General features: G+C 43.5%; 7 protein-coding genes across 8 annotated transcripts; 4 read left to right on the top strand and 3 right to left on the bottom strand.

Moving 5' to 3' along the window:
* Nucleotides 1–14,298: 14,298 nt before the first annotated feature.
* hey2 (hes-related family bHLH transcription factor with YRPW motif 2) lies at nucleotides 14,299–19,249 on the top strand. Its single transcript, XM_080790231.1, has 5 exons — nucleotides 14,299–14,998; nucleotides 15,297–15,375; nucleotides 16,082–16,165; nucleotides 16,667–16,748; nucleotides 18,145–19,249. Exons 1-5 carry the CDS (start codon nucleotides 14,913–14,915, stop codon nucleotides 19,023–19,025), a joined length of 1,212 nt encoding a protein of 403 aa, XP_080646357.1. The 5' UTR covers nucleotides 14,299–14,912; the 3' UTR covers nucleotides 19,026–19,249.
* Nucleotides 19,250–21,769: 2,520 nt separating this feature from the next.
* On the bottom strand, nucleotides 21,770–31,036 carry LOC308334280 (lactoylglutathione lyase-like). Its single transcript, XM_080790941.1, has 6 exons — nucleotides 30,776–31,036; nucleotides 29,559–29,641; nucleotides 29,177–29,317; nucleotides 26,830–26,897; nucleotides 23,606–23,695; nucleotides 21,770–22,351 (listed from the first exon to the last, which is right to left on the bottom strand). Exons 1-6 carry the CDS (start codon nucleotides 30,998–31,000, stop codon nucleotides 22,260–22,262), a joined length of 699 nt encoding a protein of 232 aa, XP_080647067.1. The 5' UTR covers nucleotides 31,001–31,036; the 3' UTR covers nucleotides 21,770–22,259.
* A 2,612-nt stretch (nucleotides 31,037–33,648) lies between these two features.
* On the bottom strand, nucleotides 33,649–49,958 carry bub1 (BUB1 mitotic checkpoint serine/threonine kinase). Its single transcript, XM_080790184.1, has 24 exons — nucleotides 49,829–49,958; nucleotides 47,524–47,583; nucleotides 47,292–47,433; nucleotides 46,813–47,009; nucleotides 46,454–46,497; nucleotides 46,303–46,364; nucleotides 46,121–46,170; nucleotides 45,465–45,637; nucleotides 45,166–45,284; nucleotides 42,866–43,029; nucleotides 42,439–42,485; nucleotides 42,154–42,276; nucleotides 41,821–41,895; nucleotides 41,170–41,251; nucleotides 40,954–41,035; nucleotides 40,077–40,242; nucleotides 39,666–39,741; nucleotides 38,268–39,484; nucleotides 37,878–37,981; nucleotides 37,469–37,630; nucleotides 36,857–37,023; nucleotides 36,084–36,261; nucleotides 35,380–35,486; nucleotides 33,649–33,938 (listed from the first exon to the last, which is right to left on the bottom strand). Exons 1-24 carry the CDS (start codon nucleotides 49,849–49,851, stop codon nucleotides 33,743–33,745), a joined length of 3,816 nt encoding a protein of 1,271 aa, XP_080646310.1. The 5' UTR covers nucleotides 49,852–49,958; the 3' UTR covers nucleotides 33,649–33,742.
* A 615-nt stretch (nucleotides 49,959–50,573) lies between these two features.
* Nucleotides 50,574–71,470, bottom strand: LOC308334433 (beta-taxilin-like). 2 transcript variants are annotated; one of them, XM_080791173.1, is made up of 13 exons: nucleotides 71,398–71,470; nucleotides 64,817–65,067; nucleotides 62,032–62,107; nucleotides 61,539–61,618; nucleotides 60,584–60,754; nucleotides 59,976–60,170; nucleotides 59,608–59,727; nucleotides 57,489–57,563; nucleotides 55,926–56,018; nucleotides 54,992–55,087; nucleotides 53,908–54,268; nucleotides 53,053–53,513; nucleotides 50,574–51,886 (listed from the first exon to the last, which is right to left on the bottom strand). In XM_080791173.1, the coding sequence occupies exons 2-13, from the start codon at nucleotides 65,051–65,053 to the stop codon at nucleotides 51,629–51,631; spliced, it is 2,223 nt and encodes a 740-aa protein (XP_080647299.1). In that variant the 5' UTR covers nucleotides 65,054–65,067; nucleotides 71,398–71,470; the 3' UTR covers nucleotides 50,574–51,628. The 2 variants fall into 2 exon arrangements, with proteins under 2 accessions (XP_080647299.1, XP_080647298.1); XM_080791172.1 differs by lacking the exon at nucleotides 57,489–57,563 and adding an exon at nucleotides 57,362–57,436.
* A 5,735-nt stretch (nucleotides 71,471–77,205) lies between these two features.
* Nucleotides 77,206–78,513, top strand: LOC308334363 (vacuolar protein sorting-associated protein 4A-like; the record flags this gene model as incomplete). The annotated part of the gene is made up of 1 exon (XM_080791089.1): nucleotides 77,206–78,513. The coding sequence occupies one exon, from the start codon at nucleotides 77,206–77,208 to the stop codon at nucleotides 78,511–78,513; it is 1,308 nt and encodes a 435-aa protein (XP_080647215.1).
* Nucleotides 78,514–81,156: 2,643 nt separating this feature from the next.
* On the top strand, nucleotides 81,157–129,983 carry igf2r (insulin-like growth factor 2 receptor). Its single transcript, XM_080791571.1, has 51 exons — nucleotides 81,157–81,393; nucleotides 82,430–82,569; nucleotides 91,357–91,478; nucleotides 94,673–94,771; nucleotides 95,435–95,567; nucleotides 95,668–95,779; nucleotides 96,014–96,122; nucleotides 97,086–97,245; nucleotides 98,283–98,481; nucleotides 98,759–98,862; nucleotides 99,122–99,286; nucleotides 100,271–100,417; nucleotides 100,558–100,710; nucleotides 100,903–101,040; nucleotides 101,278–101,434; nucleotides 101,737–101,911; nucleotides 102,063–102,178; nucleotides 102,818–102,974; nucleotides 104,159–104,341; nucleotides 104,750–104,845; nucleotides 104,941–105,042; nucleotides 105,457–105,619; nucleotides 106,478–106,651; nucleotides 107,552–107,701; nucleotides 108,417–108,595; nucleotides 109,624–109,711; nucleotides 110,322–110,531; nucleotides 110,964–111,094; nucleotides 112,300–112,403; nucleotides 112,527–112,660; nucleotides 113,045–113,241; nucleotides 113,674–113,800; nucleotides 114,323–114,454; nucleotides 115,595–115,751; nucleotides 115,917–116,025; nucleotides 116,881–116,962; nucleotides 117,411–117,544; nucleotides 117,657–117,806; nucleotides 117,943–118,101; nucleotides 118,266–118,479; nucleotides 118,952–119,104; nucleotides 120,034–120,268; nucleotides 120,676–120,812; nucleotides 121,357–121,474; nucleotides 122,585–122,731; nucleotides 122,958–123,142; nucleotides 123,364–123,550; nucleotides 124,083–124,229; nucleotides 125,066–125,135; nucleotides 125,544–125,873; nucleotides 126,237–129,983. Exons 1-51 carry the CDS (start codon nucleotides 81,260–81,262, stop codon nucleotides 126,378–126,380), a joined length of 7,548 nt encoding a protein of 2,515 aa, XP_080647697.1. The 5' UTR covers nucleotides 81,157–81,259; the 3' UTR covers nucleotides 126,381–129,983.
* Nucleotides 129,984–130,641: 658 nt separating this feature from the next.
* LOC308333902 (solute carrier family 22 member 2-like) lies at nucleotides 130,642–136,598 on the top strand (the record flags this gene model as incomplete). Its single annotated transcript, XM_080790425.1, has 10 exons — nucleotides 130,642–131,043; nucleotides 132,460–132,563; nucleotides 132,805–132,959; nucleotides 133,193–133,361; nucleotides 134,080–134,194; nucleotides 134,521–134,621; nucleotides 134,924–135,138; nucleotides 135,390–135,498; nucleotides 135,684–135,796; nucleotides 136,495–136,598. The coding sequence occupies 10 exons, from the start codon at nucleotides 130,642–130,644 to the stop codon at nucleotides 136,596–136,598; spliced, it is 1,587 nt and encodes a 528-aa protein (XP_080646551.1).
* Between the last annotated feature and the right edge of the window lie 7,581 nt (nucleotides 136,599–144,179).

The following is a 144,179-nucleotide window of genomic DNA, read 5'->3' as shown; positions in this document are numbered from 1 at the left end:
CTAGGGTCAACGTCAGCAAGGGCATACGATCGCAACGGGTTCCTAACGCCAAATCATATGGGTTCATATATCTGAGCGAAGTCTCTTGAGGAAATGCATCTGAAGCCTGTCCTGGACGGGGTATCCGGATGTTAAAACAAATCCTCACTCTCTTCTCCCCAGTGGTGGAAAAAAAAGCAGGAATATCTCAACGGTTCACTGTCTTCTCCCCCAGCGGTGGAAAAAGTACTCAAATCAGGGGTCATCGCCAGGCTGGCTTGTGGTGGACATTATTCCCTAAATTAATCAATAATTAGGCTCAGGAGGAAGACACGACCGGGCAAAGCCACCACAGGGCATGGGAACAGAACACAGGGGGAACACTAGGGCAGGGGCAGAGGCAGGCAGTGCTGTGCATGCAGTGCACATTGTGACATCCTCATAACTGCAGACAAGCATCACACTCCCTTGGGAGGTATGGCGAACTACCGGAGACGTTGTATACCCGTGTGTTTGTGTCCAGAAGGTCACATATGTCACAGTTCTGGGATATCAGGGTCAGAAACTGAACGAGTAATACTCATCGCTGACTGTAGTATATCCTGGCTGGCCTGCCCTTGAACAACTCACCGAAGCTCCACTTGACACATGAAGGATAGAGGGGTTTAGACATGATAACATTGGTCAAGTATCTGCTCAAGTCTAAATATCTCTGTCCTGCTGTCTCTCTTCAACCATGGGGTCCTGCTCAAGTAAGACGACTTGATGGGTGCACGGCGCTGCGCGCATGCACGCATGCATGCATGCACACACACACACACACACACACACACACACACACACACACACACACACACAGTTTAACAGATTATCAGTCATGTGCTGAGAGTCACTTCCCTCCTCACTTGACCTCTCTCCTCTCCTCTCCTCCCCTCTCCTCCCCTCCCCTCAAGATATGGAGGAGAAGTTAGAACAGGTGGAAGGAGTGCAGACAGGAGGTGAAGAGGAGTGTCAAGCATGGACAGACTTTTAGACATTAAAGAAAACAAAGACAAGAGGAGAGGCGAGCGTGAGGAGAATAAAACAATCCAAGAGATGAGATGTGGGAGGAGGAGGATGAGGATGAGGAGGAGGAGGAGGAGGAGGAGGAAGGAGGAGGGAGAGGAGGAGAGGGAGAAAATGGGAGCAGAGGAGAAGAGGGAACGGAGGAGACCAGGAGTCACCGTGGAAGAAGGTGACAGACTGCTGGCACGACATGACCCTCTAATCTGTCACACGTCCACACAGACTCCTCAGAAACTCAGCACAGGCTTCCTTGGGAGCCGTGTGTGTGTGTGTGTGTGTGTGTGTGTGTGTGTGTGTGTGTGTGTGTGTGTGTGTGTGTGTGTGTGTGTGTGTGTGTGTGTGCATGGTGTCTAAAGCAGAGATCCAGGGACTGGAACATACCTGTCAACAGGTTGCCCTCCCGAATCCCTGATCACACCTTGGAATGTAAAAGCTGTCCACACGCCCAACACATGCACGCACGCACACGCACAGCAGGTCGCACGCACGCACGCACGCAGACACAAACACACACACACACACACACACACACACACACGCACACACACACACACACACACACACACACACACACACACACACACACACACACACACACACACACACACACACACACACACACACACACACACACACACACACACACACACACACAGGGCAGGTAGCCCAGTTCAATATCTTAGTTCAATTTTAGTATAATCTCAGTTTTCCACTTTGCCCTGGCATTGTGCTAAACAAAATGACAACAAAGAGAGAGAGAGAGAGAGAGAGAGAGAGAGAGAGAGAGAGAGAGAGAGAGAGAGAGAGAGAGGTGTTCTAGATCTCCTGCAGTCCCATGCAGCTCTTATCTCTCTCATCCAGAGTACTTGTGTGCTTGTTGTATCTCCAGTCTAGGCTGGAGTTATCGGAGCTAACACCCAGTCTGAAAATTCAGACAGACAGACATACGTGCACAGACCCTCTCTAAACCACTTCAATCCAGTATACTTAGTTGGCTGGGGTCCCCCAGGGCAATATACTAACTAGATGCTGCGCTCCTTTTTTCCTGTCTACATACACCAAATTGTCTTCGCCAAAATAGCTGATCTATACAAGCTCATAGTGCGTATATAAGCTATTTTCAATGAATGTTTGCCCAAAGGAGTATTTGATTGATTGAATACTTATTACTCAGATATGTAAACAGCACGTGTAGTGTTTTCAGCATTGCCCTACTCGTGTCAAACTGGTGCTGTATGAGTGTTTTCAGCATTGCCCTACTCCAGTGTCAAACTGGTGCTGGTCACTGGGAGTTATTACAATTAGGTGTTTTTCCACTAGTACACCTATACCAGCAAGACGCCCTGAGGGCGAGACGCACCGCCTGGGTGAGCGCTGGCACTTTGGCATGGGGGGTCAGATCAACATATGGAATGAATTCTGTACTGGCCATATATGGAATGTGTCTTGAGTGTACAGGGTTTGATTAGGTCAGATCAACATTGTTTTCGCTTCGGCTGTAGTAATTTCAGTTCCGCATTTCCTAATCACCTACTCGCAGCAGGCATGTAGGAAGTGTCCATATTGCTCCATTGCATATATAGTCTGATACTAATATTGGTGATTATCGGTTGATAACATTCAAAGCGGGTTCCTACTGGGCCTGTCTGGGGAGTTCTTCATGGCGATGGGAAGAAAGTATAGCCTACACACAATGTCCTTTCAGTTTATGTATTTGCTTTCATGTCACTTGACTAAAATGTGTTCATCTAGTTTTACTTGACTCTTGTTTAGTTCTATCAACCTCCCCCCCCCCCCCCCCCCACACACACACACACACACACACACACTGTTTCTGCCTCTCTTCCTGACAGGAAGTTGGTGCTCATGTGGTGGGCCGTGTAGCGGGAGCACCTGGTAATGGGGGGGGGGGGGGGGGGGGGGGGGGCATCTGGCTGTTTCTTTTATCACAACAATGAAGTATTGTACGAAAGAAAGGCCATTATGCTCTCCGATACCGGACACTTACAGTCCATAGACGTTTATGAGTTGTGGAAGTGGACTAAGAAGTGACAATAGTGGGGCGGGAGTGAGGGCCGGGTAGGGTGGCCATTAGCATTAGAGCAGCCGAATGGGAACGATAAGGTTCCAAGTTCGATTCCGCGGGTTCCCCCAGAGTTAGCGTCGAAGTGTCCTTGAGCAAGACTCTGAAACTCTAATTAGCCCTTGGGTAAGTCCCTCCCCAACCCGTCCTTATATCCAATAGGCACGTTAGCAGTGAGGAGACAGGGCAAGCTGTCCTTCTCTCCCATTGTGATGCATGTTAATTGTTAAATGACGAGATTTCTCCATATAAATAATCGATCATTACAGTAGCAAGAGCTCCAAAATGTAGGCTATGAACGATATAAATGCACCATTACCATTTACCAATTAGCTGCTGTAGCTTTGGCAGTAAAAGTCCAAAGTGATGGCCCTCAAAATGTAGACTGGGTTCCAGCCTGAATTGCTGCATTACGTGATTCTGAATTGTCACTCGCTACTCATTCTGTACAGAGGCTGCTTGACTCGCATTTCATAACGTCAATTGTTACGTAGCCACGTTGTTGCTGATACGTCATCAGCCAGCTTGAGAGAAACATAGTAAAAATTAAGCGATTCAGTAGTCCACTGTCATTCAGTAGTAGCCTATGTGGGGTCAGTTTAGTGAATGATGGGGACATGGCAGGACAGCAGCAGTAACTGTGCAGTGTGCATTGATACGATGTCAAACTGGTGTCCATTTCACCGCGGGCATGTCCCGCCTACTTTGGCGATAGGAGCCTTTCCAGACTGAGTAGCAATTAAGGGACAATTCAGAATCACAGAACGCAGTGATTCAGGCTGGAACCCAGGCTACTCAAAATGTATTTAAAGTAGCAAAAGTAAAAGTAGCCTACTCATTCACGCACAATGTCCCATTTCAAGTTTTCAAATGCATACAAATATTTTGAAAATAGCAGTTCTACAAGCTCACAATGCATCGCAATTGCAACCTATTGTGAGCTTGTAGATCTGCTATTTTCAAATGGCCGAAATGTGTATAGGGCTGAAGTGGTTAATGTATGTTTTGTAATCCTACTATAAATGCACCACGTCTCTGTAGGTCTACGTGTGTGTGTGTGTGTGTGTGTGTGTGTGTGTGTGTGTGTGTGTGTGTGTGTGTGTGTGTGTGTGTGTGTGTGTGTGTGTGTGTGTGTGTGTGACCAAAAGGACACAGACAGAGAGACAGTTTGCCTGGATTGCTGGATTACTACAATGACTGTAAGAGTTGCCGAGCGGTCAAGGCTCCAAGAATAGACGAACAGCCCATATGGCGGATTGTCACAGCCCGGGTCTGAGGCAAAACAAAATACTGCAAAAATAATACTGGCCACAATATACTTTCAAAAACCAAAAGTAAGAAATAAACACTTGCTAACTAACAAAGCAAACAACAAACCAAGAACTAAAGACACTGAAAACAGGCTATGCCTTCTCTGAAGACCCTGGCAGCTCTCCCTTGGTGTTGTCTCGTTGCTGTCTCAAGCCAACTGAGCAATCTCTCCTCAACATTTCCAGCCTCCCTTATATACCAGGTGAGAACCACCCACAATGATTAGTAATTGGACCTATCTACTCAAACAAGGTCAAACATAACCCATGAGATAGACTCACTATACAATTACACATTTCCTTAACAGACTCTGAATTAGAATTAGGCAACATAGATAAGGGTATATGATGCTACACATAGTCACACCTCCAAGGAGCTTGATGACCGTCAATTAATGGAAGCAGCTGTGCAGTGTGTGTTTATCATGATCAGTTTTATATTGTGGAGTCTTCTAGTGTCTATAGGGCACGGGTTGCCCCGTGACAATGACCATAATGCTTTGGTGCACTCACCCCACCTTGTGCAGAGCTGTCTTACTGAGACAACATGTCGTCCAGGAGGAAGTGAGACCAGTGTCCATGACATAACTGGCATTTTGAAATACTAAAATATCTACAAACGCACATAAAAACCCCATGCAGGGAAGTGTTTCTTGTCTCCCAAACATCATTAAATAAGATCTGGTTGCAAACGGGGTGATGTGGCCCTTTAAGTGTGTGTGTGTGTGTGTGTGTGTGTGTGTGTGTATGTGAATGGGAGGTGAATCATTCAGTTCCACACAGGGTACATGATATACGATCTGGCGTGCGTGCGTGTGTGCGTGGCGTCCTGTGGGAGCAAGGGGCCGTGCGGTGTGGGGGTCTGAAGGCGTCGGGCGGGCGGTGAGCTTAAACCAGCCCAGAATAATACAGCACTTCCTCCTATTCTCTGTGTCGTGTCCACACACACACACGCGCACACACACACACACACACACACACACACACACACACACAAGAACAAGACAAACTCCGGTCATGTTCTCCTGTTCCAGCAGGATTTCCGAGTTACAGCCCGGCGTACACCCAGATATTACACTGCCCAGACACACACACACACACACACACACACACACACACACACTCACATGCGAGAGTGCACGTGCACACACACACACACACACACACACACACACACACACACACACACACACACACACACACACACACACACACACACACACACACACACACACACACACAGATATTTGTCTCAGAGGAGACACAGAGTGTTTCCTGTCATACGATGACCCGGCTTGTCCACGCCGACCCCTGACACTAATAAAGGACCTGTGATATCACACACACACACACACACACACACACACACACACACACACGCACGCACACACGTGCACAGGAAATTGTGAACTGCGTATTGTACTACATAATTGTTTTGGTCTTGGCCTCTAATGCTGTCCAATGATATTACAATAAACGACACCGCAAAATCCTCTGTATATCGGGTTTAGTTTAACTGAACAAAACTACAAATGTAACTAAATAAGGGTTTGAGCAACCAATTAAATTGAGTTAATTTGAGTTCAACACTTTCTTTCTTTCTGGACCAGCTCAAACCAATATTATAATAATATAATAACGAATATAAAAGAATACATATAACACATTCTTTTTTGCGGTGTTGCTTTTCGACGTGCACGCTGTGTGTTTCTGAACATGCATTAAGTATTGCGAGAAACCCACAGTTTCCTGTCTGGCTACCAAATCTTGCGATACCTCCGAGACAGAAACAATACCTGCTGCTGTTTAGATGCCTCAATAAAATGATGTACTGTGCACAGCGAAAAGCAAGTTATTAGACATGATATGTCTCCTTTTATATCCCTGAACCGATTATATGAGCAAGGTCTCAATTGTTCATAAATAGTGTTTGTTCATGAGCTCGTCTAGCCGGCTCCATTCAATGACATGTATTTCATCAAACTTCCGGTGCGAGGTTTGCCACCGATGGATGACTGTCTTCATGGTGCTTCCCCGGTGCCTGCACGTGACTTCACGTCTCTTCCTTCTCATCTGTTCCTATAGATTGAGCCTAAAACATGATGTGACACGGTGTTCGTTCATGCTTTTAGCCCGGCGCGTTCAATTCAGGCCCAAAATGGGCAGAGCCCTGCACCACTGCGCAAAAGGGAGTATGCGCTGGGTGAGCAATTCCGGTGCCGTCTCCATTATTTATAACTCTATGGCACAGAGCCTATTCAATGAGATGTGTCCCTTTAGCCAAATTCCAATACCCAAAATCTCAGCCACTCGCTCACTCAAACGTCGGTCACTCCAGTATGGTGGTGTTACGGTGAAATTGGTGACCTGCTGAAATATGTGACAGTCGTGTAGACAATCATATAACGTCAGTGTCTGAACGTAAATCATTGCGTTTTTTTTATTAGCAGAGTTCAACCTATAGTGGAAGTTAGGCCATGTATTTAAAGACCTGCATGTAAGTTATGTGAAGTCCACAAGATGGTCACATATTTCGGCAGGTTACCAATTTCACCGTAACACCGCCATGAGTGTGAGTGAGCGAGTGGCTGAGATTTTGGGCATGGAATTTGGCTAAGACCAGTCAATGCCAGCAAATAATGTGTGCTCCTGCAGTGATGTCATCAGAAGGACATTCATTGCATGACACAAAGCATATGAAAAGTAGCACCAATTCAAAACAAATCATTACTACCAAAATATCCAGAGAACCACGGACACGGAAGGGGGGGATCTCTCTTGGGGAATCAACCGAAGGCTGCATGGGCAAGAAACACAGATCAGATGTACAGTATTAAACCGTGGCGGAATTCGGTATTTCAAGCAAGCGGTCGAAGAGTCCTATAATATTTTGTATGCTCTGTGTATAGTTCTTACCAAGCCCTGCCTGCACCCTGTTAGCCTATCGGTGGTTCCCAGGGCAGGGGAGTCTGGGAAAAGCACCGTGGAGCACAGCCAACATCAGCATTACACATGTTATTGTTCTCCTCTTTCTATGCTCCCTTCATCCATCCATCTCTCTCTCTCTCTCCTCCAAACACACTCCTCTCCCTCTACCTGCCATCTCTCTCTCTCTCCCCTCCAAACACACTCCTCTCCCTCTACCTGCCATCTCTCTCTCTATCTCTGGCTGAGTCGGAAGAACAAAACAGAGGGAACTGGGAACATAGACCCAGTGCAGGTACGGAAGGACTGGTGGCAGCGTGCAGTTTTCCTACCACAAATGTGGACAATGTGTAGAGACTTTTAGCCTTTTCTGGGCTCAGGGAGACGTGCTGTGTGTGGTGTGATGTCTTCTTCTAACCTTTTACACAATGAGTAGTGTAGTGCATAAGCAACTGAAACTGTGACATGACTTCTGTATTGCAGTGTTTTTAATAAAGGTGCTTTAAAAGGTCAAAAAAGTTCTCTCTCTCTTTCTCTCTCCCTCTCTCCTCCAAACAAACCCCTCTCCCTCTGCCTGCCATCTGTCTCTCTCTCAGCTTAAGTGCTTTACAGAGTTGTCCGTAATCGACGCAGAAAGCACCAAGCAACGGAGGGGGAGAGAAATTTCTTGCGTTCAGTCCGTGCCTTACGTCGTCCGGTCGATTGGGAACATCTCCTAATCCAATGCAACGCAACAATGCAACTCACGCAGTCGGAGAACAGTACCCCTGACGACCTTTGGCAGCAGAGAGCAGAAAAGCTTTCCTCCTCTGCTCCTAGCCTCTTTCTGAAAGAGGAAGCCACTTCCGCCGGCACCTTGAATTGTAAATGTAAACCTAGACGTAAACATGGAACGGCATGGATAGAAGCACAGTCTGTGACGTTCTGCCTGCATCGCTAGGCCATCCTCCGTCACAATGGGTAGCGGACCAGTGGTGAGACAAGGCATGTGACAGCAAACAAGGCAGACAGGAAAGCACAGGGCATTACTACAAAATAAAATGCACTGTACTGGGAAATCAACAAACGATATAGCGGAACACAAGACTGAAAACAGAACAAGAATACAAGTAAAGGTCCCAAAACGAATAAACAAATACAAAGTGCAAGGGTGGACCGTGACAAAGGACAATAGCAGGTTCTTCGCATTGGAGTTTCCCAGAAGCCTCCGTCTGATTGTCTTTTCCAGTGAGCATATCCTAGGCAGTTTTATATGTTGGCTATTCAAAAAATAGCAGATCTATACAAGCTCACTTCGTGCCATGATGAGAGCTTGTATAGCTTGGAACATGTTTGATTGATTGATTCTTTTTCCCTTTTTTACATACATCTTCTCTTATGGGGGTCCATGATGGCACAAAACCTTTAATCAGATGGAGGTCCACGGCCAAATACATATCAATTTGGGGGTCCTTGACATAATTTGAGAACCCGTTCCTGGGCCACTTTACACGCACTGGCCCCCTGCCCTGATGAATTCTCCCAGGCAGAACATCTTGTGACCCACTGTTTGAAAGACATCGCCATTAAGGATTATAGTTGTAATTGATTTTGAAGGAGGTTCGGGGCTTTACCAGTAAGAATGCTTGGGATGACAAGAATTCCCTGCCTTCGTCTGGGAACGACGGGGACACACCCACACACACACGAGATGCACGAGGACGGTGAAATGCATGCCATGCTTGAGTACGTGTGCCCATATACACAGACGCGCATGCACAAGCGCGCATGCATGCACACAGGCGCACGCACACATACACGCACGCACACACACACACACATATACACACACACACACATATACACACACACACACACACACACACACACACACACACACCCACACACACACACACAAGCAGTGCCTCGTGACAGTGTGTTTGAACTTTGAAAAGCACCCACAGCTGCATCAATTAAGTTTCAGACGACATGCTGCACGTGACGTGTTACTTTACATATTGTCAACACAATGGTTAAAGGTGCAGTGAATGTGATGTTTTCTTGTTAAAAGACGAGATTTACACAGCTTTATATTCTGATAGTCATGCCATAGAGTGTTTGTCCACTAACACGGGTCTCGCTGTCTCTCCAGCTCTTTAGTAAACAGAAAGTATAAATGTTTCGGTGAGGATACCAATTTCATCCAATCGGGAGAGAGAACTCATACAGGAGAACACGGGATAAACAATTGCATTTAGAAGTGAAGGAACAGGCCTGGGCGGTTAGCTAAACCGTCTGGGCACCTAGGCTGCTGCAAAAAAGAAGTGACGGAACAAAGAAACGAGCAGACAAAAATGGAACTGGAACGCTGATAAACGGGTAGGCTACTGTCTCGAATTAAATTGGCCTCATCCCCTCCCCATATTTCTGTCAGAAGCCATTGAGGGCGTAGACGTTTGCCCAAGACCTAAACTATTTGTTTTATAATTTATTGAATTTTTATTTTATTTCGTCATGATATATTATTGGGGAAAATCCTTGAATTAGTTTTTTTTTTTTTTTTGATTTTTGGGGAATGTTATTTGAAAATGTTTTGAATAATAATAATCATTAAAACTAAATGTGGGAAATTAAAAAAATGAAGGGACCCATGAACATGTCTCTGCGACCAACAGATGGGTCCCGACTCAGTGTTTGGGAACCAGTGCTTTAGAGTAAGCCTATAAGAAGGGTGCAATATAAACGTTAGTTTCTCACCGCGTTTGGACTTGTACATATTACGTAATACAGTAGCCTAATAAACATGTTGGTCTTCTTGTATACTCTTGCCTCTTGCGAAAGCCAAGAAATAGTCTGAAAGCCTGAAAAAAGGAGGGGAGTTCTCATCATTGCACTACGGACAGCTGTAATTGGAACAATAAGTGATTTGTGTCTGGGTAGCTCAGTCGGTAGAGCACTTGCCTTTTGACTGCAAGGTCATGGGTTCGATCGCATGACGCCAACTCAGCGTATGAGGAGCACGGCTTGAAGTCGTGCGGTAAGTACTGGGAGCTGATGGAAGGTGTCCATCTCCCAGAGGTCTAGCGCATTGAAACAGAGATAGACTCCCACACCAAGGCTGATACGGACAATAAGCTGATTTACTTACTTAATTGGAACAGGTATAACTTATTGAGCTGTTCACACAGCTGCCATTTTATTCTTATTTAAAGGGATAGTTCACCCCAAAAAATTACTTATTTTCCCCCTTGTATACAGACTGTCAATCAAAGTGCCCTTTTCTTGCCCTACATCCGTGGCCCTTTTCATGTTTACATGGTAATGAGTAACGTATGTCTGGTGTGAAATGGCATGAGGGACCCCCACCCAAAAATCAGGCACACAAAAATCTGCCCCCTCAGTGCACGGCCCTGCCACTATCCCTACTCCAGTGGAGGGGTCAGGACCTCCAGGAGGGTCTCCAAATTATTTTGGGGGGGATCCCCAGATGATTTCATCAACTAAAACTATGACGAAAAATGTTCATCGACTACCTTTTTCCACTGACAAAAACTAAATGGAAACTAAATTAAAACTAAGCTATGATGACTAATACTAAGACTATAAATATATTGACAATTTCATCAAAAAAATAAAAACTAGAGTAAAATGGACTAGTGCACAAGAGATCCAGTATGAGTAAAATGTCATTTTACACTTACTACTTACATCTACAAGCTCGAGCTTGTAGATCTGCTATTTGCTTGCTGCTATTACAAAATACAAAGCACAAGTGCTTAGTATTGACACATTAGATTATTTGCATTGCAAAACGATTTGATACCGATTATTTGGTACGATATGATATGATATGATATATGATTTCAAAACGATACGATATGATATGTTGAATTTCCATTTCGATATACCGGTACTTGAAATTAAAATCGATTTTTCGATGCAATTACTATATTGTTACACCCCTATAGTTAACGACTAAGTTCACCTAATACCCAAGGGTCCGAATCTTATCTCCAGAATTTCTTTGTTTTTATTTTTTATTTTTGGACGCTATAACAATAAAGAGGGACCTGAAGAATGAAGAACACAGCAGGACAGCATGAAACAGAAGTGAGAATGGAGCAGGCTCTGCCAACAAGTGGCTGCTGACAACTCTATCTGCAACTCTCAACTATACAGAGGAGTGGGGAATGGTATAAGTGTGTGTGTGCGTGTGTGCCTGCCTACATGTGTGCCTGCCTCTGTGTGTGTGTGTGTCTGGATCCTCTCACACGACGATTGGGTTTCAGCATTGCTGGGAACTGTGGGAATGGCACGCACGCACGCACGCATGCACGCACGCACGCACGCACGCACGCACGCACGCACGCACGCACACACACACACGCACACGCACACACACACACACACACACACACACACACACACACACACACGACACAGACGTCTATTGCAGTACATGGCCGTTGTGGGAATTGATTCTCTGGCAGTCTGCCTCTCTGCAAGGGATGCATTTTACAGAGAAGGATCTTTCACACACACACAAGTGTGTGTGGGTGCGTGCATGCATACGTGCGTGCGTGTGTGCGTGAATGAGTGACCTGCAGCCATACAGGGTATGTTGACTAAACTGCGGTTGGTGTGGCTTTGTTGTTGACTTCAGAGCTGTCAATCACAGTGGAGGCATAATTGGGTAAACCAACAGCAGGGTGTCTATTCACATGTCTGACAGAACAGAGGCCATGCACGCACGCACGCACGCGGCGCACGCACGCGGCACACTCACACACACACACACACACACACACACACACACACACACACACACACACACACACACACACACAAAGAGCAGAGTGCAAGGAATGCAACGATGCAAGGAACACTATACCTCTCATCGGGAACAGTGTGTGTCTTGCTCAAGGAAGGACACTTCCACACTCAGCCAGGAGGAGCTGGGTATTGAACCACGAACCATCTGATGACTCCTGAGCCACTGCACACAAACCCAGAATGACTGAGAGAGAGAGAGAGAGAGAGAGAGGTATGCACAGTTTTTATAGTTTCCCCCATAGTTGCAATGTAACACAGCTCTGTTTACACTTTTATGTACAGTATATGCGCAGACACACCTTCCAACCAATCAAACTACTCATTCCATCCTCGTCCGCGATGCTAATTTGCCCAGTCAACATTTCAATCCACACTACGCGCCTGCTCCCTATATGACACTTATCCATTGGCTCATGCGGCACACCCCAGATCCTCCATTCACTTACAATGGCCCGTGACTATTTTTCATCCTCACTCAATCTGCGTCCTCATTTTGATCACTACTGGCTCTAAAATTAGATTATTATTATTATTAGGGGTCAAGCCCGAAGATGCGACCCACCATTTTTTTTGGGTCCCTTTATTTTTTTGCTTATACATTCTGTTTTTGATTGAGGGGCCAGTCCAATATTCAGCTATTAGTGTAGATTTTCGTCTTACTTATTTAAAAACATTTTCAAACAACATTGCCAAAAGAAAAGCAAAAAATAAATAATTATGTATATTCAAAACAAAATTCAAAGATTTTTTCTCAGTAGGCTAATGTCATCAAGAAATCGAAGACAATTTAAACAAATCTAAGAAATGACATATAGTGAGTGAGTTGTGAGCTTGTAAATCTGCTATGTTCACTAGCGTGAGTCTCAGGCAAAGTCTAATATCTTTTTTGGGTCTTGAGCTAAAAAGGAAAGCACTGGATAAAGTATGGAACCAAAAACGGTTCCGTTTGCACTCTGCACCATCTGGGAGTTAAAAGAACAGGGATGGATTGTGCAGTCTGTGTGTGTGTGTGTGTGTGTGTAGTGCAGCCTAAAGGCAATTAGCTTATATAATAACGCTTTAAACGTGGCCTCATTCCCATGCATGCACTCGCCCGTACTCCGCCCTCAGTCGGCGAACGGAGGCGCGCGACTGCTCGTGCTCGTCCCGTGTGTGTGTGTGTGTGTGTGTGTGTGTGTGTGTGTGTCTCGTGTCAGCGGATCGCGCTCCTCCTATAAACAGTTTCTCACGGCGCTGCTTCACGCGGCCGGCGGCTGTGTTCAAACAACAAACGTTTAGCCGCCACACACACACACACACACACACACACACACACACACACACACGACGGCGGCCAGACAGACCGTATTATCTGGGGAACGGCCGAACGGGGAGCAGCCCTACTCCACCGAGACGAGAAGAAATCTAAGGCCCGCCTGCCTGAGTGTGTGTGTGTGTGTGTGTGTGTGTGTGTTGTCCTCGAGGGTCCGTGGGAAAGCTGCAGAGGGGAGGGAGGGAAGCACTGAGCTCAGACTGCAGACAAACAATCTGAATCTACCTGTCCCGAACTGTCACGGACTCGACTACTATAGGCTAATATGACTATACATGAGTCATGTATTATTAATATTAAATAAACACTTAATACGAGCAAAAACAACACACAATTACAACAAACTCTTTCGCCCCGCCTGTTCATGCCAGACTCAGACAGTCTAAATCCCACTCAAGGGTAGAGCTTTGAAGTAGGTTAAGCTATGACAGCTAACATTTTCTTTTTTCACAAGTTGTGAGATTTATAACTCGATTTCCCAGAATGAAGCAACCTGTAACCAGTTGGACGTTTTAGGGGAGTCGTTAGGTTTTTCCATATAGCCAGATAGGCTTATGTCATATGATATAAGCACACATAGGGGCCTACATGGCATGTATTATTAAAACTAAGAAATCCACAAAAGGCAATAATTCATAAGAAAAGGGGTTGTCAAGTGCAACAAACACTCCCACGTCTCTTTTATGTAAAACAAAACAAAAACACCAGCAATATTTATTTATTACCATATCAGGGTGCAATTGGCCTAAATTTAAACAAACAAACAAAAACAATGATAAAAGTATACCGTAGACACACCCTGAAGGCGAGGATGCGCTTCGACGTCCCCCGCGTCCTGTCCCTGTCCTAGTGTCCGTGTTTCTCCTCCCAGTCCCAGCCCCAAACACTTGAGCGTGATGAGGCACTCAGTAGTGAGGAGGAGGAGGGCTGTCTTCAGGTCCATCATGGTCAGCATGTCAAGCTGGAGGATTCCCCTGCACAGCCTGTTGGATGCACCGCTTCACCATCCACACCCACCCCGCCGGGTAGCCACGTAGCAGCGGCCACACGGCCCACACCGACTCGCCGACTGCAACAGGTGGACGAACATGAGGGGGACATCTTTTTATATATTTTTTGTGGTTCCGAAAAAAAGTTTAGACATATTATAAAGATAGGAGGACTATTCAGGGGTCTCTAAACTCTAAACCACAACAATCCACGGGCAGACAGTCGCGATCCAGCCTCCAGTGCTTTCGTTTAGTTTGGTTTTGGGGACTGACTGAATGACAGACTGACTGAGCCCCGGAGAGACTCGAGAAACGTTCATACCTGGCTGTGCCCAGCTATAGGGAGTGAGAGGCAGCGCGCCGCCACCCCGCCTCGCTCGAACGCACCATCCCAGGGAGCGAGAGGCAACGCGCCGCCAGCCCGCCTCGGACGCACCATGAAGCGGCCGTGTGATGAGAGCAGCTCCTCGGAGAGCGACATGGAGGAGACGATCGATGTGGGGAGCGAAAGCATCTATCCGGGGTTAGTAAGACTATACAGACTAGGCCTACTGCCTACAACAGGTTTAAAATGTGCAGAACTTTTCACTGTGTAGGACTGGGACACGTTAAAGGACATGAAGTGAAGACAATAAAATAAGTGTGGTAAAAAGCTATAAATGCTGCACAGTTTGTTTTAGTTTCATTCTGTTCACACATTAGGCTGTGAAAAATTGGGATGCGATTTTATACGTCTGTGTGGTTATATGTTCCATATGCATAAACACTGTTGATATTTGTAAAATAAGTTTATATGGCACGTGTCTCCCATGCACTCCCAGGCACATAAAACGGTCGTTTATAAGATGTGGATCTCCTACCACCACCACACAAGTTATGGCGAGGAAAAAACGAAGAGGGGTAAATATTTTGCCATCACTAGAAATACAGACAGTCTGGTAAAATCCTAATTAATGTAATCATACACTTTACACACATAAGGTGAGAAATAATAATAAATTACTGGAATGTGTAAGACAAAACAACAAAAACTTATTATCACACCTCCAAACATAAGTTAAAGGTGGTGTATGTTTTGTTAAAAAGTTAAGTTGTGTTGGTTCAGTAACAGGAATCTCCTAAACCTCTCCAGCTCTCTGGTATTAAAACCGAAAATACTACAAAGCCTACATTTTTAGGTCGGGATATCAATTTTATGCAATCTGGAAAGAGAATCCGAATAAGATTTATGAGCTTCAATTTTAGTGTTCCAGTCCAAAATGGATGTGCTCATTTTTTATCTTCCCATCACTTCCAATTCCACTTGTTTATCCTGAATGAATACAATTTCTATCCAACCTGAACATACATTTGTTTAGTAACAATTGAGCTGAAGAGACGGGGAGACCCCAGTTACTGAACAAACTAATGTCTTAGAACAAATCAATTACATCACCTTTAAGATATTATCCCAAGTAAAACATTGATATGATGATCCTATCTGAAACATTCCACTATTAAATACTATAGCAATGAGCATCTTGTAAATGCTTTTAGGGATACAATTTGAAGTCATTTTCCCCTGTTGGTCAATAAAGTGCCTTCTTCTTACACACTTGTCTGTCAGATAATCGAGAAGAGACGCAGAGACCGGATCAACAGCAGCCTTTCAGAGTTAAGGAGACTCGTCCCCACTGCGTTTGAGAAACAGGTGATAATGTTTTCCTTTCCACTCTCTATTTGCTTCTGCATCATCTTTACTACAGTACATTATTGTTAAACATCTGCATCAGGTCTACACAATTAGAGAATGAAAAATAATTGTTATTTTGAGTTAATTTTGTAATTGAGTGCCTGTTGTCTCTCCTATGGTACCAACATCAACAACACATAACACAACTAATACATTATTTAGCCGCTTTCAAACTCATCTTTGGGGGGGACATGTAATTTATATTAAGTAGCTACAAGCTTGTCGATTGGCTATTTCAGGAAAAAAATAAAAAGGGCTCAACGTAAATGGTCACTTATTTTTGCAACCTTCTAGTTTTAACTGAAATGACACCTGTTCCATCCTGTACTGTTGTGTTCCGTTCTCTTTGAGATAGTAAAAATTAAAAAAAGTATAATTTACGACAAGAATCCTGTATTGTTTCACGGTTGGACTGCCTACCGCATGGTCTAAAATTGGAGCATTGACCTTCTCCATCAGGGTTCAGCTAAACTGGAGAAAGCAGAGATCCTCCAGATGACTGTGGATCATCTGAAGATGCTGCAGGCAACAGGAGGCAAAGGTAACCTCACAATGGATCCCCATGTCATTCACACCTGTGAAGTGTTTCCAGTTGTTGTTGTTTTTTTGTTCTATGGCACATCTGTTGTGCCAAGTAGCTCTGCCTGAAGCTCAGAAGCCTAATATCTGATAGCTGGTAAGTCAAACAGCCAGCCAGGCAGTCAGTGGAGTGTCTGCCATTGTTGATTTCGTCATGTTCATCGACTACCAAGTCATTTTACACTTTTATGCATGCTGAAAATAGCAGATCTACAAGCTCGCAACGCATTGTGAGCTATTTTTCAGCAAGTGTAAAATCAGCCATTACGACGGCATCACCGAAGGCCCACCAAAATACATTTCAGTCAACTAAATCAACAGTCGACTAAAATCGTATGATATTTAGTCGATAAAAACTATCACTAAAACATTTCAGGTGACTATTCAAGAGACTATGACTAAAACTAAAATCAAATTTTGTTGTCAAAATCAACACTGGTGTCTGCAGTATATAGCTTCAAGCAGAGGGAGATCAGGCAGTAGTAGCAACCTCTAACAGTGTGTGCCTGTGTGGGGCTGCAGGGTCCATGGGAAAACACTGCCAGGATAAAAGCACCACTTGACCCTGAGCCACTGTGTTTGCTTTCATAGAGGCAGCAGGGAGGAGGGAGAGGGAGGAGAGAGCAAGAGGAGGAGGGGGGGCTATTCAAAGGCCAGACTTCTTCAGCACTGTTTGTTTGGGTTAACCACCGGAGCCGTGTAAGAAGTGTTGCACTGGGGAGAATGAACAAACATACAAACAAGTCCACTCTCTACGGGTGATAGAGCTGGGGAAAGCTAGAGTGGAGAGCAGAGGGGTGGCAGGGTCAAACAAGTGGCTATGAATTGTGTCAAAGGAAGGACCTTGCGTACTGCTGTCGCAGAAGAAACTGCTGTCAGGAAATGAAAAATATATATATTTTCAGGAACCTAATATTTTGAAAACAAAGCTAAGCTTGATCAAAGTTGGTGTAACTTTATATATTGTCGATTACTTGCATGAGAGGGGGAGAGGTGGTGGAGTTAGCAGACAGTTAAAAGGTTTTGTCCAAATCGCTTTTTACTACTTTCCATTCGTTCAATATTTTCGAAACACACAGACCTAAAGGGTGTTCAATAGACAATAGCACTGATTTATGCAAAAACGGACTCAACCCTGACCTTCCAGTCTCAGAGCGGACACTCTAACGGTCTAACCACAAGGTCACCAAGCTGGCACTGTTACTGAGTGACATTAATTAGGTAAAAAATACCGTGATTATCCACTATTATCATTTCATGAACAGTTCATCTTAGACGTGTGCACACAGCAGCAGGAATACTGACAGCATGGTGCTACAGATGTGGAGACTTCCACCATAACGGTTTTCCTCCCCCAGGTTATTTCGACGCTCACGCCCTGGCGCTGGACTTCCTGTCTCTGGGCTTCAGGGAGTGTCTGGGCGAGGTGTCCCGCTACCTGAGCACCGTGGAGAGCTTGGACCCCAGCGACCCTCTCCCCGCCCGCCTCCTGTCCCACCTGGCCTCCTGCGCCTCCCAGCGCGACACGGCCGCCGCTCTGTCCTCCTCCATGGTGGCGTCGGTCCACCAAGGCCACCTGTTCCACGGGGGGCACCACCTTCACCCCCACCAACAGCCGCCACCAGTGGGGGCGGCGCTTCATTCCTTCCACCACCCCGCCTCCTCCCACCACCAGCACTGGGCGGCCGCGGTCGCCACAGCGGCTGCAGCCGCGGCAGCGACCTTTCACCCCCTGCCGGCGTTCGGACTGAGCGGGCTCGTGCCCGTTTTGCACGAGGGTGGAGGAGGGGGAGTTGGGGGGAGCGGGGGTGGTGGCGGCACCGCCCAGAGGTTGGCGGAGGTATCGCAGCGGAGCACCGCCGGCGACAACAGTGCTGCGGGAAGAGGGACGCATCTCTGCACCTCGTTGTCCTCCCACGTTGCAGACTCCTCGTCCTCCAACACCACCAACACCCCGACCTCTTCCTCCTCCTCGCCCCCCATGCCCTCCTCGAGCGTTCTCAGAGCGCAGCCGCCCCTCTCTGCGTCGCTCCTCTCCCTCTCAGCGTCCTTCCCCTCCGTGGCGTTCTCCGGGGGGTTCCCTCCTTCCCTCCTCCACCACCACCACCACCCCTCCCTCGCTCCCTCTTCCTCCTCCTCTGCAGCCAGTCCTCCCATCTCCTCCTCTTCCTCCCTCACTCCTCAGAGCAGCAGCGGCAAGCCGTACAGACCATGGGGAACCGAAGTCGGAGCGTTTTGACCTATACCAGGATGCCAATGGTTCTCAAGCTTCTTTTCATTTCACGGACCCCCTCATGATTCTGAGAGGGTACAAAATGGAACCAAATTGGATCCGTAAGGGCCTATCCGTTCGTACGCTCTCAGGGTTATAGACCTGTTAAGGGCGCAGTTGGAACACCCTCAAGGAGCACTGAGGGGCCCTGAACCGCACCTTGAGAACCACTAGTGCCACATGCTTTCTTTTACTGGCTGATTAATCAGACTCTCCGACCGTCCCACCTTGCGGTGTCACTGACTGGTTTTTTAACCACTTAAACACAAGCCTCCCTATTCTGGGGCGAACATTCAGTGATAGTAGCAGCTCTACAAGCTCATAACGTGTTTCGCTGACGTGTTCTGAGCTTGTAGATCGGTTCTTTTTTTCGACAGAGAGATTTGGTGCAGAGGGAATTACTAGCAACCTATTATAGAGCCCTGGGGGTCTCTGATCAACCAAGTATGTATAGGGTTTAAGTGGTTAACCGACTGGCTTTGAGGAATACCTTAATTTGCAAGTTTGTTAAGTGGGAGCGTCATCCATTGCTGTGTTTAGACTGGATTTAACGGCTGGCCTTTACCAACTAGTTGATTGTTTAACTGGTTAATGTGTGGACAGTGTGCCTTTTAACATTTGAGGTGAGAGTGTGACAAATGACTGTATTTTTAACCAACAGTTTTCTGCCTGCTGATTTATTTTTTGTATTTTTTTTAATTATCATTGACTGGTGTTGCTGAGCTTTTGTTTATACTGGCCAGATAATGGAATAATAATGCTCATTTATTTTCACATGCTTCTTGTTGTTCCTAATTTTTATACCCGACACTTTCATGCGCAAGTGAAATCACGGTGCATCTTTCCAAAACGAGATATCCACCAAGACAATAACCAACAACAACAAAAAATCACTCGTTCTGTACCGTACTCTGTAGTGTACTCACTGTAATGTACTGTACTGGGTAGTGTACTGTACACATACTGTACTCTGTACTGTATTTGTACTGTACTTTTACTGTACTGCACTCGTACTGCCCTGTACTCTGTACAGTACTTTACTGTGCTCCGGTATTGTACTCTACTGTACTTTACTGGAATCTGTACTGTACTGTGCTGTAATGTACTCTGTACTGTACAACTGTTTACTCTCTGTACTGTACTACTGTGTACTGCACTCTTGTACTGTACTGTTCTCACGGCCACGCCGCCCAACAGTGCCACCCCAGGGCACACAGCGCTACTGCAGCTGTCCGTGCTGAAACAGACATAGTATACATACACAGGAACGTAAAACTCTTTTTGGAATAATCTATAAGTTATTTACTATTTTGAAGAACACTGATAAATGAGTACTAACAATTTTGCAAATAAACACATCTTTACAGTTAAGCATTGGAGTTAACGTTTCCTCTCACCCTTCAGGAAATATACAGTAACGTGGTGACAAAGGTTTATAAACCAAAGGTATTAACTGGATAATCATTCAGATTCAATCATTGAAGAATTTCTCTACAAACCACACAGCTTAATAACAAACACACCAAAACGTTGACTACAGGATTTGCAACCCAATAAAGATTTCTTTTCTCAATATCTGTGCAGCCTGCAGCGTGTATGTGGGGGTACGCGTGTCGTGGTGTAGTGCCCATTCAAGCTCTGCGGCCCCCACACACGATTCTTACATCTCGTTTTGTGCGACAGGTTATAAATCATGCTCCTTTCCTCATGATTTAAAAACCTTCCACAAATAATCACATAGCTATTCCAAAACGTTCACAATATGTTCTACAATTGCCTCTAGAGATTTGCACTGCAGATATGTAACATTTCAGTTAGAAACTTATAAATGAACATTTGACGATTACAACATGTATATATCCAACTAAGTAAGTATATAAATATACCATATATTATGAAGGTCATAAAGTAATAAAGTTCTAATATAAAGTAATCACCAGCCATTACTAACAAACCTAAACAAAACTCCAGTAATCCCTGAAGCACACAAGCTCTCATAGGAAGGAACACACTTTCTGAGATTCTTTTTGGTGGATTCTGTACTTTTTTACGATTTACAGGCTCAGGAACACCGTCATGCTGTTCAAATCCACGAGGTAAAAGAAAAAAAAGGCATCATTTCCAACTGAATGGGGGATTAAAGTGAGGGGAGCGGGCCCTCTAGGCCCCATGATGACAGCCCTGGGAAAAGGCTCTGCGGGTTGTAAATCCACCCTGGTCAGCCGACGGACAGGGTTCTCACGCAGCCTCTCTGCTTTGAAGTGACCGGCGGTAAATTACGGCGCGCCCGTGACCCGGGGTGACACCGCTTTCTGGTCAATGCAGTCAATGCAAACAAGGCACCGCTGGAACAGTGGTTCTCAAAGTGGGGCCCAGGGACCCCCCCCCACCACCACCACCACCAGTCCTGGAGGGGGTTCCAGGGGGTCCCCCAGCAAAATGAGTTCATATATATATAGATGGGATCAAAAATCAGTTAACCACTTGAACCACATTTTATACTTTGGCTATTTGAAAAGTTTATAGATCAGCTATTTTCCAATATATATATATATATATATATATATATATATATATATATATATATATATATATATATATATATATATATGAAAAGATCTGATTTTAATTGACTAATGTAAATCTCAATATATAGATATATTTTTTTCTTCAGATTGTGTGACGGAAGCATTTTGAATTGTGGGAGGCAACAGTCTGGTTCGCGAGACTACGCAGTAGTACCTGTGTGCAAAGAGTAAGAGGGTTTTGTTAAAAGATACTTTCAAATGTGTAAATCAAGTTCTCGTCTGTCTGCTCTGATCCTAAGGTACAACATCCCCTGTGATAATTTAACCAATCTGTGTCGCTTTAGCTCTAACAACTTTAACCATTATTCTTAAACGTCAGGTGTTGAAAAATAGTAGATATACAAGCTCAATGAGCTTGTATAATATTTGGGGTCCATGACATGAAAAATTCTGGTCTCAGGTCTTAATGGATTAAACACTGTGGATGTGACATCAATAGTGTAACCAAATGGACCCGGGTTTCAACAGAGCGTGGTCGTGTGGGGCACTCCTTTCACAGATCACAGATACTTTGACCAAACAAACGTTTTCAGTCGTGAGAAGGTTTTTTTTCTTTCCTTTCTTTATTCCCTGGATATATCCTCCTCACCATGAGTTAGAACCATGTCCATATCTATGATGTTATGGAGACCATGTTATTTGGACTCAGAATCTCTATCCAGTAGCCATCGGGGTCCTGTATGAAGGCCAGTCCGGTCATCTTACCTGTGCATGGTGGAGAGACAAGAATTAAAACAGTTTGTACTCAAGGGGTTCTCAATGTCTTTGGCTGGGGATCCCCTTGAAATGCTTTGGCCATGTCTCGCTCTTTCTCTCTGGTTAACCTAGAGCTCCACCTGCTGGGGTACAGTATGTACAACTCCAAGCATTTTTGTGAAAGAGAAGTACACCTTAGGGCACAGGTCTCCACCAGAATTGATATTTAGATAAAATCTGAAGGACTAATATAAAAAAGAGTGTGTTGCACATAAATGGGCCTCCTAGTGGCGCTCGAAAAGAGAAAGTCGGATTTGAAAAATATCAATTGGCATTGCTTCCTCAGCCTAGTAGTGGGAATATGCGTGCACTGCACTCGGAATTTTGTACAAAACGGGCCACTCCTGAAAAACTTTGGATGGCAATCTTAGCCAATAAGTGTACAATCTGAGAAATCCAACAGACTCATCTTGTTCACATGACTAGAGAGATCATGTGTACCAATTTGTGTGAGTGTTTTGCAGAAATCTTCCTCATGGTGGCGCTATAACCAGCAGATGTGGAGGGAAAATGTTTTTCCATGGCCTCTAGGGAGTGTGAATACATAAGTTGTATACAGATTGATGCAGTTATAGGTAAAAACAGGAATTTCCCTGTTATAGCGCCACCATGAGGGCGATTTTGAAAAAATTAAGTGGCATGGCATCCTCGGCATAGTGGAAATGTGCATGTGAGCTTTGGAAGCCAATCTTAGCCAATCAGGATGGAAGATTGGAAATGGTGCAGATCCGTGTTGATCACATGACTATGGAGATGTATACCGAATTGTGATGTATGGATAAAATGTGTACGAGTAATCTACAGAGCATACCTATTTACACACACCTCGACAGTGGGTGGCCAATAAGGCAATTATGGAACCATTCTACACCATTCTTTTGGTAAATAATTACTTCATTCAATAAAGTAATTCTTTACCAAAAGAATGGTGTGTGGGCCCTATCTCCTTCCATATCTACGAGTAATCTACAGAAATGTGTTGTGCCTAAATCAGCCTCATGGTGGCGCTATAACAGGCCGTTGAGGAATATTTTAGGTTAGTCGTTGTTCAGGGAGTGTGTGTGCAAAGTTTGGCATGGATCGAGCCAATGGTGGCGGAGATTAGCTGGTGACGCGCGCGCGCACACACACACACACACACACACACACACACACACACACACACACACACACACACACAGGGGGTTAAAGTGAAACACCAACCATCATCAGGTTTCTTGACAAACGTCACTCCTTGTTCTTCAAATAATTTGCAGGCAGCATAAACATCAGGGACAGCTATGCCAATATGACCTTTAAAAACAAGCAAAAGACGGTAAGGCAGTGTTAGGCTGCCTGAACCAACAGTCCGTCTATTATTGCACACAAATTGTTTTCTCTGTTCAAGTACAGTTCAGTTATTTAATTTATTTAAATTCTTTCACTTAACTTGATGCACTAGGACATTGACATTTCCATTTATCTTTCATTTTCCAGCAGAGCCTACATTTGATTGTCATTATTTATTTATTTATTATGAACTATTTCTTGTGGGTTATTTTAAACTGTTAAAAGTACAGTTCAGTTATGTTCAAGGCATTCAAGGTCGCACTAAAATAATGATGAAAATATTAGTGATGCACCAAATATTCGGCTGCAGAACATATTCGGCAGAAAATGCATTTTCGGCCTATTCGGTTTTGGCCCAAATAGGCAGAAAATATATCACTGAATATAGTGTATGCAATTCATGCATTCAAAATATCTGAATAAATGTTTTATGGATCCATAAGTGATTATTATTTAAGTTAAGTTTAACATAACATAAGTTAACATAACATTTGTAGAATCAAACTCAGGTTAAGTGGGGATACTAAAACAGCGATATTCAGTTACACTTCATACCAATTATACTGTGCGGGTGTAGGTATGTTAAGTGATAACCACTTTCAACATGGCATTATAGGTAAAAGCTTTCTTAATCTTTCAAATTTTCCAAACATCTACAAGCTTCTAGGTCAACTATGTTTGCTATTTGTTGTACAACAAAGTATATAGTGCTTAAGTGGCATTCTGGACTAGACCTGTCTGGCTGGAAACATTGTGGTTGCAAGGACTGCACTTCTGACCTTTCAGCTACAGGACTGTGTCACAGTCATTACCAGGTGATTGAGAGATTATTTATTCTTTACTTACTCTGTATAAACATACTATTTTAACTAGTGATGCACCGAATATTCGGCAACAGAAAATGTTCGGCAGAAAATGGCAAAGAAAATGCATTTTCGGCCTATTCGGTTTCGGCCCAAATAGGCAGAAAATATATCACTGAATAGTGTATGCAATGAATGCATTCAAAAGGGCTGAATAAATGTTTTATGGACCCATAATAGTGATTATTTTTTAAGTTAAGTTTTGCCATAACCATTTATTTTGCCATAAATCGGGTAGCTTTAAGGTACGGCCATGACAGCAATCGTAGGAAAAATATTATATTCGGTTTTCGGCCAACTGTTTCCTATATTCGGTTTCGGCCAAGAATTTCCCTTTCGGTGCATCCCTAGAAAATATATACAGTATGTTGCAGGAAATGTAAATTGCAAAAGAATGAATCAGAGATGGTGACATATGATCCTATCTCTTAAACCCAGTCCACACCAATGATCCGCAATGCAAGAAGTTGCTGCAACTGCAAACACTTGCAACAGAATCCCAAAACTGCACAGACCTCTGCAAGTTGGAACTCGCTGCGTTGTGAATCACTGGTGTGGATTGGGCTTTACATTCAACAATTCTGTGACGCTTCAGTGCGTTTGATTTAGCCTAAGCTTGACCAAAACTAAAAACTGAAAGGGAGTAATTCAATGTCTCCTCACAATAAGAGTGGTATGTTTATGTTTAGTGCCACTATCCATCTATAAATGCAGCATGTCTCTGTACGTTTGTAAGGTTGTAATCCACGCAACTCGGGAACCGTTCTCCCCACAGACTTCAAATTCGATACACGCGTTCCACACTTTGACCCCCACAGGGAGTGCAGTGACCAGTGTCGAGTCGGACACTTCATATTTGGGCATGCCTGACAAAGAACTCCATATAGGAATAAAGGGACACAGAGAGACAGATACAGAAATCTCTATAATAATTCATTCTAATCATTCTAAGTAGGGCAGTGCCCAATGGGCACCGCTCTAGTAATACTAAATACAGTATTAATGTATATCTACATATGCACAGAATCTCTGTGTCTGTCTGTGTTGACACCAAATATCTTGAGAACCGTCATAGTACGGACATCATAGACTGGTCTCCAAGTACTATGATAATGGATACTGGAAGTTGTACCGGCGGTAAACCGCAATGCTCGCCTTAAAACGCAGTTCCGCTGACCTCACGCCGAGAGGCTCACTGGGGAGGTTCTTGTATTTGTTTTTACTGAGAATAAGGTTAGAAATAAGTTTAGGGCTTAGGCATAGTTTTACTGGGTTTTGGCAGGTTAGGGTTAGGAATAAGATTAGATTTAACCGTTTAAGCATAGTTTAACTCATACATAGCTAAATGGCAGTAGCAATAGTTCAGCACAGGCTAACATAGATTTGTTCTATGTTTTTAGAAAGAGAGTTGCAAGATTAAAAAAAAAAAAACGTTAAAGACGTCTTTGGCCTGGATGGCTATTTGTTAAAAGAAGTCAAAAACGTATTTGGCCTAGCATGAGTTTTAATTAAATAGGTTATGTTTAGGAATACCAGGCTGAGCAGTTCCGCCGGTTGTACGCCCGGGGCGACTGTGTTTTAAGGTGAGCATTCCAGAATTCCTATAACCAGTCCAGCTTGGCTCACCAGTATTATGTCTTCTGAACATGGTTACAACACTAGAGGGCCAGCTTCTGGGGTCATACTACTCCCAGCACCAATGCCATGCCTGAAAACATCTCATCTACAATTCTTAACAAAATTACTCAATAATAAATACATAGAGATATCTTACCACGGTCATTTGTATATTTGTATTTGTTATTTGACTGGACTTTTTGATTTGATTAATAAGGTTGATTTGTCTTTTTGTTTTAATTTTTAATTGCATTTACAAACGGGTTGGTTTATTACAAACATTATCAACGTGGCTATGATTCAGGACGCTTATGTGCTTAATGTTATTTTTTTATATTAACGTCACAAAAGGTTATTTAAAAAGTACATGCCCATAGACACAATGTTATGCTGCCCCTCTGTAAGATGGCCACCACGTAGCAACGTTGCTCTCCATTAGCCTGCAGCGTGGGTGAGCCATCTAGCCTTTCTTATATATACTGTATCATCACCGGGCCTAGATTTATGAATTATCAGGATCTCTGGGTCATTCTATGACATAGACGTGTAGTATGAGCGAGGAGGTACAATCATAATATTAACATGGCAATAGAAGAGGTAGCTTGAATGTACTCTTACCAAATCCTCTTGGCTCCGAGTTGCCGTTGTGGTAAGACAGACTTTCATCTGCCTCTGAACCCCAGTTACTGAAAGAGACAGACAGACAGACAGACATTTAAAAATCAAGTTCATTGAAGGTGTCCACAGTAATGTGGTCCGTCAAAGCGTTGCCATAGAGCATGGCCTACCCCTAGATTGTGTCTAGATCCAGTGGGATGGATTGAATTACATTTTGCAGCTGGCATCATATCAGAATAAGTTTCATCAACATGCATTTCTGCTTTTCAATTGTAACCGGAAAATCTACAGTGTGGAACACAATGTCAATCGCATTAAAAAGTTAGTAAATACACGAGAGAAATGTTGAAACACTTCACTTAAAGGATCACTTCACCACTTTTCAACTTATCATATAATTGTTCCTCACTAATGTTCATGATAAAATACTAGAGATGTCCCGATACTGTATCGGTATCGGCCCTTATTTGTCATATTGGGTCATATTGGTATCGGTGAATATGCCAGTCTAACCACCGATCCGACACAGGGGTAAGGGGTTGACACTATGGCAGGTAAATAAAATGTTGGGACATGTGGAGTTTGCTTTGACCAAACTGCAAGTGCACATTTGAGTGAGGAGTCTGCTATAAACACAACATGAGATATAGCTATAAACACAACATGAGATCACAACACTGGTATCGGTATTCAGTATCGGCTAACACAGAAATTGAGGTATCGCGATCGGATCAGAAGCGAAAAAAGTGTATCGGGACATCCCTATAAAATACCACCATAGACACTCTGTCTAATTATTATAGTGAGAATGATGGCTTCCATTATCGCATTGCAACTTTTCAGGAATAGAAAGCCTGCAGTTTCTATTAGCTTGGAGTACAAATAATCACACCCGTATGAACTGAGTGGTGCAATTCCATGTGGGTGTCCCTGGAACTTCCACACCCACAGGAACAGGGTGTTAAGCGTCATCATCGTACATGATGGACAGCTAAGATGGTGTGTGTGTGTGTGTGTGTGCGCTACAGTGACACTTGGTGGTGAAAACCAACCAAACGCTATTTTCGTGATCGGACGGAACTAGGGACACACACATAGCTCCGCACCACTCAAAAATGGTGGCATTTTATTATCAACATTAGTGAGGACCAATTATATAAAAGGTAGGTTGAAAAGTAGTGAAGTAGTCTTTTAAGCAAATGCAAAAAGAGTCATGCTGTCATGCCCGGGATTTGGCCGCAAATGATATTTTAAATAACAAATCTGAAAGGAAACAAAGAAATACTGCAAAAGCAATCACAACACAATGGAGGTCCCCTAAAGTGCAGACAACATTTACACACAAACTACATTTGTACTGATGTGGACACAAATCCCTGACCACCCGTTAGCAGATCCTAAAGGTGTTTTGAAGATATCTCTGTTGTTGGGAAGAAACCACCAAACTCCAAAATGTTCATTTTTCAGGAAATTAAGAATATTATATTTTGAAAACAAAACAATACTTCCTCAAAGTTAATTTCATGAGAGGGGGAGAGGTGGTGGAGTTAGTTGCTTTAGCAGACAGTTTGAGGGTCCAGTGGAGTTAAGAGGTTTTGTCCAAAGCGTTTTTTACTACCGGTACTTTCCATTGGTTCAATATTTTCGAAACCACACACACACACACACACACACACACACACACACACACACACACACACACACAAAGGGTATTCAATAGGACTGATTTGGGCAAAAAAATAAACTCAAAAATTGGTGATTTCCCAACAATGAATCAGTGTTGATTTCGTCCACTGAGGCCCAAATCGCACCAATGCAACTCCTTGTACTGTTTTGTTACAAGGAGTTGCATTGTCACACCAATGAAACTCCTTGCAACTGCCATTGGGGATAATGGTTTCAATACAACTACATGCAACTACTCCCAACTGTTTGGTTGCAAGGAGTTACACATTGGTGTATATCATTGGTGCGGTTTAGGCCTAAAACTATGAAAAAAAATGTTTCAATGTTTAAACATACTGCCATTGTACGCCACATACTAACACTGCCACATACTAACATTGGATTCATTGCAAACGGACAACATGTTTTTTTAAAACCTTCTATGGCTAGAAGGTTGTGCTGTGCTTACTGTGTGAGTTCTCTCGGTTCCATGGCTAGAAGGTTGTGCTGTGCTTACTGTGAGAGTTCTATGGCTAGAAGGTTGTGCTGTGCTTACTGTGTGAGTTCTCTCAGTTCCATGACTAGAAGGTTGTGCTGTGCTTACTGTGAGAGTTCTATGGCTAGAAGGTTGTGCTGTGCTTACTGTGTGAGTTCTATGGCTAGAAGGTTGTGTTGTGCTTACTGTGTGAGTTCTATGGTGGCTCGCCGGGAGAATGTCCAGGCCGTCCTATCCTTCACGTCCACAGGGATTTCCGACTTGTCCTCGTAGCCCAGGAAGTAGAGGGAGAAACGCATCGACGTAAAATCTATTTTCTGCAGCAGCCTGTGGTTATATCACAATATGTTCTTTACTGTATAACCGGTGACATGGTTACTATTATTGCTACTAAAGTATGGACAAAATCAAATATCACAATATTTCCCACTGAGCATTTTTCAGGCCATTAAGACATACAATGATTTTTTTTTACCGGTCTAGGCTTAGATTAGATGTTGAAACGTCACTCACGTCATGCCCAAGATGCGTGTAGAAATGTAGAGATTTAACAGGGTCTTTCACTCACGTCATGCCCATGATGCGCGTGTAGAAATCTAGAGATTTAACGGGGTCTTTCACTCTCAGCATTGTCTGCTGCATCATGTAGTCCTACAAAAAAGTATTACATAAAACAGTGGTTCTGTAAGTGGGGGTCCCCAGCAAAGTTTGATTGAAATTTTAATTTCACAGTATGTAGAATGGGTACATTTCAAACGAAAGCACAAGTCAATACAAAAATTGCTACCATGAAAAGCACTAAGACTTGTTTACATCAGGATCCACCAAATGAGGAACAGTTCAACTACAAGTGCACAAAACGTGTGTGCGCTTGTAGATTTTCGCTATTTGATTGAACATTTTTCAGCAGCTAGAAGGTAACCCGAGGGAATGCCCTCCCCATCTACAGTATTGGACTGTTGAAGAACTCTGTACTTAATCTAACAACTAAGCGCACACACACACACACACACACACACACACACACACACACACACACACACACACACACACACACACACACACACACACACACACACACACACACACACACACACACACACACACACACACACACACACACACACACACACACACACACACACGAGAGAACCAACCATGTGGAACCAATTTGTGTGAGTTTAAAACTCACAAATTGAGTAATACTCAGGAATGATAGTGGTTGAAGGCTATTCTCTTATTAGCCACTAGAGGGTAGAATTTGACTAGAAATGACATGCTAGGCCAACACAATGTTCTCTTTCTATTATATTCTATTTAATTCATAGTTTTACGTTTTGTATTAGTTTTAATGTTGTGGTCCCCAGAAGAGTAGATGTTGCCATGTGTAGCGGCTAATGGGGTTCTGAATAAACAATATTACTTTCAGATGTGTGTGGGATTAGCCTACTGTTACAACAACAAGATGCAAAGCTAGAGAATAAGTCTGTTTGGCAGGTTATTAATTTGCTCGCAAAGTCAACGTCAAGTACACCGGACACAATTAACAGTTTTGTTTTTGATATGGTCTAGGTCTAAAATATACTACTTAAGTTTGAGCTAGATGGGAGAGCAAACACCATAACGATCATGCATGCATTCAGACCTACATAATACATTCCAATGCATTTAATGCAATTCCAATAGTGAGTTAGAAGGTGTTGGCTGAGGACGGAGGCATTACGTTTGAGATCGCAGCTATGGTTCAATAGTAGATGATCAGTCAGACCTTGCAGTGTTACTTACCGCGGTCATAGGGTCCCCGTCTTTACAGGCAGAGGCGACAGCTTCATCAGAAAGACCTTTATTATGATGATCTGCCATGTTGCGTTGGAATGAAATGACGAGCAGCCTTTTGGCTGCTGCTGCGTTCTTCTTGTACAACACACTAGTGACACTGCGGCAGGGGAAGAGGAGGCTTCTGTCAAGTCGAGACAAGAGGAACACACAACGAAACATGTTTGACGACATAACTAACTTTGTGCAGCAGGCAGGCCAGGCCGAGGCCGAGGCCGTGGCGCTGTTGCCACATCTTGCTGAGAGAAAATGCAGCTCAGTCAAACTTTCATGCAGTGGTGGTACTTCTTCTTCTCAAACTGTGTGGGTCCCCACATGTGTTTTGGGGTGACAGATGACTTGACTGTCCTTTACGACCTTTTTAACACATCAAAATAAACGAAAAAGACCATTTACTAGCTGCAACAACCTAAATGGCATCCTATAAAAACTGGTCGGCCAAACATTGGCTAAATTCTCATATAATTCCCCCCCCCCCCCCCCCAAAAAAGGGAAAAAAGATATTAAATAAAATAAATAACTCAACCCACAACTTCCAATATCTAAGCTTATAATAAGCACACTTGGCAACACTGCGCTACAGCTGGACAGAGCTAAATATAAGTCTGATTTGAGTGACAGACCTCCCTAATCTCTATGCGTCACATACACATAGGCCTACACTATACACAATCCTGGAGTTTATTTTATTTTACTTGATTAGTTACGTTTCAGATTGACAGATACACAATCACACATTAAAACTACACTAAACCCTTTTCAAGGGAATGCAATTTGACTTTAAGTATGGTTTCATTCTCTTTTATTATGTGGTCTGGTAAGACGACTACTGGCTGACAAGTGGTACTGCAGGAAAAACCCAGAGCATAGCCTCGGTAGTGGTACCCAGGATTTCATTTGAGCAAAACTTGTAGGGCTTGTGTGGGTGGGAGACCCAGCCAGGTTTGAATCCACAGCACCGTCAGGACTCAGGACTTTAGAGAGCAGCTACTATGTAGAAGAATTAAAGTTATCAAAGTCAATTAAAATCAGCTGCACCTTTTACCTGGTCCAATCACGGCTAAGCATAACATGGTTTAGAATAGACAAAACTCTCCACCAATAGTTTTCCTATTATGGTAAAACGTTGTATGGCAGGCCTTGACGGATTTGGAAGAGATTTTGAAGGTCTGGTTCCAAAAAGGAATCAGTATTTAATGTGTAAAACTAAAATCCATGATATTTACATTGGAATGAATGAGCCTGGCAGGAAAGTGTCCAAGTGGGAGTGTCTAACCCCGCAGGCACATTACAGGCGTCAGGAGCGTCAGAAGTAGCTCAAGTTTTCTTCTTCGTGGGGTTTTTAGACAGCTGGTGGATGGAAAAGAAGCTCCACCTCCGCGCCCGACGGACGCGACGGACAGCTTTCCGGAACAGCTTGCCCCAGACTCAAATGGAAGCCGCGCACAAGCGTGAAAATGAAGCGCGTCACACGGCAGTGATAGGCACTAGCCAATGGAAAAGATTCAGCCTGCAGCCCATCCACTGGGCGGGTTTTAACTTGTAGTTTTCTTCTTTCACAGAGTCAAACGCCCCCCCAACCCCCCCCCCATTTACTGTAACCCTGATCCATGATGACATTGAAAATAACTTCATACTTTATAAAATAGCCCGTATCTTCAGCTTCCGCTTCCCTCGTTATCATCATCTCCATCACCATTCGGCCCGGGTTCGATTCCCGGTCAGGGAACACTGTTTTATGATGAATTCATGTTCTGTTCTTTAACTATTATAGAAGTGTCTATTTGTACGTCTCTAAATGTTTTGATGAATTGAACATTGTGGACCCTGTTGTAAACAAGTGTAATGCTTAATGGGGTCGTCCACTCACAGTTAACAGTCTTTGTATTGAGTTTGTGCTTGAAATGTACTGACTTGAGAGAAATGTACTGTTAAGGGCAGTACAGTCTTAAGAGTATGGACTGCCCTTTATTCTGCAAACTGTTAATAAATATTTCAATCAAAAAACTCCTTCTCACCTCCACTAGTTTGGCCTCGGCCGGGAAGCGAACCCGGGTTGTCAATTCTAAAGGCACGTACGTTAACCAGTCGACTAATGAGTCATGACTCGATAGCCAAGTAGCAACGCAGCACCGTATAGCCTACAATAGAATGCGCCTTTCCCTGCGTGTCAACACTCACTTGTCACTCTCACGCCCACTTCGCCAACCAAGAAATAGAAGACTACAGGCCATCAAATAGGCTTCCGTGTGCGTCCTCTTGGGACCGCCCAAAGCCCCGGAAGGCATTAAACTGAGACCTGACGCGACGTCCAACTGACACCTTCACGCCTGCTAGTGTGCCTGGGGGGTAAGTGGGAGAGGCCACATTCTGCTTTGTACTTATATATATATATTCCAGTTTAAGATTGAAAATTACTGAGACAGCCAGGTTTTATTTCAGTCAAAGGCAATTATTTTAACAGGACCAGTTTGCCTGTGAATTCAATACTGACTGCATTTATTAGACTAGCAGAAACAATATGGTCTAGTTGCCAGCCCATAGAGCCCCATGGTGATTTCGGACATTCACGATTTTATGTCAGAAATGTTTAGTATGGGTCCCAGCATGTAGAAACTGTCGGATGCCAACTTGCATATGTTGGGCAATTTTCATAATATGTGACCATACCAATTACAACCAGGCAAAATATTGAAAATTTCATCATGCTTTATGTAGCATGTGATGTGTCAAACTAGGGGGTCCAAACAGACCACAAATTAGGCCATGGCTAAGCCCAACAAAACTTACAAAAAGGCAGTTTTGTAACAGACCACTAAAAAGAGTCTGAAATGACGTTTATTTACAAAAAGTCAAATCTAAAAAATTAAAAATAAAACAGCGGATGCAACAGTAAAAATCAAAACAGTGGTTGATCTATCTCTTGGAAGGCCGGTTCTCCAGGAGCAGAACCACCAGGCGACGGACGCTGCCCGGCAGCTTGTTGGCGTAGTGGTCCTTAAGGATGGAGGCCAGTCTGCTGCGGAGGCTGCTCAGACAGGGCAGGGAGCCGCAGTCTGGGATGTTGAGCAGCGTGTGGAAGAACTCACACCACAGCTCACTGTGGGGGTTCCTGTGGAAGGGAGACAAAGATGGGTTAACGTCCAACATTTAGTCTAAATTCTCAGTAGTTCACTTTCACGAATAGCAGATGTACCGATCTTGCAGTGACAGGCAGCAAGCTTGTATATCTGCTATTTTTTAATAGCAGATGCAGCGACAATGACACAGCTGGTTTTAACGAGTGCTAGATGTGGTAAACTGGACTTTGAATTGGCTCTGTACATTTCTTCTTTTTCCATCTATATACACAAAATCTGTTAGCCAAATAACTGATCTAGTAGCTTGTAGATCAGCTATTTTTGCCAAATATGCCCCAGTGAGGGCGGGGTTCAAGTGGTTAAGCTTGCACATGCAGTTAATGCAAGTGCTCAATAGAGCAAGAGGAGATATATATGCAATTGGTCATGATTTGCATATAAATACCCCCCACAGAGGCTGAAATTCACAAATTAAAAATATCTGGCCATTTTTAATCTATTACTTTTGACCTTTAACCTTAATAAAAGTAATAATTTTAATATATGTTTTTTGTGATCATTAGAATGTCTAGAACATTTTTACTCATTGTGAAAGATATCACCCAAATGTAAATTATATAATTATAATAAATGTTCAAACTTCTTTTTTTTTTTACATAATTTCCTCTGCAAAGTCCTAGTAGTACAAAGTAGTAGTAAGGTTGAAATCTCTTTTTTGCAAGTAGAAATATATCCGGGTCTTACAGGGTTAAAGCATTATGTTACATATTGAAAAATAGCAAATCTTTTAATATATATTCTTTCAGAGCGAACATTTTTAACTCAAATCTTTGCTTCTGGGGGTCCCTGGAACTGGAGAGGCTCCGGTAATCGGCCAGCGATCGGCCATATCGACCGATATTCACTCTGATCGGTACTAATCAGCATTTACCCCATCTGTGATCTGCAATTTACCCCATCAGGAGAAACTGATCTTTTACACCATTTAAGTGGTATGTCAATCAGATAATATCATTTTACATTTTTGTGACAGGCCTAAACATTCTCCCCTTCCTCCCCACACACGAACAGTTTTGAAATAATTTTGGAAATTAATTTGCACCATTCACAAGATCAGTATCGGACCTATTGTATCGGCTGATCATTAGAAAAACAATCAGTGATTGGTATCGGTTCCAAAAAAACCCTGATTGGAGCATCCCTACCTGGAACAACATATCGGCGGCCAATTACATATGATTCTGGGCCTCCTCGACATGGAATAGTTTGAGAACCACTGATATAGAAACAGGTTTTAGAAGACATTTCTAGAATCGACCTCTGATCTAAATGGGTTAATACAAGCAGATGAACCATCTCATCAATAGGGATGTCAATAGAAGGAATTCAGTCAGTAGTGAAATCATCAAAAACATGCGTTTCTTTTGACTGCACAACTAAAATATTTGATTCAAAGTAAACCACCACATTTACCTCCTAAAGTTGCCGTTTGTCTTCCAAACTCCATCCTCGTTTGTAACCTGCATGTAAGTCCCAAAAAGCATGCAGTGGACCGTCCCTGCGATGCCAAAGTAGTCCGTCTGAAACAGGAACACAGTCAGTCTACCAGACCATCATAGGATACAATCATGAAGTCAATCACTCAAAGCCCTACAACAGTACATAGCATGAGGCACAGAATAGAACACAGCAGGCACCACTTCTCCAGTGAACTCTACCCAGTTCTATTCTGTCACCTCAATACTGAATGGTGTGCTTGTTCACTTCATCGCACTACAAATGCCACAACTATCTGATCTACAAGCTCAAAGTGTCAAAAAAGAAAAAAACATTTAGTCTAGACCAGTGTTTCTGAATGTTTTTGGCTGGGGAAGAACAGTGTTTCTGGGGTCAAGTGAACATAGACGATTTCAAGGATATTGAAACTAGTGATGCTAATCTTGGGGGGGGGATGACCCGTGGGGGTTTCATGATAATTTGACCCACACCTGTAAGAAAGTCAACATTTCTTGACCCACTCTGACCAGACCCGAGGGTAGCCCATGGGCACCCGCGGGTTACAGGTCAACCCGTGCAACACCAATTGAAATATGACGTACCCAAAATAGGGATGGCAGGTTTGGTTAATACAGTCGGTCCTTGAGCATCTCAGTGCACTGCCTGGAGGTTATAAATACCTGATATGTCCATGGTCTGCCACTGAGCATCTCAGTGCACTGGAACCCGGAGGTCATACACTTGGCCGTGAAGGCCGTATCAGGGGGGAAGAGTTCCATGTCAATGCTTTGTCCGAGGTCGATCAGGGACAGGCCATGATTCAAGTTCTCTGGCTCAAACATTGTATTTTTCATAAACCTAAAAGTAACACAAAAAAAAGACAATGTTCTAGTACTTTATTACATTAAAAAATACATGCAAGAGATGCTGCATTCAATGTGGGGTCTTTTTTTTACTGGACAAGAATATGCTCCAATTAGGAAAATGGTCAATGTAATGACCAGTGTGACCTACCCTCATGCTCATTAATAGATTGTACAGTATATGCAAAAACCCCACTTCCTCTAGGTCTGGGTGATGGGGACAAAAATCACTTTTTTTAAACCAAATACTAGTATCGATATTGCGACATGTTGTGAATATCATTTCTTCCACAATTTTCAAAAATAGCAGCTCACAAAGTATAAAATAAGTCATAACTTTAGTGATTAAAAGCAGAAGATCACACCATGCCATTAACCCATTGAGAACTACCGATTTTTAGAAGGCAATTGTAATTGCCTCAGGTCTTAAAACATCTGTGCCATGGAGGAGCCCCAAAATTATATGAATTTGTAAAATAAAAAGATATATATATATATATATATATATAATCTACCATTAATAAAATCTAAAACAACCCAGATGCTTTCGGATATATTAAGATATTGATATGAAATATGGCCCAACCCACCTCTCTCCCAACAGGAAGTTGTCAGGCTTGATGTCAGCGTGGATGATGTGGATTTTGTGCAGCTGTTCCACCATGTATAGGATGCACATGGTGAGGTACATGACCACCGGCTGGGGCATCAGCTTGTCACCTAGACTTGCACTCTTCTTGTACAAGTTGACCGCATTCTGGGGACAAAGAGTAGTCCGTGAGATTTTGTTTCACTTTCATCCTGAATTGGTGCATGTGACTGACGCAAGTGATTTGTGAAATGGCTCGAAAGTAGTTTCATAAACATTACGGCACAATACACAGAACTGCGTTGAGGTATCTGGCTGTCCTTGTCGAGATCTGATTCTGTGACACAAGTTGCTTTCACCGTGATAAATTTACTCTATTGCTAGTATGCCCACTTAATACTCCAACTTAGAATGACAAATAAACCACAAATGGCTGATCTACAAGGTTACAACGCTGTGACACTTTGTGAACTTGTAGATCAGCAATTTTCTGATTTGTGTGTCGTCATCGTCTATGGAAGCCGAATGACTTGACTGCAAGCATGGGAGCAGACGTTAGTCCGACATGCGGACGCATTTCGGCCTTGCATGCGGTCCCCCAATGTGAACCCACCAGTAGAGTTCCATAACCGTGGAGCTCTCCAAGCAGCACGCTTCCATCCCTGAAGAGGTGGGCAGAGTGAAATCTACTGAAGAGATGCCGCACATCTGGTGCCAGTCGAGCATCCAGCTGTGTGTTGATGTGAAACTCCCACGGATGGCCTGGCTTCTGGAGCTACGTTACCAAACACAATGTATTGAAGATCAGCATTAATAGGCACCTGTTGAGTGTTCTTCATGGCATACTTTAACCAATTTCCAATTAAGACCCAAGGACGATTCTACAAATAGCTTGTCTAAATCCTAACTGTTTTAGGAGAGAAAGTAGTTCTCAAACACACCCAAATTGTGAGGGGGCGGGTGGGTGGGTCAAACCAAGTGGTTCAAAGATACGTTTGGTTAATGCAGAGGTTTGGTGTTACCTTTAGAACCATTTTGATGCCCGACGCCTGGTCGATGGCCTGGTAGACAGTCGCAAAGGCACCTGCTCCAAGAACTGCATCGACCCGTATGGACTTATCCTTACCTGTCAGTGGCGGAAGTACTGATGTTTTATTCAAGACAAATAGCGAAATATAACACTTTTACAAGTAAAACTACAAAAGCACAGACATCAAAATATACTTACAGTATCAAAGTACTAATATTATTAAACTCTCCAAACTATGCATTCTACAACTACATGCTGACAACACGTCTGGGGAACAGACTCATGTTCACAAGTGTGATTTCTTTTTTTTTTTATCTTTAGACTAGAATAATTGTGGAATCTGTTACATCTGAGCAACAGATACAATGAGAGTGTCACATACCATTACCCATGGAGATAGTCGCCTTGGGCGCAATGCTGGGCATGTCACACTGCCAGGTGTTGAACTGTGGGTGAGATGCCAGTGGAATAGACAGTGTGGACAACAAATTGGCTATTAGCTCATCATCCCAGGGATCCGAAATCAGGCCTCCCACACTGCAGTCTGGTACTGCCTTGTTCATGGACGCATCAGAACTCAATGTAAGCCCTTGGACTGGACTCATTGGTTCATCCACAGACTCGAAGCAGGACCTCTCCATGGGGCTCATGGGCACATCTGTGCAGAAGCTGGGTCGTTTTGGAGTCATCATGGGGACAATGCTCTGCTGCGGGAAAGCAGCTGCTTGATGCGCATGATGGGGGCTATCGAAGGCATCCAGGTCTGGCTCCGTCACTACCTCAGGACTCGGGATGCGGGACAGCCAATTGGGTTTTGGTGCACAGAACTGTGGGGGTTCTGGAGTCATCGGGACTTCAACACTCTGCAGAGGGAAGGTGGCTGCTTGTTGAGCACAACAGGGGCTCTCGAAGACATCCAGGTCCAGCTCAGTCACTACCTCAGGACTTGGGATGCGGGACAGCCAATTGGGTTTGGTTGCAAAGAACTGTGGGGGTTCTGGAGTCATCGGGACTTCAACACTCTGCCAAGGGAAGGCGGCTGCTTGTTGAACACAATGGGGGCTCTCGAAGGCATCCAGGTCCGGCTCAGTCACTACCTCGGGACTCGCGATGCCCGACAGCCAATTGGGATTGGGTGCACACTCCGGGCTCATGGGAACATCACTCGGGAAACCCGTTTTCATCTGAGCCTTCTCGGGACTGTCATGGTCACTCCAAACAGTAAAGGCGTGGGACACGGACATCCGCCGGCTTGAACTTTTGGGTATCTGGCAGAGATGAGACGCTAGATTCTCAGACTGCTCCGGGCTGACGTACACCTGCCAGCTTGGTGCCTGTGTGGCCTTAGCTGGGCTATCTGGGCCAGCAGTGTCTGTGGGGACATCTCTGAAGGAGAGCCCAGCGGCGTCTGTGGGGACATCTCTGAAGGAGAGCGCTTTGTCAGTGGGAGGGGGCTGGGTCACAGTGTTGGAGAAAGACGAGGAGACATTGTGCTGCTGGCCCGACGGGAGGCCTTCTCCCACTATGGTTCCCTGGAGCCTGGAAAGGCCCAGCGCCGTTTCAGACAGCTTCTCGTCCGACGCGTTCTCTACAATGGGGCTGGAACGAGAAGAAGGAAGATTAGTAATACGATTTCTGCCCAACAGCAACGATACTGCCACCTATTGTAGCAACCGACTGAATCCTAGGACACAGGCTATAATCAAAGTTTTTCCAATTTGGCCCAGGTTTTATTAGCACACATACAGTGTTGGACTGGTGCAACTAGATGACAAATTACCTGAGTTTTGCGGATTGGGGCCTGTGTCGTTTCTCCTCCAAGTCTCCAAAACCCCTTCCCCACCGGTCATCTGGACCTATAGACAAAGCTTTATTTAACTTAAAAACCACTTAAAAATGGTAGCAGCATGGTTAGACATGAAAGGCACACAACATGTATAGGGCCTAAATGGGGAAAAAAGGGATTTCTTTTGGTGCCATCCCTTTCGGACCAAATGTTGCGACTGTACTCTGAATAGTTGCACAGAAATGTAAAAAAAACTAAAACAGGACACCCACAACCGAGTATACGCATGTTCACACTTGTAGAGTTAGACCTGTAAGGGTCCATTTGGAACCATTACCCACTCAAGGAACCAACTTTGTGAACCTCTGAAATAAACCAACTGAAGTACATTCCGAGGATGTCTACCTTGTTCCTGCTCTCTGAAGGTTTTGTACGTGAAGGGAGTAGACACCAAATGTGCAGCCATGGCGAAGTCTGTGGAGCTGTTGGGACAGGCGTCCAGGGAGTTTAGGGCGTTGTACCGAGGTCCCCACATTGTGCTCTCCTCCGGCATCAGCTCTGAAGGAGTATCCTGGGTTGACAATGTATACACAAAGTATGGTAAATCAAACATGGTGCATTGGGCCCTCAACATGGTCTCACCATGAGTCTGTTAACTTGCGGACACAGCGGCCTCCACCTACGACGAGGTACTTTTTAAGTTTGTTCCCACGTAAATGAATGCCCCAACTTCAGTGCCGGTTCCCAAACCTTTAGGCCATGCACCCCCTGTTACCGCCCAACCTAGCTGACTCCCCCACCCACAAAAGGCAAAAATAGGCAATCTACAAGATCAAAACAAGCTTGATCTGCTATATTTGAATTGAAATCCTGAATCACGTTTTGCCAATTGGAATCCTGAAAATTAACATTTATTTCATTTAAAATGCCCTTTTAACTAAATACAAATGCATTGGACATTAAAAAGACAAGATTTTAGTACTAGTCATTAAGCTGCTAATTTAGACTCAAGTAATTAAAGCGGATCGTGGTTGCATGTTGGGAATTGTAACAGCTGAAATCAATAGTATTTGGATATTAACTTGCCGGTCACATTAATTGATGGTGGGGGCCGCATGTGGCCCATGGGCAGTCAGTTGCCCATGTATGCCCTAGAAGGCACTAGTGCACCACAAGGGGTGCACGCACCACAGTTTGGGAACCACTGCCCTACTTAATCATACGAGATTGTTGTACACAAGTAGCTAGATTTGACAGAGAGACAGAAAATAAAGTTACTTACATTGGGTCTGCCTGATTTAGAGACATCCAGTACAGACAGGGCCCTTGCAGCTCTGGGCTTCTCGGCTACAGAGGCAGCGGCCCTGAGAAAGTGGAACATAAGATTACTTAAGTTTAAAAATGGTTAACCTTAACCTTTTATTTGTAGTAATACACAAGGATTGGATTATATTTTTGTAATTACCAAAACGAAGATTGCAAAGGCCTGTATTTTTACCTGCAGTTCTCCTGATTATCCTCATCCGTGAAGACTGTAAATGGCGTTGGGTTGGTGGGGGGTTTACAGGACAACGGTACACCTTCAAAACATCAAGGGCCAGGAAGAGGGGGAGAAACAAAACAAGCATTACCTGCGGGTGTCCACTATAACTGCCTCAGTGTCAGTTTCCGCACAGACATATTTGCTTTGCGCTCATGTCAGCCAATGAGAAAACCAGCTGGACTAGTAATCTAGTAACAGCGGCGACACGCTTTGATCTCACTGCAAAGCGGGGTGCTATAGTTCCAAACATTGGAACTATCCAATTGAGATAGAATGAGCAGTTCCGTATTCCATTGTTACAATGAGAGTCTACGCTAGTGTAGCCACTCTTACTAAATTACTCTGAGCTGGACTAGCTTGCACATTAATTATAGACATCTTGGGGAAGATGTTTTTTATATAGCCTCAATTACAGTATTTAAACCCTTTTCGTGTTAGCATTATGTTATGCTTTAGCTATTTTTGAAAAATCGAACGACAGAAAACTGTCATTATTTAGAAGACATTTGTAGAATCATTCCCAGGTCAGAATGGGTTAAGCATTACGCTAAACACCTGATGTGGATATACTTGGATATACACCACCCCCTCCCCTTAAGGACATACCAATTGCAGCTTGGAGCAGTGATGCATTAGCGTCTTCCAGCAGGGTTGGGGCCTGAAACATATCCATGATGGCATCTGGAGGGTGGATAAAGACATTTCAGACAATAGAGCCTCATGACCTAGGCTCTCACCCATGCATGCGTCTTAAATGTACTGAAACAGTGTCATTAATCCAAAACATTTTGCAAGGGACATTATTACTTGCTAAATGTTTTTCATTAACATAGCTGGTGCTATGATCGATATCACGAGACCCTTTTTAAAAACTACCAATTTACAGTTGGGTTGCTAAATGGTGGAGAGGAACAGAGAGAAGGGGTGATCGGCACTGACCCAGAGCTTCACGGGTGTTGACTGTAGGCGAGGGGAGCACCCTGGATGGTGTGGCGTGCGCAAGGCCCATAGACGTGTTGGGAGTGACGTGAGACAGGTTGCCTGTAGTACCGCCCTGAGACACTGACACGCCAAAGAAGAGGACAGTCAATATCCCTTTTTGAAATGTATCATACAGTGGTACGTGAGGGTAGCTGATCTTCAAGCTCACAATGAGGCTGTAGACCCAACTACATCCACTGCAGTAAACACAGTTTTCCAGGCAGCCACTAGTCAGTTACTTACCATCCAACTTCTCCTCAGGCTCAGTCATCTCACCAACAGATGGAACGCTGGAAACAGAAGGTACAGATAGAATTCTAAACAAATCGTAAAATAAATCACACCTGTGTGAAGTGAGGGGCACTCTTATGGTACATTATGAAGTAAAATAGACAATAGACTGTGCTCAGACACAGATGTAAAATTCCCCAATTTAATGTTTGTGCAAGATAAAGTTTGTAAAAGCTGGATATAGGAGGGGCTAGCACCAAAAAAAAATTCATTGGTAAGGGCTACCGTTTATGGTCCCTCTACACAACTACAATATTTAACAGGAAACTGCTTTAGGCAGACATGGAAGCAAAGCCACACACACTCATCACAAATCAAGTCAAGAGAATATACTGTTGAAAAGCACTCGAAGGTCTCATTGATGAGATGAACTACTCACCGATCTGTGTGGATGGGCAATAGCCCATCAGGTTGGACCGCAGCACCCTGGTATGGGACTTCCAGGACACAGGCTGGTCTGTGGGCGATCAGAGATGAACTCTCAAAGCTCCACTGATGCTGCTCCTGGGGTGCTGGAGGGAGGGTGGAGGGCACTCGGTAGGCCTGTCACAATGGAAAATGGTCACAATTATGTTTGCATAATAGTTTCCATGTTGGATTTTTCACCAAAAATAAAAAGAAATTAAAAAAAAGTAGAATAGCCGAAATCACTCACAACATGAGTAGCACTTCAAAAAAGAAAGAAAATCACACCCGTGTGAAGTGAGTGGTGCAACTCTGAAGTTCCAGACCCACAGGATTACGGCCAGGGTTCCGGCGAGCCGCCCCATGTCCGAAACGGTTGAGAAATGACAGAGTTACTGTGTGGGGCTCCCTCTACTGTACTGGCACACCCGAAATCATATACTGTATACAGTTAATGTTGCGCACAGTTGGTGAAAAACAAACGTGCTATTTTCGTGCTCATACCCACCCAGTCAGGCACCCACACACAGCTCCGTAAGGGAGTGGTTGCACCACTCAAAAAAAAAATCATTTAGGAATCCAGTTTCTCAAGAAGCCCAAAAGGGGTAAAAACACCAAGGGGTTTGTGTCCTGAATGGGTATAAAATTATTAAATATGTACATGATTCATCTTGATTATTGGTAGCCGTCAGTCAGCATTTGACACATTTCTATGCAGGTTATTCGTCATATGATGTGCCCTGTGCTGGTCCTGCTGGATGTTCAACGGCCAAAAACACAATATATGTCATGATTGCGACAGCCTAGTGTTCAAGACCATAGACTCCTCCTCTGGCTCACGTGTCACAATTGAAGGCACAATTTTTCCCAAGATTCCTTGCAAAGAATTTGCCTTCAATGAGCAGAAGCTTGTCAAGCTTCCACGTGCATAACGGAAGTCCCGGAAAAGACGCGCTGTGATTGGCCAGTAGTCACTTGAGTGATAGCGAGAGACATGGAGTCACATGAGTGACGTCACTTGGGCAGCGTGCCTTCAGCACTTCTAAATAAGAAAGCGTCGGAGAACAGTTTGTGTTCACTTTAATGTTCCGTTAGTAATCCCCCTGCCTCTGATGAGTTATTGTATTAATAACTTTGTAGTTTGTCATCATGACTGTTAAAATAAATGTAAAAAGCCTTCAGCACTGCACTTCCGCTTGACTTCCTGCCTTCATTGGGCGACACATCGCTCCAATGAACTGCAGCGGACAGTGAGGCATCTTTTTACAATATCTATGTTCAGGACAACCATTACCGATGGCAGGGGCACCTCTGATGAATGGATGCTCCTCTCGGCCTGGACAGAGGCATCGTGGGATACGTTAAAGCCACAGATGCGGTTGAAATGATCCCATTGTGCAACAATGGCATCTTGTTCCAGCTCATGATTAGTCCACAACTGGGAGGCGCTGGAAGAAGGCTGGACAAATCTAGGGACACTGAAAGCACTTCCTACCGCTCCCTGTAACATCATTTGGCAGTTTACAGTTAGTGTCATCAAAGAGCATGGCATGAGGACTGGGCAGATATGTGGGTCTATGCAAAACAGATTTCCATTTGTAACCGAACTAAATACATCCAGTTCAGAATATTACATCGTATACATACAACTCCTGCTCTCAAGAATGAAATGGATGTGAGTGCTTCCCCATTTTGCTTTAAATGCAAGACAGATTGGTAATTAATTACGTTCACCGTCTTTGGTCCTGTGTGAAGCTTCAGAACTATTGGTAATTGGTATGACATTGTATCGGAACTGTTATTTTTGGTGTCAATTTAAACCATTGTGTTTTTTACTTGGTCTCCCAGATGATCATGTTATTGATGTCAAACATAAGGTTATTCAACTTATTAAGGTTTGCTGCTAGGAAGAATATTAATTTGTTTTGGATCAAGGATGTTGCTCCAAAGAAATTATGGCATAACATTATAATGGACTGTATTCCTTGTAAATACATTACATGCATGTTGCATTCTAAATTGGACACTTTCTAAAAAAGAAAAAAAGGGGTCCCCATTGGACCTACATTGTCTGCCACACCCGTATGGGTCCATTTGGAACCCAAGGACACTTTGAGACAGAGCAGCACCCCTCCGTTTGCCAGAATGGAACAGAGCCTTCATTAGCATCAGTGTTAATACCTGTGGGAGAAGGGGCCCCAAGTTCTTTCCAAAATGGTGTGTGCATAGAGACCATTGCAAAGAATGCAGAGGTTTGGGAAGGCCTGGTCTAACCTGCTGGTCGGCAGGGCAGCTGGCTGCAGTGGGCCCCTGGTTCTGATCTGAAATTTCCAGCATCCTCTTCATGTGAGCAAGGCTCTCCTCTGACTCCCTCAATCGCCTCTGGTTCTCCTCTGATCAACCAGAACACAGCAAGAGATTTAGCAAAACAATCCCAGGGCTTTGTGTCGTTATCATAGCTTGATTAATTGTTTTACAGGTTACAAGTATTGAATAATGACAAAGTCACTAATTTACAGGAGAAAGAAAGTTGAAATAAGTTTCTGCTGCAATATTATTAATACTCAACTTACCAAACTCTCTCCGCTCCTTTTCCTGCTTCAGCTTCAGAAAGTATTTGGCAGCCCTGACTTCCTCGAAGCAGTACTCCGAGCCCTCGCAAACCAGGCTGTCTTTGTCGTACCTCGACAGCTCATCCGACCTCGTCACAGACGACTTTACACCGACGTTCTCTGAACGTGATATCCTAAGGATTTGACATTTTATTGTAAATTGACAACAGAAAAAGATGTGCCGTTGTAGCAGGCTATTCAAAAAACACTGGGGGCATTATATAACAGCATAATGTTCAGTGATTGTGAAAGTACCAATTTCAAAGGGACCCTTTACAGGCCTGTAACACGAGTGCATTTTGATTTAATTTGTACACTTGTAATAAGAGTCCTTGAAATTAAAACGTTGAGAACCACTAGGCATGTGGTCTCACGAGCCCCACCCCCTCCCCAATACAAATTGACTGCTACAATAACCTTAATAGAGAAAATGCATCATAAATCCTGAAACCAGATATAATCATTAAGGAAAGTTTATGCGTGTACCATATAAAATAAAAATAATTTGTCCCCCCGAAGGGTCGTGACCCCCAGGTTGAGAACCACTGAACTAAGCTACTGAAACGGCTGAGAACAAAATTACTTGCATATAGTAAGAAACAAAAAAGTTAACTCACAGTTGGACTGATGTTACTGGAGGTGGTGGGAACGGACAGTCACTGTAGCCCTGTGATGCAGTCAAATGTGTCATTTGGAGAATTGTTAGCTACTACATAATAGGAGAAACAAAAAAGGCTTGCCTGATGGAACCAAATCATGTCGGTGAGTACACAGGCAGGGACAGCAAGCACACACAAACCTTGCTTGATGCAACATTCTGGTTGAGGACCTGGGAATCCTGAAGGGGATTCCGTGCACGGCCTATAGAACACATTAGACAGCCGACATGACGATACACAGTACGGAATGCAAACAAGCCAACAAATGAATTATAATGGAAGATATCTCACCTGACACTCCTGGTTGGACTCTGGCGGTTCTCATTTCAAACTTCCTGCAAATAAGAACCAAAGCCCCCCCAATTAGCTTATGCATTCAAAGAACATAACACTGGCGTCAGCATCTCCCTGCTGTTATTGTCCTGTTCACTGATGGAGAGAACAGCTTCACCTTCAACACAGATTCAACACAGCTTCCCTTCATTAGATTAGGAATTTGACTTAAACTGTAAAATAAGTCAAGTAGTCTTTGTGACATTCATCTGATCGACAATTGCTGGATACCTTGATACGAACACTGTTCTTAGAAAAAGGTTATAAAGAATGATCGCTTAGAAAATAATTGATAGTTGCAGCTTAACGGGAATCACCTGAATTCATGGAGGACAGCATCAGCGGGCTGTGCCTGGCTCTCCATGGCTCCCTGGTAGACAGAGGCAGCCTTTTCGGGCTTCCCCTGCCGCTCTTCCTGCTGGGCCCAGGCTATATAGAAGGCTGCAGTCCTAGTCCCAATACCCTTACCGTGGACATAGCTGAACACAGAAGTGGGATCTTCATAGTAACTTGCCTGCACCAAACAGATTAAAATGAAAAAGCACAATTTGTGAGAACCGCAGGACTAAATAATAGTGTAGCCAGTATCTAGTGTGGACCAACATGTGAATAGTACATTCAGAGACATGATATAAAGACAACGCAATTGTATTTTTATCAGAAGAACATTTAAATTAATGATAAAAGCACCTAAAACCATTTCAAAGACCCAAAACTGCACATAAATAAAAGGGGGCGAGGCTGATGAAATTAATCAAAACGTGTGTCTATTTGGGAAATAGCTCGACATGCTTACCAATCGAATGCAGTAGCCCACATATCTGATGTCATCTGAATATCTTTTAACATCGTGAAATCTTTTCACAATTCTGTCAAATACATCTTGCATCCCTGCAGAAGCTCCAGCAGGTAGTCTCTTCTCAAGACTCTGGGCAAATCTAGAACAAATATATAATATGTTCTGCACATTATATTACGTTCATCATCTTCAGTTTTGTTGAAAAACGTCATTGCATATCGACATTTACCTGTCCCACTCCTCCAGAGGGTCATCTCCTGTGTAGCCATCCAAACTGCTTTCAAAGCTCCTGAAACAGTTACATGATAATAAGTATGGCCCTCATTCGCAGTGGTTTCGTGGCTTTCTGCACATTATAGAAAGCCTATTGCCGGCGGGGGCAACTCCGATGTTGCAGATTTTCCACCCGGAAAAGGTTCTATGTTCCCCACTCAAAAAAGAAAGAAATGGTTCTATGTTCCCCACTCAACCATGGAGGCTGTGGACAGTTCAGAAGTTAACATTTTTATGAAGAAAGTCACTAGTGAATCTGAAGAGCAACCAGGAGTGAAGGACTCCTGTGACCTCGCTGGTTTGGAAAACCCCGGTCCCCCAAAGTAGGCGTGTGTGTGTGTGTCTGTGTCGCCCAAAGGGCAGGTTTCAGATAGTAATTTCTCCCCATTATGTGCGTTTAGAGATTATATTAATAATTTGAAGTTCAAAATTAATATTGCCTGCATTTTTGGGTGAGCATTTTAGAGGACAATGGGGAACATGGAACCTTTTAGTTGAGTGGGGAACATAGAACCCTGGGAACATATAGCTCTGGTCCATAGCTCTAATGTGAACCAGAGCTAGGGGACCTTTTTTGGGTAAGCAGGGAACATAGAACCTGGGGAACATAGGTACGCTCCCTTTCATTGTTGCAAATTCAATTCATGCATCTATCTATCTGCAATAGCCTTGGATCAAGACAAGGTTTACTTTCAAATCTATGATCGTTTTGATCTCCATTCTCTAACCCCGTAATAGTCACTGGACATCCATGATCAAAGTCCATTTCTCCATACATATAAACAAAGTGCTAACCCTGTAGCCATGGAACGTTAACTCGACATTTGGGAGGCACTGGTAGATTTATCGAATTGATCTATGAGAGTCCGTTTTATATGAATTAAAAGGAAGCTCATAGTATTCATTATACATATATTCTACTGTAGTCAGGTCAAAATGTGGAGTTAGGGCTTTATATAGTCCCTACAAGCAGAACCCAATGCTACTGAAGTTTCTGACATTTTTTAGACCCAGACATCCAAATTTCATAAAAGCTTTACGGAGGGTTCCGAGAGGGTGTAGCCCAAATGTTTTGATTCTCGTAGAGGTTTTTTTCGATTCTGACGAATATCTCTACGAGAGTCAAAACGCTAACTCCGCCCCTAATGTCGAAGAAGCAAACTGATGCCTTTAAATCACTCTTACCTTGTACAAATGCAAAATCTAAGCTGCTTTTAATGTTGCCCCACTTGTTTGTGAGCTCTGCGGAAGCATATTAAACTCTGTCAATGCTTATTTTTCAATAAAAAAGGTATTTTAGCCATCTTGCTTTTCTCTCCATTGTAAATGCGCAAGAGAACCCTGGCCGCTAGGGTCGCGGGCAATATTCTGTTGCGCCGCTTACCGCATTTACAATTCTGTTGCGCCGTTTACCGTATTTACAATGGAGAGAAAAGCAAGATGGCTGCGGGTGAAAGAAATACTCAGAAACAGAGTTGACTATAAAACGTTTTTATTGAAAAATAAGCATTGACAGAGTTTAATATGCTTCCGCAGAGCTCACAAACAAGTGGGGCAACATGAAAAGCAGCTTAGATTTTGCATTTGTACAAGGTAAGAGTGATTTAAAGGCATCAGTTTGCTTCTTCGACATTAGGGGCGGAGTTAGCGTTTTGACTCTCGTAGAGAGATTCGTCAGAATCGAAAAAAACCTCTACGAGAATCAAAACATTTGGGCTAGAGAGGGTGTATGTTTGTTCTTAAGTTTAATTATGATCCTTAATGACTTTGTATGTATTTGATGCATTACCAATTACCATGCGTTGTTACTTGTTTTTGCTTAATATAAATGGCTCAGAATTAAGAGCTTCTGATAAATGAGTTTAAAAAGCAGGTGGCTTGCGCACATAGAGTTCCTGGCTGGTGCTGGACTAAAGACAGATACATGAATGAAGAAACAAAACACCACTGGAGCAGAGCCTGTGTGCGGACTTCTTTCTTCTGATAAATGCCTAGCCCTGGTCCAAGCTTACAGCGAGTCTCTCTCCTTGGACCAGGGCTAATAAATGCCTAATTAATTGTAAACTCACACAAGGGGCTAGCCCCACAAGCAGAACCCAAATGTAGTAAAGTTTCTGACACTTCATAAAAGCTTTCGGAGGGTTGCGAGAGGGGCTAACAAGGGGCAAGCCTACTGTAGCTTTCAAGGCGTGAGCTAAGCTAAAAGCTAACGTCAATTAAAGTTGACAATTGTTTACATTTTCCAAGAAAAGCCGACTTACCGCAAGCTCGTGGGGACATCCATCTCAAGAAGAAAAAACACATGTAAAAAGTAAAATAAATAAAAAGGTTGAGTTTTCTTCTGTATCGGACGTGTGTCTGGTTTTGTTTGCGTCCGCCTTTATGTTGTGTTGTTGAGAAAATGAGAATTCGTTTTTAAATCTAACTGCAGCTGTGCGGGTCCGTCCAACTGACCAATCAGCGTTGAGCGACCAACGTGATTATTTAGAGATGCCGCCACCTAGTGAGGGGGAGGTGCTTTATTATTGGTATGAGAAAACATAGTTTACATTGCCAATAATAAGACGCAACTACGCAAGTGCCAAGTGTCCAAATGAAAACAGTTGAATATGGGGAATACAGTTGGAGAGGGGTATATACAACTCTGTCTATACTCTATGGCTCTGGTAATTATACAGGTATTAGTCCTCATGTGCTTCACTTGCAGCGTGCTTATTGCGTCATCTTCTGGCTTGAATAGTGTACTGCACCATGGCACTGGCTGCATGACATGCAGCAAAAAAATACTCCTGAAGTTGTATTTTCCATGTGTTCCATCAAACTAGTCTTTAAACTGCACATCAGTGTACATTAAAAAAAATGAATTCAGCCGATTCTGTTACCCAGTTATGGATGTGAATTCATGAAAAAGAGATAAATAGATTTATATGGGGGTTTACAATAAACCAGTGTTTAAAACATGTATAAATGCATTTGTTTAATAGATCAAAAACACACACAGATGAATTATGTCAAAAACACTTTTATTTCAGTAGCATCCTTTTGTGATTTCCAATGGAAAAGACACAGTATGTTGGTTTGGCATAGATTTTTTTTTTGTCTTGCATAAGTAAGGCAAGGCTTAAAGTATTCAGTTCCTTTTTGTTAAAGCTCAGGCTGCAAACATCATCATCATCATCATCCTCCTCTATTCCGTCAACGATATATAACATACTAATTCTTCATTCCTTCAGGACGGTAAGTCCCACCACAATGGGTCATATCTAGGCCCACTTTTACTTGCTGAAAAACTGAAACTGAAAAATACACGGCCATTTCAGTTTAAATATGTCGTCAGTCTGCTCCCGGTATAGAACCCGTTTAGATGTACAGTACACTAGCGCTTTGCTCACACCAGTTGAGACAAACCCAGTATGTCATAAGGCACTAGGTAAACACATACACACCCTGACCAAATAAAATATAAATAACCCCCCACCGTAACACATACACCCCATATGCATTGGCGCCACAGACCCCCACTACTACACTACTACAATTACTACTACTACTACAAATGGTTCCATTTGTACACTCTCAGAGCTACAGACCTGTTCCTGTTCTGTTTGGTTCCTAACTAAGAACCATTTAGCTGGGGGACCTGGCACCCCCGCAAGGAACCCTTCAGGGTCCTACAGTAATTAGTTCGACAACACCGTCGCTCCCGAGATGCGTGTTAAAAGTAATCCCGTGCTGCGGGTTAAAATTCACCCATGGCTCCTGACATGTGCTGCAGGTTCAAACTAACCCGTGGCGGGTTAAAAATCACCCGTGGCGTCCACGTGCGGTTAGGGTTAGGTTAGAGTTTTCGGTAGGGTGTTGGACTCATGACTGTAGGACTGTTGAGAACCAGTGTTCTTAACCACACACACACACACGCACGCACGCACGCACGCACGCACGCACGCACGCACGCACGCACGCACACACACACACACACACACACACACACACACACACACACACACACACACACACACACACACACACACACACACACACACAGTCATAACCCAACATAACTACACTTTCTTATTATTCCTTTTCTTCTTCTTCCTGATGGGCTGCTGAGGGTTGTTGCAGGCTCTGTCTGCCTTTGTTGTTGTTGAGGCAGTGGCTCCTTTAGAGGGACCATCTTCAGCTTCTGGCTGGACAGGGACCGATGCTTCTTGTTGTACCGGTTCGGCACACTGCTCCTTCTGGGTCTTCTCTTCTTGTACCGGTGGCGCCGCTGCCGCTGGCGTGGGCGATAGCTCGATTTCCATCACTTCAGCGTCAACCTTTAAAAAGGGCAAGGGCAAACGGATAATACTTTTTTAAATAAATGCTGGACATTCAAATCATGTGGAAAGAAATCACACACGTGTGAAGTGAGGGGCGCTCTTATCATCGTACATCATCATGACGTAAAATAGAAACTATGCCTATTTGCTCAGACACTATGACGTAAAATTTATTTTACAGTAGTGAGGCTTCCAGGGCATTGCGAATATATATAGTTTTAAATGCTTAATATTTACAGTGTCCATTTGCAGGCCAGTATTATATTGTAAGTACTGGCAACGCAGTTTACAGTACACCTAGGGCAGGGGTGTCCAAACATTTTTCAGAAAAACAGGGCGAACTACATAATGTACCTTTGGATCAATATTTAATTTCAATTTATTTTGTCAGGCGTGTGCTGTGAACAAAAAGTGTATCTCAGCCTTTTTTCAGCCTTATGTCACATTACCAAATGCAATGTAACCAAGCAAGGTAAAAAAAAAAGAAAAATAAATACAAGTAAAAATGTCCCATACTGTTGGGCGGGCCATTCATACAATTCAGGTAAGAAGCTACAGGGCCGTATAAAATTCGCCCCAGGGCCGCATTCGGCCCGTGAGCCGCACTTTGGACACAGCTGAACAAGGGTCACCTTTTCAAAACATCTCCTAACCTTGCCTGTCTACTTCCTGATTGGTTAGTAATTTTTTCGACCAACGACAAAGCTTCTAGGAACATCTTTGAATGCAGATTGTGGCCCCAAGATGTTTCACAGAGACAGTGTTTCCAGACCTGGGCAGACAGGTGCGGCCGTTTTCCGCTGTCTGCCAGCTTCTTTTCCGGGTTTTTAGACAGCTGGTGGATGGAAAAGAAGCTCCACCCACGCGTCTGAATGCCGCGACGGCCAGATTCCCGGAAACGCTTGCCCCAGCGGCATTCTGCCGCTTTTCCATCCACCAGCTGTCTAAAAACCCGGAAAAGAAGCTGGCAGACAGCGGAAAACGTCCGCACCTGTCTGCCCCAGACACATGTATTCAGATGTGTCTGAATAAAATTTAAAAAAGTCATTCAAATATTTTATTGCTTACAGCAGCTTTAAGCAATTTCCTGAGAATTATATGACAAATGCAACTGAACTGATATCATTGTCATTGTATTTAAAGTTGTCCCTCATCTGACCTACCTTTTCCCCTGCAGGTTTGGACTCCACCTCCGTGGGCTCCGACATTAGTTTAGGGGACAGCTGTGTGTTCTCTTCTTCTGGTACTGGTACCATTGGTGTGTGCTGCCGCTGCGCCTCCTCTGCTTCTGGTCTGGAATCCGTTGTTGACTCAACAGTTAGACCAGCGTCCTCCCTCACCGGTGCTGTGACCGCTACCGATTCGGTGGGCCGCTCTTCGTGTTCTGCAGCTGCCATCGGAGACCCAGTTGTCTCTTTGATCTCCATCTTTGAAGCGGGCTCGGCCACGGCGGCCACTTCAGCTGCCGGCGGTTCCTCATCTGGCTTGGTGTCGACCACCTCTGGAACGGCGCTCTCCTCCTCCGCGGTCTTCTTCTGGACGCGGCTTTGCTTTGTAATGCCGGCGAACACCGAGGTCAGCGCGTCCTCTTCGTCGTCCTCGCACTCGGCGTCTTCCTCGGAGTCTGAGGATTGAATTTATTGATTGAATAGTTTATTAGACAGAATGCATGTATAAACAGCAACAGAGTACAGTCAAACACTCAGTCCAAAAGGGATAGCACCCAAAAAAGTCCTTGTGGTCTTGTTTCCATTTAGGCCCTATGCAATCAATTCATAGACACAATCAATATCATCACAGGTAAAAGCAACAAAAGATCTAATCATCACAGTCAAAAATTAAACACTGTAAATACAGTGAGGGGAAAAAGGAAGGGAGGGTGATCATTTCCTCTCCCTTGGGCCTGCTGAAAGGTGGATTTTCAGGCCTGTTTTAAAATATGCAAGTGATCTGCATTTTTGGGGGGAGGGGGTCAGGGCATTCCACACTTGGGGCAGTGCTATAGAAGGAGAATTTACCAGAGGAGTGGGACAGCAGGCTGGCTGCGAACGCCTGCAGCCTGGCCTGCTCCTCCTTCAGGCGGCTCATGCCCTGGGTCAGGACCGGGTCTTGCTCCTGGATCTCCTGGATCTCCACGGTGGTCAGGAGGCCAGCAGGAGCAGCTTCCGCCGGGACGGCAACCGCTGGGATGGTCAGCTCGATCTCCTCGGACAGGCCCATGTTGACCTTGAACGCGAGGCCGGACTGGGTGTTGGCAGAGCGGACGTCCTTGATCTTGTCGTACAGGGCCTTCCTCTCCTCCTGCAGCGCCCGGCAGAGCAGCTCCAGCTTCTGGATCTTCGCCACAAACGACTCGTACTCTTTGTCTTTCTCTGCCCGCTGGAGAAGGGGAGAATACATTCATGGATGAGTGAAGTGAATGCGACAGGCTGGGAGCAAGGTGATGGTGAGAAGGGGGATGGGGTGCAAGAACAATGAGAATGAAAAATAATAGTGAGATCACTGTCAAATAGCAGGTCCAAAAAATTGGTTTAAATTTGATTAAAGAAGGTATGCAGTTATGCACGTGACATCATCATCATACTCGGAAGTTATGCGGGAACGCCTACTGAGTGGCAAAAAACTACGTTCTCGCCTTGACAGCCTATATATCCAAACAGAAAAGTCCTATCTGACTGCGTTAAACTCACTTTGCCATTCAGTTTGCCAATCAATTCGCCACTCACTTTATGCATGTGCATACCCTCTATTCTTCCCCCATTTTCTCCAAATGTGTTTGATTAAACGCTTGGCCAATCTGGCTGCACTGCAGTGGATTTTAACCCATACATTGTGGGGGACATGAAACTTACCGATGCACCACCCAAGCACAAATAAACCTTTTCACCTTAGGATGATAAGGGGAGATTTTAGATACCACGAGTAAGAGTTACAGAAACGTAAACTGGACTTACTTGAACTTATTTCTGTTACACAGTGAAAAATAGAATCAATTAACCTGTAACTCTCCGAGTTAAGGGGGGCCTTAAACAGTTGACATAACACGGATATAATATTGAAAGGTGACTTCGTATGACAACAGCATCGCCGTAAAGTACATACCTCTTCAATCATGCCAGCCAGAGCCTGGTTGCAGCTCTCGAACCTCGTCTTCCACACAGTGGACTCCTTCTCCAGTTTCTTCATCTTCCCAGTCATCTAAAACAACCACATGTTTCACATTTAAAGAATGTTCTGACTGCATCACACATGACATACTTAGTAAAGGATGGTCTGTATCCACTTTCAAGAACCTCCACAACTTTATATATTGCTAACAGAGTAAACAGATGGACAGCATGGGGCCAAACAAAAATATTGTTCTGAGCGAGAGCTTTGCATTATGTCCAGAGCGCTACACATGAGTGAGACGCCTCTGCTAAACGATTGTGGCCGTGTCTTTTCCAATGCCTATGCATATGAAAGTGACATTAATCAGGAGTGCTCCTCTTGAGAGAACTTGAGGGAATAGCAGTTTCCATTACGACAAATAACGTTACACTTGACATTTAACCCCAGCTTCCCTATTCAACAAAAAACAGCAGATCCAGAAGCCTACAAGCTTGTAGATCTGCTATTTTTGGCGAGGAGGAGGGTTCTTCTGAGGCACCCCTGGACTTGCGTCACAGCACCCACTTTGAGATCCACTGCTCAGGCTATACAGCCATATCTGAATGGGTAGAGAGCAAGCCAGGGAATTTAGAAGGTGCCAGATTCTATTTCCGGAGCAAGACATTTAACCTAACTGCTCCCCCCCCTGCGCTCCTCTGTGGGCAGCACTCAGAGCAAGACATTTAACCTAACTGCTCCCCCCCCCCTGCGCTCCTCTGTGGGCAGCACTCAGAGCAAGACATTTAACCTAACTGCTCCCCCCCCCCTGCGCTCCTCCGTGGGCAGCACTCAGCTAACTGCTCCCCCCCCTGCGCTCCTCTGTGGGCAGCACTCAGCTGAATCAGAATATACATGGCCTAATGACCCACCCACGTTGACAACCTACCTTATCCATTTCCTGTTTGAAGCTGACATAGATGTCGTTGCTCTTGGACAGGGTGATCTGGAATTCGTCAAACTTCTGGGAATACAGGGTCAACTGTGGACAGACAGACAGACTGAGCTACAGGCTTCTTTTCTAGCTAAAGTACAACTACACTGCCATCAGCTAGGAAAGTATCTGCAATTGTCAAGTCAAATGTTTGTCAATTCGACTCTACTGCTCTACTGTCAATTTCAACCAACTAAACTAATTCAACTCTTTCTATAATAATCGTATTAGCCATTTAGGGATGTAGGACACCCAACCGTCATGAGGTCCTGGTTGACTTGTAAAACATCTTAAACATGACTGACATTTAACAACTACTGTGAACTGCATACAGCACGTCAATAATAGTTTCTATCACTGGTTTTCATAACAGTAAAACTAAACATTGGACGTGTAAAATCAACCCAGGAAATGAATTCAATTTAGGGTAAAACAAGTCATCAAACCTGAAAACTGGAGAGACATTTGAAGTAATGTTGATGCACAATTGCACATAGTCAGCCTTAACCACTTTAACCCTCTATTCTTAGTCAAACATGAGTTACTATGCTTTGACCACTTTTCCCCTCAATCTACAAATTTATTCGCCAAAAATATTTTTGCCTAATGTTTCCCACAGATTATGGATGATAGGGTTCAAGTGGTTAAGATGCAAGTGGTTAAGATTCATCCAACCACATTGAGACTTTGTACAACATTCCACTGCAAGATGTCACACTGCAGTGCACTATGCCACTTTGTCAAGAATTATGTACATGCTCCACATTGTTCAGGAGTTAATCCATGCAATAACCAACGTTCCCTCTACAACTATCGAGATTGTAGGTTGGCTATTTTAAACAAACCACACCCATTGTAACTTCTTGTAACTGACATTAGGGATGCAGATAATGGTTGCAAGTAGTTGCATCATGCCGCACAGAGTTGCGTGGCAAATCAATGGTGCGATTTGGACCTAAGATGTAGCTCAGAGGTTGGTACTTAGTACATATCCTATTGTAGACCAGTACAGGGCAGTATTCATCCCAGTTTGAGTGGACGCTGTTTCTACCATTTCTCTGTTCTCGAGACATTACTGTAAAGCAGTGTTTCCCAAAATGGGTCGGAACCCATTGAGTACATGTTTTATGTTTCAAAAAAGAAAAAGAAAAAAATCTAAAAAGATTCCAGAATTTATTTTTAGCCAAGCTCATAACACGTCACATTCAGTCGCGTCGATCGGCTATTTTCACTATTTTAGAAATGGGACTTAATTCATGATGTATTTTTCTAAGTTTATGGGTCCTGGCGAGACAAAGAAATTTGTCTTTTGGAACTCACGCTGAAAACACGTTTTGAGAACCACTGACCGCTTTGCTGCTTTTGTATCATAATTTCTTTGTGATATTCACCTGTGCCTGCATCATAGTCCCATGCTCATTGAGTTGCTGAGCTTGCAGTTTCCACTCAGCGGCCTGTATCAGTAACTATAGTTATAGGACAAAGAGACAGTTGGATCAGAGAGAGGCATTCATTTACCTTCTTCTTCATGGCCAGCTCCTGTTCCTTCATTGTGTAGCATTTCTTTGTTTTGTCAATAGCCTCCCTAAGTAACTATGACAGAGACAGTATACAATCACAGTCAGGGCGTTATGCACAGACTAAGAAAGACACAATCATCATGACGTCACCACAACACAAACATGTATTTTCGGGTAGATATATTGCCTGGTGATATGGGGGTCCGCGGGGCTAATTAGTGTCAATTTGGGGGTCATTGACATGAAAAAGTTTGGGAACCACTGGTCTAGCGCATGGAAACGGGGATAGACTGTGGTCTAGCCAGCGCATTGAAACTCCCACACCCTGGCTGATACAGACAATAAGCCTCTCACTTGTCAGTGAAAAAAGGTAGTCGACGAACATTTTTTCGTCATAGTTTTAGTCGACAAAATGTACAAGGGCCTGGCGCTAAGCGCTGGGTGGGCGTTTTGTAGAAAGCAAAAAAGTGGGAGAGCCAATCAGCATCTGTCAATCACAAGGGCCCTGAGCGCAGACGCCGATTGGCTCTTCCACTGTTTGGTTTCTGCCAAACGCCCGCCCAGCGCTTGGGGCCAGAGTCGCCAGATATTCTCCAATAAACACTTTGATATGGATATTTTCCATAATTAAGGACGCTTGTTCTTGACATGTTATCACATAGACATTCTACCCGAAAATACCGCTCTAGTCTACACAACAACAATTATAATAATAAATAACCTTTATATAGCATTTTAAAAAGTAAATGTATAAAGTGAATTAGTGATTAAAGCCACAACCCAGGACTGACTCTAATGAATAAAACATTATTTTTAACCAACTGCCTTCAACTGCCTAAATAAGTTTATCCCTAAACCTATTTTCCTTTTTTTTGAACAGTTCAAATAGTCTATTGAACTAATCTACAAGCTCACAATGTGTCGACGTTTTTCAAAATAGTAAAAAAGTTCATAGATAAGGGGTATAGGCAGTGACGAAAAATAGAGCCATGGATGTAATTTAATTGTAAATGACCCCTGTTGCAATTACCCCTCTCCGTCAGGAGAGGGAGACAACAGACATAAGACTTCTGGACTGTAGCTTTAAAATGATACAAATACAGTAGAAAAGAATCACCCTACTGTAGCTGAAAGAAATGTAGAATCACAAAATGAAATGTCATTTAACCCATTAAGTCAAGTATTGTTTTCCGAAAATGTTTAAAAATAGCAGCTGTAAACTTGTATATAGTCAAAGCAAAAGTATATCTGCTATGTTTGAATAGTCAAAGCAAAAATCTAAAATGACACAGATGCTTTCTCGGTTAGTTGAGTTGCTGGTGTATTTGACTGAATATCGTCACTGTTCACTGGGCAGAAACCTTGTACTGTACCTCCATATTTCAACATTTTAATGCCCCCTCCCCACCCGTAATTAAATGCCTAATGCTGCATTCACATGGAATCAGGCAAACCGGTTCTGGCTGCCGTGCCGTCCTGTTCCATTTACAGTCCTGCTCCCGTCCACTAAAATGAAGTCCGGTTTGCCATCTACCGCTTGCCTGATTCCATGTGAATGCAGCATTATGTCTATTTCCAAAAGAAAGTAACAGTTTTGGACACACAAGGTTCCCACCCGACAGCGTCGACGAGGACATGTTGCGTGTACCATGAATGATGAGAAGTAACTCACTCCTTCTCTCTCTTGTGTGTGATGTGTATTTGAACAGGTGTTGACACTAAGTGCTCAAAGGCACTTGCCCGTCAGGCAAGTACAGGTCATGTTACTTGGCTGAAAAGTAAATTGTCCATTACAAAATGCTAGGTAAAATGTGAATTCAATGTACCCTTTTTCTTTTTTTAGAAGTGAAAACAGCACATTATAGGTAAACAGTGCTGGAATTTTACATTCCACACACCAGAAGACAGAGCACTATGGCCACGTTCAGGTGTTTAGACAGATATCTCAAATATATAGTATAGAGTAGACTGTAGACAGTTGCGTCCTGAAAGCAGACTCCACCTGCCCGAAAGTTTTATTTACCTGCCAGGGGCAGGTGGGTAAGCCTTAGTGTCAACGCCTGGATTGTGTGTGATCTCTGATGTGTTGTTGTGTACCATGATGAGGGGGAACTTACGTATTCCTTCTCTCTCTTGTGCTTCTCCTCTGCCTCTGCAAGCAGAGCATTGGACTGCTCCAGCCTGGTGTCAGACAGCTTCAGCTGCAGGTCACGATGCTTGTTCAGCTTCTCCAGACTCTGTGCACGCACGCACACGCATGCGCACACACACACACACACACACGCACGCACGCACGCACGCACGCACGCACGCACGCACGCACGCACGCACACACAGACACACACACACACACACACAAACACACACACACACACACACACACACACACACAAAAACAATGATGACCGTGGCTTCAACAGCACTTAACCACATGAACCCTATCGTCCCAGTTCTGTTCATCAGCGCTTTCTTGTGCAGTACGTACCTCCTCTCGGTTCTCGTACTGGTGCATGAGGCTCTCCAGCTTGTCGGCCAGCAGGCCATTCTCGCTGCACAGCTTGGTGTTGCGGTTGCTGTGCTGCTCGATCTGGGCCTGGATGTCCGTCAGCGTGTTCTGGAAGTGAGTGGTGATCTCCGACCGCCGCTCCTCATCCTCCCTGCACCGCTGCAGGGTCTCCTCCTGGGGAGGGGGAGAGAGGGGGGTGAGAGGGGGGTGAGAGGGGGAGGGGGGTGGCGGGACGGATAGGGTGAGAATAGGAGAGAGGCTGAGCCAGGATAGGGGCAGTGGTGGAAGAAGTACTCACATATTTCTTTTACTTAAGTAAAAGTATCAAAACCCTTGTATAAATGGTCTGTTACAAGTTTGGTATTAGTAAAAGCACAAATGTATTTGCATCAAAATAATACTCAGTTAGTAGTTTCAAATGTATAAAATGCATAAAAATCTTTTGAAAATAGCAGATCTAGTCATGTGTATGAATTTCATATGACTATACCGGTGGGCCGTCAATAATACATTTTAGGAAAGAAGCCGCGGGCCATATAAAATCTGCCCCCCTCCCCAGGCCAGAATCTGCACCCTCCCTCCTATACCTTGAGGCTCTTGTTCTGTCTCTGCAGCTCTCTGCAGAGCACCTCCATCTTGCTGCGAGCCAGGATGCTCCTGCTGTTCTCCGCCTGGAGGTTCTCCCTCTCCCGGAGCAGCGCCGAGTGCTTCTGCTGCATGGCACGCTGCCGCTTGTCGTCCGCCCGCCGCGCTTCAGCCTGATGACGAGACAAAGATACATCTATCTATCTATAAATGCACCATGTCTCTGTGTGTGTATGTCTGTAATCCACGTAACTTGAGAACCATTTGCCCCACCACCCGGCGCCTTCAACATTTGACACATGCGTTCCACACCCCCACATTTAGCCTTTTTCTTTCTATGAAAGCATGGAATCATAGCAAAATAATGATGTATTGTTTAATTAGAGTGAATACAGTTCTACAGCTTATAAAACTGAAGTCAAGTTAAAACTCTTGAAGAGTATCTCTCTCATTCAGAGAAAGTACTACAGAGTACAGACACCTATGCCATCATGCATAGCGGGGGTTGCATTTCCTTTGTTTTCATCATAGGTGTCTTTCACACCTCTGAGTGTGACTAGTCTTTGCTTGACCAGAAGGAAAACAACTAGCATAAACACAACAGTTTTTACAAAATCTCACTGCTTATACATCTTTCTTTGAGATTTACATTAGACAATTAAAAATCCGATCGGATCTTGTGATCGGAGCCGATTTCCGATCACCCGATCCGATCTTGACAACCCTACTGGGGGGTTCCCGGACCCCACTTTAACCAATGCAGTACTGTATACACATGCACATCGTCACTGTCAGGCAGAAACCTTAGATCTCCATATTTCAACTTCTTGTTATTTTTCCCTATTTCCTGAAAAGTAAGGGTTTTGAACATACAAGTTCTCCGACAGTGGCGGAATGGAGTCCTAATACAGCAAGTGTATTGTAGGTGTACATTTGTTTGTGGAATGATGCACTCACCAGTTCAGCGTACTTTTTGACCAGAACTTCCAGTTTCTCATCTGGAGAAGACAACTTTTTCAGACTCTGCATGACATTGCCTGTACCACACGCACATACACACACGCACGCATACAGAAGAGAGTTGTTAGAAGTTGTCTTGTTTGATTTTATTTAATGTCATCATGTTGACTCAGTGATTCTCAACCTCCTTGAATTTCAAGGAGGCCCTGTTTGATATAGGTCACAGACGCCCAGTTGGGGGTCACAACAAGTGTTTTGAACTCTGAGGCCCCCTTTTCCACCAAAATAACTTTGGTTCTAGAACTGGTTCCTTTCTAGATTCTTGGAACAGTGGTGCTTTCACGGAACCAGTTCCAAACCAACCTTTACGGTTCTGAACCAATTCATTTTCAGTTGAAACTGGGCGGGAATTTGGACCCCTGGACCGGACGTTGAGAAACAGTGATTGATTATGACGTGGCCTGACATAATCCCTCTATCCCTGTCGCACCTGCTTCCTTGGCGATGGTGACATCATCGCTTGGCTCCGCCTCCATCCTGTCTTCGTCTGTCTTCACCACCACCGTCTGAGGTGTTCAAAACAAAACGTTATTACCGGTATTAAGGCTGTCAAATGATGAAAAACTTTAAATCAGATTAATCACAGCTTAAAAATGTATTAATCATGATTAATCACCATTCAACTATGTCCAAAATGTCAGAACCGAAAGATAAGTGACACTTAAGCTCTCTTGCTTTCTCTCCATGTCTCGCATCCCGTTGTCATGCTATGTGATTTGAGCCGCTGCCAATGTAAATTGTGCAGCCTTTTATGACCAACTTGTGTTTTTTTCCCCATCCAGATAGGGCTAGATAGGGCTTCTCTTTACATGTCGTTTGGATTTATCAGCCATCAGATACCAGAGCGCAGAGTGGATGGGATTATGGGATGTACAGTAAGGTCATCTAGGTATGGATTAATTTGCGTTACATTTTACAAAGGAATTAACTCAGCTATTTTGACAGCCGTAGTTATTATTCAGGCAGGTGAAAATACTGTGTGTGTGTCAATCAGCATCATATTTCTTGAGCAGGCCAAGGACCTTAAATCCCTGAATATTTTTTTTAATCAGTCAACAACTAATATGTTCTTTTTTGGTGAATTTATCATCGCAGAGCAATCATCCCTCCAGGCTATGACATATGCAGTCCAAAATAGGGGTGGGAGATATCGTGATAAATATTGTATTGTGATAAATATCGTATCGTGATACGATATTTAAGGGATAATGACTGGCTAGCTGGTCATTGTTGGGAGATAAGTCACGGACACGAGTGATTAACCACGACACGAACGGAATTCACCCTGAAGGTGAATTATATCCCAAAAATGACAAGCTAGTCAGACATTATCCCACTTATTACACAGTTACTTACATAAAATAACAAATGGACAGTTGACAAAAAAGGGCTATAAGTAACATGGGTTTTATTTAGGCTATTTAGCATACAACATTTTCAAAATATGTCTATATACAATATATACAAGAAAGTCCTTTTAAAAGTTGTACCGGGCCAGCACCTCTTTTACAGCGCTGATGCGGAAGTGTGGATTGATATGGGCCGAGTGCTCTGAGGCAGGCTTTGATCGAAGCTGGGGTTGATTAGCCATCGGTCTGTTATAGAACAGAGCGGTCATTATCAAGAAATAACACCTAGCTGAATTCAGCGATTGATCAGATCAGAACCAAGCTGTGTAATAATCAGAGATATCGTACTGTATATATCGTGATACAGTGAATGCAGTTCTATACCTTAATTTATACTTTTGTATAACGACGGTTTCGTTAGCCAAAATTAAGTATTTTGTAGGTTACCTTGTAGGTGGTTGTACCGTTAAGTGACTTAAAAACCGTGTGGAAAGAATATTGTGATAATATCATGTATCGTGATACTGCTTAAAACAATATTGTGAAAATACTATAGGACTAGCCAAGCTGTCAGTCCGGCATATAGGATCTGCACTACTAGCCAATTACAACGACCCTGTCCTTTCGGCTACAGGCATACAACAATAATTATGCACAAGCCAAGGCTCCAGACTGAAATGCCAACTCGTCAAATTCACATAATGGTTGATAATGTAAAAAATAAAATATAAATATTTATCTTTTGCAGTGAATCCCTTAGTCACACCAACATGTGTGATGTTGGACTTACTGGTGAAGTTCATGAAGATTATTATGTCCAGTCCTATTTTGAGCGATTGCAAGTTCACAGCATGCAAAGCTAAATATATTTTCCAAGTCTAAAAACGGAAGAGCGGACACAGACTTTCACTGCACCAGTGCACGTTGAAGTGCAACAGTGTCATGGCAAGGCATGCCAGAATGTGAACGCTAGGCCTTTCATATTATTGTTATACTATATTATATTATACTTTAATTTAATGACAGTCCTTCCCCCATTACCCTCACCATACTGACAGAAATATATAGATCCTTTTAGCAGACCTTTTATTGTACTGTACTTCCCTGTGCTTGTCCATGCAAACTGTTAATAAAGTATTCAATCAATCAATCAATCAATCAAAAACTACTGCTTAAAAGCCCCCATTGGGGCTATAGACTGTGCATTAATATCTAAAAATCACACCCATGTGAAGTGAGGGGCGCTTTTGTCGTCATACATCATCCAATAAAAAATTAATATACTTCATGAATTAATTTGTCAACTTGTTTATGTTATTATCTTTTAACCATGATACAATGTTTAAAAAACTCATGACAACTGAATTTATGTGATATATAAATATTATATACAGTATATACACACACCGTATAAGCCCCCGAGCTGAATTAAAACAGTTTCACTATTTAGAAAAGCCGATTTGCTCGTCCACATATGACTTAAATTCTCCATTCATTGTCAATGGCATTTAATGTTTGTGCTGCCACAAAACGCTGATTTGTTCAGACACATATGACGTGAATTCTGCTTTTTCTTTATTTGTCATATATGCCCTGTGTGTACACTATTTGATTGTGAAGTCTAAAAGGAAAATGGAATTGTGATTTCTATTCATAATGTTCCAGTTTCCAATGCCAAAAACACAATTAAATTATTAACCCTAACCCTCGCGTCATCATGACGTCATTTGGCTTGCAGGGAGGTTTTTCAGAAAACTGTCAGGATTTAGAAGGCATTTGTAGAATCTACCTGAAGTCTAAATGGGTTAATTGTGTAACCGTGACAGCCCTACCTACCTATAGGCTTAGGCTACTACAGTAATGTACCTTGTCCATGAGGGAGGCCGCCGATCCGTATGTACTGAGGATGTCCTCCAGCCTCTTGCTCATGTCCTCCAGGTGGTCCCCAGAGGCTCTGGAAGAGAAGTGGGCCTGGGCTGGAGCCTGGGGAGCGGGTGAGGACGCTGCCTGGCTGCCAGCACTCTGCTCCGGGGATAGAGGAGGCACACCGCCGGCCTGAGGGGATGATGATATCACCTCAGCTGCTTTCACCGAGGTTTCCATTGATCAACCCAGGACTGTGTGTGTGGGGAGAGGAGTGTGTGGGGGAGAGAGAGAGAGAGAGAGAGAGAGAGAGAGAGAGAGAGGAGGGACAGGGAATGAGAGAGAGAGAGAGACAGAACAATTCATGGAAATATCCTTGTGTAAGCACACCACATGACATGCATAAACCCCAAGATAGCGCCAGTAGACTAGACTAAACTAAAGCATACAGTGCATATCATTCTACAAATAGCCAACATTTGTCATTTAATAACTATGTAGATTCCATTTCCACCAGCTCAGTGGCAAGTCGTGGTTAGTGTCCACCCTGGGACTGCATGGGAGGTTGGGGTTCGATCCCCAGCCAGGACGGGTCATACCAAAGACTTGGGGTGTGTTTGTGTGTGTGTGTGTGTGTGTGTGTGTGTTTGGGGGGGGGGGGGGGTCAGGTCCATGCGTCATACCAACATCATCAGGTCCAGGGTGTGTACTTGCCTCACGCCGATGAAACAGGAGATAGGCTCCTACGGCCCTATTAAATGGCTTGGCAATGCTTACTTAAGTTATTAAGTTAAGTTAGTTACATTCAATTGCATAATTTGGTATATTATAGTATAGATTCAGATTTCAATATTAGACATCTGACTTTTAAACTCCACTCAATAGTAATTGGCACCCCACATGAATGAGCTATAATGGAGTCATGCAGGACAAAATGTGCTCCGGACCTATCTCTGAAAAGAATAAAAGTTCTATATGAATTCAGTTTTTTGGTGGAAATATCTGCATGAAATAAAAATGGTTAATGGGATATATAATGTCATCAATATTGTATAAATATTGGCCAATTAACCTGCCTGCAGCCTAATAGTTTTAAATATACCGGTTTAGGCCTATACAATCTGTATACTATCTGTATTTTGTCCAAACAGGCGCTGGTCTCAAATAAAATATACAGTAGCCTATAGGTCCAGTCCATATATCTATATACCGGTAGGTCCAAAGCTCTAACAAATGGTGCAAGTGTAATTAAGCCGCATGGTGTGGGTGTGAAGTCTCTCAATCTGTCTGTCCCACCCTTGTTTACATTTCAATCTAAATGTAAACCTCTACATCCACGTCTGGGTTTGCATTACACTTCACTTTGGCTCAATGGCTGTATATATTTACTTTTATCATGTCAAGACAAGACAACAATTCATTGGGATACGCCTACATACAGTAATGACTCTGAGCAGCATGCGTTGAAATGACGCAGTGTGCCAGTGCATTAAAGTTTAATGGGTGGATATACTAGCCTACACTACGGTAGGCTAATTGACATCATGGTAGCTATCATAGAATAAATGGATCCGTTTGATCATTCCACTCATCATAATGTTCAACAACTCACGGAGCATGTGGTTTCCTCGCCCATTTTCTCCCCTGTTGTTGACGTGAACATATAGTCTAACATTCTGTAGCGAGGAGGACCATCGCTGTCTTGATGCTGAGAGCCATTTATTCCAATGATATTTAAGCCTCTCCCATCACCAAGATGCTGTGTGTACGTGCCAGTGTTGCCAACTCTCCAGTAACGGAAGTAGCTAGTGGCTCCTCTAAAAGTCGCTGAAAGTCGCTAGGGGTGGGATATGCGCGCGCGTAGCGCGCGCCGCCCCTAGCGACTTTTTTGCGTCCCTAGCGACTTTTAGGCGCCCCTAGCAACGAAAATATGTAGCCAGCCCAGAAAAACATTTGTCATTTATGTGCACTTAGTTTGTATCATCTCTTCATTTGATAACACATCGTTTAAACTCATTGTAATATTAAAAAAAACATACCTCAATTCAACTAATGTTTAGAACGCTATTTTGTTCCGATCCATACAGGAATTAGAAGGTTAATACTTTATGCATCCGAGTGTGTATTTTATTTTTACTAGCAGACTAAACTGAGCTGCCAGTGCTTCCTCCTTTCTTGCTCTGTCGAGCTCGAGGGGCGCGTTCGGAAATACCGCACCGGAGCGCACTCGCCTAGGCAGAGCAAGAAAGGAGGAAGCACTGGTAGACAGTCTGTGCAGTGTGCACATAACCGAGCCGAGGAAGCCACTGAGCCTGCTGTGACCTGTGAGCCAGACCAGACGCGCCGACCACTTTTAGTTTTGCCAATTTCGCGGATTTGAGGCTGAGAAAAAAAAAAAAAGATTTTATCTCTGGCGCATATCTGGCGCCTGTCAACACGATTTGTCCCCAATTCACCAGGGGAAAAAAGCTAGATTTCTCGCCAGAAGCTTTTCACTAATTCAGTCGCTAGGGGGGTCTGGAAAGAAGCTAAATATGACGACAAATCCGCTAAGTTGGCAACACTGGTACGTGCGCGTGTGCGTGTGTGTGTGTGTGTGTGTGTGTGTGTGTGTTTGTAGCAGCAGCAGCAGCAGCAGCAGCACCAGCACGTATGTGAAGCTGGCAGAAACAGCAACAACTATAGGCTACCAGTGTCAGTGTCCCGGCCTACTTTTCAAAATAAAAGTCAAACTGACAAACTCAGATGTGCCTATACTGTACTTATTTATATTGTATTTACACTTTGCTGGAGTATTTTCCAAATTCCAATAATTTCTACTCGACTACTGGTCCTGGACTTCTCAAAGGAAAATATTGTGGGCCTACTTTTACTTCATATACTTTGGCAATTTGAAAATAGCTTACAGTACAAGCTCAGAAGCTTATGAGCTTGTAGATTTTTAATTTGAGCATGCTATTTTACTTTTGGTAGTTGATACGAACATATACTTTTGTGTTTTTCCTCAAGTAGGCTAAATAGATATTATATGTGCACATGCCATTTTGGAAAGAGCTTGGGCTAAGCTTAGGCCCCTCCCCTATAGGCTACTTCCTTCATAGGTGTTACCCGATGATACTAATGAAGGCTCTGTTCCATTCTGGTCAAACAGAGTCAGGGACAGGGTGCTCCACTGCTCCTATTGTGCAACACTGCTACACCAGTGAGGTCTCAAAGTGTCCTTGAGTGGGTTCCAAATGGCCCCTGAGTGTACAAATGGAATGGACGTGCACTCTCAGAGTGACGGGAGTCCTTGAAATTAAGATGTTTGAGAACCACTGTACACTAAATGGAACAGAGCGTTAATATCGGTAACACTTATAGGGAAGTATAGGGAAGGGGCCCAGAAGTATAGGAAGAGTTATTATGTGTGCATGAGCCTATACTATGGCATGAGCCCATTGTGTGGGTGGGTGCGTGTGTATAGGCAGGCACACATGGTTTAATGGTCTAATTCCAGCCTGATGAGACATTAAGCATTAGCATGGTGGACACAATATATCATCATGTCCCAACATAGCCTGGCATGGCCAGACTATATCACTGCGTATAGATTAGTCTGGAACTAACACATGCCTATTGCCTACACATACGTCATGTCCTAGTATGAGGGGAGTGGATGAACGTCACGTGATTCCTTCTTTGATTATTGGCAGAATCTTGGAAAGTTTCCAATATTTGGAGTATTTTGGCAGATTATTTGCAATCTAGCTGCACTATATACTATATATCTTCACCTGTTGTGCTATGACAAAAAAATAAACATAAAATGTATAACCATGTGTATAGGTTGAAGGTTCCCTATAGTGCTGCATGTGTTGTTTTCTTTTTTAAAGATTTGTTTTGTGGCCTTTATTGATAAATCATACAAGTGAAGATTGACAGGGAAGAGGCAGAGAGAGATGGGGAGAGACATCATACATGCAGCAAAGAGGCAGAGAGAGATGGGGAGAGACATCATACATGCAGCAAAGAGGCAGAGAGAGATGGGGAGAGACATCATACATGCAGCAAAGAGGCAGAGAGAGATGGGGAGAGACATCATACATGCAGCAAAGAGGCAAAGAGAGATGGGGAGAGACATCATACATGCAGCAAAGAGGCAAAGAGAGATGGGGAGAGACATCATACATGCAGCAAAGGTCGTCATGAACGGGACTCAAACAGGCCAGAGCCTTGCAATGCGGGCGCCCTGCATGCATGCATGCATTGTTTTCACCCTATATGAAGTCTGTGTCTCAAACTATTTCCAAGGGGTCCCAATACGCACACACACGCGCACACACACACACACACACACACACACACACACACACACACACACACACACACACACACACACACACACACACACACACACACACACACACACACACACACACAAACACTCTCAAAGTTTATTCCACATGAATGATGTCACAAGGACAGACAAATGGAAGTATGTGAAAATGGAAGGCACACACACACACACACACACACACACACACACACACACACAGTGGAGTGGAGCCGCCCTCCCCCTCTGTGTTTTAGCACCTGTTGTGTTGGGGTCTATTCTGAGAGTGTCTAAATATGGTCAAAGTGTTACTACTGTCTGTCTGTATACCTCATACAACCTCTGCTGATAGCATCCATAATATAGAAATTATAGATGAATATTGATGCTGTGTGTGTGTGTGTGTGTGTGTGTGTGTGTGTGTGTGTGTGTGTGTGTGTGTGTGTGTGTGTGTGTGTGTGTGTGCGTGCGTGCGTGCGTGTGTGCATGCGTGAGTGACAGTGAGTGAGTGAGTGAGACAGAGAGAAGAAAATCAGGGGGGGGGGGGGGGGGGGGGCGGGAGAGCGAGAGAGAGTTCCTTGAAAACTATCTTCTTAAATTCACCCCCCCACACACACACACACACTCTTGTGTTTGCTTACCCATATATATATATATATACTGTATACATATATATATATATATATATATATATAGAGAGAGAGAGAGAGAGAGAGAGAGAGAGAGAGAGAGAGACTGGACTGGCAATGAATGAAAGCAATTTAAGCAAATTAACTAGCCCACAACTGGCCCACAGCAAAGTTTTACCCTCACACCCTGTGATCTTTTGTTCCTCACACCCTTCACGTGTGATCATTGGCTCCCCCAGGTATAGAGCGCCGCAGTCCCGCCCCCTTTAAGAACGAACGAGGAGGGCACCAGGAAATAATTCCCCATTCATTTTTCGCAGAGCCATCTAATAGAAGAGTTATGATATAGAGCGGGTGGAATCCGAGCGCTCGAGCGCTGTTCAATCTGTTCAATCTAAAATAAAGGGATTTAAGATCATTAAAGCTGGGCTGTTGCCTGTATCCAATGCATTTCTGCCTACTTCCGGTCCAGGACTTGTCCCAGTTGGTTGTCCCCATTCTCAATAGAAGTCTATGTAGGAGAGCTGCCATTGGACTGGCCCCATGAAGTGAACACAGTTTGCATAACTCTGTCTATATCTAAGGCTCTGATTTTTCCCATAGACGTTTCCAAAATATGTATTTATTGTCATGATTTGTCAACTCGGCTGATGGCTTTGTCCGAGGCTTAAAGGCCTAATTACTTCTGGAAACGTCTGGGGAATTATTTCCTGGTTTCCTCGTCGTTTCTGAAAGGGGGCGGGACCCTTTTCATGACGACGACGGGCCTGGAAGAATGAATTCCCATTCATTTTTCCCATAGCCAACTCTAGTTGTGACAAATCATGACAATAAACACAACGTTTTGGGCCAATCAAATAATTAGAAAGAAAGAAAAAAAGGGCAGGGTACAACACCTTTCTAATTATTTGATCGAGGGTTAAATGTCCATAAATAAATACTTTTTGAAACTGTGACGCTCTATGGCCATAGAGCGTCGCAGTTTCAAAAAGTATTTATTATCTATAGAGTCTATACTAGGGAACCATGTGTTACCCCCCCATCACCCCCCCCCCCACACACACACACACACACACACACACACACACACGTCACAGCAGGATAAGCCAGGCCCACAGCCTGGCTCAACCTCTCATCTTTCCTTGAATCCAGATGGCTATGAAAATAACCGTCTAAAACAGCGATAAACAAATCTCTTCTGCAAGTCATCATTAAACTAAGTTTGTATCATGTAAAAAAGTAAGTTCATGCCTGAGTCGTGTTCTATACACATGTTTTTCAGGAGGAAATAAACTTTAGAATTAAGTTTACAATGACAATAAACACAAACAAATTGTTTTTCTATCTTAACCCTATATTATTTCACTTGTTGCCACATTGTCTTTATCAAGGTGTAATTACATTCTTACATAAGTAGGCCTACCATACCATTTATACTATTATCATAATTGTCAATGGTATATATTGCCATCGTGACTCAACTATAAAACAAATCCCTACCAAGTCACAAACACAACAAACTGACTCAGAAAATGTCAATCAATCAAAGACCAACAAACAGATCTACACAGAAAATAATCAAACCCACATTAAAACCCACACCAAAACCAGCGCAGTTCAAGAGTGTAAAAGTTGCTTACCCAAAACAGTGGAGTAAAGAATAGAAGGAGATCAAGAGAGAGAGAGTGTGAGATGGAGAGGTGGAGAGAGTGAGTGAGTGAGTGTGTGTGTGAGAGAGAGAGAGAGAGAGAGAGAGGGGGGGGGGGGGGTTGATGTCTGGCAGCGACAGCTGGGATGGAGGACATGCAGACTCCCAAAATAACCATGAGGATCAACACATAGGCCTGACGGCCTGTGCACGTGCACGTGTGCGTGTGTGTGTGTGTGTGTGTGTGTGTGTGTGTGTGTGCGTGTGTGCGTGCATGTGTTTATGCTAGGGTCTGCAATGCCATAGGTTGTCAAATCCTGAGTGTTATTTTAACTCTGATTGTCTAAATGGATCCTTATGGCTCCGTTAATAGACAGTGTTACACTTTCAGTGTTAATAGACAGTGTTACACTCTCAGCGTTAATAGACAGTGTTACACTCTCAGCATTAATAGACAGTAGTACACTCTCAGCGTTAATAGACAGTGTTACCATTTACAAAGTGACCATGTAACTGTGGATATGGACCTGAAGATAATTTCCTAAAGAAAAACTCAGAGGAATATATAGGGGTTTGTTTGCTGGTGTGTGTGTGTGTGTGTGTGTGTGTGTGTGTGTGTGCGCGCGCGTGCGTGTGTGTGTGTGTGTGTGTGCGTGCGTGTGTGTGTGTCATTTGTAGAGGGCAGTGTCATCATCTCTGCGTCCACTTTGTATCTCTGTCTATCCGTCCGTCCGTCCGTCCGTCCGTCCGTCCGTCCCTCCGTAAGTCCCTGCGACGTACTAGCGTCATGTCCAGGGGGTGTACTTGTACATCAAGCTGCCTCACACTACAGAAACAGGAGATAGGCTCCTGCCCTATGGGCCTCATAAACATCTCTCAAAGTTGTTACTGTATAGACATGTCGACAGTCATGGTTCTCAGTTCCCATCTGATGTCGTGTGGGAGTTCAGACTGATCCAGAGCGTGCTGAATAACTGCTAGCTTGCATAACGTCTTCAGACTAGGACTTAAGTCTAAGATGTACAGGTTATATCCTAGATGTAAGAGGATGGCAAGATCTCCCACTATGGAACACTTGGAACACTTGAAACACTCAAGGGTCTTCTGGGAGAGCTCAACCTTTTTCCAGGATACGGTCTCTGGCCTGAATTTCCACATGTCATTGCACTGCTTATCGTGTTTTTTGCCACCAAATATGTACAGCTCTCCATTGTAGGCGAAAGCTGCATGCACTGTGCGTGCGTCTGGCTGAATCTCTGCAGGAGGCGTGTACAGCCAGAGGTTGGTCTCTGTGTCAAACACTCTGATGTGGTGGCGGACACCGCGGCCTTGACGGCCCTTCCCCTTTCCCCCAAATACAAACATCTTTGTCCCGATGATGGTGGAAGTGTGCCCATATGAAGCGGGGGCCTCAGTTCCCCTGGTTTCAATTAGAGACCAGACCATTGTGGTGGTGTCCAATTTGTGGATGTCAGTAATGAGTTCATACGCATGTTCAAATATCCCTCCATAGATATACATGACCTTCCCTAAGACACAGGCTGAGTGGAACATCCTCTCCTCTGGAACAGTGCCGGAAACTACAGGTTTGAACCATTTGTGGGTGTCGACATGGAATGCATAAAGAAAGGAGGAGAAAGTATCATTTGTTACACATGCCCCCCCGCATGTGTAGATGATATGTTCTTGTTCTATCAATACAGCTGGTTGTTTCCAGTATCTGGTGGGAACCTCAAGGGGACTTTCTCTTCCAGTTGACGGTAACTTCTTCCAGCGTAAAGAAACAGTGTTAAAAACATGGACATCAATCTGCTGTCTGTCTGGATCAGAAAAACATTGTCCAAAGAAGTACACCTTGCATCCCACTGACACAGCAACACCGTCATGTCCTTCCCGATGCACAGTCCAGCGCAACATCTCTCAGACACCAGCACCACCGTGGATGTAATTGGATTGGTCAAGTCTTTCCTACAGTGTGAAATAGCTGTCCCAGGGATAGGTGGAAGACCCAAAGTCAGGCTTCTCTGACACAGGTATCAGAAAGTACTTACTTTAAGAATCTCAAAAGGAATAACAGGAAAATGGGAACTGCAAACTGTCTAGTTGCCATTATATATGCCCTGATGACATAATTTATGATGCTGTGCTGACAGACACCGGACACGATGACGTCACATGATGTCAACTTCACAAATGTCACACAAAGATTGGCCAATCAAGGAATCTGATCTATATTACCATATAGTTCCCCATGCAGCTACTCGTAGTGTGTTGTTGTCTGACCTCCATGTGTTTTAATGGCACAAAGGCACAAACAAATCAGTTACTGTAGCTCCATGGGCACAAAAGGGGCATGCCCATAAATGGGCATATGACACCAGGCATCTCCATATATGGGCATAAAATGTGAGCATACACCTGGTTCATTGCGAACACAGTGATTGCGAACGCAATGAGCACTAACTATGAGACCTAGCAGATCATGTCTGTCTGTCTGTCTGTGTGTCACGCTTTTGTGCCCATATATGGAGCTGAGTGATTTGTTTGTGATTGATGCAACACACTCCATATTTGGACGTAGCCAAGGGCCATGATGAACGCAGGAACGTGGACAAGGCCCTGCTTCCAATGCACAACAAGCTGGAACATGCCAACGAACAAGTATAACTACGTTGCGTTCGCTTCCCACGTTTGCGCGTCTTACTTGTTACTGAATCCATTCTCTTTGGGTGGAATAGGAATCTCAGCAAGGCCAATGGCTTCTCAAGTTCTCAGTTATAGTGGGTGACAATATTGTCACACGAAAAGATGAAATGACCTACCTAGGTCCATTCTGGAGGCAAATCTTTCAGGTGAAAAAACGGCCACCAACGTAATAAAAATAAATTAACCAAAGAACAAGATTCCTGTACAGGATCTCCTCACTCATGGTCAACAAACACACCTTGAAGACCCTAACAGGTGCCCTCATACAAGGTTTCTTCGACTATGCATGCACTTCTTGGTAGGCTACCACAGCACCCCAAAGGCCCTTAAAACAAGGCTCCAGACTTCCCAAAACAAACTGGCTGCTTTGTATAATGTACAAAGAAGCCGTTAAAGATGGAGTGCCCGTGATTTTTGTACTTTTTCTGTTTTGCATGTGTCTATGGAGTTAACATTACTGAGTCTAATAGACGCCCAGGTGTGGTAATAATATATTCAAATATGTCTTCGCTGTGTATTTTTGGTTTCTTCCTGAAAGTTGAAAGCTTTTGAGTCAAAAGGCCCAATCGAAATAACACCATTTTAGTGACATCATAACCCTACCCCCTCCTACATTATCATATATTGACATATAAACGTAGACGCCTCTTCCAGCTCTGTGGGGATTGTAACTCTCTCCTTACTGGCCTACCAGCATGTGCACTTAAGCCTCTCCAACTGATCCGAAATGCCGCATCTCGCTTGCTCTTCAACCAGCCAAAATTCTCCCCCCTGCTCCGCTCCCTCACTGACTGCGCGCACAGAATACAAAACTCTGATGCTGGCATTCAAAGCAACCATTCAAAGCAAGGTATGGCTCCCCCATATCTTGCAAGTATGATTGCAATAAACTATATATAGTGTATAGTTTATATGTATAGTTTCATTATATAGATATTCCACTGTTACGTTCTTAGCTTACGCATGTTTCATGATAAATGCTTTTTATGTGATTTTATGTCATGTATGATGCTTTTTTGTTCTTGCTTAATGTAAGTCGCTCTGGATTGAGAGCGTCTGCTAAATGCCTAAATTGTAATTGTAATTGTAATTGTGGGGGGGGGGGGGGGGGGGGAACCACACATTTATTTATTTTTGATTTTTTTTTATCACATCTTTTCTTTTGATTTCATAATAGTATGCATTCTTCCATTCACGGTGCCCTCCGTAGAAGTCTTTCTCAATGTGCTCCTCCCTCTGAAAGTCAAAATGCTTGGCGATGTTGTTGGCTGTTTTGTTGGTGGTCGCCACATGACTGCAGGGGAGGGAAATGGATTAAGGATTAGTTACAGCATAACTAGCCGAACTAGCTCATTAGCTAATTTATTTTTGAGGGGTGATTTCTGTTATTATGTGAAACGAAACACAATCATTACTCACAACCTAATGTCCTTGTATTTCTTGTTGCGTTCGACCAAGTCGAAGATGTGGCCCATCATCATTCGACCTAGAATGAGAGTAGAGACAGTTTTTCAAATAAAACCCATGATTCATTTCAAGTGAACTCCACTGTGAAGTACTGATATAACTGTATAGGTTGTGGTACTGAACACCATACCGATGCCTGCTTTACGATATGTCTTCTTGCATGCCATTGCCAACACATAAATCCCATTGCCAACCACGCAGCAGCACACCCCTCCGATCAGCTCCACTTCACCTTCCTCATTCTCTTTCCAGACTAAAGTACAAACAAGGTAGAAGGTGAAGATTAGCTAAGTATCATCAATAAGCAGGCAAACCATAACTTCTTTGTGGAAATATGAAATATATAATTACTAATAGCTACTTAAATGGGGGTGTAAAATCTTGCTAGGTATGTGTAGAAAAAACAATGATACAAATATATCTGTGTAGTGATCTGAATCAGGTGAGTCGTCTCTCACCAAGCTTGGACAGCCCCTTGACATTTGCTGCCTTCCTATAAACGCAAATATTTGCCTTATATACAGTAGGTTTTCAATGGTACCCCAACATTCATCCCCTTTAATATACTATGATCCAAATGATCATAAAAAACCTTGAATGATTACTATTGCAATTTCTTTTGGGTCAAATCTTAGATTGACTGGCCTATAACGTGTCAGTAGTTTCACTTCCGTATTTCCTATTATGTCTGATTATCACATATTATTGGCTCTATTCCAAGCTTCTGATCATGGCCATATTGATTTGATTAATAACGTTTGAAGCGGGTGCAACATCGCTGCGCTCAGTGCGCTGATAGACTGACATCCAATGACATCCAATGCTGGGCACTTTGTGCCTCATGCCTAGAAAGCTGCTATATAAATAAAGTTATTATTATTATTACTTACTACTGAACCTTGGACACAGTGTATGTCAGGCAGGCAGTCAACAGGTTGTTATTTTCCTATACAGCCTTTAGTTTAACCCATTAAAACTGGGGAAGCATCTGTGTCATAATCTTACCTCATTTTGCATCATAATCCTTATTAACCACTTTAACCATATTTTATACATTGGCTATTCAAAAATAGCAAATGAAAAATAATGAACATTTGTGCAAAAGTTTGAATGAATAGCATTTTACTCAAATCTTTGCTTCGGTGGGGGTTCAGCTTTATGCAGTTGTGTGTGCGCACATTTTTCTTTTTGCAATTTTTTCTTTTGTAAAAGTTTTTGCATGAGGAAGGGTCAGATCTTTCTAGATTTGCACAGAGTTGCTATCTGTGGTTGCTATAACAACGCATATAATGTTGCTATAACAACCCATATAATGTTGCTATAACACCGCATATAATGTTGCTATAACAACCCATATAATGTTGCTATAACAACGCATTTGAACATGGCTTTTTCTACTGTACATTCCTTTATATTGCCCCAGTGGACCATGCATGACGTCCCTGCCGCAAATCCAATATGGGAAACGGTTTGTGCTATGTCTGTGTAACGTCACACTCATGTAACTCTGTCGTCATGTCTGTCCCCTTATAAACAGTTTAGCCGTTTACCAGCTTATTTTCCGGACAGATGTGCTGTTTGTCTGCCCATCGATACATTTGGTCCACGGCAATAACGGTCGGATGAAATGATGTCGAAATTACAGAAAGCCATCGATCTCATCACCAGAGCCACGGAGGAGGACAAGGCCAACAACTATGAGGAAGCCAAGCGCCTGTACGAGCACGGCGTGGAGTACTTCCTGCATGCCATCAGATATGACATAAAGTGTGACAAACAGAAGCGCAGCATACGCGGGAAATGCGAGCAGTACCTGGAGCGAGCGGAGATGCTCAAAGAATACCTGCAGAGCAAGGACAAGCGGGGCAGGAAACGTGTGAAGGAGGCCCAGGGCAACGACAAGGACGACAGCGACAGCGGTGGTGAGGACCAGGAGACGAAGAAACGTCAGGAACAGCTCATGGGAGCCATCGTGATGGAGAAACCCAACGTCAAGTGGAGCGACGTCGCCGGACTGGAGGGGGCCAAGGAGGCCCTGAAGGAGGCCGTGATCATGCCGATCAAGTTCCCCCATCTCTTCACGGGCAAGCGCACTCCGTGGCGAGGCATCCTGCTGTTCGGCCCACCAGGAACGGGGAAGTCGTACCTGGCTAAGGCCGTGGCCACGGAGGCCAACAACTCCACCTTCTTCTCCATATCCTCCTCGGACCTCGTGTCCAAGTGGCTAGGCGAGAGCGAGAAGCTGGTGAAGAACTTGTTCGAGCTGGCGCGCCAGCACAAACCCTCCATCATCTTCATAGACGAGGTGGACTCCATGTGCGGCTCGCGCAACGACAACGAGAGCGATGCCGCCCGCCGCATCAAGACAGAGTTCCTGGTGCAGATGCAGGGCGTGGGGAACAACGCCGACGGAATCCTGGTGCTGGGCGCCACCAACACGCCCTGGGTCCTGGACGCCGCCATCCGCCGGCGCTTCGAGAGGCGCATCCACATCCCGCTGCCAGAGGAGCCGGCCCGCTCCCAGATGTTCCGCCTGCACCTCGGCAGCACGCTACACTGCCTGAGTGACGACAACTTCCGGCAGCTGGCGCACAAGACGGACGGCTACTCAGGCGCCGACATCAGCATCATCGTCCGTGACGCCCTCATGCAACCCGTCAGGAAGGTACAGTCCGCCACGCACTTCAAGAGGGTGCGTGGCCCGTCCCCGAGGAACGGCCACACTGTGGTGGACGACCTCTGGACGCCGTGCTCACCCGGCGACCCCGACGCCCAGGAGATGACCTGGAACGACGTGCAGAGCGACAAGTTGCTGGAGCCCATAGTACGCATGGCCGACATGGAGCACTCCCTGTCGACCACGCGCCCCACAGTCAACAGCGAAGACCTGCTGAAGCTCAAGAAGTTCACGGAGGACTTTGGAATGGACGGTTGAGAGCGACAGAAGAGACATTGTAGCTCGGTGCAATTTCAACTGGTCCACATAACTTGAGTGTACAAATAGAAACATTTGTAACACCCCGGGTTACAGACCTCCCTCAAGGAACTCTGAGGGTCCCTGGACCCCACTGCTGTTGTTGAACACATCTTTGACTGAGAGAAAGGCTGTCAGCTGTACTGACCTTTAGCTAATGTGGTGAATGTATGTGCACCTCTTAGAGGCTGTTTCTCCAATTCCAAAAAAAGTAAGCCATGCCGAGCCATAGGCCCAGATAGAGCCTGAGTGCCAAGCAGGGTGGTATTAGGTCCCATTTGCAGTCTTTGGTATGACTTAATGAAACACCTCCATCTAGTGGTCATACAAGAAAACAACCTGAAATGGCCTACATTGCTCTTTGAAATGATTATGTGCTGTTTCGCCCAGAGGCTGAAAGATCCCTATGGGATAATGTTATTTCTTTTAGTAACAAAGTAGTTTAGTCTGGAAGATTTTTTTTCTCCATCTTGTTCATGTTTACTTGATGCATCCTTTCTCATATGTTGTCTTTCATTCATTATCATTTCAATTTGTGGGAATGCTTTTAAAGTAAAGTTACATGTATGTTTTGTTTCCGGTCTTCCGTGAGAGGAAGACCTGAAAGCTTCACAAATAAATTCATCAATTTCTACAGGAGGAAGGAGGCTAGCATCACTGCTCTGAGGGATGAAGAGCAGAAAAGGAGTTGGATGATAATCAGAGAGATTATGTAGGACAAAAAAAAAGTCCTTTTGCACACCTACAGGGACAGGTGTGTCGATGGAGCAGGCAACCAGTGTGGATAATGAGGACCTTCATCAGGTATCTGTTTTATAAGTGAAGACAGTGTGCGGGACCTCCTTTCTCTCAGAGAGATTATCTATTTCAAACACAATCGCAGCTGAGAGCTATACACATCATGTACGTATCATACGGTTACCTCATCGGTATTGCCACAATGGAAATACTTTACACACTTCAGGACCCGCAGCTGGCCTCATGAGAACTAATAGATTTGGGCTAAACAAGTGAGCAACCCGAACTTCCAGGTACTCTGGGACACATTACCCATCTGGAACTCATCCTGTCATACTGTGTGATCATCTGACCAGTGATGTCATACTGTGTGATCGTCTGACCAACGATGTGTATAGTGGCGAAAGACGGGAGCTTCCTGTCCACCCAGAAGAGTGCATTATAATTACTAGAGCCGTGCCATTGGGACTGGCCTACTTGGAACGATGCAAGTTGGACATGCATGCCCAACCCAGTTATTACTTGCACAAGCAGAGCGCGCACGTACTGTGGTCGGTTGGATCAAAAGTGGTATGCATGGCATATATGCGTGGTTATAATTGGCTGTTGATGTTGATGTAATAAAGATATGTTTCAATGTTGGGTAGGTAAAAGGTAACGTATGTAACTAAGGTACGCTTCAAGGTAGGTATATATAATATTTTATAGAGGGGCTGATTGTGAGTTCGTAGAGTTTGGCAGTACTTGCACGCTCTGCTATGCGCACAAGTCCATGTACAACGTGCAAGTTGGCACCTCGATGACAGAACATCACTTGTTCTTCCCTCGCTGCTTTGAGGCACAGTTAGGCAGAAAGATAACTCCGGACAAAAGTATCAGGTGTAACAATACTGAAGTCCCAGAGTAAAACTGTAACAAGTAGCTACAAATACAACAAAACATCAGTTGGATTTCAAATGTAACATAAATAATCATTATTATGACATACATAATCATGAAGATGCAAAAGATACTCACAGACGATGCTTTGTCGCACAACAAGAAACAAAGGACATCTGTCTCTGTCTGACTTCACACACAACTGAACTGAGAAAACTAGTGTGCACTGTGCTGCCCTGCTAATTACAATCTAGCACACCTTGAGCAGGCTCAGCAGAGAGCTGATTACACAATGCAAAACACCTGTCTTAAAACAAGGTACAATCTTCAAAATAACTTGTAAAACAGCACCACCCACTGGCGGACAAAGTCTCAGCCAGCACAGTGATGTCAGAACAATCACTGTGATCAGAACAGGCCACTTTTGTCTTCAATGTTTGTGTTACACGTGCTTGTTGAAGGTTTGTGTTTACACAGACAGACCCTCAAAGCTGGACATACATGTAGGAAAGAATATGTTTATCAGATGTCAACCAAAATATGAGTAGGCAGTAGAATGGCACATAATCATGTAATTAATATTGTGTGTGTCAGTAGTGAGTGCAGACAAATAGGCTAACTCACTGTAGGCCTATGCAGCAACTAGCAAGCAATACCCAGGGTACACGTGTGCTCTCCCCTTTTTACCCTGTCTATGTCATACTAAATAATATGTTCTTTTTCAGAAGTTTGAATCTGCATACAGGGTAGAGATAGAGATAGAGATATACTTTATTAGTCTCCCGAGGAAGAAATTTGTCTTAGACAGGGTAACAGCTAAGGCTCTCGCCTGGCTGTCCTACTCTGGTCCATGCTAACAGTAATACCTGTTCATAATGAACCGATGAGTCAGAGCTCTGAATAAGCACACGTGACGTCTCGTTGTCATGCTGCGAGTCTGTCATGTGATTGGGTCAGTTCCTGCTAGCATAGCTCGCAACCCCGGGACCAGTTTGCTGTATCATGTCGCAAACGGCGCCTTCTTAGTACACCTCAACGCTGTAAACAAGATTGAGATAAAAAAAAAAAGACAACAACATTAAAAAAAAACATGGGATTTCGTTGGAAGTCAAACCGCTGCGCATCGCTAAAAATGGATCTATGGTTACTGGTGGTGGTGCTGCTGCTGGTACCGTCCGGTGCAGATGGTTCGGATGACAGCTTGTGGTACCATGATCTGTGCAGGTAATACACCCAGACAGAGAGGAAAGATCTGTTTATGACACGAACAAAGAGCGAAGGCCGGAAATGGCAACATTACTGCTGCATTATGATCCATATTGCTGTTATGTTTATATTATAGCTGCATTGTAATGTTTCCATTCAGTCTCCCCCTCCCTTCCCTTGCTCCTGTTGTTGACTCTTTCTCTGGCGTAGAGACAGAACCTGCACTACTCTGCTTGCCCTGTGTTTAAATTGTAAAGTGGTTGGAATAGATAGAGGAAAGTAACCTACTGTAAACTGTTAACTGGCAGGACCAGCTATGCAAAAGGCAGACAAGTAGATCACCTTGACTTGTGTGTTGTGTACCTCAGAGCTTTTGATAGCAAGCATATGGTAGATGGAAGCAAATACTAGTGATTTACAGGCAACAGTTGGCAACGTTAACAGTACACATATTCTTCAAAAAGAAATGGGCAATGATTTGTTTCTTCCAGACCTGTCCATATCCTTTTTCTTCCCACAAGGGTTGTATAGGTTAAAACATCACACCTGTGTGATGTGAGGGGCACTCATGTCGTACATCATCCAATAAAAAATTTATATACTTCTTCATGAATTAATTTGTCAACTTATGTTATTATCTTTTAACCATGATGATACAATGTAAAAAAAACCCCTCCTTTTTTCATCATGAACATGTAAGATGACAACTGAATTTATGTGATATTTATATATATATATGCCCCGAGATGAATTAAAACAGTTGCACTGTGTTTAGAAAAGCTGATTTGCCTAGACACATATGATGTAAATTCTCCATTCATTGTCAATGGCAAATGTGACACGTGTGGGGACGAATAGTTGTAAAAAGGCTAAAGGTACCCTTATGAACAAAATCACTTAACGCATCTCATCACTCCAACGTTGAGTACCGGTAACTATTTTATTACTGCTTTGAATAAACAAGCAGCGAGACTCACTCAGTGCATTTAGGCGGACTGAGACAAAACATGCTTTGATTCTAATTGGAGATGACTGTGGTGCTCTCATGTTGCAGTTATAAATGGGAAGCCATAGACCGGGACAACGGGGTCAGGTACACCCTGAAGCTGTGTGAGTCGTCGCCAGACACAACCTGTGGACCTGGCACTGCTGTCTGTGCCCGCAACCTCACCACACAGCAGCAGCAGTCTGTCGGTGAGTACAGTACAACCTCACCACACAGCAGCAGCAGTCTGTCGGTGAGTACAGTACAACCTCACCACACAGCAGCAGCAGTCTGTCGGTGAGTACAGTACAACCTCACCACACAGCAGCAGCAGTCTGTCGGTGAGTACAGTGAGACTTGAATTACAGAACCACTGAAATGAGTGGAACATCACAAAATTACTTGACATACTGGTACTCTCTCACCTACAGAGCTGGGAACTATTAGCAATGGAAGTATTTAAATATTCAACATCTCTCCATGTTGTGTTGTCAGTGTCACATTCTCTTAACTAAGTAATCCTACAACTCACCTCCATCTTTTATAAATCTTTATTTAAATCATATTCATGTTAATAACAGAGGTTAAAAGAGAGGCAACGGAGAGATGGAGAGACAATGCTTTTGGTGAATTATTTGACTACACTATGAGAAATACTGTAAAGGAAAATATTGCATGATCTTCATATTGAAATTCCATCATTTCTTTTTCAACTTATTGTTTTTATTGTCATTGCCGGGATTAACAATACATTTTATACACAAGCACAGCATAGCATCATTAGGTTCTCAATACAAAATTCACATTGTCTGCCCAAAGAGACAGCAGCTGAACTTCCATCTTGTTAATTAAAATCAATCTATTCGAGAATTTGATTTATTGCCTAGCACACACACACACACACACACACACACACACACACACACACACACACACACACACACACACACACACACACACTAACTACACTTCCCACTCTATTCAACATTCATAATGACTTCTCATCTTATGTTGCGTTAGATCTTGTGGATGTTATGACTCATTTCCCGGCTGAGTTGAATTGACATTGTATGAACGTCTGTGGTCATAGTAGGTTTAATTTCCATTTCAATACTTTAAGCAGCCTGAGATACTTCAAATGTGTCTATAAGGTATTAAGTGAAACTGTAAAAGATTGCCGTTTCCCCTTCCTTCAAGAGCTTCCTTCAATCAGAGGGCGGCGAAACCCAGCTGACCCTAGTACCTACTGACATCACAGGAGCCTCACGCAGACATAAGGGAAGCTGTCAGCCCTTTATCAGTACTGTATTAGGTTTAGTATCTGCAGATCTCATCTCTGTGCTGATGTTGCAGCTGAAGCCAGGCCAGAAGTCTTTGTAAGGAAAGATTAGTTTGGTTGTATAGTGCCTTTCAACAAGAAGGTAGTTCAAAACATGCCGCTTTACACAAAACATTGAAAATACCAACAATTAAAAGCAAAAGCTAGTATACTCATACACTAGCTTTTGCTATTAAGATTAAATGTGTCTTTCATTTCAGAGAGAATGTGGCCAGCTATAATATTGTTCACATTATGTTTCTAAATAATGATAACTATAATGAATGATAAATAACTGCTAATAATTACTTTTAGTCCAAGTGAATGTGAGGTATTGTTAATGTTAAGAGAGAGTCTTTAGTGCTGTGGGTAAACTGAAGTTCTGGTCTGTGGCTAATCACATTGTCACAAATTGATACTGTGGGGGCTGCCAACAGCAAGCAAGCATCCACTACCATAAAACACGGAGGAATGCTTGAAAATTAGACACCCATATTCTTTAAATATATATATTTTTATTTTGATGAGGTCAGTGCTAACTGAAATCAGCTCTGTCCTATTAGGCCAGCTGCCTGCCTGTGTAACGTTGTAATGAATGCTTTCCTGGTGATGTTGCGGAAGCTTCTCTGAGGCAGCCTTGGGGAGTTAGACACAGGGATTTCACACTCTGTGCTCAGAATCAGCATTTCTGACGGAGAAGCTGTGGTACCATCAAGTTATTCACTGTCAGTACAGTAGAGTAGGACATAATATAATAATTTTTCGAGCAACAGGACAAACATGGTAAAATTAGCATTAGGTGAAAATAGCAGATTTACTATAATCTACAAGCTCACAGCGCATCACGTCATGTTGCAGGCTTATATAGATACTGTACTGTAGCTTCTTTGCCCATGGCCTCTCAAAGCTGGAGGGTATCTGTCAGTCAGTCTGTCAGAGTTATTTCAGAACAATACTACAGCTACTTGCCCTGCCGCCTGTGGCCGTGACCTTTCCACCAATGACCATTCGCTGTTGGGACACACTCAGCCAGAGAGTATGTAGTCTAACTCAGCAGTGTGTCAGAAATGGTCTGGGAGACCTAAAACCTAAGCTGCTGGTGCTAGCTCCCTCACACCATGGTTTCTGGGGAATGGCATGGAACAAGACAGACACTGGAACGCCACAAGTTTACTTTATTGGTTTTGTTTGTCTGTTTTCTTTAAACTCTTTATTGCTCAAACTTCAGCTTGGAGCTTTTGGGAAACACAATGGGGTTGGAATGGGGTTGGGCAAGGTGTTTCCTTTCTATTCAGTACTCTGAGATGAAATGTGCGTTTTTCAATGAAGACAAGAATTCTGATTCAATTTTCAACATGGATGGATAGACATCCAAGTGCACTTTAAATAAAATTACCATAGAAAATGTAAGGTCATTCAATCATTAAAAAAGTAGCTACAAAGTACTGTAACTATTGTGGAATATCAGTGAGACACCAAAACCATCATACTGTCTATTACTTACTGTAGATAGACAGGTAAAATAATGAATGTAGTACAAAATGAAGAACACTACCATCCTTATTCTGGGCATACTGTAGGCTTACATTCTGCAAAAGAAATAGCAAGCTCACAAATTTGCATCTTATTGCGACACATTGAAAATCTTCTATTTTCGCTATTTGACGTACAACGAAGTGAATGAAGTGAGAGAGATTCTGCTATACTCAAACCGAGCCAACCACCTTATCCTTCCACCCACACATCCACATCTTGTATTCCTCTGGCTTGGTGCTAATTATGCGACAGGGCTTCTCACTGATCCAATCATGTGCAATCACAGGCCACAGGGCCCGAGGCAGGAAGGAGAAAAATAACTGGTTTCATCCAACCAAGAGAGAGATCATTTATCAGCTTTAATTTTATAGTATTCCAGTTAAAATGTAGTTGTCTACTCGTTTTTTAGTTGGTTCTCTTCAAATTCCACTTGTTTATTCTGTATTCTGCATGAGTTCTCTCTCCTGATTGGACGAAATCTTTGTCTGAACATTTGTTTATTTTTTGTTTTAAAGAGCTGGACAGATGGGGAGGCCGATAGTGAACAAACACTATAGCAATGATTGCTATGCTTTTTCCACCACTTTGTTTATTGTGTTTTTACAGATGCATTCTTTACATGTATAAAGACATATGACAATTAAATGGTCTTTGTAAAAATCCACATACAACACATTAACAAATGGCATGTAAACACCCAATGATTGTTGTGCTAATTAACAACAATTCATTTTAACAACACCACCACTGCTCCTTAACAGTTAGGATGTGTAAATGTAGAGGACGTAAGTGCAACATATTGTAGGGACTTGATTAGTATTCACTAAGAAAAAGCCATTCAACCAACGCTTGCTTTCCACCTCTCTGTTAATAATGGTCATTCAGGAAATCCAGTTAATCGATTTGAAAACATGTTCCTCATCCAGTGACTTTGGACGGTTGGACTCCCACAAATGGGCCATAAAGTGCTCTAAAAAGTTACTCTAGAATAATAGATGAGGTTATGGGACAAAATATTATTAGATGTTGTACTTGGTCCCGGTGACGGTGACCACCATCAACCCCTGCTCTCCTGCGTGGGAAACTAAACATAACGATACCACTTATGCTAAGGGAAGAATCCCTCTGGCCAAGGGAGATATTAGACTTCTGGGATACAGGCAGGGCATGATAATCAACACCAAATCTGGGTAGCAGTCATACAGTTAGGCCTGGGCTGCATACAAGGAAGGTTTTTTTTAAAATACAAGCTTGCCCAGAGAATGTTGGTTGGAGGAAGAAGGGAATGCAGCCAAGAAGGACTCAAACCAGAGAACAAACAAATAGTTCAGTGTGATGAATGGGGTCAGAGGTATGTTAGAGCAGCCGACCTATCACATGACACCGCCATGACAAGGAGCACACCAAGAAACTGATAAATGGAGAAATTGAAAATGCTCCAGTTTCCCTAAAAAAAGCATGCATACACAGTACACACACACACACACACACACACACACACACACACACACACACACACACACACACACAAACACCCTTCCCACTCTCTTCTCGTCCTCTTTCATAAACATTCACAATGCATTCTTCAGCCTACTTTGCGGTTGATTGAGACAAGCCACTTGTGTCCCTGATCTGATCTGTACATCATGTGGATGGTGCTGTAGGCCGTGTATCAGGGTCTGTCTGGGGCTGAGCTTCATACTGTAGGCCGTGTATCAGGGTCTGTCTGGGGCTGAGCTTCATACTGTAGGCCGTGTATCAGGGTCTGTCTGGGGCTGAGCTTCATACTGTAGGCCGTGTATCAGGGTCTGTCTGGGGCTGAGCTTCATACTGTAGGCCGTGTATCAGGGTCTGTCTGGGGCTGAGCTTCATACTGTAGGCCGTGTATCAGGTTCTGTCTGGGGCTGAGCTTCATACTGTAGGCTGTGTATCAGGGTCTGTCTGGGGCTGAGCTTCATACTGTAGGCCGTGTATCAGGGTCTGTCTGGGGCTGAGCTTTATACTGTAGGCCGTGTATCAGGTTCTGTCTGGGGCTGAGCTTCATACTGTAGGCCGTGTATCAGGGTCTGTCTGGGGCTGAGCTTCATACTGTTGGTACTGTAGGCCGTGTATCAGGGTCTGTCTGTACTGTTGCATAATTGGTGTTGGTTAGTTAGTAGGTCACAGAGTACGGCTGAAAAACATTCCTTTATGGCCCACTAGAGATAGGAGAACCTGCAGTGTTGACGCACACACGCACGCCACACACGCACGCACACACACTCTCGCAGTAGACCTATTAGTTTAGTGAGTGTGTTGTTGCTTATCAGTAATCGCCCAGGGGAACATTTCACTTTGTGTGTGTGTGTGTGTGTGTGTGTGACTGTGTAGTGTGTACGTGTGCGTGTGCGAGACAGGTCCTAATCACCATTACACCAGACACTTCATTTGGCAGTTTGATTTCAGTGGGACATTTTGCCTGTTGGGAGAGGTTTGATTGACTGTCACTCTTGGGGGACAATGACATTCTCCAGAACCATATGCAATTAATGAGGACCACAATAAATGTATTGTGTTATCCTCAAAGATTTTTCATTTATGCATCAATTCTGGCTGAACGAACGGACAAACAAACAAACAAACAAACAAAACAGATCAGCAGTCTGTCCCTCCTGCACTGTCTCCATCTCAGCCTTTCTACTGTGTCTCTTCTACACTGTCTCCATCTCAGCCTTTCTACTGTCTGTCTCTCCTACACCCCCACAGCTTTCCTACTGTCTGTCCCTCCTACACTGTCTCCCTCTGAATCTTCCTACTGAATGTATGACAATCAAGTTAGTTTAAAAACCTTCAACATTTGGGTAAACATGTCATACTGCATTTCAAAGGCCCCACACGGTCTAATTCACACAAAATTAACAATTAAGGCATATACAGATATATAACACAAACGGTGTGTGTGTGTAAGTGTATATGTATGTACAGTATGTATACTGTGTATATACACATATATATATATATATATATATATTAAAAAATGGTGTGTATGTACTGTATATGACGTATAATATGAGTCATGTTCAGGAGTATATATATATATATATATACATATTCGAGCCTCTACTAATTTCTCTATTTCCCCAGTGTCATCATGTCTCATTACTAATACTGGCCACTATTGCTGTAAAACACACACACACACACACACACACACACACACACACACACACACACACACAAAAACACACCGCAGGGTCTATCATTCTCAGGCCAAGTTTATCTCTACATAGGACGCCAGTAGACAGCCTGGCAGAATAATGTTTTGACCTGGCCGACCTCTCCCGACCCCCTGTTGCCAGTCACACACACACGCACGCACGGACGAAGGGACCTCAACTCATGTCTGTAACAGCCTGACCTTACTGTAGACGGGCTGCGACCCATCCAGTCAAAACATATGCTGTCATCATTTGACTACATGGTAAGGTCAGAGGGGAAGGCAATGGGAAAGGGCTGCGTGTGACTGATCTTCCTGTTTCGTTTGCTTCTAAATGGCTGAGAACAGACTTTACATGATGCGCGGATCATTGTCTTCTCTCATCAACCTTTAAACCTGAGTTACTGTATACTTTTCTGTACGATGGTGTCGCTCACAGGAAACAGCCAATCTACAAGCTCACAGCCTGTGAGCTTGAGAACTCTGTTCTCTCTCTCCCATGTAAAATGCTTGCTACTGTATTATCACTTCTCCATAATTTACATACCCGTTGTCATCGGAGTCATTTGAAAATAAATTATAATTTTCTTTTTTATAAAAGTTTCGTTTACGTTCCAGTCTCCCTGTCACAGTTTTATTAGAGGTGAACTTCTGTCTCCAAAATGTAGTTTTATGTAGATTGGAGACACATTGATTGCATTTACTTACTTTATTAATAATAAGACCACCTTTCAACGTTTTGCATTTTCAATGCGTCTTGGTTGCATTTACACCTGAATTCATGAGTTGTGCTGAAATCGGATTGAGTCAACCTGGACGCATGTTGATGCTACGTAGGTGCAAAGGCGGCCAAACCAAGCTGTCTTCTACCAGTATGTTTGTGAGACACCCATTTGTCTTTAAATCCGTTTAGAACATCTTAGGCTGCCGTGGTTTTACTCTTTATCACAGGTCTGCCATATACAGTATATACTGTACAGTACAGTTCTCTGCTGGAATTTGACCTGTGCTTTCCAGTGAATGATAACCACCTACACTGTTAACCACTTTAACCCTGGCATCAAAATGTTTCAGAAATAGCCTCTCTACAAGCTCACAACGCGTCATGCACTGTGAGCTTGTACAGTTAAAAACAATTCTAAATGGAGCTTAACCCATTAAAAAGGGGAAAGCATAGATCTGTGTCATTTTAGATTTTTGTATTGGCTATTCAAAAATAGCAGATATATAAGCTCACAGCGCGTTGAATTTCTTTTTACCGGTAATTCAAGAAATATTTAGCTTTTTTGGGAAAGTTCTTTGCTTCTTTTATAAAGGAACCCATAAAAATGTGTCTGTGACCCACAAGTGTTTGGGAACCACTGATTTAAATGGTCTGTCTACCTAGCCCACTGTAAACACACTGTCCTTGACCTTTTAAATCAGGGGTTCCCAAACTTTTTTGGACCAGGTACCCCTTTTGGGGTAGATATTTTTCCAGGTACCCTCTCATCCTCGCAACACGGATAACAATATATTTACAACCACAAGCAGTGTTTCCTGCAGGAAAAAGCTTTGGCATGGTGCTGGGCACAGGCCGCAATTTTGATTAATTAATTAATTAATTTGATTCATTAATTAATAAGATTAATACATTAAGATTAATTTGTATTATTGCTATTGGAGACACTGGGGGGACACTGGGGGACACTGGGCAGGCACTGAGGAGGCACTGGGGAGACACTGGGGAGGCACTCAGGGGCACACTGGGGAGGCACTGGGAAGGCACTCGGGGGGGCACACTGGGGAGGCACTGGGGAGGCACTGGGGAGGCACTGGGAAGGCACTCAGGGGGACACTGTCTAAATGTAGACGTCTAAATGTAGACGTCTAAATGTAAGTTTGGGAACCACTGCTTTAAACACTTTAGCACTTTATGAACATGAACAAAATAGATGGGTCCCCCCTGGAACTCCCTCAGGTACCCCTGGGGGTCCCCGGACCCCACTTTGGGAACCACTGGTCTAAATGTATACAGACGTCTAAATGTAGACATCTAAATGTAGACGTCTAAATGTAAGTTTGGGAACCACTGCTTTAAACACTTTAGCACTTTATGAACATGAACAAAATAGATGGGTCCCCCCTGGAACTCCCTCAGGTACCCCTGGGGGTCCCCGGACCCCACTTTGGGAACCACTGTTTTAAATGACCAGTGACCTGTCACTGAGCAATGCTACTGGCCTGTTGTAAACATTACTGTTCTGTGACGGTCCTTTACCTGTCCAGGTGACCTCTCACTGAGGAATCGTACTGGTCCATAACGTAAACCCACTGCTGTTCTGTCCTTTCCCTGTCCAGGTCACTGAGGAATCATACTGGTCCATAACGTAAACCCACTACTGTCCTGTCCTTTACCTGTCCAGGTGACCTCTCACTGAGGAATCGTACTGGTCCATAACGTAAACCCACTGCTGTTCTGTCCTTTACCTGTCCAGGTCACTGAGGAATCGTACTGGTCCATAACGTAAACCCACTACTGTCCTGTCCTTTACCTGTCCAGGTCACTGAGGAATCGTACTGGTCCATAACGTAAACCCACTGCTGTTCTGTCCTTTCCCTGTCCAGGTCACTGAGGAATCATACTGGTCCATAACGTAAACCCACTACTGTCCTGTCCTTTACCTGTCCAGGTCACTGAGGAATCGTACTGGTCCATAACGTAAACCCACTACTGTCCTGTCCTTTACCTGTCCAGGTCACTGAGGAATCGTACTGGTCCATAACGTAAACCCACTGCTGTCCTGTCCTTTCCCTGTCCAGGTGACCTGTCACTGAGGAATCGTACTGGTCCATAACGTAAACCCACTACTGTTCTGTCCTTTACCTGTCCAGGTGACCTGTCACTGAGGAATCGTACTGGTCCATAACGTTAACCCACTGCTGTTCTGTCCTTTACCTGTCCAGGTGACCTGTCACTGAGGAATCCTACAACTGGCTCCGTGTTGGACTACAACACCACCAGCAAATGTCCCACCAGCAACAACAACATACAGACCAGCGTCAGCTTCCTGTGTGGAAAAACCTTGGTGAGAAAATGGTCCACGCGCACAAGTTGAAGGTGCTCATCATGTCCATTGTGCACATTTTTGTGAGGTTCACACCGCTCCTCAGTATGCCGTAAAAGGTGCTAGAGTTACCAGCAGATGAGGCAAATTTTACTCTGAAAAGCCCCAGCTTCCTTTTCCCCCCGGGAGGTATAATCTTCCATTACTACCTCGCGCTGTCACATCTAATCTCTCTTTAGAAGATATTAGATATTCCAAACGAGACGCTTGGTTAAGTCAGAAACGAGGACAGAACATTGCTGTTCTGATCAAAACCATGGACACCGACGTAGATTATAGAGAATAGACACTAGACAGTTTTGTCAGGCCGTAAACAAGGAAGTGAACGGCTGCGCGCATGGGCGAAACATGACGCTGCCTAGCAACGGCCCTACACATCCTGGGCCCTCTACGGGTGTAATTATAAAGACGTGTGGAGACGTCTTGAGCACTTAAGTTAAGCTGTCCAAAGCCGGAGTGTGATACTAATGTTAACTTTATCTAACGTATGTATCTAATATCCAATGTTGCTGGTGGTCATGAAAACTAGAATAATAACTTCAAAACAAGCGTCACATTAAGCAATGCTTTTCAATTTACATGAAGTTCATTTCCGTTTTGAATGGCTTGACTTTGAAAATACTGATTCTGTAGTAGATATTCAAAGAACTAGGAAACCACAAGGCAGTGGAAAACATTACCAGAAGGACAGATGACTGCATTTAACACTGTTCACCTTGTAGGCTGTCTGTAATGTTGATTGGCTTCGTTCACTGCATTCAAGTACAGATATCATTATCAACTGTGATAATTACAATATATAATGATAAAGTTGCCGTGTTCAAGACTTGTGATGTGCACTGCAATGTTAATTGGTTGATGTAACGAAAAAGCCTATAATATTTACTTCATGAGGGGAGGTTACATCTTATATCCAGTAATACTTTCTCTATAGATAGGCTATCGATCCCTGACATAATTATCTAAGCATGGGGCACGTGGAAATGTGTATTGAAATTTGAAATTGTTAGTTGCTCCATAGTGCATAGTGTGCACTCTACATGTACTGTAATTCAGTGTAAACTAGAACGGTGCTCTCTATAGAGCGCAAATCTCTGTCAGGAGGCTTGCCCCTCCTCTCCCTCATGTCTGCGGCATGTGATGATTACAATTCTTGGGGTTCTGTGCATGTATGAGTATGCATGGGCCTGTTCGGGGAAGGTATATATTATGGATTGCATCATTATGGTACTACTAGCAGGTACTAGCAGGCTGTATTATTAGATACAAATATTTTGACAGCAAAAAATAGTACGGTATGTTGTCATCACTAGGACAAACATGATGTACAATGTAGTATTTATGTCAGTCTGGGCATGCCAAGCTCAATTGTTTTCAGCGTGTGTACCTAGCATTCACAGCATGCGCAGCATGAAACTGTTTCAAACGATATGCACTATTGTAGTCAAAAGCTATTTCTGCTGCTGCATCTTCAGACTTGACAAATGTAAAGAGCTTTGCATTATTGTATCTGGAAATTTCTCGCAAATAGGACGGTAAAATCATTGATATGTAATCTGAGATCCCGATTAGTGTCCTGAAAAGGAATCCATGGCATTTGTCAACAAACTTTGCTTTCACAAATCGCCAATGTAGGAAATTGATCGAGACCATGTTGAAACTGGTAAGCCATATCATGAGTGGAGTCTACGATGACAAGGCAAACGGCTGCAGACTGTCCACACTGTATGGACTGCAATGTGAGCGTGAAACTCCCACGTCCAATGTCAGCACGTCATTTCTGTCATTCAATGTTCTTTGTACTAAGTATGATGATTAATGCCATTGCCTTGCATTTATTATGTTTGTATCACCAGTTAATGAGAGGTCGCAAATTGAATAATTTCCTGCCTCACTGGCTGCTACTTCTGGTGTGCACATACTCCAAAAATATTTGCTATATTATGGATTATCAACTACAATGTAACATTGACGAGTTGACATTTCAGTCCGCAGCCTTGGCTTGTGCTGGCAAATTGCCTGCGAATGAGCCAGAAGCTCATGGGATGTTGGGAGCGTTGCAATGGCTTTTCAGTAGTGTAGGTCCCATAAGCCGGCCGGACAGATAAAAAACTGGCATGCTAGCGGCCCACACAACAAATATGACACCGCTTTGTGTAGTAGTGTGTGAGATTAGCTGTAGACAGACAAAACAGACAGACGTAATGCAATATCTCTGCCTGATGGAGATAATGACTCTGTCTGGTCTGCACAGCTCAAACACTGCATTTGTTGGAATAATTAGAAAATACGGAAAATAGCAGATCTACAAGGTTGTAGCCATGCAATTATTTTTGCTTATGCCCTATATACAATTCAAATAAGTGTTTGCATATTGTGAGGCAAGTATAAGCAATGAAGAACTGAAACAACAAGTTGTGACGGTAGTCAAGGTTATGAACTCCCAGAATGATTCAGTGGTGCATGAGAGGTATGCCTCACATCTGGGTTTGAAATGATGACACCTACGCTTTGAAATGATGTCTCATTGGAAACAAGATCTTGACATGACACTGATACGATATTTATTTCCTGCCAGTGGGTTTAGTGGGCTGATCTGTGTTTTTGTCCGGCAGTCTTGCAGTACATGTTTCCTGTCAACTGCCATTCAAAAGGGGTTTCATTTCATACTAAATAGAAGTCTACAACAAACAGTTGATGAAATGAAAGTGAGACAGGCTGCCTAAACTGCACTATTCTCTCTGTCAAAAATAGTAATAACATGATTGTGACGATTAAGAGTGATATAATGAATTGCACACAATACCTACGCCTCTATTTCTACCTACTGGTATAGAATACCTGATCAGCTCATGCGCATGAGGGCTAGATAAGATGTTAAGTCATCTTTTTACTTTACTTTGTCTTTTGTATTATTTTGTTATCGTATTTTTACCAGTGTTACTTTTATGCTGTTCTCTACCATAGCTCAACCTGTATCTTTGTTTGATCTTTACTGCTGAACTGAATGCTCCTCTGGATCAATTACGATTTATAGTATACTACTGTGTCTGTCTGTCTGTCTGTCTGCTCTACTCTACTGTATCTATCAAATCTATTTATCTATGTATCTAAGAATCCAGAGATGGAAACGTAAAAATGTTTTTGTTCCCCAGGGGAGCCCAGAGTTTGTCACCACGTCTCAGTGTGTGCATTACTTTGAATGGAGGACCTACTTGGCCTGCAGGAGTGGCAAATTCAAACCGCACAAAGAGGTACTGTAGGTGTTTTTTTGTGTTTTTCTTTTAGAGAGAGATAGTGTGTGTGTGTGTGTGTGTGTGGGGGGGGGTGGGTGGGTGGTTAGACTGTCACATGAGTCCATCCAGAGAGACGGTGCGCAGTACAGTCCAATACAGCACTGGTTCTCAAACATTTTCATGTGTTTGACTCACACATTGTATACTGGATTTAGCTGTGGGCCCTCATTTGTAAAGATCTTTTAACATTTTTAATAATTTTCAAAGCCACATAACGGAAATAGCAGAAGCAGAAGCTTGATCTTGCAGATTGGCTGTTTTTGCTATTTGTTGTACAACAGGGTATACTCTATTCTATACTGTATATGCACTGACTGTACTGCTTAAGTTGTTAACCACTTGAACCCCAGCGTCCATATTCTGGGTGGAACATTAGCCAACAATAGCAGATCTATATGCATTGTGTTGCGACACATAAGGTTGTAGAGATTTGGTGTAGACAGAGTGTTGGTGTAGTCGTGTAGAGTAGTCAAAGTACAGAGCCAACTCCAGTCCAGTATAGAATCTGAATCATCTTTATTGTCACATGATCACATCACAGTTTAGAGGATTTGAAAGTGATCAAATATGTCAAAAATGTAATCAAGTGGTTCTTCACTGGTATCCTCTGTCTGTGTCCAGGTGCCCTGCTATGTGTTTGACACAGACGGAAAGAAACACGACTTGAACCCACTGATCAAACTGACTGATGGATACCTGGTGGACGACTCCGATGACTCAGTGGACTTTTACATCAACATCTGCCGCAGCCTCAGTATGGACATATGGATGCATGGATTGACATACAAATCGTTTTGATCCAGAGTCTTCATTCTTTAATGTTGTTCACCCTCTCACCCCCTCTCTCCTCCTAGACCGACCAGGCACCTCCTGCCCCGAGGGATCGGCGGCATGTCTCAAAAACAAGCAGGGTACCTACAGCATGGGCTCCCCCACCCACCAGCTAGAGCTGGTTTCTAATGACAGGTACTCTGCTAAACCTTGTACTGCACACATACTGTCCATATACTGTAGAAGCAGTGTGCTCCATCAAGGCTGATGCTTAACAGTCCGTAAATTTGCCTGAAAGTAGAGGAAGGGTAGGAGTCTGGATTGCACTGCTCACTAGTTCATCAAAGTTTGCTCCTCTCCTCTCCTCTCCTCTCCTCTCCTCTCCTCTCCTCTCCTCTCCTCTCCTCTCCTCTCCTCTCCTCTCCTCAGATTGCAGCTGAGGTATGAGGTCGGTACTGAATCTTCTGTTCCAGACTTCTGTAATGGACACACTCCTGGTGTCACCGTTACCTTCATCTGCCCTTCGGGTAGACAGGAGGTGAGACATGCATGCACTCAACGCACGCACATACACACAGAACAAGCAGCACAAAAAAACATGAACATGAATACATATTCCATATATTAATTGGCCATCATAATGCGTCATTCGGAGTACTGCCCTTGTCCACATACAGTTAATTAATTGAATTGGTCCCGAATTTGATTGTCTTCAGAATAAGGTTTTGTTTTCTCACAAATGGAAGTGAGTCCGATGTGACTAAAAATGTTAAAAGTCAAAATGTCACATTTTCTCTAAACTGCCTTAATGAAACAATTGTTTAGTCTCAATGCACAGATTATAGATCTTTTTCTTGATAATATACCATTTAGACTGAGGATAGGTTCTTTGTTTACACTATTCCTGAGTTACCTGAGTTTTCCTTGCTTACTGTAAATCGCTCTGGATTAAAAGCGTCTGCTAAATGCCTACATTTTTAATTCAACAACAAACGGTAATACTGTGTCTCTGTATTAATTGATGTTAGTTATAGAAGTCAGGCGTCTAAGTAACGCAGGTTAAAGAGGAAGTAAGAGAGATTAGGGGAGAGGAGAGGCTTCGGGAGAATTGATTAGACCAGAGTTCACATCTCAGCATTCTGCGCCCAGGGTCAAAGGTTAAGGATTGTTGCTATAAATAGAATAGTTTGTCTCCGCTCTACCACCTTCATTTGGGGTCTGAATTACATCTTCTGATTTAAAACTGCATTCAGTGGTTCAGTACCAATGTAGCATGAACGAGTTCATATTTCACCATTATGCCTATTCACATCATATCCCACTAACCACTTTTCAAACCATACTACTACTGTACAGTGCAGTATGTACCTGATGCTGTGATTTTGTTCATAATGTTCAGTCATCATTTTCCATAACCTAATTTCCCAAAGGTTGAGGTCTGGGTCCCCAACCTTTTTCAACACACTACAGACTCATTATTTTATACCCCTCTCCTCTCCAGGGTACCGATCCTAAGGTCACAGCCAGCGCCAACTGTCGCTATGAGGTGACGTGGGGGACGGAGTATGCCTGTCACAGAGACTACCTGGAGAGTCACACCTGCAAACTGACCAGCGATCAGCATGAAGTCTCCATAGACCTCACTCCACTCACACTCAAATGTGAGTGATGATGGCACGCACGCACACACACACACACACACACACATACACACACATACACACACACACACACATACACACACACATACACACACACACACACACACACACACACACACACACACACAGAGTAGCATGTGCCTTGCTGTCCAGTCAGACCTTTGCTATGCCCAGAGCCATAGAGTAAGACAGAGTTACGACACTGAGGGGGCAGAAATCAGCCTGCTCACGTGGTTCATGTACTCGTGCGAGCCCATAGACTCCAATAAATTCAGTAAACTTCCGGTTTGTCTCTTTTCAATAGAAGTCTATGTAGAAGAGCCTGGCCCCATGAATTGCACAGAGTTGTCGTAATTCTGTCTTATACTTTATGGCTCTGGCTATGCTTATGTAAGTTATGAGGACGTATTTTTAGCCTCCATAAAAGGGAAGTAAGTTTATAAATAATCTTAAGTGACTTTAACCTTCCTGGCTTGCCCTAGCTCATTGTTATTTCCAGTCAGATCACGTGCTCTGACACCCTCTGTGCACATTGTGACTCAACACATGAATCAGTCCATGTATCAGATTCAGCACATCAAACAAAGCCATGTAAAGCTAGCGCCATCGTACGCCTCAAATATTCATATTCATGTCCTTTTTTGCAATGAACCTTTTGAACATTATAAATAAAAAACTATTAATCATCACAAAGTATAATTAAATAATAGTAACGGACGGTACAGTAATACTGAACTGAATTGGCAAATTATAGCGATACGTTTGTTTGATCATGCTTAATCACAATTAACCCTGGTGTCCCTAATTGAGGCAAAAAATATTAATTAATTAATATTTTTCAAAAAAAAAAAAAATATTCTTTTTGCTTTAAATTATTTGCAATTAGAGAAGCAGATCAATTTAGAACTATTAGACAAATCTTTTGTGTGTGTGTGTGTGTGTGTGTGTGTGTGTGTGTGTGTGTGTGTGTGTGTGTGTGTGTGTGTGTGTGTGTGTGTGTGTGTGTGTGTGTGTGCGCGCGTGTGCATGTGACACAGACACTGAGTCTGAACCTCCCTACTATGCCGAGACCAAGTCCAGCGATCCGAAGAACAACTACGTATTCTATCTGAACGTGTGTGGTGGAATTGGCTCGACCCTCTGTGGAGATGATAACTATGTATCAGCCTGCCAAGTGAAAACCACTGACACAGACGTCAAGAAGGTCGCTGGCAGATATAAGAACCAGACACTCCGGTAAGGAGAGCGAAACGAGCCTATTATCTTTATTATACTATATCTCAACCTGTGGGCGAGGGTCTATAACACACAACATTTTTTCAGGAGGATATAAAATAAAAGTAACACCAATACATTACTTAACTTAATGTATTAATGATTGATCAATGGAATAATCATGCTCTGAAAATGAATGTGGGTGGACTGCAAACGCTTTCGAGATTTTCAAGTTGGTACTGATCCAGAAAAGGTTGAAAACGACTGATCTACAGTATGTCTCTGTCTGTCTCTCTAGCTATTCTGATGGAGACCTGACTCTCATCTACCCAGACGGCAGCAAGTGTTCCACAGGCTTCCAGAGGATGACCATCATTAACTTTGAATGCGACAAGAACGCAGGTGAGACCCCAGTTTAAAACCTATGGAAGAGTACAGAACATACTGTAGGCCTGACATAAATAAAGTTAAGGCTGCAAGATCTTCAAGCCGGAATTCAACAGTTTCATCAATCTTAAATCACATAAGAAATCAAAATGTACAAGATCAGCTCATCGCCCTGATAAAAATGTTGTGCATGTTGCAGAAATTCATAATACCTTGTGTGTGTGTGTGTGTGTGTGTGTGTGTGTGTGCGCGCGTGTGCGTGTGTCATCCTCAGCCAACGGTGGCCGTGGCACTCCTGCATTTGTGGGTGAAACTGACTGCACGTACTATTTCAACTGGCCGACGGCCTATGCGTGTGTGAAGGCGACGGAGGACCCGCTGTGTAGGGTCTCCAACAACACCAAGCACTATGACCTCCTGCCCCTCACGCGATACCCTGGTGAGACACAATGGATCTTGAACCTTTTAAAACAGTGTCATTTTAATAGAAGCAGATGGCAGGGTCCATCAATTATCAGGAAATGGCATTGGATGGATTTTCCCTTTCTTTTGTGGCAACATAAAGAACAGGGAAATATTGGTCTTGAATGTAATGAAGTAACGCCATTATTTTGGAAAAGGTAACTAAGTAACCGAGTAGTCAAATTGCAAAAAACTAAATTTCCGTATTCCGTTACAGTAACAGTAACACCGTTACTCGTAACACCATTACCCCCAACACTGGTCATAATAGACAAACCTTCTACAACCTCAAAACCTGTTTCTAGCTAGTTAATGAAAACAACAATACAGCCTTTCTGTTGATGAAACATTGGCATGCTGAACTATCTACCATGGTAAAAATTGTTACATTAATAAAATAAAATAAAAAGTTTCAAGCTACCCACAGACTGCAACTGAGACTAGGTAAATAGAAATGCTAGTCATATAATAGTGAGTATTAGCGAGGATCTGAATTTGCTGCAGATATTGCTGAAAATGTATTTCTCAAATTATTTGAATTTACCGGTAATATGAATGAACTTTTAAAGCATCAATGCTTGTGAGCCCCACAGTTAAGCCTGTGGGCATGCATAATATTCAGCACCATATTAAGTTTCACTACTGTCATTCATGGCTGCATGATATGACCGTTTTGAATTACAAAGGTAAACTGTAATCATACCAGACATTCTGGCCGGCAGTTAAAAATCCTAACGCGACCTCGTCAGAATCTTCTAGTGCTTTTCGTAGATAGATAGCTGTTGTGGGTGGATGTGGGTGGACTGCAAACAAGCAGACCTACAAGCGATCTCGATGCGACGTGTTGTGAGCTTATAGATCGCCTATTTTCACTAGTTTCGGTTCCCGGGGAGAAATTTCTCTTTTGGGTCTCCAGCTAAAAAGTTTGGGAACCACTGACCCATATCTCCTCCTCATTCAGAGTCTGAAACAGCCCAGAACTGGGAGGCGGTGTACGCCAGTGCGCCGGAGAGAGACACGGGACGCTTCTACCTCAACATGTGTCGCAGAGTCATTCAGAGAGGACCGGCCACCCACTGCCCAGAGGACTCTGCCATCTGCGTCGTAGGTGAGGACAGACGCACAGACAGACAGAGGGACAAAAGAAACAGTGGGATTTAAATGACAGTCGACTAGCCTTGCACATCCCTAGTGTCCTGCTGATGTCTTACGTGTATTCCTGCTGCTTGTGTGCCTGTGTTACTCCAGATGAGCGCAATAATTCCAAAAGTCTGGGACTGTTCTTGTCCTCTGCGCCGACAAGCGAGCCAGGAGGTGACATCAGGCTGGTTTACACTGACGGGGACAAGTGCACGAGCAACACCAATATCCGAACCATCATCACGCTCAAGTGCAAACCAGGTGTGTCTCAAATCAAACAAAATTTGTGTTGCACACAGTCCACGCCATGTGCATCTGTGAAAATAGAATGTACATAATGTCTGGGACTGTTTGTGTGTTGCTGCTGGCCGTCACACAGTGGATTGTATTCTCGACTCACATTGATGCGTTTTCGCGTTCTCTGTCTTTGGGCCGTTCTTGCTGTCCTCTCAGGTGACCTGGAAAGCGCTCCTATCATGCGCAGCATGTCGTCTGACGGCTGCATGTACGAGTTTGAGTGGCACACCGCTGTGGCCTGCCTGCTGTCCAAAGCAGAGGGAGATGACTGCAAGGTGGACGACCCACAGTCCGGTATGACACTCGCACACACACACCAAATCAATGTATATGTCTCATAGCAACAGTAATACAGCACCAGTTTGTCGATTGGTCTTAGCGCTTAAGGTACATGAATGTGCTGCATGCAAGGCTGTCATGGTTCTAAGTTATACACATGTGCTTGACATTATTGGACACACAGGCTGCCACTGACTCTCTCACCTTCCTCTATGTCTCATTTCTTCTCAATGCGTTTCTCCCCCACTCCAGACTTCACCTTTGACCTGTCCCCTCTGTCCAAGCTCAATGGTGGCTACTACAACCTGTCTAGTGACGTGTATGACTATTACATCAATGTGTGTGGCTCCGTCACCGTCCCCACTGCCTCCTGTCCCGAGAAGACTGGAGCCTGTCAGGTGGACAAGAGGTGAGGAGCAGCCAAGACACGGCACCCATGTGTCATGTACCTCGTAATCCGCTACTAGCAGTAGCCACACATTTACATACTCTGGGATAACAAATCCATTTGGTTATATTCGTAACGCAGCACTTTACAACGCAATAGTAATGGTTGAGTAAAACTATTCTTGTTGAAACGTTGGTTTACCCTTTAAATATATTCATTTTGCAGCGTGGCTACGAGCTCTGCGTCCTCCTCCTTTTTAATGTACAGTAAGTGGTTAAATGAAATACTCATGTGTCATTGACATGCCTTTTTTTCTCATTTAGCTTGAAGTCGTGGAGCCTGGGGGAGTTTAGCTCCCATCTGTCCTATTATGACGAGGTAATCCAGTTGACCTACTCTAATGGTTCCCAGTACAACAACGAGGGACACACCCTGCGGTCTACACTCATCACCTTCCTCTGTGACAGAGATGCTGGGGTCGGCCAGCCTCAGTACCAGGTAATCTCTTCTCTTCTCTTCTCTTCTCTTCTCTTCTCTTCTCTTCTCTTCTCTTCTCTTCTCTTCTCTTCTCTTCTCTTCTCTTCTCTTCTCCATAATAAAAATAAACTGTACTATAAACTGTGTGTAACTGTGTATACATGTATTTCAGGTGGAGGACAATTACACATATATCTTCCGATGGTACACATCCTACGCCTGTCCTGAGAGACCCCATGAGTGTGTGGTGACCGACCCCAACACTCTGGAACAATACGACCTGTCCAGGTACAGCATAGATACATTGCTCTAGACACTGTGCTCTGGAATCTGATTGATCTGATACCATGATGTGAATGTGGTCAATGGGAAATATCCAAAATCCTGCTGATTTTTAATGTGCGGTTACTGATGTACTGACATTTGCCAACTATCATGATATTTGATATTGATATATCAATATCACAATATTAAATGTAAACGGAAACTGCAGCAGGACAGCGTTATTGAACATTCCATTATGGATGGGACACCTTCTGTTAAATATAACTATTATAAAACATTTGAGTTTGTATAGAAGGTTCCCTTCGATACTGGTATTGGATTTAATACAAACATTTATTATTTATTGTGTATTCCTGATATTGTGCTTGCTTGTGTAGAAACTGAGCATCGTGTCTTATATGATTTCATCAACTCTCCCTCTTTCTGTTCACCTCTTTTTCCCACCTCTCTGTACTTCCGCTCTATCTCCTTATTGGTCATCTGCATCATGATGTCTCTCTCACTGTCTTCGTGTCATTACCACTACTACGTACGATCATCTTGCTCCTTCTTTTAACTCCTTCTCTGCACTGTTCTTTTGTTCTTTCTCTCTATTTCTCCCCCAACCCCACCCCTCTGTCCCCTCTATCCATCTGTCTCCAGTTTGTCTCGTCCTGGCTCCAGTAGGAACTGGCAGACCATGGACCTCTCGGATGAACCGAAGAAAAAGTACTACATCAACGTGTGTCGGCCACTGGTGGCCGTCACGGGCTGTGACCGCCAGGCGTCCGTGTGTCAGATGAAGTACGAGACGCAGCAGGTGAGTGGTGTAACACGTGTTAAAATGGCATACCTGCCTTGCATTGTCCTATACTGTCCTCCAATCAACAACAACAAATCCCGCACATTGTTGTGTACTGCAGTTTCGGTGATTGTGTTTCTTGTTGAGCGGTGCATCCGCACAGCTTTGTGTGTATGTCCGTTTAAGCACGGAATGTGTGTTTGTAGAAAGGAATGTGATGCTTTGATTGGCTGATGTATGATGACGTTCTCAACATCATACATCATCATCATCATGATAAAAGGCACCGCTCACTTCACACGAGTGTGATTTTTACAGATATCGTGGTAATGCTATTTTCTCCCACCCCATAATAGTATTAATTCTGGTCCAGACAGTTCTTGTTTTTAGTGGATCTTATTGGTCTTCCATTTTGCTCCAATTGTTGACTGATCATCTACATTTCTTGGACTTTCCATCATCGTTGAGGCCCAAAGCCAAAGTGCTGCCACTTTTGTTTTGGTGCCAAATGTCATGTCACATAAAGATTTCCTCAGATTGCTGAGACTGCTGTGACTGAGTGATCTGAGGTTTCCATGTGCCATGAGGCTCTGAAAGTTGGGCCAATGTTCAGCACATTGTTACAGTGGCCTGGCCTACATGGGCCACTGTAAGCTGCATGTTTATTCTTTTAATTTGACTAGTTGGATAACGTTAGAGTTAAGTATTTTATGTTGTGTCTTGTTGCCAACTAGAAGAGTGTCTGCAAACCGCTGGACCAATAAGCATCACATTTGTTGTGCACACTGGTAGTAGGCCACAGTAGTACCTCCACTACGGTACACATACAGCGCTGATGTTTTTTAACTTTTTAATTTATAATGGGAGTCAAAGGGGCTCTGATACAAACGTTTTAGCCGTGAACCAAAAGACATATTTTTATTTTATGTCTCCCGTCCCTGGGACACAAACTTAATTGTTTTTTTGAAAAATGGTTTGAATTTCCTATGAACATCTTTTGAAATAAAAATTGTCAAATTACTAACAAAAAAGGGGGGATATTTGGGTCCAGACCCGCTGTTTGGGATCAGTGTCATAGACGACTGATATCACGCGCTGGCCACAAGAAGTCCAGATCCAAATTCGAGCCACACTGTTCCCTTGTGGATGCTGAAATGCACATGTAGTTGACAAAGTGGTGACTCTCTCTCTCTGTCTCTCAGGGGGGGGACAGTCTTGTAGAAACTGTGTCAGTCGCCAACATGGGCGTGGCCAAGAGTGGGCCCATCATCGAGGGGCGGGACAAGCTGCTGCTGGAGTATACAGACGGCGCGGCCTGCCAATCAGACGGCCTGCAGCTTACCTACACCACACGCATCCACCTGGTCTGCTCCAAGGGAGCTGGGGTGAGTCTGCACTGCAGCACATTATCAATACCACACAATGAGGACCACTGTGTGCTGTGTTGTCCTTTATGTGTAACCTTTGACTGTACTACCTGTTCTGTTACTAATCGTGTTTATAAAGCATTCAATCAATCAAGATACTTTTTCACTATTTCAACATTTTAAAAATGTGATTCAGCCGATCAGTCCAGTTATAGGTAGAAAAGGTAGACGTGAATGGGCCTGTTATACAGTATAGAGGCTGATGGAATGTAGGATGGCATTTCTTCCTTGGACTAGTAGTGTGAATAAGGTTTCACGACAATCGGAGTGCCTTCCTCATTTGAATAACTGTCTCCCTCATTTGTGCATTTAAACATGAATCTTTGGCATGTGCCTAATTTATCTGTCTGTGGTGCAATTTTACAGTCGTCGCCTCCGCGTTTCTTGATTGACCAGAACTGCACTGCAAACTTCATATGGGAGACCTCCGCTGCGTGTGCCATCAGAACTACCCAGAACAGTGTGAGTGTCACATTTATGATGGGCTGTTGATGTCCTCAGTGAAACAAGAGAGTTGAGGTTTGATGATTTAATGTGTGCGTGCGTTGGTGTTCTAGAGCTGTTCTGTGGTGGACCCCAACACTGGATTTGAGTTCAACCTGCAGCCCTTGGCCTCTGAGAAGGGCTACACAACCACAGGAAATGGCAAGACGTTCTTGGTATGCTGATGCACACACACACACACACACACACACACACACACACACACACACACACACACACACACACACACACACACACGGGTGTGAGTTGCTAAATATTGTAAAATGTACCTGAGCATGAATTTAAAGGGGTGTAATCTTTTTCGCCGTTTATCTGTTAGCAAAATAGTAGGCTTGCACTGACCTATAGAGACTCGGATGATTCACTTTTAGACTTTTAGAAGTCAAAATTACACACTTTTTAAAGATCTTTGGAAAATTAAAATAGCCGCTCACACTTGTGAGCTTGAAGATCAACTATTTTTTAGATTAGCCAAAGTATAAAATATTGTTAAAGCAGTTTTAAAGTTTTATACTGTTCCTCATTTGAACCAAGAACCCTGCAAGCATGTCCTCTTTCCTCTCTTCCAGGTGAATATCTGTGGGGAGGCGGCGGCGTGCGGGCCGGGGGCAGCGGGCTGTGAGCTGGAAGATGGCAAGGCCGTAACCCCTGTGGGCGTGGAGAAGACCCTGCAGTACTCCACTGACGGACTTCTCACCCTCACATACAAAGGAGACCTGGATGTACCCACAGGTAACAGTAGACACCAATGGTTTTCAACCTTTTTCATATCAAGGTCCATTATTTATTCGGCATTTGAGCCACGGACCACCATTTGATGAGATTTAGCCTCGTAAGAATATTTTTTTATCCTTCGATACGTTTTTGTCTTCCACATACGTTTTTGATAAAAAAATAACAAATCTTCTACCTTCTGTAATATCATACACTTCTTGTAAATTAAGTAATGCAGATGTTTAACAGTAATGTAACTCTTGAGAGCGTAAGATGAAACCAAATCCATTTGGTTTCATTTTACGCTCAAGAGTTAAAGATCTATAAGGGTTCATTGGTTACCAACTCTCTATCATTTAGCTGGAGACCACCTGGAACCCCCTCAAGGACCACTGGTGGTCCCGGACCACTGGTTCTTTGCAGAAAAATAGCTGATTTACAAGAATTTCGCAGAATGTTCGCCTCCCAGAGTAGGGACTCTGTGGTTCAAAATGGTTAAACTTTGATTGTAAACGGCATAAGGTACAGGCTGTCAGACATTTTAAAATGATAACACACACAAAAGTCCTGGGGACTTGTTTCCATTGTGGTCCAAAACAGTCCAAAACACTATGTACAAAGGAGAAAAAATAAAGAATGTCGTCGGTGAATCACACCTTTCTATGGGAAAGAATACGATTGCTTCCCCTTGTGGTCTCCTGGTGGTCTCCTGGTAGATGGTTTTTCAGGCCTGTTTTGAAAGATGCCAGTGATCCACATTTTTTAAGGAATGGTGTCAGGGCATTCCACATTATTGGCAGAGTATAGAATGAGAACACGAAACTGTTATTGAAAGGAGAGAAAAACCACTGTCTTATATCCCCTGTCGTCCCTCAGGCACTCGGATGACCTTCACCATTACCTTTGTGTGTGACGCTGACTCCCACCCCGGCTCTCTGAAGCTGCTGAGAGAGGAGCTCAGCTCCTCCACTCACACCACCCACGACGTCTTCCTGGAGTTCGCCACGGCACTGGCCTGTATCCCTGCCCCAGTAGACTGCCAGGTTTCTGGTAAATACAACAGTACTGTATCCCTGCCCCAGTAGACTGCCAGGTTTCTGGTAAATACTACTACTGTATCCCTGCCCCAGTAGACTGCCAGGTTTCTGGTAAATACAACAGTACTGTATCCCTGCCCCAGTAGACTGCCAGGTTTCTGGTAAATACTACTACTGTATCCCTGCCCCAGTAGACTGCCAGGTTACTGGTAAATACAACAATACTGTATCCCTGCCCCAGTAGACTGCCAGGTTTCTGGTAAATACAACAGTACTGTATCCCTGCCCCAGTAGACTGCCAGGTTTCTGGTAAATACAACAGTACTGTATCCCTGCCCCAGTAGACTGCCAGGTTTCTGGTAAATACAACAGTACTGTATCCCTGCCCCAGTAGGCTGCCAGGTTACTGGTAAATACAACAGTACTGTATCCCTGCCCCAGTAGACTGCCAGGTTACTGGTAAATGTCTGAACACTTTCAAGAAAAAGTTTTTAGCAATACAAGTGAGAAACCAGTAAAAGTGAGGAAAAACGGGATGAGGAGCGCCCGGTTTCGGGCAAAGAAAAAGACAGTGAACGGGAGGCAGACAGGGGTCCAGCGATCGGCTCCCCAACGGGGGGGGGGGGGGGGGGGGCTTTCCCCGGCCACGCGCTGGAAAAACGGGCGCCAGTTCAGTTTTTCTCACTTTCACTGGTTTCTCGTTTTTACTGAAATAAAATATTATAATATATTGCATACTGATGTCATATGTTGGTAGAGTGCGTCTATATAGGATGGAAGAGGAAGTACAGCGCCCAGGATTACATTAGATAATTGACATTGGGTGAAAAAAATGGGTTGCAAAATCGTGGGATAGAAATTATAGATAAAAAAAAGAGTGAGTCTATGTATAATTGGGTTCCTTTGTGTATAGATTCCCATGGCAACGAGTATGATTTGAGCCACCTTACTCGGGATGCGGAGGACAGTCCCTGGATTGCCATAGATACCTCACCTCAGGCCAAGACGCGCAGTTTCTACATCAACGTCTGTAAACCCCTGCCCAGTGTCGAAGGCTGTCCTGGTAAAAATAACATGCATGCACGCACGCACGCACGCACACACACACACACACACACACAAACACAAACTTCTGTACGTATCATTGACATCAGTTCTACTCGAGGCATTCTAGTTAACATTATGATTTTGCAAAGCATACATACTTTTTATAATTTTTATTATGGAATAGTTCCCTGAAAGTTCTGGAATAAATGGAAGGCGATGGCTTCCTCCAAAATCAAACAAACCAACATGGTAAGAAAGTTGGCAATAATGTCAACAATACTGTGAGTCGTATTGCATGTGCCAGAACAAGCTAGAGCACCATTATGGTCCTTTTAATGAATTAAAGGACCATTATATTCAGTTCATGTCCTCTCCCATGACTTCTTCTTACCACTGCATGCTTAACCCCTTTTGGTGTTAGCATTATGTTATGCTTTAGCTATTGAAAAATAGCAGACCTACAAGTGGCGCGCTACGAGCTTGTAGGTCTGCTATTTTTGAAAAATCGAAGAACGACTGACATAAACATAGCTTTTCCAGAAAACTGTCAGCGTGTAGAAGACAATTTTAGAATCTGAACTCAGGTCAGAACTCAGAATGATTTCCCCTGTTGTTTGTCTTTACTATGATCTTGCAGTTAGTAAGTCATTCTGGACAAGAGCATTTGCTAAATGCCTAAATTGTAATTGTAATTCATGCATAATCATAACATCATTTCTCTCTCTCTGTAGTTGGTCCTCTCGGAGCGTGTTCCAGGGTTGGCAGTAGCGGTGTGAACCTGGGCTACGTCCAGTCCAGTCCACGGATGGCGGAGGACGGCTCCATCAGCATCGTCTATCAGAATGGAGACCGCTGCGGCGCTGCTTCCCACTACTCCACACGCATCCTCTTCCAGTGTGATGACAACCCCGTGAGTATATGAGAGCTACTGTGCCTTTTGCCAAGAACACCTCACATTACACTCGGATTAGTTAAGTGAATTGCCCGTCTCTTTACACTCCGTTGTTTTGCTGTCTTTATTGTCCCTTGTCTTGTTGTCCCCTTAGGCTCACCACCCTGGTGGAGACATGGGTAACTTCACTTTAAAGAGCAGATTTAGCTGATTGCTGATTGCTGAAAAAGAAAAAAATATATGCATTTTACTTAAAGCCATAGGACTCTTTTTTATAAATCAGTCTTTATGGAATGTCTAATTCAGTCATTTAACTTCACTCTAATAAATATATTTTTTTAATTTAAATTATAATAGTGCCAAATCACAACATGTTGTCTCTCAAGACACTTTTCACAATAGAGCATGTAGTACACCATACTTCGTTCTACAGAGACCCAACAAATCCACCATGAGCAATTCACCCTTTGTCAAGTCCCGCCCGTGGTTGTGCCCCTCTTCGCACCTATTGGTTGCCGTTTCGTGGTTGGACAAAAACCTCTCTCCATCCACTACCATTGAAATAACAACATGTTTTTCAGTTGCTTCATATTGATATTCTGTGCACTCGATTCTTATTTTAAACTTGGTGTCAGTAAAAATTAACATCACAGGTGCAGAATGGTGACTGGGCAAGTTTGTTCTTAGTTTTTCCCAAAAAATATGTTTTAGAAAATTCAACATAAACAAGGTTGAACCAGGGCGGAACAAGGCAGAAAGAGCCTGCTGGTTACCGGTTAGTCAGTCAGGGACCAATCAGAAGGCTGACAAAGGGTGAATTGTATTGGCGTCGAGGGAAATACCCTTGAGGCCATCTGCCTTGACCAGTTTGGGGTTGGGGCGTAAATGTTCCTTGTTTTCTTCCCCAGGGATGTGCCGATCAATCGGGTCTGATCTAATTGTGTGTGTGTGTGTGTGTGTGTGTGTGTGTGTGTGTGTGTGTGTGTGTGTGTGTGTGTGTGTGTGTGTGTGTGTGTGTGTGTGTGTGTGTGTGTGTGTGTGTCTAGGGCTCGCCAATGTTTGACCGTCAGATTGGCTGTGAATATGTCTTCATCTGGAGGACATCTGTGGCCTGCCCTATTAGGAAAACCCAAGGTGTGTGTTTTGGAAAACTGGAGGATACTTAAATAGCTTTTTTCACTCGTCATGTTTTTATTCTGCTGTGCTTTTTGAGGGGCGCTAGCTCCTCCTATGTCCAGCTCTGAGGTCTGTGTAAACACATACATTGAAGACAAAAGTGTGTAAACATAAACATTGAAGACAAAAGTGAGGACGCAAATTGTGATTGGCCGTAATGAGATGATGTATAAGAGCACCCCTCACTTCACACGGGTGTGATTTTTAACCTGACATAGAGAAAACACTACAAAATCAGGATGTATTGGATTTATACAGAAGCTAGCCCAGCACTACACTTATTAATGGCCATCAGCTTGACCATTATCATTTTATTTTGAACACACACCCCTTCTGTCCCTTCCCAGTTCTGTGCTAATGACATATTTCAAGATTTTAAGCCCTTCGACGAATACAGACAGAAAATTGCTTATCTACAAGCACACAGCATGTTACATCACAAACTTATAGAACTGCTATCTTCGTGATTGTATAAATAATTATTATAAATATCTTGCTCAACATAGGAAGACCAGGTTTAATTTGTTATGTGGTATACGTTGTTCTTCTTCCCTCTTACCTCCTCCAGGTGATGACTGTCGTGTGAAGGACCCCCGCAGTGGCTTTGAGTTCAACCTGAGCTCCCTGAAGGACAAGGATTACCCGATACCGAGCGGGAAGTACAAGTACCACCTGTCTGTGTGCGGAGGGCTCAAGCGAGGGGTGTGCACAAACAAGGACACGGGGAGCGAAGTGGTTTCCTCCTGCCAGGTGGAGGGAAATACAAACAGGATAGCAGGTATGGACATTCAGCAATACAGACAATATATAACATACAGTACATCACCTGAACAAGCGCTGCCTAGAGCACTTTTTCGGCGTAAACAGGAAAGACGGGACATCGTCCTCCCCCAACAGTGGTACGGGGTATATCACAACCTCGTCTATGAGCTCCATCTGGGCAAAGTTCATAGGAGCTCCATCTGGGTACTTCAGACTATTTAACAAGGGCCAAGGGTGCGCCTTTTTAAATGGTATCCTAGGCTTGGGCAATATCTAAAATTCAATATTGTAATATGTGGGGTATAATTAGTTTCTTATATCAGCGATTTGTTGTGGGATCGCTGAAGCATTGTAATATTCAAGTCTATTACCGGTATGTATGTCTGCTGTTTTGGAGCTGTTGTGCACTCTCTGAAGGCTCAGCTTTGTGTTGTCTTGTGATGTACAGGCATGGCGTCTCAGACTCTGACCTATGTGGGAGACCAGCTCATACTGAACTACACCAACGGAGAGACCTGCCACAAGATCTACCAGAGATCCACAGAGATCCACTTCACCTGTCACCCTGATATGCACCCAGTGAGAGAGAGAGAGACACACACACACACACACACACACACACACACACACACACACACACACACACACACACACACACACACACACACACACACACACGCACGCATGCTGTGTTTGTAATGTGGACATTGATATCAACAATATGAGACAGTGGTACTACAAATACTATTGATTTCCTGAATTCTACCACTAACGGGGCCCATCTCCCAGCCTACTGTATGCCACAGTAGTACTGCACTACTGTACATAGGCGGAAAGCAGCGCCTACGTTTTAATAATGTGTGAGCAAGACTCGTGACCCCGAATGTCTCCCTGGAGTGCCATAGAATGGCATAGAATGGCTGCTCACTGCTGCTCACTTGTTATAGGATGGGCAAATGCAGAGGACACATTTCATCTACTGTATAATTATGTATGTGCATACCGTATAATGCGTATATACATATACAGTGACAAAGAAACAACCCAAAATATCACCAAAAGATGCTGTTCCACTATTGGAAGTAGTCAGATATTGAATACCACTGAACTATTTTACTGGATATTTATTATTTTGGTATATCCACATTCCTCCAACATAAGCTAAATTTGCATACATTCCTGACTCACCCTAGTTTTCCATAATGAATTGCTCGATACGAGTTTCAGTACATTTGCCAAAATGCCGCCAAAGTTAGCTACTGTGTATGTCAACAGCTGATTATAAAAGCCAGGTGATCCATGCCTATCCTGTGCTAATTCTGATAGTTCAGATAGCTGCATAATCAGAGGCGGAAGGTTCTTAAAACGGCAGTGGGTACATGCAGCCACGCCCCCCCCCCCCCCCCCCCCAGCGGTGGGAAAAAAAACGAGTTTTATTTGTCTCTTAAAAGAGCCGTTGTGTTGGCGCTGATAGTGCTGTCAGCCTCGGCAGCTACGTGCAGAGTCGGTGTGGCGGCAGCGGGCACTGGGGCCTTGACAGCGGGCGCCGATGTGGCCGTGGGGAAGGAAAATTTCAGTGGACAGTGGGTGCATATACTACATATTGATATATTTTGCCAAAATGCCAGTGGGTTCATTTGCGCCTCTGAACCCACGGAGTTGATGCCTCTGTGCATAATAATAAAAATTCAAACATAAATACATTTAAGTATATATATTTTGATAGTTTGGGGTCATTTTTTCTCTTGACAATTGTTGTGAACTGTGTATGTTGCATTTTGTAGGGGTTTCCAGAGTTCATCAAGGAGACTACAGATTGTACCTATCTGTTCAACTGGCGCACCGCCCTGGCTTGTGTTGCCATCAAAACCACTAGCTGCTCATTCAAGTAAACACCTCCACCTATAGTATATTAAATCTGAAATGGTTGCAGATGAAAAATGTTTTCTAACTGTGTGTGTGTGTAATACTGCATATATATGTGCGTGACTGCGTGTTCATCCATCCTCAGCGATGGCCAGGGCCACTCCTATGACCTGTCATCCCTCGCCATAGACAACAGGAACTGGGTTGTTGAGCCCTCTACTAGTGACACACAGCAACGCTTCTACATCAACGTGTGCAGGTCTCTGGTACCTCTGGGAGGTAGGTTTGACAATCAACATCAAGTTCATGTTTGTACACACTAGTGAAGAAGAGATCCAGTAGAACTAAGACAAGTGATTTTATGCTTGGTTGTGTGGGGCTCCAAAAATAGCAAATCTACAGCTTGTAAATCGGCTATTTTCGACATGCAGCTAAGTAGAAATGAGCCATTACGGCCCTCCAAAACACATTTTAGTTGACTAGATTTACAGTAGCTAACTAAAATCTGCTTTGATCAAGCTGAAACCTTTCCCAAATGTTGAATACATGTCATAGATGACTGACGTCATAGAAGACTGATGTTACAGGCTGGATACATGGTTTCATTTTATCGAGAGTAATACTAAGAAAACTGACCTAAATCCACATTCCTGTGTGTGATAGGTTCATGGGCGTGTCCATCAGGCGCTGCGTCCTGTCTAAAGCACAATAATGACTACGTGAGCCTGGGGGAGGCAGAGAGCGCCCCCATCTGGCACAGAGGAGTGCTGCAGCTCAAATACACCAATGGAGAGCTGTGTTCAGACCAGATCCGCAAGAAGAGCACTGTCATCCGCTTCCAGTGTAACAAAGATAAAGTGGTGAGGATCCGCCACACACACGCACGCACGCACACTTCATTATTATGCAGCTAATTGATTTATTGAATACTTTAGCAGTTTGAAAAAGAAAAAAAGAGAAGAAGAAAAAGCACAGGAAAGTACAGTTCGATACAAGAGTGCCTATCTTGTTTCCATTGTGGTCCTTTTGTTCATCAACACTATACTACTGAATAATAACCTTACAAATAACACACATTAATTGTGTGTGTGTGTGTGTGTGTGTGTGTGTGTGTGTGTGTGTGTGTGTGTGTGTGTGTGTGTGTGTGTGTGTGTGTGTGTGTGTGTGTGTGTGTGTGTGTGTGTGTGTGTGTGTGTGTGTGTGTGTGTGTGTGTGTGTGTGTGTGTGTGTGTGTGTGTGTGTGTGTGTGTGTGTGTGTGTGTGTGTGTGTGTTTTTGTGTTGTTGTTATCAGGACTCCCGCCCCACCCTGATCTCAGAGGTTGAGGAGTGTGTGTACACCTTCCTGTGGTCCACTGCTGCTGCCTGCCCTCTGAACAGCAGCCAGCATGATGACTGTAGAGTCATCAACCCTGCTACAGGTCAGACACACACACACACACACACACACACACACACACACACACACACACATTGTGAGCTTGTAGCTCTGCTATTTAAAAAAGATTTGTATACATTTTAAAACTTGTGAAATAGAACATTCTGTGACTTGAGACCAATACAATACAATACATTTTTAATTCTGGACTTTTACTTGTAACACTGCAGTAATTCACATAAAAAAATGTGAATACCTTTTCCACCACTACACGCCACCGACACACCACACACACAAATACAGACAAGCAGACAAATATAGAAGCACATTTTGAGTTTGCAGATCGTCTATTTTCAAATGGCTGAAATGTAGGGCTGAAGTGGTTCATGTATGTTTTCGTAATAATAATACAAATCTACAAATTAACTAGTAACTAAGGTTTTCAAATAATTGTAGTTTTCTTCTGAGATGTAGAAGTACTGAAAATTGGAAATACTCTGGTAAAGTAAAAATTCCCATAAAACTGTACTAATTGTACGTGGTTACTTTCCGCCCCTGCGTGTAGGTTATCTGTTTGACCTGAACTCCCTGGCTGTGGACGAAGGCTACACCGTCTACGACCACAAGGACCGCAGCAACATGCTCAGGCTCAACATCTGTGGAGAGGTCGCCAACGCTGGATGCAGCCCTGGAACCGGTGTGTAAAGGCTGGGGCTGATGTTCCATAATGACAACTATTGTGATACTTTCTTTTGCAACATCAATTTAACATATTTGGCGATGTGGCCCAAATAACGTGTCATATTGCATAAAAGCAGAAAAATGGCCTGCCTCCCAAATCTAAGCATTGTTGAAGCCTCACAAAATCTCTCTTCTGTCATTATTGAAACACGCAGATCGGTCTATCACTTTCGCATCAAAATGGCTGAGGCGCTAACCTCTTTCTATATTACAAAGGAAAGAATGGCAGCATTATCGAGCTATGTTTCGATCGAGCATTGAATAGGCCTTTGAACAGAAAAGCTGCTAATTAAACCGTTTCTTACCAGACACATTGTCAGAGAGCTATCTGGGCTCCTGGTTACACATTAGTCCATGCTAAAACAGAACCAGTGTTTATATTCAAATGGTTTATGCAATAGCGCAAGTCTTGCATCACGGCCTCTTATTCCTCCATAGCACCACAGCATGGATCACTACTCTACCTTCACTGTAGGTGCACACCTCATCAAATAATTGTTACCAGGATGTCACAGACCGTAACATTCCTTCTAGGTACTTTCAGACGGGCATTGTTTGACGCAGACGTTGTCGCCTGGATCAGGTCTGCTCAAGCGGGGCGTGATAACGCAAGCGTAACGGTGCTCGTTTCGGCATGTGCACGAAACGAGCACGCGGGACGTAAATACGCTTGTGTAGTCGGCCCTCGACTCCGCGCGTACAGGAAGAAAAACGCAGGTCTCGTTGAAAATGAATTACTAGGAATTACTAATATTGCTGCCTGTTTGAAAGGACCTTTAAGTTTGGTTGAAAACCAGAGGGAAAATAACCAGAGTCATACTGTAGAATGTGTTCTATGACGTATTGTTGCATTAATGTGAGACCTGTAGTCCCATGTACCTTTTTTGGTTTCTCAAATTTTGCTACTACACCAATACCTTGGTCATAATGACCAGACACCTCAACGTTTTTCTTTTTTTGTAGTTGATTGAGGAATGGTACGCAGTGCAACTCCGGGCACAGTGCAACATAGACATGCACGCACGCACTCACGCACACTTACTTGACTTGGGTCTACAGTTATAGTAGAGGCATGCACTGTGTGCATGTGTTTCAGGAGTGTGTATTAAAGGCAGCAGCGCAGTAAGCGGGGGACAGGTGAACAGGAAGTTGTCATACCAGGACCAGGTGTTGGAGTTGACCTATTCGGGAGGAGATCCATGTCCTGCCAACACTGCCCTCAAACACAAGAGTGTCATCAGCTTCATCTGCAGGTATCTCTCTCTCTCTCTCTCTCTCTCTCTCTGTCTGTGTGTGTTTTTTATTATTTTAACTAAAATGTAATTATTTGGTCTGTGGAGGCATTGGTATTATTCCCAAAGATGTGATGGTGCTTGATCTCCCTGGTAGTAAAACATATTTCCTGGTTTCCCCTGCAGGTCAGCCGGTTCTGGGTCTGCCTCCACTGAACCCGTCCTAATTGACTCTGACCCTGAAACCTGCACTCACTTCTTTTCCCTACACACGGTCCTGGCCTGTGAACACCTGGTAAGAGTGTGCGTACGTGCGTGTGTGCGTGCGTGCATATCTCTTTGCTTGTAGCTGGAGCATTGGTCAAACTAGCATGTGTATACCCTTGCACATGTGTGCATGTGATGTGCGTGCGTATATTTGCGTGTGTTGTCCAGCTGTGATATCATTTGCAATCTCGACTTGTTACTGATTGCAGGAATTAGCTAACAAGCTAACAGCGCTGTGCAGCTAACCAATACATGCATGACGCACAGTAGCGCAGCAAAGTGACAGCAGAGATGTGGCAGGTTTAAGGTCATGGTCTGCATGGTTAATGTACACAAGTCTCTTTAAGTTACCGACATTTATATATAGAATCAACGGCTGACTTCATCTTGCTCATGTTAGGTTAGTCGAATACTCCCAAAGAAAGGTTTTGTCTTTCATTTTTTCAATGAATCGACACAAAAAGATAATTGATTATTCTGATTAACCATTTAACCCTGTATAATAGCCTATACTGCTTGTACAATGGTGGTGCACATCGCCCAGCCCTACTACATATAAACAATATAACTGTCAGAAAGCATATTTTTATTAGCCATTGAGTTTATAACACATCCAATAAAACACAGGAATCTAACTGGGTTCGATTTTACAAATTTTCACCCTTGTTGGATAGCAATTTCGGAGTAGATATTGATATTGTGCAAGAGGTCATAGTGTGTTCGTTTTAGATATTCTTCATAATTATATATTTTTGGTGTGAAGAATACTGACTGTGTTCACATTACAATAATGTACATCTGTATCTGCTATCATCAATCATCCCTGCCTTCCCTCTCTCTCTCTCTCTCTCTCTCTCTCTCTCTCTCTCTCTCTCTCTCTCAGGTGAAATGTTCCGTGCTCAACGGCTCCTCTCTCATAGACTTGACCCCTCTCATTCATGTCAGTGGTTACTACACTGCTACAGGTCAGCACAGCACTGGAAACATGATTATGTTGTTCTCGTGGTGTCTGACTAAACATGCTATTGTTTGTGCCTTGCGATGCGAAAGTAGTAAAGTACGTATTTGAACAAAATGTGAAAGGGGCTTTCTTACCGTAAGTACATTAACCTCTGGTGTCCAAGTTTTCCAAAAATGTCCAAAAGGAGCAAAAAAATAGCATACAAGCTCACGAGCAGATCAGCTATTTACGCTACATTGACAAAGTGTAAAGGTCTTAAAGGGATGGTTCACTTCCAAAATTACTTTTTGGGGGGCACAATTGATAGAAAAAAGTTATTTTTTGGGTGAACTATCCCTTTCAAGACAAAGTTTCATATAGCTTAAGTTGTACATTGTGTGACCTGTGTTCTGCGTGTAACTTCGAATGCAAATTGCAAACCCTTCTTTTCTCGTTGCTGTTGTCTCGCTAAGATGACGACGTGAACCCAGACGGCGGCTCGCCAGACTTCTACATCAACATATGTCAGCCTCTCAACCCCATCCCCGGTGTCACCTGTCCCCCCGGGGTCACTGTCTGCATGGACCCCGACGATGGGCCTCCAGTGGTTAGACACACAGTCACACACGCACCACAAATTACTTTGTCTTGTTTTAGTTGGTAGTAATATTCACAAAGATTTCTCCTCTCACTGTTGTCTCTCTCTCGTTGTTCCTCAGGACATTGGGCGAACAACGGCAGGGCCTCAGATCAACGTGGCCACCAACGAGGTGTCAATCACCTACAATAGCTCCACCCCTTGCAAGTCTGACCCCACCCTCAACTACACCTCCACCATTGTCTTCACGTGCCAGAGGGGCCTAGACCTGGTCTGTCCCACACACACACACACACACACACACACACACACACACACACACACACACTCTGCTCTGTCTCATTATTACTCTACAACCCATCACTTCATTATTTCTCACTTTCTCTCTCTCTCTCATCTCTCTCCAGGGTTCCCCCCAGATGCTGCGGCAGCAAGGCTGTGTGTACATGTTTGAGTGGGCCACGCCCGTGGTCTGTCCCGATGCCACACAGACCAGTGGTTGCAAGCTCACAGACGCTCAGCTCCAGTTCACCTTTGACCTCTCTTCCCTTAGCGGGGAGATCCAGGTAAACGGCTCTTGCTGCAGCTCTAAACCCTTCGCTAGCACCGTTGAATGTGAGCCCCAGACTAGACGATTACCGGTGGATGTCGTGGGGGGAAAATATTTTATTGTGTGTTTGCGTGTGTTTGCGTGCGTGCGTGGGTGTGTGTGCATGTGCACATGCTGTAGGTACCGGAGTCTCCAAAGTACCGGATCAATGTGTGCGACTCAGTGGCAGAGCCGGCCTGCAGCAAGGCCGCCGTGTGCCAGGTAACGAGCCCGGCCGCCGGTTCCACCACGGCCGCCGCTTCGTTTGGCATCAGCCAGGTGATGAGCATGGATTATAAGCATGAGCAGCAGGCGGTGCTGATGCAGTATGGCGGCGGAGATCCCTGTCCACCAGGTGAGGCTTTACACAGTGTAAACATGTACTGTATTACATTATGTATTATGAAGCTTTACACAGTGTAAACATGTACTGTATTACATTATATATTATGAAGCTTTACACAGAGTAAACATGTACTGTATTACATTATGTATTATGGATTCACACCCTCGCCGAGTAATCTTTTTCATGAATTACCCTAGTAATTATCCCATTTAGGCCTGACGTCGAAATAAAATAAAAAGTCTTCTGAAAGTATATATATTCAAAGATTTGTGCCACATTTTCACGATTTTTGAAAAATAGCAGACCTACAAGCTCGTAGCATGGCACGCTATGAGCTTGTAGATCTGCAATTTTTCAATATCTAAAGTATTTAATGCGCTGGCAAGCGTATAGCAGCACAGCAACTGAGAAGAAGTATCAAAAGCAATGACTAAATAATACAATGTGTATGCGTGTGTGCGCAACTGCGCGTGTGTTTTAGTGACGGAGCGGGAGGAGCAGTGTGTGTTTCCCTTCACACACATGAACAGGACGTACACTGAGTGCACGGCAGACGGCCAGGCAGACGGCAGGAAGTGGTGTGCCACCACTGAAAACTTTGCTACCGACAAAAAGTCTGGATTCTGCGCCAAAGGTAACGGATTTTGTGCAAGTGTCGCTGAATGTTGCACTGACGATGTTGATTGCGAAACGCAAACCTGTGTGCCTTTCAAGCTTCCCCTTTGCAGTTGGAGAAAATGAAAGATTGGTGGGGTAGTGACAAATCGTATTATTTTATTAGTTCATTAGCCTAAAATAATTTGCCTACTTTAGACGTGCTTGCATGCCTATCTATTCCCTTCGTCAGTCTACTTCACACACCTTTTTCTTGTCAGAATGAGAGCTGTTTAGGCTGGTTCTTAGTAATAGTAATAGTTATAGGCTGCTCCAGTGCATCTCAGGAGCAGGACTTGTAACGGGTAGAAGGAAGGCACTGGAGCAAGCTCTGACAATTAAAGCCTTTATTCAACAGGGTGCAAGTAAAAACGACAACGTTTCGATGTACTGTAACTATAAAATCTCTCCATCTTCGTCAGGTCATCAAAATGATCTGACGAAGATGTTAACTAAAAATACATTGCATGGATGCACCTGGGACGTTTCGGGTCTACCAACATCATACCCCTCACTCAGGCGACCCAGCCGGGGTTGATCAAATCCCGACTTACGTTCCAGAAGCTACCCTCGATCAGTCCATCAGGAAATGAGCAAGGCCACACAATCCGTTGCTCTGGAACTACTCTGCCAGGACTGGGAAAACCAGATTCTGTCGCGTGGAAGGACTAGGCTCTGTGGGTTGACTCCTGTCTGGGACCTACGTCTCACCAGGTCCACTCCTGCTCTTATAGTTATATCGAAACGTTGTCGTTTTTACTTACTGTAATTGATAGAAAATAATTCAAGGCTTCATGGTGTGTGTAATTGAGTACTTTTTGGGGTAAACTATTCCTTTAAGCGTACATGTTGTTTATTATTATATTATTTTCTCTCTTCTAATGCCTCTCTCCCTGTCCTCTCCCCCAGTGTCCAGCAAGCGTCATTCATCCATCTTGTTCGAGTGCGACCATCAGGCGGGGCACGGCTCCCCCCGCCTGCTGTCGGAGACGGGCGGCTGTTCGGCCAGCTTCCAGTGGCGCACCAACGCCGTGTGTCCGCCCAGGAAGATGGAGTGCAAGCTGGTCAGCCAGCACCAGACCTATGACCTCCGCACACTGTCCTCCCTCACGGATCCCTGGAAGTTTAGCTACCAGGGCGACAAGTATGTTTGACTGCTCTGTTCCACAAATTCATAGTCTCGGTACATTGTGTAGAATAGTGGTTCTCTGAGAGTGTATACATTTGTAACCAAATGGACCTGTGAGGTTCAATCTTATATTGAAATTTAATATGTATATGTATCAAAAAGTTACTTGTCCTCATAGAAAACTTAATCAAATCCAAGTTTTTTTAATATATATATAATATATAAATTAAGGGCATATTTATATCAATTTACCACTGCTAATGGATGTTTTTATATATGTATTATTATTATTTAATATTTATTCTTCCAAATGTTTATAGAACTATATAAATCGATAATCAGTGGTCTAGGTCTCCAAAATTGGGATTGCATTGGTCGACCATTAAACTTTGTCTCTCTTGTCTTGTGTCCTGTGTGTGTAGTTACTACATCAACCTATGTCAGGGGATCCACGGTGGACTGATGGACTGTCCAAAGGACGCCACCGTGTGCCGGCGCACAGCAGCGGGCAAGACCCAGAACCTGGGCCGTGTTTACACCCAGAAAATGAGCTCCACTGGTGGGTCAGAGATTTCAACTGGTGAAGAAGACCTTACTGCTACTAGTGCAATCATGGTTTCATAACGCTCCTGCTAAATCAAATGGCATCACAAGTGGCATACAAAATTTAAACCACTTAAAAACCCTATACTTAGGGCCGATTCATACTCCTATTTTACCGCTGTTTCGGCGCTGTAGTGCCGAAATGATTTCGGCTCGTCAGAAATTTTCAGTAGCACCGAAGAGCCGACTTCAGGACAGTACCCGCCCCCCCCCCCCCGAACCTCAAATGACGTCAAATTGTAGGCTCTACAGAGCCGAACCGACTTTTATTCGGCTCTAAAATAGGAGTATGAATCGGCCCTTAGTTGACGGGATTCCCAATAGCTCTATACTAGGCCCCCTCCTATGCTAAATATCATTGCCGAAAGCACATCTCGATGCATTGTGAGACTGTAGATATGCTTTTTTCGGCAAATGTGTTTAAGTGGCAAAAGTGGTTAATATCGGTGGCTATGATGTATCTGATTAGAAATCTGATATATGATAAATTGTGTCTTCAGGTGGTAAGATCCTGGTGAGCTACGCTATGGGAGATGCTGTCTGTGACAACGGCCTGACGGCTAAGACTGTGATCCAGCTCACCTGTGGGTCTACTGTGGGACACCCCATGCTAATCAGGTAACCAGCCTCTGAGTATAGGTAGACTGAACTCGGTTTGTTTGTTTTAAATGTTGTAATGTGACAACAATGTGAGTGCTGAAGACTCAATCCTTGCATCTCTGTGTGTACAACAAATATGCATCTGTCTGTTATTGTTTACGTCGCATTTTGCCTGTGGATCGCGAGTTTGACACCCCTGCTTTAGCACTAAGGCTTAAATATTGCATACAACTCCATATTGATTTTACAATCTACATCTACAGTACCATCTAGCAAACACACGCACAGGGTCCATTTTCCTATGATAAATACCCCCTAGGAGGCCTAGGGTTCAGAGAGTTCAGCGATGTGATTGAATAAACTAGAGCACAACAGAAAGTCCCAATAGATGACACGTTGGTAGTGTAAGAGTAAGATGCAGCTGTGTATCATGAAAAGGAAATTGAAGCTGATGAGCTGAACTTCAACATTAGCGATCTGAAGAATGACAGTAAAGTACACGTTCCCTAACCTTTTCACAGTCTCTAATACAATAGTAATTAGTAACTCAAGTTCATGCCAAATAGATTGACGTGCTGTGGTGCATTGTGCTGTTTTTCATTCAGTTAAACCCTCTCCCTCATGTAAAACAGGCTCTCCATAATCTAAACAACACACACATTCATTTACTCTGCACTTATGGATGCCTAACTAGCAGAACATTGTTTTACTTTTAAAAAGTTAAAGTTTTTCTCAGTTGCAGTTCCTTGAAAGATCATCGATTGCTTCTCTTTGAAAGATGTATTGAGAGATAGACACAAACGCACACAAGCACGTATTACACACGCTGTACTGTGATGTACACATACAGACTCACTCATTTATATACTCACATGAGCACATAATGTTAAAGGTGCCTATAAAATAGCTCAAAGCTTTATTGCTGATTACTTAGGTTAGGACCCCCGCAGTGGTGTAATAAATTATGTCATATAGCCCAATGTCCTAGTCGGATATCCCCATATATGGGGACTAAATATCCAATGAGCAACTACTCAGATTCAACAACATGACTGGAAGCGAGAGTCTTCATTACAGTGCCAATTAATCTAATCTGTGTGTGTGTGTGTGTGTGTGTGTGTGTGTCAGTGTGGACAAGGCAACCTGTGAGTTTGTGATTGGTTGGGAAACTCGTGCAGCATGTGCCGTCAAACAGCGAGAGGTGGAGATGGTCAATGGAACGATCCGGGTCCCCGATACTGGCGTCAATATCAGCCTGGGTGCACTTTACTTCAGGTAATGGACCCATAAGTGTCCATTTTGGCACTTTCACTTTCACACTGGTGTCCCTATTTGGGCATCTCAAGCCCACCACACACCGGCTGCGTCCGCCGCGCGGCGCCGCGCGGCGGACACGGCCGCCTCCATTATTTTCAATGAACCTATCGCACACCGGCTCCGTCCGTCCATACCATCCGTCTCCTTATTGTCCTTCCTGTCGTCTCCCCTCCGTCCCCCTCAGCCACCACCAGGCATCCGGGGACATTCGTCCAAACGGGGACAGCTACATTTATCACATCCAGTTGTCGGGCATCACCAACAGCTCTCTGTCCCGCTGTCTGGGAGCCAATATCTGCCAGGTCAAGCTCAACGCCGACTACAACCGCAAGATCGGATCCTCCAGCAAGGCCAAGTACTTCATCAAAGGTCATTTACTACACGTTTCTGTGTTCCTGAAAAGTCTGACAAACATACACATGCATACTACAAACATACACATGCATACTACAAACATACACATGCATACTACAAACATACACATGCATACTACAAACATACACATGCATACTACAAACATACACATGCATACTACAAACTGGCCTGCTGGCCTGCTACTGAGTGACAGCCTGTTTTGACCCGTCTTCCAGGAGGCAACCTGGATGTAACGGTGCCCTCCGAGTCGGTGTGCGGCCGTGAGAAGACCAAGACAGTGTCATCCACCATCATGTTCCACTGCAACCCATCGGTGGGGATGGGCATCCCAGAGTTCATGTTGGAGACGGACGGATGCCAGTACCTTTTCATCTGGCACACCAACGCCGTGTGTGGTCTGACGTGAGTACAGGCCGCAGTGGCAGACAGCCAGACACATGCACGCGCGCGCACACACACACACACACACACACACACCGCAGTTTTGGAAAAGAAAACATTCATTGAAATGAATGGCTTCTCTGACATAAGAAATGCAGACCGAAGGAGATGTACAAATATATTTATGAATGCTTAATTCTTTGGATGACTGCTGTTGTGACGCACATATCAGAAGAATGCATTGAGCAATACAGTACATGTATGAAAAACATCCATACAAACAGTATGTATAATTAACATAAAAAAAGAAAAGAAGTTGACCCTGATGAAGGCCGAAACGCGTTGGTCATGTTTTTAACCCTTGTTTTTAATATTTAAGTAATTGATGAAATAAAGGATTTTTTCTACTTTAACTGGACTGGCCTTGGACCCTCTTTTAAGTTCGCCACCTTATATCTCCTTCCACAGTGACATTGACTCAAGGTATAGGACTTTTTAAGAACTCTTGTGCTTTAATATAATTAACATATTCTCTCTCCAATCTGTCCTGCAGCACTGTGGACAGACAGACGCTTGACGATGGAGGGGAGGGCGATGGTCTGTCTGGGCGGAGTCAGGCTGTGGGGGCGGTGCTAGTCCTCCTATTGGTTGTCCTGACCCTCTGTATGCTGGTGCTGCTCCTGCATAAGAGAGAAAGGAGGTGAGAATCACATCATTTATGAGTGACAAAAGCTACAAAACTACCAAGCGTGGCCAGCTGCGTTGCAGCCGCTTATCCACTATGATATGCACTGTAAATGAAACGGGTACGGTTACAAATCCTAGGGAACTCGTTATCTCCCAGGGGTATTTGGAACCATTAAATCAGTGCGCCCAGAAATTTGCAGCTTCAGAGCCCATTTCAAGGTGACACGACGCCATCTTGGTTTGTGCTACAGTAGATAGCATAGAATGTAGCCAAAAGACCCCAGAGGGGATCGACAAGCAATCTTTCGTTAGAATTGTAATCATTGATTTAGAGATTAAGAGTTTGATCCCATCCATTAAAATGGGGGGGGGGGGGGTGACACTTTGGATGACGTCCCACCTGGAAATGACATTGAATGTTGCTCAATAGATGCTCCCAGGCTGTAGACTGGTGCGCTCTGTTATGAAGCGAGTAATGTTCCGTCTTTTGATTAATCTCCGTCCTGGGCATGGGGCGTAATTATTTAATAGGACGGAGACCTCCGTTTGGCCGGCCAGAGTGTTAACAGCAGAAAAGAGTAATAACTCCTTATACAGAACCGAGCTGGTATTGGAGAGAGAAGGGGAGTGGAAATGGTGAAAAATATGATTGATTGACACTTCACTGCGTCATTGTGTGAAACACGTGTAACAGGGATAGACTTCCGCGCTGGCTGATATTAAGTAGCTTGATTACATGCAGCCTGTTGCTTTGTCGCTCCTTGTGTGAATGCAGCAATATACTGTCAAATGGATAATGCTTCTCTGTTTGACACTTCATTGAGTTCTGTCTATCTTTTCATTTTGCAGGGAATTGGTGATTCAGAAAGTGGCTGGCTGCTGCAGGCGAGGCAGCCAGGTTTCCTATAAATACTCCAAGGTATGTGTTGGTGTATGAACAACTGAATTAAAAATAAAAATACTTCCTCAACACTGACCTCATGTAAAAACAGTTGTGTGTGTGTGTGTGTGTGTGTGTGTGTGTGTGTGTGTGTGTGTGTGTGTGTGTGTGTGTGTGTGTGTGTGTGTGTGTGTGTGTGTGTGTGTGTGTGTGTGTGTGTGTGTGTGTGTGTGTGTGTGTGTGTGTGTGTGTGTGTGTGTGTGTGTGTGTGTGTGTGTGTGTGTGTGTGTGTGTGTGTGTGTGTGTGCGCGTGCGCGTGTGCGCCCTCGGTCAGATTTGATTAAATGTGTTGTTTTGAAGGGCTTTGACTCTTGAGTTGCAACTGTGTGGCTTCAGATAAGGAATTCTACCCATCAACAACCAGAGACTCATTGTTTTACTCCCCAGGTCAACATGGATGAGGAGGGCGGTGAGGAGGAGATGGAGTGGCTGATGGAGGAGCTAGAGGCTCCTCCCACCTCCTCCGGCTCCAGCTCTTCCCGCCGAGGCAAGAGTCACCATGGCAACGGCCACATCACTACCAAACCGGTGAACGCGGATGGCCTGCGCTCCTCCTCTCTGGCCGACCAGGAGGACGACGACAGTGAAGACGAGGTGCTGAGTGTGCCCGGGGTGCGTGTGGTCAAGTCCTCTTCCGCACCTCCCAAAAGCTCCACCGGAGGGGGCCCTGCGTCCTCCTTCGCCCGCTCCTCAGCGCTCCGTAGTGCATTCCTGCAGGTGGGTCTGAATCGGACATCTATCTATAAATGCACCAAGTGTCTGTGTGTACGTAGGTACGTCTGTAATCCACGTAACTGGAGTTCGGCACGCACGTTCCACACCCCCACAGGGAGTGCAGTGCCCGGTGTCGAGTCGGATAGTTGTCCAGAACCAGCACAAAAGCCCCTGCACGGGCTCTGGACATTTCCATATATGGAGCTGGCCTGTTCTGACATCTCAATGAGATATGCAGGTTGTGACGTTAGAGCAAAGCCTTGAGTATTGTAAGGTTGATTGTTTGGTTCCTGGTATTGTGCATGCGTTTGAAGACATTATTGGATTTGAGGTACCACTCGTGTTTGTCGCTGTGCTCTGTTGTAGGAGGAGAGTGATGAAGACCTCGTCGGTCTCCTCGACGACTCCGACAGGAAGAGGAAAAGCCAATTATGGCCAACGGCCAGCGACAGGGCAGCCAACCAGAAACCAGACGAGGACGACAGTGATGAGGACCTCCTCAGGGTGTGACACTGCTTCCTCCACCGTCCAATCAGAACTTATTCCTGCTACGTATCTCTGGTGAATGTCTCCAACGGCAAAGGTGAGAAAAAGAAAAAAACAAACATCCGCAGCGATCGCGACTGCTTGACGAATGTGGAAACTCCCCTCCCTAGCTCCCCTTTTTTCTGGACTTTATTTCGTTGGACTACACCTTCACCAGGTTGCCGCCGCGGATACCTCCAAAGGTCCACCAAAACGGACTCACCAAAACTCTGCAAAATGCACAACAGTTGACGGTAGTGCATGGTTTGTCGATAGGTGAACGTTTAGAAAACTTATCCCGCGGACGCCGGCAGCCTGAGGTGTTTTGGCTTCTGTGGTTTCTAAAGGGAACGAGGACACAGTTGGTCTTTAGTGCTGTTTACAGTTGCTACGATAGCAGATCTTTCTCTCCCACCGACCACTCCACCCCCCGTTGCCTTCCCGATTACAAACATAGTTTTTTGTTTTGTTTTGTTTTCAACAAATCACTTTAACAGAAGGATTGATTTCTTTTGGCTCGCTTTGAGCATTGATGATGATGTACACACAGATGATGTTCTATTCAATGGACTTTTTTATGTTGGTTTGTCCTCGCTGATAAATTGCTCACGTACTTATTTTTTATATGTTATTCTTATTTAATTGTTTGAGCTGACCTGGCCATGTGCATCTCTGTTCTGGTAATAGTGCAATGAGTGGACTCAAGATGGCCTTAAGTATGAATGGGTAGTCAAGTCAAGTCAATCAGAACAGAGCTTCTAAGTTGTTATTATTCATATCATTTGAACACAAAAAGTTGTTTGAGTACCCCTACCCAATCCCAGCAACGCCATATTTATATAACAGAACCACAACAGATGTATGAAGTCGTCATGTTGATTTTCCATTCACACTCACACCCCATGCTCCATCTGCAAGCTTAGTTTCGCAACATAGCTTTATGCTTCAGTGTAGGCCATGTCAGGCAATCAAAGGTATTTTTTGTACTGTTTTTCTTTCTTTTTTTTTGCCAAATGCATGTCGTAGTTGAACAGCTGTTGTGCCATGCATATATCTGGAATGTATCCAAGTCACTTTCACACGTACATTCAATCAGTTTTGGAAAACAGGTAAAATGTTGATCGGTTTTACATCTCAGCAGAGGTATGTTCTGTAGACAGAACATAATTTGATTCTTTACATTACTGCTTCTGAACTGAAGTGAAACCGACCCCAATCTTCCAATAATTTAGTTGTGTATTTGCAGTGTCATTATTCCTACACAGTATAAATCATCCCTATATGAGTATTAGTTGGCTATCCAGTGAAATGAATAGATTCATCTTTATATACTGTACTGTAATGTTCTTTTGACATTTTGCACAGAAATAGCACACATGCTGGCTACGTATTTATTCCATTGAGAGTAATGCTTTTGTGAATGTCTGGTACAAAATGAGGAGGTAAAGAAGGCAGATTCTGTGATGTGATTTCACAGAATTCAGGGATAATCCTCAGCAGCTTGGAGTTGCTGTGAGACAGATTTATAGAACCATAACCCAGGCACTTGATGGATATATTAGCATCTTTAACCCCTTTTGTGCAATATCACTGCTCTCTGAGTTGAACTCATACCACTTATAGCAGCCTGTAGTGAAGAAATCTTAAATCAAATGCGATGTCATTGAAAATGAATTATCAGGCACAACCATAGGTATTCAATATAAAAAGGAAATGAAAGAAAAACAGGTTTTCTCCATTCAGGGTATTTCTAAATAAAGCTTTGTACACAAGATTTGTTAAGCCAAGATGAGAGCTTTTGTAACATGGAGATTCTCCTCACGACTCACAACAAATTGCATTTTTTTTACGATTAGGAACTGAGTCGTCAGGTTGAAAAGGTTTTGAGTTGTGCCATAATTATGAAAACTAAAATCACTTGCCATCCATTTACTATAAATATAACCTCATGAATTCAATGATTTTCCATGTGCTTGAGATCACAAAATGATATGGGATCCGCCATGATCATAATGAGGTATATTTCAGACTTTTGTCTGGTGCGAGATGAAAGAATGAGGCTGCAGTATCATGTGTTAATAATGGATTGAAGCCTTGTTCATGTTCTATAATGAATCTCGGATCGGATGACGTACTGATTTTGAATGTGAATGTCAGTTGTTTGTATCTCTTGAGCAAGACATCTGATTCTAATACCTCTTTGTTCACCCCATAATGCATCCTTCCAAGTGAAACGGACAGAATCTTCTCTTAAGAATTCAGCTGTTGATAAAGCAAGAGAACTTTCCAATGGAATTGTCAAGGTGAGATCTTCAATTGGTACATTGTCATGATGGAAGCAAATGTCAGTCCAAAGAAAGATGTCCCAGGCCATGTAAACGTAATAAGTAAGGCGCTTTACTGGCACAACAATTGAATGATCTTACATTTTGAGAATGAAGACATAGAGCCACCATCTACTGTATGTATATGAGGCACGTGAATGGCCGCTCCTTTGCTTGTTATTGTGTAACGTCTATCTCTGCTGTATCAAGTACCAAAGCACCTGGTACTGTATGTACATTACCATTCATGCCAAGGTTTTCCACTGCTCTTTCTTGTTCGTGCATCAGAGGCTATGTTGCCTTTGATCTGCTTTATACTTGGTTGCGCCGTTGCGCGGGTGTCTCGTCTGAACATAGTCGTTCTACAAGCTTGAAACATTGTGAGCTTGTAGTTCTTTAGTCTTACTGTACATAGCCAGATGATCGGAGAGATAGCCTAGTAAGCCTACTGATAGGTCTGGTGACATCTAAATTCAATGATATACTGTTTAATAATAATCGGTTACTACTCCGAATAATCTATATTGTGCAAACTAGTATCCCCTAGAATCTAGGGGATACTAGTTTACATATTATATTAATCGGAGCAGCAGCTGCCTGTGCAGATTTAATTTATTCTTTATGTTGATTTGTTTGTCCTGCACCAGCGATATACAGGACAAACAATCTACTGGTTTTCACTGTCTGAAGACGTATCTGTAGATGGACAGCTTTGATCATCTGGCTACATGAGACTAGTAGATCTGCTAGTTCCCATGCAAGACATGCTCTACATGAGACTAGTAGATCTGCTAGTTCCCATGCAAGACATGCTCTACATGAGACTAGTAGATCTGCTAGTTCCCATGCAAGACATGCTCGACTAAGTATAAATCAGGCTTTACTTCCTCACTGAACATCTATGGCAGTGGTTCCTAAAGTGGGGTTCCAAATGGATTAACTCTCAGAGTTAAGGGGGTCCTTGAAATTAAAAACATTTGAGAACCACTGATCTATGGTGAGGTTAACAGACTTCAGAAATGGTCGGGAGAGATTATAGGCCTGGCCCGTTGTTGTAAAGCAGTGTGAAAATAAGAGCATCGGAGCTTCTCTGTGAATTGGGTACTCTTGGGAAGCGATCATGTTTTACTTGTTGTCGTTTCATACTTATTTTATTTGGCGTAAATTATGTTCTCTGTTTTACTGCTTTTTTGCCTGTTTTCCTATTTAAAGAAAATGTTGATGTACAAAATAATGCATTATTTGAATAAATAATAGATCAGCAGTTGTCTAAACATCATTACATTTTCAGTCTTGAGATTTTATTTTTATTTATCCCATGACTTCATAATTATTCTGGAAAAAATGCAGGAACTGAAGTAACACTAGAGTTAAAATGACCACTGGTCTAACAGGGTGTGTTTGAAATGCTAAAACGTGAATCAGACAGAAACAATTCAAACTTGACCTCTGTTGGATCTTTTCTCTGGGATGTCAATAATTGAATGAGGGCGTGAGTGTGTATCGGTGTCCCCACACTTTTCTGCGCATTTGTGTCTGTATGTGCGTTTGTGTCTGACGTCTGAATTAGTGATCGCAACATTTTAACGCATCACTGGCCAGATCTTGAGCCAAGGTCAGCTGTGACGGTGGACCTTTGCTCCATGCTGGCCTGTTATAAACCCTGTGAACGGCACAGAGCAGCACAGCATCCGCCCTGCAGTCCGTTGCCTCTGCACACACATTACGAAGACTTTGCAACACAACGTAGCTTCACTTAATGAATAGACTGAGAAGAATCAATTCACATACACCCAAATTAAAGAACTATATTGCTTGCTCTGGGTGGATCTTTGTTGGTTGTAAAGTGTCTTGAGACAACTTGTTGTGATTAGACACTTTAATAAAATTGAATTGAATTGAAAGAACTCCACAGCACAACCATGACCACGTTCGATGACATCTTGGAGGAAGCCGGGAAGTTCGGCCGCTGCCAGAAGCGCATCTTTCTGCTGCTGTGCATGGTCTCCATGCCCTGGGCAGGCGTGTACGTTGGCATCGTGTTCCAGGGCTTCACTCCGGAGCACTGGTGCCGTGACCCGGCCGTGACAGAGATGAGGCAGAGCTGTGGTTGGAGCCTGGCGGACACACGCAGGCTCACTGTTCCCCTGGTCAACGACACTGGAGAGCCGCTGCACAGCACCTGTGAGCAGTACGACCTGGACTGGAACGCCACCGGACTCACCTGCGACGCGGAGAAGATGGACCTGAGCAAAGCCCCCGTGGCTTCGTGCAAAAATGGCTGGGAGTATGACTATGCAGGAAGGGAGTCATTTGTCACTGAGGTGAGGACATATGAGGTTTAATTATTCTTCATTAAAATCTGGTGGACTTTTTTGCTAAAAGTTTTAAATCCTGACCACAATACTTCTTTCAATGCCCTGGAACATCTCCGTATATCTCAGGATACTTCCATCACAATGTGGGACAAGACAGGGCTGTCTGATTTCTTCCCTTTTACTTGCCCGAGCTATACTGTAGATTATTATCTCCGCCAGGCCAGAACAGCCAGGGGCAGGGATTATGTTTTTATAGGCTGTGTGACGGTGTACCTGTGAGCACCACTAGACCGATCGGCGATCAGAATGAAACTTTGGACACACTCTCCCAGTCGGCCAAGGAAGAACCTCCTTTCAAATTTGCCTCAAGTTGGTGCTATGACAGATCGCTTTGAGCTTTGGCCTATATAAGGTCATACAATTTGTGCCTTGCTAGATTTAGTGTTTTTTTCAAAACACACTTTTTGCTATTATGTTCACAAAAATGTTCAAAATTCACAAAAATTTGTACACATTAACTCTGGCGATTTGGCAAACAAAATCAGGAACGATCTAGTTCCGGTCCAATTTAATTTTGGTCAATTTAATTTGTATTTATTTTTCCTTTTGACAAAAACCACAACTCTACCTTGGCAGGAATACATACTACATCATTTTAAGATGAATACTTAAAGTGCCACAATTTTTGTATTTTTCTAGTTTGTCATGTGTCTATGAGGTGACGGTACTGCATTAGACACCCTGGAGTTGTTTTTATGTGCAATGGTGTATTCATTTTGTATTTAGGGTTTCTTCCTGGAAGCTGAACCCTTGACAGTCAAACGGGCCAATGAAGTAAACAGTAATATAGTGACACCACACTATCAGCCCCTCCCCTAACCCCTCCCCCTTTATCATACAACTACAGCTGTGGGTGCGGCTTCAGTTCACTTAATGAACTGGTGGGCGTGCCGTGTCCACATAAAAGCATGATTTTAACAAATACTGTACACTTTTTGGAAAAAGTTCTTCCCCCTTATATTGTAATAATACCTGATGATCATGTTTTATGGTGGAAAAAAATGGTGGCACTCCATCTTTAAAATGATGCCTGGTGGTTCAGTGCAGTGCAGACAATAATGTATGCTCCTAATGATTGCGAGGACTTCCAGTCTTGGGGTTGCATGTCTCGCTTCTCTCTGCCCTTGGTTTTCTGTCTCTACATTCTCCTTGGTTAAGATGTTTTACATAAATATACAGAATATCTAGACTCCTACATGTTTTTTTGTTCCTCGCACACGTCACAGTATGTGAAAATAGGACAGGACTTACTTAAAATGTGTCAGAGTGGTAGTGGTTGCATACAAATTGAAACGAATTTCAAGACAAGGACGTGGTCACATTTGCATGTGTGTTTACTGTTTATGCTTGTGCTGTTCCTAGTTTAACCTGGTGTGTGCAGAAGGCTGGTGGGTGGATATGTTCCAGGCCACACTCAATGTTGGCTTCCTAATTGGCAGCATCGCTATTGGTTACCTGGCTGACAGGTAGGACCAGGATTGTTTTCTATCTTATTTGTCTGTTCCTCCACGTATCATGTCTTACATAATACAACTATATGCACATAATGAGATAGTCAATGGGACAGACCTATGAGCATCCCAAACTGTTGCTGAATTGGTATCCTTATTTCATATCCCTATTATTGATCACCCGGACATGAAATTTGTCAAACAATGTCTGTCTGAAAAAATGCCAAATATATGACTTTTGCATTTATGTCTCAAGGTTCGGCAGAAAGTTGAGTTTCCTGATGTCCAACCTGTTGAACGGCATAACGGGGATCATGGTGGCTTTGGCTCCTAACTATGTGACCCTCCTGGTGTTCAGAACTCTTTACGGCTTTGGTGTCAAAGGAGGCTGGGTGGCCGGATATGTGCTGAGTAAGGACCGTATTTCATTGAGAATGAGGCAACCTAGAGCTGTGCATAGTTCAGCCGAGTAGTTGGCCTTTGCACCCACAGAGGGTAGACAGAGTAACATACATAATACTGTAGGCCTACACAAACAGAATACGAATGGACATTACAATCAGTTCACACGTGTGTGTGTGTGTGTGTGTGTGTGTGTGTGTGTGTGTGTGTGTGTGTGTGTGTGTGTGTGTGTGTGTGTCTAGTCACAGAGTTAGTTGGGGTGGAGTACAGGCGGACGGTGGGGGTCCTGTACCAGATGTTCTTCAGCGTTGGCATTCTCCTCCTCCCTCTACTGGCCTACTTCATCACTGACTGGCGTTGGCTGAATGTGGCCATCACTGCACCCTACTTTGTCTTCCTGTCCTACTACTGGTGAGAAAACACCAGTATGTAATAGTTTGTGTGTGATGCAACAAATTGGACTTGAGAAACATTTTGAAATTAAGATGATTTTTGGACATTTCCGGCAGTGGAAACAGACAGGAAATGCGGAGAGAGAGAGAGAGAGAGAGAGAGAGAGAGAGAGAGAGAGAGAGAGAGAGAGAGAGTAAGGGGATGACATTCAACAAAAGGTCCGGCCAGTTGGGAATCAAACGGAAAATCGCTGATCACAGCATTGCACCCATGTTGTATGCACCCTAACCACTCGGCTGTCAGGTTGCCACAGGGTGAGGCATTTTGAAAGACAATAGTGACCTACTGTAAACTGATAGTGACCGGAGATTATGTGCACTTATAAACCTTGTTTCCAGTTTCCTCATAGGAAATCACCTGCTAGACACCTCCTAGTGGATTGATAATTCATTATTGGTATAAAGAGTGAAAACAGTCACAGAACTAATACTACATTGTCTTTGTTAAAATCATGATCATCACGTGCTGTGAGGGACACATTTCTGGTTACAGTATATATATCCCTATCCATTTTCGTTTTTTGTTCTTTTTTTTTCTTATCAACTAGTCAACTAGTGGATGTACTAGTTGAATAGTCGACTAGTTGCTTAAAGCCCTAGTGTGTGTGTTCCTTATATCTCTAACCTTCAATCTTCAGTCTGCGAGGTTCATGCAATATTATAATGTTGTCCCACAGGTTCATTCCAGAATCTCCCAGGTGGCTTCTCTCTCAGAACAAGTCTGCTGAAGCTGTGGAGATCACTGAGGCCATGGCCAAGGAGAACAAGAAGACCCTCTCCAAGAACATTCAGGTTGAGTACATTACAGGAACACACTTAAACATGAATCATCCTGTTATTAAACTTCATGCCAGTTTTATTGTCCACACCACACAATGAGTTTGCTAACACAATATTGTGGCATCTCTCTCAAAAGCAAGTCACTGATGAATGAAAAGGCCAAGAATTGCCATATTTAATTATATACAATATTCACTATAGCCATTTTACTTAAACACCTTCACACCTATTAGCTATTAAATAGGCTAAGGGTTTTCAAGAGGAAAGAGCAGCCAGCTATCAATTACAGAATAAAAAAGACATACCTAAACAAACAAACTTTGCTTTTGTGCTTCCAGACTCTGACAGATGATAACGCAGAGTCCTTCACAGTCTCCTTCATGGACCTGATCAGAACTCCCAAAATGAGAAAACACACCTTCATTCTCAGTGCCAACTGGTGAGTCCTTCTGTCTGAAGTCCCCCACTGGGAGGAGTGCTTAAAACTTTCATTTCATCAGTGAGGTGAGCGTTACCGCTATTTCGACTGCCCCCGGACAACTATTTCAGCATTTGGTGCCCCCATTATTGGATTTAATTTATCTTATAATTTGTAGAAAAAAGCCTATCTATAAGCTCAAGGCGCATTCCATCGCGACGCATTGAGCTTGTAGATCTATTTTCCCCACACTATTTTGTGAGCTTGTAGATCTTTTTTTTCATCCTATGCCTAACTGCACCTACTCTCTGTATCTCCTCCAGGTTCACCAGTGCTGTGGTGTACCAGGGCTTGATCATGAGACTAGGCATCCTGGGAGGTAACGTCTATGTAGACTTCCTGATCGCAGGCCTAGTGGAGTTCCCAGCGGCTTTCCTCATCCTTTTCACCATTGAGCGCATCGGACGCCGTCTTCCCTTTGCCACCGCCAACTTCGTCGCTGGAGCCGCCTGCTTTATCATCATATTAATTCCTGAAGGTGAGTCTAAGATCAAATAAGATGGATCATGATGAACGCTTTCCACTCATCTCACAAACCTGTGACATGCCAAAAGCCTTTGGCTCTTTTGGATATTTATTTTTTAGACAGGAACCCAACGGTAGAAAGGGAGAAAGACATACAACACAGATCAAACAAAAGTAGAACCTAATCATTGCAGATTGAATGCATCTATAGTGGCAACATCCTAATTGTTCACAAACACACCTCTCCCTTGGTTTGCTCAACAGATATGTTCTGGTTCAAGACAGCAGTAGCGTGCATTGGCCGGTTGGGGATCACAATGACATTTGAGATGGTGGTGTTTGTCAACACTGAACTCTACCCCACCTTTATCAGGTGAGAGACGATTCACAAACGTGGGCATCGTGGGCATCCCTTGCCCGAGTTTGGACTTTGGATATGAGCATAACAATCAATGCTGGGTGATGACCGTAATGAATACCGGTATTGAAACCAGGACATTGTGTAGCATGTAATAAAAATGTACCAATGAAACATCTCAACTCTTTTGTTTGATCCAGGAACTTTGGAGTGTCTGTGTGCTCTACTCTGTGTGATGTGGGAGGGATCGTAGCTCCCTTCATGCTCTACAGGCTGGCTGTCATTTGGCTGGATCTCCCACTCATCATCTTTGGTGGGTTCCATGAGACCTTGTGGTCCACGAGATCTACAAACTTGGAGAATGGGTATATTCCACAAAGAGATTTGCTGTAGGAGAAAAAAGGACGGGCCAAGTATAGACCCCTGTGGGACCTCAGACAGCAAAGTGTACATACTGTAGGCCGTAGGGTTTAGGTGGTTTGACCCTACCTGGAATCAAAGTATGTCTTGTATGCACTTTGCACCATATGCTATTTACAGAGACTGAATTACACATTAACATACATTCCCGACATGAAATCGCATCATTTTCTCATTCAAAATACACTTTCTTGTAATATTTACATACTTAATAAAGAAGGCAAGCATTCACACCATTACTTCCTTACCCACTGGCTTACAGCAGCCACGAGCAATCTAGGCTAGCAATGTGTTTCGGTACCTTGCTCAGGGGCACTTTGGCAGAGCTGATGGGTTACTGTAGATGTAATACCAGCCACCCTCCAGTCATCATTACGCAACAGGAATGTACACCTGCCTTGATGTGGCATTTTGGTTGGGACGCCTCGGATCCCTGCCTGGTGCCACCCCTAAGTGCATGTTTACACTACAACACAAGGCACATTTTTACTTTAACTGGACTTACATGTTGTGGCCGTGCAGAAATGTAAATTTTCTTTCACACAGTAGATAAAACTAGATGCTAATGAAAAGATTGTGCCGTTTGTGCAGGGTGCCTGGCATTCCTGGCAGGGGGGTTGGTGCTATTGCTTCCTGAGACCAAAGGAGTCCCACTGCCTGAGACAATCGATGACATTGAGTACCCTGAGAGGTAAATAGTCCCCCAAATACTTATTGGTTTTGCTTAAGACTAATGGTTATTAGCAACACCTACTATACATGCTGAATAACATGCATGCTAATTAATGACATGATTAATATCAGACCCTGCATTGTCTCATCATAATGTGTTTCTCTCATTTCTCTTCAGAGCAAAAGCGAATGCTGCTCTGAAGAGTCAGCAGCGTACTGTCCTTCTGCCCGACAGCAACGGAACAAGCAACAAAGATCAGTGCTCTGTCTGATTTCTGGCTGTATCACCATAGTATTTATTTATATTTTTCATGAGTTATGTATGATTGTTGTGTCAAAACGCTGAAAATGATACTTGTTGCATTGAAATATAATGTATTGTACAGATACCTGCCTTGATTTTTGTTCTTGATAATGTAGCGTTGGTCATTGGGTCTATTGGTTTTAGAATCATACAGCCCCTAAAAAATAACGGTATTAGGCCTATTTTAAATCAATGGTAATTTGGACTGGTAATTTGGTAAATGACTATGAAGTCAGAGAACACTGTATGGGGAAACAAAAGCTGACCCATTTGTATAAATGTATTTATTTGTCACTGGAGTTAGAGGGATAAGTGATATTGTGTTATGAGCAGTTTAAAATAAATCAATAAAAGATTACATTTTTTAAGACTTTACTCGTTTCCTTATGCAAAAATGTACCCTTGACTAGAATTTTACATTGACCTCATGTTCCCTTGCTGCCACATGTGGTCACTTTAAGAATAGTTTCACCGAGATCCTTGAACCTCAAAACATAGACACCTTATTTGTTCATTTAAGTGCAATATTGGCTGAGATATAGTAAAAATCGTTTTTCTTTTTATAATGGTGGCACTAGTTTGCATGAAAATGATAGATGGGACACTTTGCCAACTTTTTAACATATAGCTCATTCAAGTAAGAAATATTCCACAATGTGGAGTCAGTTCAATCTCAGTCATTCATTTATTCCAAATGTATATGTAGGATAAGCCAAAGCCACCCCCTATTTTTGGTTGTTTATTTAATTATAATGCATATTCTACTCAAGTTCATAATGCAGTTAATGGCATTACAAGTCAAATAGTTAAAAAGATAAAAGTTCATGCATAAGTGTATTTCATTTTGTCATTGTTCTATGTAAAGTTAGTCTGCCCTGCCATGAACAAAACAGAGCGATTGCTCCTCTAAGCCACAAGGGGGCAATATACTCCAGTGAGTCAGCATGTTTCTGCCAGTCAGGCAATGAGGAAGCCAGTACATCCTGTATATGGTGATGGTGCATAAGCTGGACAACATGTGTCTCACTCATTTGTGTGTGTTTAACTGTCTTGTTGCAGGTGAGATATATAAGAGAGTGGGTTCATTTAGACATACTGTATAAAGTAGCTTAACAGGGGATATGTTGATAGTGGAAAAGGTCTCCACAATGTTTTAGAGTACTGTCTGTAGTCAGGTTTTGCTTAGCAGCTAGCAGCTAATGCTAACTCTGTGATAGTCACTGCAGGAGGCCCCAAGCTACTACTGTCTGTCTGATGTTATTGATAATAATTCCAACTCACTGTGATAGTAATATGCTATTGTGGAAACAGAACTATTTGGTGTCATGTATTTTTGTTATTTTGTTTAAACTGAATGTGATGTTATTATGTATTATTTTGTTATGTCCAGTGAGTCAGCATGTTTCTGCCAGTCAGGCAATGAGGAAGCCAGTACATCCTGTATATGGTGATGGTGCATAAGCTGGACAACATGTGTCTCACTCATTTGTGTGTGTTTAACTGTCTTTCTTGTTGCAGTTCCTTGATGTCCAGTAAAACGGTCATAAAATCAAACCACACTGATATGGACTCATTCATTGAAGTGTGTAACATATAGCTGATACTAATTGACTGAATATAGAAATGTCACCGATTGATGTATAGTGCAGAATTTTGGCTACAGAAAGGGTAATTATCAAGATGGAAAGGTCACAAAAAAAGCTTGGAGACATGGAAAGTTTTCTACAAGTGAGGCAGTGATATTCACCATAATGTGCTGGAAAATAACCATCTTTGTTATTTGTTGACAGTATTTTTTTTGTGTTTCTGGGGATGATGTATGATTTAAAAATATAATGGTAGCAAGCCTCAAAATCCTATTCTGCTACTTACCCCTATGTGTTAGGATACTCCATGACAAATTTCAGACTACCATGTCGATTTATGTAATTTTAGTGAATTAATATTCGCCAGAGCCATATACCAAAACGGGAGTTTTGATGTAGGTGGGACTTTTTTATCATAATTTTCAGCATATTTTTCCCAATAAGAAAACACTAATTAAAAGTATATTTCCCGGGAGTGCATGATAACCCCATCCTAACTAGACTAAGTCTGTCGGGATCGGGACTTGAACCTGCCATGTCAGACTACATTGTAGCCTAGTTAGTAGGTGACCGGACTGCTACGCCAACGGCTTTTTCTGCCTTCATTGATATGTAAAGTGCAGAGAGACAGTTCTAGCTTTGTTTTAGTTTTAACGGTGAAACAGTCATTCTCTTTGTGTACACATTTACACATTCAGAGAAATGTTTGTTTTGGCCCCCACTCTATCTAACCCTATTAAACAGTAACATGACATCTGTACTACTATGCTTAGTGAATATTCAATCTAGTTAAACTTTTTGGACTTTAACTTCTGGCCCACTTTAAAAAGGTTGCAGAGTAGCCTACAGTAGCCATATCAGATTCAGAAGCTGTCCAATACGTTTCAGCAGTGTTAAAATCCTTGAAGAAACTTTTCAGTACTTCAGTACTGAAACAGATAGCAGGACTTTTATTCTTCATCTCAAGCAATGTCTTAGTATATTCCATCTTCCGACAGCAGTAGCTATATCTCGAGATAATAGCCTACGTGATGGCAACTTTTGATGATATCTTGGAGGAGGTGGGCGCCTTCGGACACTTCCAGAAACGACTCTTTGCATTGCTGTGCCTTGTGTCACTGCCGTTCACTGGCTTGTACGTTGGCATCGTGTTCCAGGGCTTTACTCCGGAGCACTGGTGCCTTATCCCGGCCATGACAGAGATGAGGCAGGCCTGTGGTTGGAGCCTGGCGGACACACACAGGCTCACTGTTCCACTGGTCAACAGCTCTGGAGAGTTGCTCCACAGCACATGTGAGCAGTACGACCTGGACTGGAACTCCACTGGACTCACCTGTGACACACAGAAAGTGAACCTGAGCAGATCTGGCCTCATGGCCTGTAAGGTGTGTACTGTTTTTTTCCCCATTATCCTTTGACCTATCTGTTTTACTAAATAAAACACAGTTTTGTCAAAAAGTCTAAGATATAGAATAGTATATAGAATAGATGTTTTACATAGTTTACCTGCTATTCTAGTTAATTTACTGTAGCACTTAATTGTGTGTGTGTGTGTGTGTGTGTGTGTGTGTGTGTGTGTGTGTGCACTATCATGTCAGCTGTTGCATAAGGAGATTCCAAATGTGAGAGAGGGTTAGAGAGACAGTGGGGGTAGACAGGGAGGGAGGTATAGGTAGTAGTCGGGGATCCACAGGCCCAAAAGCTCTTGAAAATGGGTTGAACCTGTGATGTCATGCTATACTTTTTTTTTGTGTTTTTTCTATTAATTTGGTCATTAAGGTCCATAGAATAAGAGGGCTGCTCTGCCGGAAACATCGCGAAAAAAAGTTATGGCCATTTTAGTATAATGAAGCCTTTATTTTTTTGCCCATTTTCGCCTATTGTAAAAAACTAGGTTTCTTTTCTTAAAGTGCTCAGTAGGTTGTGTAGGCTGTCAATAAATGATTCCCAGATACACAGAACACATATGTGAACAACACCAAGTCCAGAAATACACTCACAAAGCCTTTCCAAATGATTTATAGCCATTTTTGGTACCAAAAATTCATCCGTTTTTTGCATTTTTCCCAATACTTTCATCTTTACTTCAATAGTAATCAACTTTGCCATGGGCATTGGGTTATGACATCAGCCAATGTCTCATTCTTTTCATCAATCTTTATAGTCATTCCACATTTTTTTTAATTAAAATCAACCCTAAATTAAAGGAACTGTGGTGACTTTATTACCCTAATGCTCAAAATTCCCAGAGCCTTTTTTTTCTTGAAAACAACTGTACCCCCACAAAATAAAAGTGTAACACAACAAATTCAAAACAACACAAGTATTTTTTTTATTATTATAAAATAAACAGATGTGCACAGCTGATTCTTTATGTTAGTTGAAATATCACACCTAGTGTGAAGTGAGCTGTGCTATTTATGAATACTAATATATATTGTCTCTGTTGTGATCATAGTGATGAAATTGCTATCCTTGCTCTTGATTGGCGTACATACATGCTAAACGTCCCATGACGCTTGGAGCTATACTCCTTCCAGAAGCACAGCTCAAAAAAGGAAATTAAACATTGTCTGAATAAAATAATGTCTAATATCACGAAAATGAAAATTATCAGGAAAATGAAAACGACTAACTAATCAACTCACTCACTGTCACTGTCTTCGAGTGTGAGTTCAACTCGTGAACATCTTTTGGGGTCCCCAGTGCAGAGACAGGCAATGACATACTTGACACCGGCTCTTGCACAGGAGCATCCTCTGGCACACTTGCTTTTCTTGCAGTGGCAATATTTGGTGCGCTTGTATTGTGCAGGTTTTGCATCCTTCAGCATCATTGTTGCCACCAGCTTACCATTGACAAGCTCTCTGCCAAAGTTGGTTGCCACAGGGTAGGTTGGCTGAGACATGTGTGCCCTCTTACATACAACCAACTGATGCAGGGCTCTGAGAAGGTGTAATTTGAAGGCATCTTCAGTAGGTGGAAGGCAACGCATGTCTCCTTTGATGTTGCCAAAAAGATGGGCTCGCAGTGTATCCAAGTTACCACTGAAGTCACTCCTCTCATACAGTGAAGCCATGTATCATCTAGCCGCTGTCCCGACATCTTGTGTAACATCCAGACTTTCCCCAGAGTCACCATTTTGGCACAGAGGCAGAAGGTCTTTCAGGTGATCTACGGCAGCTTTGTAGGCACGTCTTTTCCTCTTCTGTAAAGATAGCTCACTGTGTCACATCCAGTCAGTATGTAGGTGCTGAGGAGTATGGATGAAAGATCGGAAGCTTCAACATCATACTTCACTGCCAGGGCATCCACAATTGCATGAGCAGGTAGGTAGATATCCATCTTCTTTACCCATAGCTCCTGTAGGCCATCCATGTGTGTGATGTAATATGCACATCCTGATCACATCTGTGTCAGTAGCCACAACTACAGCCCGTTCGTGGTGCAGATGTTCTACTGAGTATGCAATGTGGGCAAACATCCTAGTATCTGCCTCCTCATGCTTCTCACAGTTCTGGAAGTTCTGGAAGCTCAACCTGGCAATCTGCTGATAACAGAACAGTGCGACTAGGATCACAGAGCCAGATCCATCCCTTGACCAAGGTTATGCCATGCGAAAAGGGAATAAGGCTGACTACTTGGCTGCAATCAAGACATCCCTTGGCAGTTCATGGTGTGAAGTGGACAGATTGCCACCATTCGACAAGCCTGTTGTAATGGTGGTTGATGCCATGGAATTCATCCAGCGTCAACAACATCTTGGTTGCAGCACCTTCCATGAACTGCAAGAAAAATACCTGAAGCAGCTCCTTAGTGGTATCCCAGACAACTGTGACTGCATCCACTTTGTTGGTGATCGATATGATGTCTCCAGCAAGATGAAGGAGTACAAGCCACATGATAGTCTTGCCTTACCTGAATGGACAGGCTTTGTTCAAAATCCACTGAATAAAGCAAACCTGTTGAACTATATGGGAGAAGCATGGGCTGCTCAGCACAAATCACTTCCTGCTGGATGCACACTTATTCTGGGTGGACTTTTCCATGATCCTAGTCGCACTGTTCTGTTATCAGCAGATTGTCAGGTTGAGCTTCCAGAACTGTCCTGTGAGAAGCATGAGGAGGCAGATACCAGGATGTTTGCCCACATTGCATACTCAGTAGAACATCTGCACCACGAACGGGCTGTAGTTGTGGCTACTGACACAGATGTGATCATGATGTGCATATATTACATCACACACATGGATGGCCTACAAGAGCTATGGGTAAAGAAGATGGATATCTACCTACCTGCTCATGCAATTGTGGATGCCCTGGCAGTGAAGTATGATGTTGAAGCTTCCGATCTTTCATCCATACTCCTCAGCACCTACATACTGACTGGATGTGACACAGTGGGCTATCTTTACAGAAGAGGAAAAAGACGTGCCTACAAAGCTGCCGTTGATCACCTGAAAGACCTTCTGCCTCTGTGCCAATACGGTGACTCTGGGGAAAGTCTGGATGTTACACAAGATGTCGTGACAGCGGCTAGACGATACATGGCTTCACTGTATGAGAGGAGTGACTTCAGTGGTAACTTGGATGCACTGCGAGCCCATCTTTTTGGCAACATCAAAGGAGACCTGCGTTGCCTTCCACCTACTGAAGATGCCTTCAAATTACACCTTCTCAGAGCCCTGCATCAGTTGGTTGTATGTAAGAGGGCACACATGTCTCAGCCAACCTACCCTGTGGCAATCAACTTTGGCAGAGAGCTTGTCAATGGTAAGCTGGTGGCAACAATGATGCTGAAGGATGCAAAACCTGCACAATACAAGCGCACCAAATATTGCCACTGCAAGAAAAGCAAGTGTACCAGAGGATGCTCCTGTGCAAGAGCCGGTGTCAAGTATGTCATTGCCTGTCTCTGCACTGGGGACCCCAAAAGATGTTCACGAGTTGAACTCACACTCGAAGACAGTGACAGTGAGTGAGTTGATTACTTAGTTGTTTTCATTTTCCTGATCATTTTCATTTTCCTGATATTAGACATAATCTTTATTTTATTCAGACAATGTTTAATTTCCTTTTTTGAGCTGTGCTCCTGCTATCATAAATAGCACAGCTCACTTCACACTAGGTGTGATATTTCAACTAACAAAGAATCAGCTGTGCACATCTGTTTATTTTATAATAAAAAAATACTTGTGTTGTTTTGAATTTGTTGTGTTACACTTTTATTTTGTGGGGGTACAGGTGTTTTCAAGAAAAAAAAAGGCTCTGGGAATTTTGAGCATAAGGGTAATAAAGTCACCACAGTTCCTTTAATTTAGGGTTGATTTTAATTAAAAAAATTGTGGAATGACTATAAAAATTGATGACAAGAATGACACATTGGCTGATGTCATAACCCATGGCAAAGTTGATTACTATTGAAGTAAAGATGAAAGTATTGGGAAAAATGCAAAAAACGGATGAATTCTTGGTACCAAAAATGGCTATAAATCATTTGGAAAGGCTTTGTGAGTGTATTTCTGGACTTGGTGTTGTTCACATATGTGTTCTGTGTATCTGGGAATCATTTATTGACAGCCTACACAACCTACTGAGCACTTTAAGAAAAGAAACCTAGTTTTTTACAATAGGCGAAAATGGGCAAAAAAATAAAGGCTTCATTATACTAAAATGGCCATAACTTTTTTTCGCGATGTTTCCGGCAGAGCAGC

The sequence above is a fragment of the Protomyctophum bolini genome (genome assembly GCF_963924005.1).
Source record: "Protomyctophum bolini genome assembly, chromosome: 19".
In the NCBI taxonomy this organism is placed as follows: domain Eukaryota; kingdom Metazoa; phylum Chordata; class Actinopteri; order Myctophiformes; family Myctophidae; genus Protomyctophum; species Protomyctophum bolini.
This window is presented reverse-complemented; position numbering and strand designations above follow the sequence as displayed.

What these genes read in the sequence shown, in the direction of transcription:
- hey2 (XM_080790231.1), top strand. Translation starts at nt 14,913, where the DNA reads ATGAAGCGGCCGTGTGATGAGAGCAGCTCCTCGGAGAGCGACATGGAG. An exon ending in AGCGAAAGCATCTATCCGGG is followed by an intron (nt 14,999 to 15,296) that starts GTTAGTAAGACT and finishes ATGCACTCCCAG; the next exon opens with GCACATAAAACGGTCGTTTA. An exon ending in CCACTGCGTTTGAGAAACAG is followed by an intron (nt 16,166 to 16,666) that starts GTGATAATGTTT and finishes CTTCTCCATCAG; the next exon opens with GGTTCAGCTAAACTGGAGAA.
- LOC308334280 (XM_080790941.1), bottom strand. Translation starts at nt 31,000, where the DNA reads ATGTCGTCAAACATGTTTCGTTGTGTGTTCCTCTTGTCTCGACTTGAC. An exon ending in GCCACCATAGAACTCACACA is followed by an intron (nt 26,898 to 29,176) that starts GTAAGCACAACA and finishes TGTCTCTTTCAG; the next exon opens with TAACTGGGGTTCAGAGGCAG. An exon ending in TGTCAAGAAACCTGATGATG is followed by an intron (nt 22,352 to 23,605) that starts GTTGGTGTTTCA and finishes CACCATGCACAG; the next exon opens with GTAAGATGACCGGACTGGCC.
- bub1 (XM_080790184.1), bottom strand. Translation starts at nt 49,851, where the DNA reads ATGGATGTCCCCACGAGCTTGCG. An exon ending in GCTGCCCTGCCGACCAGCAG is followed by an intron (nt 43,030 to 45,165) that starts GTTAGACCAGGC and finishes CCATTGTGACAG; the next exon opens with GCCTACCGAGTGCCCTCCAC. An exon ending in ACGGTTATGGAACTCTACTG is followed by an intron (nt 37,024 to 37,468) that starts GTGGGTTCACAT and finishes CTTTGTCCCCAG; the next exon opens with AATGCGGTCAACTTGTACAA.
- LOC308334433 (XM_080791173.1), bottom strand. Translation starts at nt 65,053, where the DNA reads ATGGAAACCTCGGTGAAAGCAGCTGAGGTGATATCATCATCCCCTCAG. An exon ending in CACCATCGCCAAGGAAGCAG is followed by an intron (nt 61,619 to 62,031) that starts GTGCGACAGGGA and finishes CGTGTGGTACAG; the next exon opens with GCAATGTCATGCAGAGTCTG. An exon ending in AGTACGAGAACCGAGAGGAG is followed by an intron (nt 59,728 to 59,975) that starts GTACGTACTGCA and finishes GTGCGTGCACAG; the next exon opens with AGTCTGGAGAAGCTGAACAA.
- igf2r (XM_080791571.1), top strand. Translation starts at nt 81,260, where the DNA reads ATGGGATTTCGTTGGAAGTCAAACCGCTGCGCATCGCTAAAAATGGAT. An exon ending in CCGACGATGGGCCTCCAGTG is followed by an intron (nt 117,545 to 117,656) that starts GTTAGACACACA and finishes GTTGTTCCTCAG; the next exon opens with GACATTGGGCGAACAACGGC. An exon ending in TCCGTAGTGCATTCCTGCAG is followed by an intron (nt 125,874 to 126,236) that starts GTGGGTCTGAAT and finishes GCTCTGTTGTAG; the next exon opens with GAGGAGAGTGATGAAGACCT.